Consider the following 120,387-nt stretch of genomic DNA (forward strand, 5'->3'; position numbering starts at 1 on the left):
TGTGCTCGTGCCCTTTGTCCCTCTGTGATCAACCTCTGCTTGTGTTCTCCATGGCCCATACCTGATTGAGAGGTTTACTGAAGATGGTTCTCAGAACATACTCCATTTTCAGGCTGGACCCCAAGATTATGTTACCACATGAAACAACTCTTTCTTCAGTAGTTCCAAGAATGTTCTGGTACCTGATATTAATTTTCCTGTGAGGTGTAATTGTAGCTCAGTATATTTTTTTCCCCCCCCCAAATCAGAGCAAAATTTATCCACAATGAAACTAGATGAAAAAGAGAACTGAGTTGGAATGGGGAAAGATACAATCATATTATCCTTTGGTTTGACATTAGAGATTAATTTTATAGCTCTCTTTATGAAAAAATAAAATAACCATACCTGACCAGGCTGCATGGATGCCTCTGTTTTCCAGAATTGTGTGAAACTCTTAACGGGTTCATCCATATTGGCTGAAGGTTTGAAAAGTTGATTGTCCCTACAAGATTTTTAGAAATAAGCAATGAAGAAAAAGAGGAAATCCTGTAAAAGGTTCACTTCTTGGAAACATCAGGAAATCCTCACAGCAATCAATGAAATTACAGGAAATGAAAAAATTTTTGGACCTGCTGCCAAAATTTACTGATTTTTATCTTCAAAAAAGTGGTAGAGCCTTTCCTCTTCATCTGTCCCAAGGTCAGCAAAATTCATACTTCTGAAACAAAAGGAAGTAGGCTTGAAAGGAATAAAAACATTAATTGTCCATCTGATTGCTAAAAATTACTTTATCTGTTGCCTGTTTTCCTATTTGGGCTGCACAGTTTCATGAAACAGCACCAACTTTTAGGACTCCCAGGCTCTCCCTGGGGCTGCAAGGGGGTTTCTGTTCCAGAGAGATTTATTTCTGTGGGGCTGCCGGGGGGGACCCCTTCTCTGAGCCTGCAACTCCTCCTGCCCTCCCCTTCCTCCAGCTCCCCTTGAGGTCCCACCTCAGCTCCCCCTCCTGTTCTGCTGTCACCTTTGGCCCTTGCTGGAACCTGTTTGTCCCTGAGATCCTGCAGCCCCACTGCCACCCCCAGGGTAGGGACACCCTGTGCTATCTCAAATACAGAACCTTGATGTGCAATCTAGAGAAGGATCCATGCTCACCCTATGGCCATATCACTACTCAGTGAGATCAAGAGATAAAATTTGTCTTTTCCATATTAGCTGGCAAAGTTAGGCATTTCTAGTGAATTGGGACATATTGCAGAAGCACTTGATGTTTTTATACTCCATTAACCAGAGCAGAGCTGATTAAATCTATTCCAGGGCTCAGAGCCTTGTCTCACTGAAGAATTTATTCTGGAGTTGGAAAAACTGAGTCAGTGCAAAAGAAAAATCCAAGATGATATGATGGTCCATCAGATAATGCCCAAATTCAACTTTGGTTTATGTCTTTGAGATATATAAATTTTCTTTTCAGCTTTTAGTGTATCCAGCATTAGTATGAAACTTCATTTTTTTACCCTATATCCATTTCAAATTGCAACCGAAGAAAATGCATCGGTTCAAGCCATTGGCCTAAGCTGATGGATATTTTCTGCTTCTCTTCAGTGCACTTTAAGATAGACTATTTATCTTTATCTTACATTAAACATCTGTGAAGAACTATAAAACTTTAGAGTGGCTAAAAATTCCCAGAATTCATTGGGAATATTTTCATTCAAACTGCTGAGGTTTTTGCACGATGTTTTTCACAGTTAGGGACACAGCACTTTCAAAGGCTGTGTAACCAACGTGACTGTGCTGAGGATACTGTGGGCACTGAGCTGAAACTGTTCAGTTATAACTGCAACTTATTAATCTTCTGTCTTAAGGATGAAAACAATTTTTAACCAGAAAATATTGTTTGATTCTTCCTGACCTTGCTTGCTCTTGACTAAAAGCAAAAGCTGATTTGAATCTGAAGCATTTTGTCTTCCAAACGAAGTCTTCCATTACAAACAATTACAAATACATAAGCAAGATAATGTAGGTCACTCAACTTATTTTTTTATTCTTGAAGTTTCTCTTTATTCTCTCCCAAAATCTTCAAGGAGTGGGATTGTTAGGAAAGCTCCAGAATCCAGGAGCTGTGCATTATCCTGGAGATTCAGTGATGAAGGGTAGATTACAACAATATCTCTCACTCCAACCATACCCTTTTCTTCTACTGTTGTCTGTCATGAAAATGAAAACACTGAAGGAGTACACAGAGACTTTTCCTATACTTAGTTTAATGAGAAAAATCCTAACTCTTGTTACAAGTGCTTGCTTTCTTCCTTCCTTTTCTCTTTTTCTTCAGTGATGTGTCATCTCTCAACCCAGACAGTAAATTGTTTGAAGAAATTACAATCTCTGATATAAGGGCCCTCTTCTAATTTCAGAGTTACTAAGTAAATAATTAGAAAAAAAGAATTTATATAGCAATATACTAACAGAAAATGCAGCAGAAAACAGTAGCATAAAAAAGTTATTGATAGGAGATGCAATGTTATAGCCAACTTCAGCTCTATTTTATTTTATTTTATTTACACATAGGGTCATTCAACACATGCATTCATGCTACTTATAAAGGGGATATTTCAGGATGTTTCAAATTAAGGGAGGAACATCTTCATTATTTTCAAAATCATCAGAGCTCTTCTTAACCTCAGTAATCTTCTGTGGTTGGAGCTTTATAGGTCCCTGTCCAGTTCGTTCCTTTTCTTGGATTATCTTTGTCACATCAGGGAATGAATATTTACTAGGATCCACTTCCAACTTCTCAACTTGTCCACTCCTGAGACAAGAGGGAAAAAAATGGAAAAAACATTACTTCAGTGTCAAATAGAACAGAACTGTTTGAATTTAATATGTGATTCTATGGTTCTATTTTGGGTGCCTGCCTATAAACACGTGGTATGAGGGTTGTTACTGAGTCCAATTAAACCAGGGTTAAGAGTTCTTGTAACTTGAGAATTGATTGCTAAATAAAAACCCTAAGTGCAAACACATGAAAGTAATACAAAATCTCTAAGATTTTGTACAAAAGAATCCCTAGTCTCCAACTTCAAAAGTTAATTTTAGATCGCTGTAATTCCCTTTATATCAGAACATGGTGACTGCTGGTATCACAGTACAAATTGTTGTTTTGATGTAAGATTTTTTGAAAAATCCAATTGTTGTTTTTTTTTTTTTTTCTGTTCCTTTTTACACAGTTCCTTTCTACTTACTGTCTATTAACTTCTAGGTGACAGGTCCATCTTTGGAAAACAGAAATACTGGCATTTATAGAGAAAATAGAATTTTAGGAACTTGTCTGCCTTGATCAGCTAATTTTTATATTTTGGCAACATGAATCCTCACCATGTTTTTATTATAAAAAATTAATTAAATTATAAGAAAAGTCAGAGTTTTAACACAATTTTATATTCTATTGCAATTAAGGATACTCTTTCAGATGACACTTAGAAACATGTACTGGCCACTCATTAAAGTAACCTATCCACATTACATGATGATCAAAGCTGTGAAACATACTCTCTGTCTTGCAGCATTTAATCTCATTGTTTAAATCTAAAAGAGGAGCTCAATGATTAAATGGAAAAAATCTAATCTGCTTTCATGCAATTTGTAACTGTTTACATGAAAAAATAGCAAAATGGAAATTTAATTGTACAATTATGTTTAATTTCTTCAAATTACAACATGATTTGTACATCTTCATACTCCATTTTATACTGAGTCACAGCTCCCAGCTCAGCATTAGAAAAGAGAATGCCTCACCCTTCAGAGATGGGAGAAAACTGTTTACCCAGGAGATCAGAAAAGCTCCTTAGAAATAGAAAAACAAGGTGGGGAGGGAAAGTCACTGCGTGACAGAATGCATTTTATGGATGACAACGACAACAAAGGCAATAAAAAGCTGAATATAAAGTATAGTAAAAGATTTAAATTGAAAATACACCATCTTTAGTTGTTAAAACAGGGAGTTTTGCAGGGCAGCTTCCAGATTCTGCCAATGCTTCTCCATCAAGGCTCTGGGAGATGAGAGCAGGCATCCCAGCCCTCACTAGTGCAGGGTCTCTGTCCCACGGAAGGAGAGATGCAGAGGGGCTCATGGGAGGGCTCCTCCTCTGCTCCTGTGACATGCTGAGGAAAGCAGGAGCTCCAGAAGAGGCAGTCACCAGCCTAACCACCTCTTTCACCTCTATGCCACTAGATTTTTCTTGTACTAAAAGAATAATTTGATAATTTTTTTTCTGAGCAGAAAACAGCCAGAGAAGCTAGCTGCTTTAATAACCTGCATAAATCTTTTCCAAATAGTGGCATAAGCAAAAATTACTCTGAGTAGAATTTTATGGGTAATGAAAACAAATACAAGAAAATTCTTATTTCTTTACTGTGAACATTCTTCAATTTATAAAGCTAGATTTTTTTTTCCCTAATATTGCACTATACTATTAAATGAAACAAAAAGTGTTCATTTGTGGCAACACTCTGAAAAATGTTCATCCCCCAAAAGTAAAGGGCAATTTCGTTTCTTGTGTAATTTACAAAATGTGCTGTGACCTGGAATCAGATCACAGCACATTTATCAGTAGCTACTGCTGAGATCACAAAGAGAGCAGACCCTTAAACTAATCATTTACCACTAATCTGAGGCACTTCAGAAAAAGCTAAAAAGCATAAACATGAGAATAAATTTGGCTCAGCTTGTGACTCCATCACATGCTAGAATAGAATTTCCTTCATTTGAAATATTTCAATTAGCAGTGGTATCTCGCATTTGTTCAACAGCTCTAAAATTGTACAAATTGTCATTAATGAAAACACAGTAATGCAGTTTGAATATCTTATTGCTTAGTAGCAGAATAAACTTCAACATTCCAAAACTGAATTAACAGTGAGTGTCATAAGTAACAATCCTCATTAACAAGCTATGACAAGGTTATTGCATCAGCCATTCTCAAAATTGCAACAACACATGTAATCTCAAAGTATGTCAGCAACAGGCAACAGGTAAGACTGAGAATCAAGCACAGTGAATTTTTCCAGAAAGGAGGTGGTTTTCATGTACTTACACGAACATATCAAACATTCTATACTTGTTTAGTAAAGCTCCACAGTGCTTTCCCAGCTACCACAATACAACTGGCTGAGAGCAAGACTGCTAGGCTCAAACCAGTGCAGCTACAACACACATCTACTGCTCTCATCATGCAACCTATGCAAAAGAGGCTGGGTATTGATGAGGTCAGAGATAACCACCTGAACATTTTTTGAAGAAAGAACAAGTTTTCCTATGTAATTAATAGAATAAAAATCATCTTATTGCTGAAGCTCTTCCATGAACAATGGTAAAACAGCTGTTATGGAAACAAAAATACTCTGTGAAGGACCAGCTAGAGAACCTACCTGAAAATCTCAGTGTTTGCAAACTATTTCAAGTTCAGGTCTAAAAATAGATGAAGTTCACAGTTTTTGGCACTGCTACCTGCTGCTGAGTGTTCTCTACATAAAAAAAATTATGTTCAAACACTAGGGCTCCACACAAAAACAAATTAAATCCTTTATTTCCTCCTGATATTTTTTTCCCTTTGAAAGGCTATTTCTACCTCCACACAGTTTGATTAGGCCTTTAAAGAATAAAATTAGAAGACTCCACAAAAAATAAAGTTTTGCATAACTATAGCAGCCTGCTGAACAATCTGGTGTGTGACATACGGCATATCTGATAATTTGGTATTTCTTGATAATTTACACTTTTATTTACACAGTCTTTAATCCCCATACTTGATATTTAAATGATTTGACAGTTTTATTTCCTGTGTCAACTTCTGAATTTCAATAAAATTTAGATTGCTAGAGATTTCTCGTATCTTTGATCCAGAATACATGGCTATTGATATGTGACTGAAAGTTTCCTTTCTGGTATCAGGATATAAAGATATTTAGGAGTCACAACCAACTGCTTTGAAGAGGCAAATCTTTTTTTTCAAATCTTTTACACTGTGAATGAAACAGGACAAAAAATCATTATCATCCTAGACAAAGTACTAATTAATCCTTTTCTTGAATAAGAAAATAGAGTGATTCCAGTATATGGAGTGGTATCTTGTTTGAGAGCTTAGAGAAAGACAATTATTATTAATTTATTTAGCTGTGTTAAAAACTGATGGTGAACATAGGACTTGTCATACTCTGGTCTCAATTTTTGAAATTATAAGCTTAGAAAAAATCTGCTGGGTAATCTAAGCAAATAATTATGATTTTTAAGTACCTGGAAAATTAATTCCTCTTTCATTGTTTAAGAGACCTTTTAAGTCTCCATATATGTGTGTAATCTGGAATGAAGCTGTCACTGGAGTCTTCAGAATCAGTGGGAAGACATGAATACTGGTAGAACCAAATGCATCTCTCAGGGACAAAACAACAGTGAAGAATAACTAACAAATCAGTGGTAAATGTTCTGATAAAAAAACCGCTGATGATATCTAGGCCATTCTGTTCTAAAAGACAAATATATTTCACGAATAGGATTCATCAGACTGAGAATATATATATTACTAACGTCCATGTTTCTTAAAGTTAGAAAATCATAGCCACTGTGACATTTTCAACTTCACTGTTCCATCCCTTTCCTTCTTTTGAATAATCACTTCAAGATACTAAATTTTAAACTGACCTTGTCTGCAAGCAAGAAATATGCTCCAATACCTGCAATATGCAAGTTGACTCTGAATTTCTATATGTGGCTATAATATCACCTTATTTTCTCTCCTTTCACTGTTAAATTCGTCAGCCAAACTTGGAACCCTTAAACATTTGGGAAACATATACTGAAAACACACTTTATTCTAACAACGTTTTTTCAAAGTTATGGAACGTTAAAAAGCAACTTTTAAGTCCATTTCTGCCCTCAGACTTTTGTCCTTGTCCCATCTACAAAGATAACTTCAGACTGCAGTGATCAGGAACTAACTGAAGTGTTCTCTTGAGAATGCTTTCTCCACAAGGGCACGTTTCTGAAGCCTTTTCACCTTTATTATAGTTAAGGATTATCAGATGCCAGTGTGCAAATTAGTTTTCAAATCACTTCTGAGGAACCCCACCTTTTGTTCTCCTAATTAGTCAAATGATGGAGATGTACACCTTCTACTTTGATTAGCTCCAGGCTTCTATGAGAGTGCAAATTACTCCAGTACTTCAAGATTATTTTGAGTAAAGAACATTTTTAATATGTTGCTTAGTCATATCTGACTACAGTTTCTGGTTAAGAAGCCAATTGAATTACAGTTCCTATGATTCCTCCTTTCCCATATAATATTACTTGCATTTTAAAAGTTCTCAATGTCTTCATGACAGCTTGCAAGCTTCATTGCCAGAAAATATTAATTCTGCAAACTATTCAGCTCTCAAGATTTGTGATCTAATCCCAGGTATTTATCAAAAACATTATATCTCAATAGAACTGATAACTGACTTGTCATTTGTGATCTTTGCACACATTTACTTATCTACCATTCAGGCCACTCTTGAGATGTACTTGTCTTTCTTCACATTGAAATGTTTGTCCTTGGTTTAGACACTGGGAATTTGGGTTCTGAAAGATCACATAAATCCTCTTGCAGCTCTTTCAGATCACTTTATCTGCAATACCATTCAGTTTCTGACCTCACCTTACCTCCCCTTCCCAATCCTGAGGAAATGACTCATTTTGTTCTACTGTATTTCTCTTCACAACACAGAGTTCTCTCCCTTCCAACCCATCACATCCCTCTGTGTAAGCTGTAGGAATTTAAGACTGGGAGACATTTTCAGCCATTCATTTTGTGGAAAGGCAGTATTCTGACACTTCACAAGGACTGCTTCAAGAATTCAAATTAGAACTTCTCACTCCCAAAGAAAGATTCTTACTCTTAGATCTACAACTTTTCACAAAAATTTTTTCTTTGCCTCTTCTCCACCAAAATGAACCAAGCTCAATCAACGTCATGCAGTAAAACAGAGCTTTGCAATATGTTTTATCTTCAGCAACACTTATATCTCAAGTGAGATGGCTGTAGAGAATTTTTGAAATAATCAGTCTTTTATTCTTTATTTGTTAATAAGCAAAGAAAAGCTCAACTAAAACCAAAGAGTTCTCCAAGAAAACTAAAGAAATGTTTGTTTATCATTGAAACTGCAAACCATAAAAAAAGTTCTGTTCATAAGTCTTATCGTTACATGTTTTCTAGCATGTCTTATCATGCTAGAAAAAGACTGGAATTAAAATCTAATACAGTAATTAAAAATATTCAAGTTTTCTCAGTCTCAAGTTCAATATAAATTACAAGGAATTTTATATATTTTATGTCTCTCACAATTAGTGATATTTCGTTGAAACTGGATAACCTGTTCAAAGGCATTTATGAGTTCACCAGCAGACAGAGGTGGACAATCCAGCAGCTTTTTTTTTTCCCTCTTTAAGAATCCAGATGAAAAAAACCCAAACCAAACTAAACAAAGCAAAAACAAAACAAAAAATTGCCAAAAGCCAAACATTATTCACTGCCACTAAAACTGATGCCAGTAGAAGGTAAGTCAGATTTCCAACCTAATATATTACATGGTATTCTCTAGAGCATGTGGTGGCTTGTACCCAGTGCACTCCTGCATAGCTAAGAGGGGAAAAGACACTTAAGGCAGTCAGATCTGCAATGCTGAACTACTAAGATAGGAATCATCTCTACCTTACATTCCTTATTTCAGTATAAAAGGTGTGTATAGATTAGAACTTGCTGATTAGTTTTTAATTCTGCAGAAGCTCTGGCTACATTTCTCAACCTCTCTGTATATAAAGATCTACAGTAATAAAACCCAAAAGCTAAAGAAGAAAACTCAAAAAATGAAAGAAAATGGCTGTATTCCTATGAATACTTCATTACTGGAGGAACTCAAATGTGTGTATATTTACATTTAGAGACATTTTGTGTTTAATTTTTTTCTTGCCAACACACTAAAGGAAGAATAGTGTAAAGCTGAAGGTATGAGACAAGGATTGTTGACTTTATGTAACTAACTGTTTCTCTTAAGATTTCCAGTACAACTTCAGGAAAGTCAATTTCTGTATACCTCTGAATTTCCTCTATGCAGCTGTGGAGAACTCAAGTTTGGTATCTCACAGCTGAACTGTGAGGCCAGTTCCAGTAAGGAATGGCACACTCAGCTACTGCATTTATAGTGGCTTTGTAAATATAATGGATCAGTCCATTATTTTTATAGTAGTCTGAATATTATAGATCAGTTTAATTCCTTCCACAGAAACTTGCCTCTTTGAAGGCTCCAAACACAGTTTTGTATACAGTCACAGAAGAAATCTCTCATACATGGCAGAAGTAATGACAGTATCATCATGTAATCTAGCTAACAAGAGTTAAAGAGATTTAAAGTTCTGCATTACAGTTTGGCAGATTATATGTCTGACAGCATTTAGCTAAGACATCTGTAGCTGTCAAGTATAATCACTGTAATGAATGTTCTTCTGTAATCTAAGAGACAACTATTCAGCAAATTTTTAACATCTGGCTAGTCAGCGACTTTTCAGCTAAAGAGGTCAAAACATACTATTTTTAGAAAGAACTGTAATTCAAAGACTCTTTTCCTACTTCTACTTTTGTGGTATATATTCCTGTAATATTTTAGCCCTCAAAATATGCAGGAAGCATATTATTAAAACTGCACAGAAATCAAACAAAAATTTTTGGAATTTCACTATGCCACAGAATATCTTTAGTTCATCAGCTGGCAGGAACGGGCATCATTTCACATTATTACCTCCATACTCCCCTTATTATTTAAATGTTTACTATGCAGCCAAAACTAAAGGCAGAGGGTCTAAGGAACCTAGAACCCTAGAACCATTTTCCTAATCCACAAGTTGTTTCTTTAACTTATTTTCTTGTCATGCATTTAAAGATTTAGCTGCATTTCTGTGGAAAAGCACCCTTCCTTTTGGAAAGAAGAGTCATAGAATAGACTCACAGAACGGTTTGGTTGCGAGAGGAAATTCACAGGTCATCCAGTCCAACCCCTCTGCAATGAGCAAGGCACATCCTTAATGAAATCAGGTAGCTCAGAGTCCCATTCAACTTGACCTTGAATGTTTATAGGGGTGGGGCCTCCATCTGGGCAGCTGCTGCCAGTGTTTCACCACCCTCATAACACAACAATTCTTTCTTATATATTTTCCCTCTTTTACTTTAAAACAATTATGCCTCCAAATCTGTCCCCACCTTCTTTACAAGATTCTTTTTAGTGTGAAAGGCTGCTAGAAGATCTCCCTGAAGCCTTATCTTTTCCAGACTGAAGAACACAGGGTCTCTCAGTATTTCCTCATACAAGAGGTGCTCCAGCCCTCTGATAATTTTTGTGGCCTTCCTCTGGACTGGCTCCAGCAGATCCATGTCTTTCCTGTACTAAGGAACCCAGAGGTGGATGCAGAACTCCAGGTGGGGTCTTGGTAGAGCAGAGCAGAGCAGAAAGGGAGAATCCCCTCCCTCAGCCTGCTGTCCATGCTGCTTTTGATGCCACCCACGACATGGCTGGCCTTCTGGCCTGCAAGTGCACACTGCCTGCTCATATCCAGTTTTTCATTTACCAGTATCCTCAAGGTCTTCTCAGGGCTGCTCTCAATCCCTTCTGTTCTCAGTCTTTATTTATACCAGGGGCTGTCCTGGTCCATGTATACCACCTTGCATTTCTAGTGAATTGCAAAAGCAGTTGATGTTTTTATACTCCATTAACCAGAGCAGAGCTGATTAAATATATTTGACCTTGTTCAACCCCATGACATTCATGTGAACCCACTCCTCAAGCTCATCCACATCCCTTTGGATGGCATCCCACCTTCTGGCATGTGAACTGCACCACCCAGCTTGGAGTCACCCACAAACTTGCTGAGTGTGCTTGACATGGAAATGTACTGATCCCAGTATGGGCCTCTGAGGGACACCACTTGTCAGTGATCTCCATCCAGAGATTGAGTCATTGCCTACACTCCTCTGGATACAACCATCCTCCCAATTCCTGATCCACTGAACCGTCCATCCATCAAATCCACATCTTACCAAGTTAGAGAGAAGGGTGTTGGGGGGGGAGGGGACCATGACCAAGGCCTTACAGAAGACAAGATGACAGCTATAACTGTTCTCTTGTTCACTGATACTGTCATTGGATCACAGAAGGCCACTAGGTTGGCCTTGCCCTTGGTGGAGCTATGCTGGCCGTTCTGAATCACCCCTCTGTCCTCTGTGTGCTTCAACATAGCTTCTAGGAGGATCAGTTCCATGATTCCCAGGCACAGTAGAAACCCCGAGGGTGAGGATGATATTCTGTCAGCTTAGAAGTTCCTAGCATCCTTCTTTCTACTATTTTTAAAAACAGGTGCAATATTTCCATTTTTCCAGTCACCAGGGTCTTCACCTTATTTCCATGACTTTGCAAATATAATGGAGAGTAGTATCCTCCACTTGACCTAGACCTTCTAAAGTATTTTAAAAACTCTGTAATCAGAGTGATGCACTGTTGTCATGACTGCTGCTTAAGGAAAGGGTACAGTCCTTGGGGCTCACTTGTAACCTCAACAAATTCTTGCAGGTGCCCTCTCATCTTCTCATAAGGCAGATCATCAAGAAAAGAAGTTAATGACTGATTTTTCTTAGAAATAAGAATTTAAAAGTAGAATTAATTACAACTGACTCTTGCAGAATCATTTTGCCAGTGTCCTAAATATTGAGACCAAGAACAGCCACGATCCAAAATGCCATTTTTTACTAACTGCTTAGCCTTTTTAACAAGATTCAACACAATAAAATCAAACAAAGAAACAAGTGCAACACTTCAAATATAAATGGATAAACAGCTTAAGGGACTTTGCTGTTACAATATGTTATTCTGGTATGAATACCATTGGCTGTAGCAAAAGGAAAAGGAAAGATTAAAACATATATCATGGTATTTGTACTTAGGCCAAGTGCTCATGAACCCCACGTCTGTCTACAGTAGCACTTGCTAAGGGTAACATCAGAAAATAGTGCATCATTGATATTCACTTGCTTTGGACAGTCATTAATTACAAGACTTCAAGAGCTGGAGTTGACATCACATTTAATAGGATGGATTTGTGTTACAAAACCTTGCAGAATTGTTTTTTGAACCTATTTACTGGAGCAGTAGATCAACCTGTATAACAGTAAGAAAATACATTCATGAGAGAGATTCAAAATAATTGCTTTCTACAAGGCTTCCAGAGTTGGGTTCCATAGCAAGGAGCTCTGCAGAGGCCATTCTCAGTAGGTGATTTTGTTTTAGTATATACCAGTTAACAACCTGAATGAGCTGATGGAAAAAAACTGATAGGCAAAAATAAGTGGATTTTTGGCTCTGCTATTAAAGGAGATGACTTTTTAATAAACAGCACCAGACAGGTTATTTATTCTAAAGCTTTTAGACATACTTTTACTCTACACTAATCAATATTTTCATATTTTCAACAATAACATAAAAGAAGTACATACTCTGGCATGTGAATAACACACTCATAAAAATAAAACTGACGCAGAAGATAAAAAGGAATTACCTTCTTGTGGTTTTTTGCTGTGTATTGCAGTCAGAATGTTTAATTGAAGCTGAAACTTTTTGCTTAGCCAGGATTATTTCTTTAGCCTAAAATAAAAATAGACAAAACATAATTCTCATAAAAGTTGACACTTTTGCTTGCAAGCATTTAAATAATCTTTCAAAAATAGAAAATTGTGAGTGTCTGCATAAATTTTCTCTTGTGACATTTACTCTTTCTGTTACATTTTAACACTCTTCACTCAGCATGAAACACAGACATAAGGCAAGTTAAACCAAATTACCTGAATGGAAATATAGTCAAACATTTATAAAATTATACATAAAAGAGTCTTTAAATATATACATCTACTTGTGTTTAAATATATACCATCTCGTTTAGCACCATGTTAATAATGCACACTACTGATTGCATTGTGGTTCTGATGTCCAAGTACTTTTTCTGACATTTTTATTAAAAAATCAGATGCAATCTGGACTTCTCCTCACTCAAACAACAAGTGACCACCAACTCCCTCAGCTCCTTTGGCTTAAAAAGAAACTTAGGTTCAAAGTCCAGAGGAATTCTCCTTCTCAAAGAAAACATATCCACCATGATTTTTTGGAAGATGTGTTATTGACAAAAGGGTATCTCATTGCAAAAGGATCTCTTTCCCTTCATAACAACAGCATGGGAGAGGGATCCCTTAAGCATTTGAAAGGAGGAAGAACAGGAACTACACCAAATAGTTCATGTTATTGACTGTTTCATGTTATTGACTGTAGTCCAGCTGATTGGAGGGCAGTCTGTTCCAGAAGTTCTGTGAATTTAGTCTCCACTCTGAACCCCAAATTTTATAAAGACAGTCTGTAGCTTCAGTCATCTGTTTCTGGAAATCAGTGTGAAGAGGCTGAACCCCTCTGGTTCTGTATATGCTCTGATGACAGAACGAAAGCCTTGTTTCTTTCTACCTTCCCTCTTTCCAAGTGTTTTGTTTTTTTTTTTTTTTAACAGAAATTCATTCTGCTGATCCCCTTGAGACTCATGCTTTTTACTTTGTCCTCAGAGCACACCATAAATGATGGTGGAGAAACATAAACATGCTGATTCTCCACTCCTAAGAAAATACATCCTTGACAAGAACTGTCCTTGGCACTTAGGGAAGGGTTAGGATTTGCCTACTTTGGGCTTAGTTGAAAGATAACAGTGTGAAATTTGAAGCCTGTGGTATATAAGAAAATGGACTAAATTAATACAATGAAGCTTTCTGAAAGTTATTATATGATACTAATATTTATTATACTAATACTCTGATTTCTAATATTTACATTTTTGTGTGCAGTTTTGGGCACCACAATATCAAAAGACATGAAGCTATGAGAGAGCATGCAAAGGAGGCCACGAGGATGGTGAAGGGTCTGGAGGAGAAGCCGTATGAGGAGTGGCTGAGGTCACTTGGTCTCTTCAGCCTGTAGGAGATGGAGGGGAGGCATCATTGAGGTCCTCAGCATCCTCATGAGAGGAAGAGGATGGGCAGGCAGTGGTCTCTTCTATCAGATGACCAGTGACAGGACCCAAAGGAATGCCTGGAATTGTGTCAAGGGAGGTTTAGGATGGACATTAGGAAAAGGTTCTTCACAGGTGTTTGGAGAGTGGAGCAGGCTCCCCAGGGAAGTGGTCACAGCACCACACCTGGAAGAGTTCAAGAAGCACTTTGACAATGCTCTCAGGCACATGGTGTGACTCTTGGGGTGTCCTGTGCAGGGCCAAGAGTTGGATTTGATGATCCTGATGGGTTCCATCCAACCCAGCATATCCTATGATTCTATGATTAATCAGAAAACAGAAAATGCATCCCTTTTAAGATCATTATCAAATGATTCTAGATACAGATGTTTTAAACAAAATCTGGAGTATATTTGCAGAAGCCATATTTTTATTCATATTTTCAGTCCATCTTTTTCTTCCTACAATGGCTTTCTTATTCTTCAATGGAAATTCCTATCAATAACAGATTTTCGTGGAAACACATTTATGGTGAAGAATTATTAGATTTCTTGGGTTCCAGAGCTGTGTCTCCACATGCCTTTGATAGTAATGAAATATCACCACATTTACCATACCTAGATAAGTGAGAATTATATAAAGTAATTTATCAAATAACACTGACATGCACAATACACATCACTCCTATTTTTAGATTAATTAAGGAATCTAACTCTCATTGATCTTTAAATTTCTAATCTCTTTTGAAATCCCAGGTAATAAAAAGCTGTCAGCATTCATTTGTGGCTGGTAATACAATAAAGAATTAATCAAAAGTCCAAATTTTACTCTCTGACTCACTAAACTTAGAAAGTTTTAAAACATGACAGAGAATGTCACAGAACCCTAAATAAAACCTGCTTGTTAATAACACTGGGGTTTGATGCTTTTACTGAGGCAGCAATTAAAATGCTGGTGTAATCTACTGATGAGATTTTATGAAATAATTTATTTAATATGCCAATTTTAGTCAAATTCTAGTAAAGAATCTCCCAGTTTTTCATTTGCCTGCATCATCTGCAAAGATGATGCTGCCAGGGCATAGAGATTCAAAATCTGAGAAGCTTCATGTCACAAATATTTTTCCCAGAACACAAGGCATGTACAATGTAGTCACTGTTACCTTATTCATGTAAAATGTCCATACAAAGGATTCTTGCAGTATGAATACTACACTTTAAAAGTGTCACTATATTATTTCACTGAACATTGTGTCCTTCAGTTTCTTTTGATGACCTAACAAAAAATGTTGGTAAACACTGCCTTAGAAAGGCACCCATTCTGTGGTGATTTGCTGTGTAGCAAGTAATATGGTTAAAAATATGTTTCCAGAAATGAATGTAAAAATTATTCCTTTCTTTTACTTCATGAGGAATTTACTATCTCCAACATCTGTGATGTGACAAGCTCATCAGAGAGGCAAGGAAAAAGGTTTTGGTTTTGTTTTTAAAGACTAGGGAACTATAAACAGGCTGGAAGATGAATGGTGAAAGGTTTATTAACCTGATCAGAAGCTCCTGAAAACAAGTGAAAAACACTTAGAATTCAGATAGATTTCTATTGTGTTACTGAGAAGAGATATTTTTAGGATACTATTGCATAAAGCTTATTATAGGAGACTATTTTTACATTAGTGGGCAACATTTCAGTTATGTAAGGAATGTGCTAGGCCGTTTATCTAGCTGCAAAAAAAAATATTATTTTGATAACTGTTTTTTTAGAAACAAAAGAATAAAACATGGTGTAATATAGTCATTAAACTTGTCTTGTCACTGATACAGCCTGAAAGAAATTGAATGCATTCTGGTCTTCCTATGAACTTCCTAAGAGGAATTCCCATTAAGTTGCACTGATCTTGAACTAGAATTCTCAAACATTGATAAAATCAGCCACAATATTCTGCAAGAAAAGTATCTATTGGCCTTCCTGTTCTCAATCATTATTCATTTACCTTTCTTCCTATATTGCATCCCATTAATCATAATGATAAAATTTGTATGGTTTGAGATCATTTGAAGAGGATCTATGCCCCAAAAAATTTCATATGAGTGCTCTATTTCAGTCCTAGGGGAAGAGAACAGATTCTGTGACTGTAAAAAGAACAGTAAACAATAGGTTAGTATCCTAGTATCCACATGCAATTGCAGTGAAGTAACACAGATCCATCTTTGGTCAGCAAATCCATGAAGTTCACAGGATCACAGAATGTTGGAGGCTGGCAAGGACCTGTCATCTAATCCAAGCCCCCTGCTCAAGCCACTTGAGCCAGTTACTCAGGACCATGTCCAGATGGCTTTAGAACATCTCCAGGGATGGAGGATTCAGAACCTCCCTGGGTGACCCGTGCAAACACCTGGTCACCCTTACAGTCAGAGTCTCCTGGTCTTCAGAAGCAACTCCTGCATTTCAGTCTGTGCCCACTGTCTCTGCTGCTGTCACTAGGCACCACTGAAAAGAGCCTGGCTCTGACTCTTTGCACCCTTCCTTTAGGTATTTCTGGGTATTGATAAGATCCCCTTGAGCCTTCTCTCCTCCAGGCTGGACAGTCCCAGCTCTCGCAGCCTTTCCTCACAGGAGAGGTGCTTCAGTTCCTTGATCATTTTTGTGGCCCTTTGCTGGATTCTCTCCAGAGGGTCTATGTCTCTCTTGTACTGGGGAGCCCAGCACTCCATGTGTCTCCCACCAATGCTGAACAGAGGGGCAAGATGGCCTCTCTCCACCTACTGGCAATGCTCCTAAGCTGCTCAGGACACAGCTGGTGTTCTTTGACAGAAGAGGGTATTGCTGACTCATGCTCAACTACATGGCAACCAGGACTGCCAGGTGCTTTTCTGCAAAGCTGCTTCCCAGAATCCACTGACAACAAAGACACCAGGCAGCATTCCATTCATGCATCCCTTGCTGTGTCCAAGCTACTCAAGCAGTTTTAACCAAACCAAGTCCAAGCTGAGAACATCTACCCAGTTATTCTATACTGCTTCTCTCTCCTCATGTTTTACAAATATCTGAGAATCACAAATTCTGAGATGAAGTATGCTGCAGAGCCTCAGGCTAGGCAAAATATGTAGGTGTAGCTAAAATATCAAGGTAGGTTAAATATAAAGTTAATAATGGAATAAAGGCAGTTCTCAATCACAGTATGAAGAGAGAATATTCATTTTGCTGATTTAAGTATGATTTTATGGGTAGGCAGCAGAGTTAATATATATCCAGAAACACTTAGAAATATTTACATTTTCTAAGGCATTGATCATCCACAAAGGGACTAGCAAGATGTGTGAGTAATAAAAGCAGGGTACGGGACAGAAAACTGCAAAGACAAGAAACTATTAAACAAAAATAAATCATATACATTTGAAAATTACACTATTCAAAATGACAAGCATCAAGGCTTCATTTTCAAACAAATTTAGGGAAACATAAATTTGAGTGAATTTTGAACATTCAGAAAACTTTAACCAAATTAGTACAATTTTCAGTATTCTTACAGTTTTTGGCAAAAATGCATGTTTGATGGTAGAGTGACAGTTTATGATTCAATGAGGGGCTGTCCACATAGGGACAGACAGATGGTATGGGATTGGAGTGTAGAAGGGAACAGAGAAGGTAACAGCCACAAAAGTTAGAGCCAAAAGTTAGAGCCACTAGATGCATAGTCTTAGAATTAAATCAGAGCACAAAGAGAAAAAAATGACCCCATATAGCAGGTGAAGCTATTTCAGCTAAATAGTTTCTTCCTTCAGAAGGAAATGCTGCATTTGATATACTCTGGTGGACTCACACATATCTCCCCTGCCCTTACACAACAGAGAAATTTCCTGAAGTCCAGAAGAGTAAGGCTAGAGTACCAAGAGATTGTTTTTTTACTGTAACTATCCCTGGGCAGGATTACTGTATTCCAGAAGCCAGAAGTATAAGATATCCTACAGGGGCCTTAAAAGCAACCCAACCCTCCCAAGGCAACAGCAGAAGATGCTGCAGTTAATTAACTTCTCCCTCAGCATCCAGAACCCTACCATACAATCCATTCTCATCTCTCTACTTCCCTAGAACTTCCAGCTCCCTGTCTGCTCCAAGCAGTTTCAGCTGAAACACCATGCTGCCACAACCTTCTTGCTCTATGGTCGCAGTAGTTTGTACAGGTGGTCAGGGGATCCTTTCCAGCCAGGCAGAGCATGAAGGGAAAATGAATTAAGCAACTCTTTTTCCAAACACATGAGAAATGAGAGTAGTGCATCATGCCTTTATTTGAACAAATATGTAACCTTCATACATATGTGTGCCACCCAAATTTTGATAAACTGATTTGTCCTTATTATTTCACAAGTGGAAAAAGAAAGTAGGCATGTGTTTATTTTCATTATTTTAAAAAACCTATCTTCTTGGACATTTGCATAATACTGCATGTTTTGCAAAGTCTCTTTTAGCACATAAAAAGCTCATCTTGTTTAAAGCAAAGGAAATACTAACTTCTATTAATACTGATTTTCATTATGCTCCTTTAGAGAGATTTTAAATACCAAGGCTTGGCTCTGCAATTAAATTGTCTTTATGCAATGTTCCTTTTTTTGGAAAATATGCCCTGATGGGAAAGGCTAGAGCTGCATATCTTTAGCAAGCCAGATGTTACCTGTAACTCAGAGACATTCCCAAAGTACTCACAACATTTAAGGGCTTTTGTGTGATGTCTCCTATTTTACATACCTTTGGCATGGTGACAACTAAATGGCCAGTTGTTTGTGATCTTTTAGCAGAGCTGCTGTCTGGCTTCACTTCCTCAGGGAGCACAAGCTGAAAAGGCTACAAAACAAAATGAAATTGAAGTATATCATGCTAAAATATTTTTTTTCTTTTACATGGACAAAACAAATACAAAGCCACCACTGTCACATCCTTTGATTTTAAAGACACTGCAGGTCTCAATGCTTTCACTTTATGTATGGTATTACTAAACCTAATAAATTATGCTAAATAGCTTTTGCTTACAAGTAGAGTCAGATGTATGTTCCTGAATCGCTGCCATTCCTGAAGTGGCATTTCTAAAGAAGGTTATAAATGATGCTTGACTTATATTAGCAATTAAATGAGAAAGATTATCCAGTCTATTTCAACATAAATCAATTCTCAAGTTCTGTTTATGCAGTTGGCTCAGTTAAAAATAGGGATTTTGGTTTACTGTGGAAGTACTTTGAATTTTTTTTTTCCCAAAATGATGATAAAATTAATATCACTGAGAAGAGAGAAAACTGGAATGACATTTTAAATGCCCTTCCAAAATAATATACATCCATTGGTTTCTGTCAGCTATAAATTCCAGATTGTGAAATTGCTAAATTCTAGCCTAGGGCAACTAGGAAGCTCTCTTCTAAAGTGAATTATGGTACACTGTGTGGGGAGAATAAGAAGAGAGGAGAGAAGTGAAATTTTATTTCAGACTTTGTACATCTTCTGGTTAGGACTTCCACAGTTTATGTGGTTCAAAATAATGCTAGTATTGAAAGAACATTCTCCCTGCATAGATGCAAATGATTGGTAACTTAGAGAAGTCAGATCCAGAGTCCACTGAATAACTATGGCAAACATTAACTCTTGATTTGAAATGAATGTATAAATCACAAACCTTTCCCTTCACCAGTACTCGTATGTAAGTTGGCTGCACATCAACATCGAGTAAAGAAGTGTCCAAATGTCTTCAGAATGAAATATAAATAAATGAATTAATCTACAATAGACCATATAGCTCTTTCAAAATTTCACAGTTTATAAAGCACAAACTTAAATTTCAGTTATTAAATTTTCAAAAATACTATTAGGATTTAACGTTTTGGGGGAAAACACCCCAAGATCTTGTGAATGTCACCTATAATAATGTCTAAATTCTATCAAGTCCATGACATCAGCTATTGAATAACTGCAAGAATTCAAAATCCTTGAGGAAAACAAAAAGGTCTTTCATCTGTTAGTTCAGTGCTTTACATTAATATAAAAATTAATCTACGTACTATTTAAAATTGTGAAAAGAATTTGCTACTTTTCCTTCTGAAGGTTTTACTACTAAAATTGTAACAGAAATTCCCTTTTTTTGTACAAAATTTGCTGAAAAACAATGAAAATATATACTTTCCATTCCCAGAAAACACAGTAATTTTAAATCTTTCAAACAAAATTTGTGGCCTGTAAAAACTCCACTTTTACATCTGCTCTTCACTATGTGACAACTGATGTGACTAATGGAAATGCACAAGTAGGTATTTCACATTTCCCTTCTTTTACAACATTACTTTACAGGGGAATTTTTCAAATGTTTTAGTCTGCATTTCTTACAAGTGAGCACAGACTATTAAAATATGGACTACCCAGCGTCCCAAAGTGTTCAAGAAATGACTGTATGTGGCACTTAGTGCCATGGTGTAGTTCACAAGGTCATGATGGGTCAAAGGTTGGACTTAATGTTCTTGAAGGCCTTTTCCAACCAAAATGATTCTGTGATTCTGCAGTACATCCAGCAATTTATTGCACCTGAATAGATTTTCTGAGGTTTCAGAAAAAATTCTGAACCTTCTAGGTCAGAAACATAAAGCAAACCTCTTTTGAGGGAAATTAATGACATTCAAAGGAAGCACACCTGGCATGAATAATATTTTTGTGCTGTAAAACTAGTTCAAGTTTTATGTAACAAATTTCTATTATGGATAGATAAACATGTGGGTTTCCAGCCCCTTCCTGAAGAATGGAAAAGGTCATTGTACTGCTTAGCAGTATATGTACTACTTCCTTGTCATATTTACCTGGTTCAACCAAATTTCTTCCAAGAAATGCTCTAGTACATTTCAAGAATAGACATGAGCCATGGACTCTTCTCACTAATCAAGGAAAATAAAACAAGTCTACTCTACTCCGTCTCAGGGAGAAGAATTTAACTAGAAGCACATGAATGGTACTGAAGCACTTCTAGGGCCAAAGCATGAGCAAAAAAACCCACTCTCTACAGCCCTTATCTGCAGAGGAAGAATGGAAAAGATTTTACATATCTGTAAGAGAACAGGTGTGGAAGACACCTGCCTGTGGGCTGCAGAAAACATCAGTTCCCAAAAGGACTATTAGACACAGTGTCCATTCAGGATTAACAGAACAGTCTAAAGGGCCTTTGGCTTATTCAGCTTCACTTCTCTGGCACAGGTTTTGAGATTGGTTCCATTATCCACTACATTATTTGTTTTCTTCTTGAAAAGTCCCCATTACAGAGATCAGTATAACTGAAACACTGTGTATTTCATCTTATGAGGGGCAAAAATTATTGGGAAAAAAGATCTGACCTGTAAACAGCAAGATCCAAGATGATCTGGTTGTTTTCTTCATCATCTTTCAGAGAGAAATGAAGCCTAGTAACAATGACAAGAAACACCTCCAGGATAAATACTGCTGGAGTGAATAAGCAAACATTACAGCATAGTTCAAATGTTAGCAATTTTAGATTAATACAAGCACCATTTAGACAATATGCCATGTGATCATTTGGAAACAGTTGCAATTTGCCCCATGAACAGAAAAAAATACTGGCATTTGAGCCAAGGTGATTCTGATATTTATTTTCTGATCTCCCTACTCAAACCACAAGAAAAAGAAAAAAAATCCTCTGCTGAAGGTCAGTTAAAATTAAGCTCATTCTGACAATGCAGAACGAGAGACATCTGCTGGTGAAACCTGTCTGCTCTATTACATCTTCATAGAAAAAAACAGTTCCAAAATGCATGAAAATCACTGAACTTTGTAATTCTAACCTTATTGTATGTTCAAAAAACATGCACTTTTTTTCATAGTAATTAATTTGCCCCAAGTATAAAAATCTGTCTGTGCATTTCCAAAGTAAAACGTGATTTGCATAATATCCTTGATTCTATAAGCTTTATATCTGCTTAAAATGAGCCTGTAGGTTGTATTAGCTCTGTGTTTGTGATCTGTTGGCTGTGTTCTTAAAATTGAGAATGAATCTTACCAGTTATAAATTGATGCCATCTATTACTACAACTGTAAGGAGATCTAGTGTAGACTTACAAGTTCTGCTCATATGCTCAAACATTTCCCATGCATGAAAGCAGAGAAAAAAGAGAATGAAATTACCTACAAATTAGAAGCATTTGATAAATTAGTTATTAGTATTATATGAAGGGATTTTGCTTAGTATAATTTATCTGGGCTATTTCAGTGACACTAAAATACTTAGGTAACATGGGTTCAGGTAATGGAAAGATGCTCAAATGTTAACAGATTAGATGATAAATTTTTTAGCAATAAAAATATTTGGCAGATATACTTTTCATTCTTTGCTCTCCTATACTCTGGGACAGTCAATTTGCAAGAAAGTTTACAGGTTGTAGTTTACGAGTATTTTTTATTGGAAAAGTGCAAAGAATACAAAGCAGTTTTATTTTCTGTCTTACTGCATCAATGTTCTTGAGAATCCACTAAAACATTAAGGGTGAACAAGAGGACAGAATTATAAAATTTTCCAGGAGGAATCTTGATTAGAACTGAAGTACAGAAACAGTCTGTCCTCGGCAGCAAGCAGCCATTCCTCTTGCTAACTTTCCAAAAGAACATCAGAGAAGTTTGGACATTTTTATGGACATGAGACTTCCACATTGAAGCAAAAACTTTGGAGAACGCCATCTGCTTACTTGTATCTCTTTCTTTATGTCTTTCCAATACACTGCCAGATTGCATTGAACAGCTGTGACATTCTTGTTGAAGTCATGACAAAAAATGCTCATTGGTCTGGCTTTATGTGGGCACATCCACAGACTAAATTCAGAAAACTCGGGTGACACAAACAGGGATGCTACTAACAGTGAACTCTGTTTCTTCTAAAAAAGATAGCTAGAGATTTAGTCTAAATGTCTCTGCTTTTTAGAGGCACAAGCAACTTCTATTAACACAAGATTTAAATTATTTTAGGCTTGTCTTTTTGGCTTAGAAAATGATACAATTTTTTTTTTTTAGTCAACACATTTTTACTGAAAAAAAAGTACATCAATACAATGGAAAGTATCTCCTGCTATAGACAGACTAAACACTAAACTCTTGCACTACCTTTAATTCTCTCTGTTCTACTGAAAAGTGTGCACTACATATAATTTCTTGAATTTGTAAGGATTTCTAAATTTCCAAGATTTAGAAAGCAGTCTTCCTGCTAATGATAAGCATGTTCATAGATTTGGTTTTGCAGAGGTAAGTGGCAACTTTCTCATCCCACTCTGCTGCAGGAGGCCCTATGGGGAGTTGTTTATAAGGAATAATGTTTGCACTCAGTCCCCTGCTTTCCCTTAGAAAATGAAGGTTTGGTTCAAGTAAAATCAATGGCTGATATCCCTGGAAACTCATTCCAAAACACATGAAAACCCAAGTGCCTTTGTCAATGGCAAAACACAAGACACTCCTCTGTATGCCCATCCACTGTTGCTGGAGACCTCACTCAGGGTCACAAGGCCTCTTGCCACAGGAGCTGATTATCCTTCCCAATTCTGCCAGTTTTACACCTGTCATCAGAGGACAGAATGATTTTGTCCAGAAATATTACTGGAAAGTATTTTTTCACATTTAAAGTGGCTTCTCATACACACTTATCTTCAACAGTTAAAACTTTTTACACTATTAGCAAGATGCTCCAAGAAAGAGACTTACTATAGCAGGAAAAAGACTAAAATATCTTATATCTTTTACAGAAAACCAAGTTTTTCAATCTTTAAAGACAAAGATGTTAAATTAAACAATCTTCAACACAACACAATGACAACTGATTCTTTTTTCAGCATCAGAATATAAATTTAGAATCCAGTTTTCCCACAAGGAATATAATACTGCAACAAGAATTTCTCAGCCCTCTTATTTTTGGATTGTCACATAAGTTGAAATAGTTGCCCAAATCAGCTACAGAGAGATTAGACTGCTTAACCTCTTAACCTTACATACTTAGGCACATTCACATTCAGAACTTTTCCTTCTGCAGTGACCAATGTCCAAGCAGTCTTCTCTCTCTTTTTCGATTCCCTTAATAAAACAGAAAGAAAAATTGTTTATGGCTAATCATTAAAAAATTGCATTATTATGTAAAACAGCAAAAATAAAGAAGAGGATGGCAAGAGGTAAAAATTATCTGGTATTTGATGTTAAGGCTACAACTTAGATCAGGAATAAAACAGATTGCATCATGAGTCAAATTGCACATTGAGAATGTCTAAAGACAAGCAAATAATTTATAATGTCAAGACTTACATGGACAGTGACTTCTTCTGCATGTCACCATGTCCATTATCAAACAGAAATATATCAAATTATCTGATATACCATAAGAAAACCATGGATGGCTTAAATGTATGAAATGGGACAGTTTTCTATTTCATTTTTCTGGTTAGGAATGGTCAAACTCAACATGAGGTGTTGCCACTGATAACTGGTTTGATGTATGGGCAAGCAATTCTAAAGAATTTTTATTCATGCTCAGTTGATTACTCCCACTGAACAAATGCTTGGCCTGCCTTCAAACAGCATCTGTCTCTCAATCACTGTTTTGCTCTAGCAAAAAGAATTTTAATGGTCAAAAGATTAAAAGCAGCATTAAATAGGATACAGTAGGACCAAAGGGCAGACATAGAGATTATTTGTTGATGAATATATTACATTTCTTGTTATGTTCCTTGTTCAAAAAATGCAATACACATTCCTGATGTATTGATGATGTACTGACATATTACTTTAATATTCACTATCAATTTCCAGGTATTAGCAATTAAACTATATCTGACTTTCCTTTAGTACAATAAACCAGTTATGATAAATTTATCTGCCCAAACAAAGCAGATTACAGTAAGATCATTAAGACTTGTAATACTGGTATTTTCCTGTGTAAATGTTTAGTTTATGAGCAAGGGAAGGAAGAGCAAGGAATCTTAAAAACATGAAAAGAAAAGTCTGCTCATACTGAAGTAAAAATATGGAGTTTTCTTTAAAAATACAGCACTGTAATTGTCACATTGCATTAATCCACTCTTCAGCTGGTTAAAATAGTGGGTATGACCACTTTAGTCAGCATATTCAATGGGAAAACATTTCTCAAAAAAACCCCAACAACAATGCATTGCTTCTTTTCTGTTCCTGAACGTATTTCTTACTATAAGTTCAAGATTAGGAGCATGTTAAAAGTAAATCACTAATGATAGATATAAAATATTATAGATTTAGAACACCTTGGGGAAAAAAACCTATAAAAATAGATTTGGTCTATAAATACAACGAATTTAAAGAAGAAATAAAAACACTTAAATGGAACAACTACATAAAACCAATTTCTGTTTAAGAAAGACAATTATCCAAGTGTTAAATACTATTCTATAATATAAATAAGATTTTATGTGGGATTTGTGGGCTGCCAGTCTCCACACCTGAATCCCTAGACTTGACACTTAAATGCAAGTGGATGAACCACCACTCTGTTCAAAAGATGTTCTTAGAAACACCTCACAAATTCTATTCTACCACCTGTTAGCCTTTAATAATCTGTTCCCAGATGAAACTGTCTGTTCATGTGAACCATTTTAAGGAGATGCTGCAAAACTTTCTCAACACCAAATCAAAATTCCCATGAAAGGATTTTTAAACTTTTCAAATGCCTTGGAAATTTAGGAAAATTCAGAAATTATTCTATCTTTATTATAACACTGTTTGGAGTGTCCTCGAATCTTTAAAGGGAAGCATTTGGAATACATTTGTTTTTGACTAGAGCAAAGCATTTCCAAACACAGCAAAACTCAAACTGGCTAGAAACTGAGTTTCAAAGAAGTTCTTCCAGGAAAGTGCTAGAACTTGAATTAATAATAGCAACAAGTTATGCACATTTCCAGATTTCCCTAGGACTGACTTTTTCAATACTCAGCCTTGACAAAAATTTTAAAAAGCAGGCCCTTAAAAAGAACAGCTAAAAAAATTTCCAGGACAAAGTATGTTATATAAGTAGAAGACAGAGGAGAAAAAAAAAAAAAAAAGGAGACATTGTAAACAAAAAGACACTGTTTATAATGTCTGTGGAACTGATAAGCCAGAAGCAATAAAATACTGGGGTTTTTTGCTAGTATCTGCATATATTTTGCATGTTCAGCAAAACAAGTAACAAATTTATAGTTTTAAAGGCTTTTCAAAGGCTTTTCAGACTTCTTCAGATTCACCATGCCAAACAGCACAGATAAAAGAATCTCATGGCTTGTGACAAATATCTTTGATAAAGTATAAGAAAAAAATTTCTCAGTTACATGGAAAAAGTGCCTGAAATGCCACTTAGGCAAAAAACTTGTAGCATGGTCTGCATTACCTAATGAAATCTGCAGTATGGATAAATGTTTTTAGCAGAATGGTAAATGTTGAACTACACAAAACAGTTAGCTGACAGAAAAGTGGAACTTCTAAACTCCATAAAAACAAGTTGAAAAAAAAATTATATTTAAAAACTCTGAGGAAAAATAAAATAAGGACTACCTAAATGAAGTTTAGAAAATGAAAAAAAACAAAATCAACAATCTGAATATTTCGTTTAGATTGTATAAGCCTATTTTAACAAGCAACAGGGATTTAAGCTGTCAGTTCTCAGTAATATTTCATGGCAGGAAATCATCTGCCTGTTCTCTGCACCTTTGGAAATTTCTCCTCCAATTCATCGAAGATATTAAAACAAAGAAGTACCTTACATTGTCTTTAGCTCTCCGTTTTTCTTCAATGTATCTGTGAGTTTCTAATCTAGATTCTGGAGTGTATGGTGTAGGCTCCTCCCAAAATTTTCTGTCTTCATCATCATCATTTTCAACTGTTCTGCATCGTTCCCACTCTCCATCTCCTTCTCCGTGACTGGGTTTTTCCTGTGGGGAGTCTGGGCTGTAAAAGATCACTGAAATATTATCCCAATGAAATGAAGGAAGAGTAACTTGTCAATAAAATACTGCAATAATATTTTTTCAACCCAATAATAACTGTACAATTCGTACCAAGAATGGTATCTTATATATTTGGAGAACATTCTCTGCTCTGCTTCTTTTGTCAATCAACAAAGCATATATTGACATAATGTTTTCCTTTTACCTGACTGTAAAGTGATAGTATGGCTATACCTAATCCCCTGAAAACTCTGATAAATAGTTCAACAGAATTTATTTCAGAAAAAAAATTTTCAGATTCACCCTCACAACTTTCAGGTGAGAAAAATCCTTCAGTTCACGTGGTGTTTAAGAATTCCCAATATTAGGCAGCAACAGATTAGAAAGTTATAAGGTAGCAATGAGCATCTCCTCAAATGCAGTCTTAACACCTGAATAATTTTTTCTCCATAGCTCTAAGCTTCTGTAAATCTCCATGAATAGAGAGAGAAAACTAAATCTATGATACAGGTGTGATCTATGAGGACAAGTTCTGCAGGCAGCTTCATGAACCAATTTCTATGGGATTAAAAATAAAATGGGTAGCAAGAGCACTAGGAGATGACCCCAGACAAAAATCCTGCTGCTGTCTAGGTAATGTCAGTGACATGAAGTGGAAGAAGTTGGAAAATCAACACCAAAGGCCTACAATACTCCATTTCAGTCTTCAGATGCTGAAGATAATGCTAAGGCAAAAGCAATTATAGATGAACAGCTGCTTTCTCTGGAACCCCTGCTTTACCTTAAACAATGATTTCCAGCTGTTCTCCTGAAAGAAACTATTAATTACTATTTTGGCACCCAGACAACTTATCTTGGAGTTTTGGGAGAAAAAATTCTATTGAACTGTGTCTGCTGGTCAATAATAAATTATATTTGTAACTAATTATATTGTTCATTAGAGGTAACGTGAATGAGGAGAAATAACTCTGCTTGAATCAACAATAAGATGAACAAAAATATTTAAGTGAAATTATATAAACTCTTTAATGGAAAAAGCCAAACTTGTGAATAAAGAAAGAATTATGTTTCCTCACAAATTATTTTTGTTCACTGTTACCTGTCACATCCAAGCTTAGAGTCAGTCTGTTTCTGTTTCTCATCCTTTCTTTCTTGCACCCTTCTTTGAGCCTCTTCCTTTTCTCTGGCCCTTTTGAGAAGGTAAGCTTCTTCTTGTTCTCTGATTTTCCATTTCACTTCTGGATAGTTTTGAAGTGCTTTAATCCTCTCTGAACGTTCTATTTCTTTACTATCCAAATACTTCCCAAAGAGGAAAAAATAAATATTAAATATACGAGAAATTATAAACATATTCAAATCAATAAATCTATTCAATTGTAGCTTAATTTGGATAATTAAGTTCTAAGTCTATAATTAGAAATGAATCTTTCACATATCAATAGCACTATGTGAGTTATACTTTATTACAAAGAATTAACAATAACTTGCTATTCAGATCGAAAATGGTTTTGTGTCTCTAAGATCTGCTTTTAGCATTTTCCAGGAATTTTAATTAGTCTTACTAGACTATACAGTAGAGAGAGTCCCTTCAGCCATTTCTGTTCTTTGTCTGATTTTGATTCAACCCAAAATTATTTCCTTTGATGTCTAAGTTTACTGCCAACTGAGTAAGTTGAATCTACTCTTAATAAGTTAAATAGTGCCTGTGCTTCTCTGAGGAAAATTGTGAGAACATCTTTCTGGCCTGAGACTGCTTCATTGGCAGGAAATCATTACATCAGTTCAGTCACTATAGGAAACCACAATCTCAAAGTGTCTATTTCCAGCCAATGCAATGTAGTGCAATTTTACACTAACTTGGATTTTTTTTACTGTCTCACACTGCAGGTTTAGTACATGTTGGAATGGTACCAACAACCCACTAACTTTCTGCAATCTTGCTAATAATTTAAAAATACATTTTCTATAACAACCATGAGGAAAAAACTGCCAGAACTGTACAATACATTTATTTGAAAAAAAACTGAAAAACTTTTGTTTAAGAATCTCCAATAAAGATGACAGAAAAGTTAATGAATAATTGTGATTCCATCAGAATAGAACCAGTTATTATCATATTATTTATTGTAGTAATTTCTTCTTTGGAATAGAATTTAATTTCCTGTGAGCATTAAGAAAAAGTCTATTAGCTTTCCAAATAAGGTGTTTATTTTGTTTAGGATAAGTATGTTCAGTCAACAGTACTCATGTTTTATTTGGATTTAAGTTTTAAAATCTTACTTTTAATTGCTGAAGAGTTGCCACTACAAATTGTCTATATCCTTCAAATTCAGTACATGGGTTACCCATTAGAAACAATTCCTTCAGATGAATATTGCATTTTAGGGATTCAATACTGGAGAGTTCACCAATGAAATTTGCTGTCAGGTCAAGTTTCTTTAATTCTTCACAGCCTGTTTGAAAGAAACCTTAATTCAATTTGTCCATAACATAACTGTACACAAGATATACATACACACACAGACACAATTGGATATAAAACTGTCTCCATTTGTGTTCTGTAAACTGGTTTCATTCTATCAGAACTCATCTTTTCCAAGACTCTTTCTGAGAGAGAGTGACTCACAGCTAAAGTTTATGAGCTTACAATATTTACAGGAATTAAAAAAACCCTCAATAAAATACAAAATACCATAACTTTATTTGCTTTATCAGTATCAAAACTTTGTGGACATTCATGGACAAGCTATTAAATATTTAATTTTCAGATAAGCTGGATTTCATTTTTAACAGTCTGATTGCCTCAATACCCCTTCTCAGCTAAATCTCAATCATATGGCTAAAATCCAATCCAATTGATTAAAGACAGCAGGGTCAATTATGAGTTTCAGTTCTGAGTGTGGTTTATCTCTGGTAATATTATTCAAGTACAAAGATAAGACTTCCCAAAAACTCACTGCAAGTTAGGTTTCCCACTCTGGACTCAGCTGTCATTGTAAATACTTTATCGCTGGTTAAATTGCAAATACTGGAGAAAATGTTTGTACTAAAACAATTCATTACAAACAGAAACTATAAATTAGATAACAAAATGTTCTGGAGAATCTGATTTTTAAATTTATTAGCCTTTCCTTTTAACATAATGTGTTCATGAATCATAAACTTGACTCTAAGAATAAAAAGTTTAACTGAGAACAAGCTCAGCTTTGATTCACATCACTGTAATCACTTTCCTTTCCTGGTCTATCTGCTAATTTTTATGCACAGTTGAGCTGTAAGAAAGTAAACAAAGTAGAACAATTTATTAGGGGATTTAAATAACCCAAATTTATGCAAGGGCCAATCCCAAAGGCCGAACTCCTAAGTAAATGACAAATCACAGTAATAAGTAATACAGACTGACAGATGAATTTAAAATTTTGCGGCATGAAAATAAATGCAACTTTCTCAGCAAATTCCCAAATATGTACTACACTACCTACTTCTTCACCATTTTCAAATTTGTGTTTAGTCTATTTGCTTGGTTTTTATTTAAGCCATCCCCTTGAATCAGCTTGCAGACTAAAAAACACAAAGTAAACCAACCAACCACCCAACTAAACCAACAAAAGAAAAACAAACCAAAACCAAAACCCAAACCCACATACAAATAACCAACCAACCAGTTTGTTTGGTTTTTTTTTTTTAAGCGTTCCTTTGTCAAGATGGATATATTAAAGATTCAGCAACTGGCCTGATCAGAACTGAGAAACAGAAAACAATCCAGTCATATATTATTCAAGTAATGTGGAATGTGCTTATGGGTTGCTCCAGGTCTTAGATTTTAATCTTGGAAAATGCCATACTTTGCACATGAAATGTGGAAAAGTGACAGGATAAAGGATTAAACACAGATAAAACAGATATGATGTCAAGCAATGAAAGAGAAAAAAAATCCTCTGAAAACCTCTTTTAAAAAACCTCAGACCCTCAGTACAACCTGTGCTGAGCATAAAACCTTCTTGTGTGTGACATTTGATACCTGAAGATGAAACATGACCAGGAGACATTTAGGAAACTTCAAAGAGAAAAATTCAGCAGTAGGAAGTGCTTGCTACAAAGAAGAACTTACTGAAACCCTGCACCCAAGGATCCTCTACAGATCCACAAAATACCCCCACAGGTGGGCACGCTTAATGGCTTCCACTGTCTTTTACACCAAGACACAACTTCAGTGTTCTAATATGAAAAGGCAAAATGGCTTTTTTCAAAATCTGACCTTCCAGATTTTCAATTCTTTCAATGTTGTTCAAAGCTACATTTAAATATTCCAGCTTCTTTAGTTTGCTCACATTTTCTGTAACAAAATATAGATGGATTATTTCAGTTTTCAGCACTGGAAAGTATGATGGTTTCACTTGCTTACTTTAAAGCAACAATGAAGAAAAAAAAATTAGGAAAGGACAAATCAGAATATGTACCACATTACTTAACATTAATATTTTAATGTTAATAAAAAGACAAAACAGTTTTCTGAAAACACAAAATAAAAAAGCAAAAATAATAAGGAAAGTTATAAACACATTTATTATCACAAATCCATAAAACGCATATCTAATTCAAGAGAAATGGCTGAAAAAGCATAGTGAGACATTCCATCTTGGGAAATGTGAGATATCTACAAATTCAGTGACATGAATCCTACCACAGTTCACTAAGAATTTGGAGAGGTATTTTCTACATAATTCACAAACAAATGGTGACGTCAATTTCTCAGCAAGAACTTGTGCAGCTTAGTTTGGATGTTTGTTTTTGTTGCAGTATTTCTGTAAAGAAATTAACATTTCTGTATTTCTGTATGATGTGAGAGCTGTGTTGAAGCCAGTGGCACCACTCACACACACAAGGGATGCCTGAGAAGCCCCTGCCTGCTCATGAGGCAGGGCTGATCTCAAGAGCTGCATCAAGGTTTGCTTTAAGAAGAGAAAAGAAACAGCCCAACAGGGCCAATATAAACCATTTCTCTATGATATGCAGAAGCATGCTTGGAACTGCTGTGTCCTCTGCAAGGAGATGTTGGTATCCACTGGGAAGAAAAACTTCTCAACTTCAGTACTTTGTAACATAGCCCCTGTTGACAAAGTTTTTGGCCACTACTATAGTGTGGAGAGGAGTTGGTGGTGCTTGTTTTGGTTGTTTTTTGGTTTGGGGTTGTTGGTTTTTTTTTTTTTATTTGTTATTAAGGTATTACCTCAGAAAGCTGTCATATTTTACAAGAATATATGAATCAGCAAGTTGCATACTTTTTCAACTCCTACAGTTAGATTATAGTAACATAAAAATTGCTAGTCTCAAAAATGAAATTGCTGAAAAAAATTTGTGTTCAAAAAGCAACAATCTGAATGTGATATCCTGTGCTAACCTGAAGGAGGCCTGAGTGTTGACCACAAGATGAAATCCTGTGCCTTATTAAGGACTCATTAACAGAGAGAAAACCAACTTATTTTACCCCTTCTTTTGATGGAGCAAAGAAGTACAAAGCAGCTTAAAAAAACTTGTTCTTTCTGGGAGAAGATTCCTCCACTTTAGGAAATGCTAAATCTAAATCTCTCACTTGAAAGATTAAGTGTTCTCAAGGGACTCATCAGGAAACTCTAAGGATTTGCCTACGAGTTCTGAACACAGAACTTCCTCCTAAAAACTTAGTATATTTGTCTTCCTCTTAAGGAACTTCAAAGAGATATTCTAATATAATTTCTGAACACTTCCAACTTTTTGTTGTTCATCTACACAATATGTGTAGACTCTAAGCTTTTCCAGCCCAATGCTTGATGTCACATCTTCCAATACGGAACAAAACCAGACCATATGAAATTATATCTTGTCCTGTGGTGCAGGAAGACCATTAAGGCTTTGTTGCAGAAAGTTTGGTTCATGCTCATGCACACAAGCAAATATTTTATCTCAATAAAAATTGTTTCAATATTAACAAAAAAAAAAAAAGATTTGCATGAAAATGAAATTTTAAAAAGAGCCGGAAAGAGCTAATCCTGTGATATCAGAGTCCATGGTATATGGCAAACTCTTTTGACTCTGCTACAAGATGGGATATTTAAACTATATCCTGATTTTTGAAATTTTAAGGTGGTTAAAAGGTGTTTCACACTCATATTCTAGTGACTTGTATCTCAGTAGTATATTTTTAATTTTAAATTTCCCTTGAAAATTCCTGAACTTCTTAGAAATTTAATAAAGAAACCAAGAAAGCAACTCTTGTTAGGAGCCCATTCCCTTAAGTATAACAGGATACTTTTTTTTTCTGATTTCAAAATTATGCATGTGAATACATTTTAGAAGAATCATACTGACAATAGACTTACCAATTTTTGGAATTAGGTTATTTTGAAGATAGAGAATTTTTAAATCTCGACACCATTTGTCAAGATGCTCTAGCTTTTCTATTTCCTGCTGATGTAAAGAGATTTCTTCCAGTGAAAAAATTTCACAGTTGTTATGTTCTGCACGTCTTCTAACAAGATCTTCAGTGACTGAAAGAAACATCAGATGTCATATTTCCCTTTAATCATTTTCTGCCATCTGACTTATGAGCAAATTATAAAATCATTAAAATATTTTGTTCCACCATACCAAATAGCCCAGTAGAAATGACAACAAAAATAAAATCTGCCAGAAAAGATATCAAGATATCAAGTAGCTTCAACCCACTCTGCCACAGTAAACATCTTTTGTGAAACACAGTCACGTCACCTGTAACATTTGGAAAGATCCACATGAAAACTGCTGAGTCTTCCATAAGAATGTGATACAACCCTTGCAGAAATTAATCCAGCAGCCACTATTTTCAGCATAGCTTGGGTTGCAGATTGATTCATGGAGACAAGTAGTGGAGTGTTTTATGCTGTTTTATTTCCAGATGCCAGATGTTCACATCCCAGACAGCAGTGGGGGATGGGGGGGGAAGCAAACTAGAGTGTGTCATCATATTCTTCCAGCAGCACAGGGTGCACAGAAATAAGCATGATAAATGCTGAAAGTGGGCAGATATTTTTTATTCCATAACTAACTCATGTTTATAAATGTTTATGTTAGAATGAAATGTATACCTGGTATTTCTTAGGCACTACCAGCTCATCAGAGCCAGCAAAGGAGTTACAGTGGCTGAAAAACACCAGAGACCTGGGTTCAGTTATCATACTGTAATATTTAATGCCAGGCAGTCTCTCAAACATATAATGAAGGTAAAGAAATTCTACAAGAACCAGTGCTCACTCCTGAGCTAGATAACAGAGCTTTGTTTCCAGCACACTGGACCAAAAAGTGGCAGCATTTTCCTCTCCTTGACAAGCACTGGACTATAGTGAAGTCCTGAGGAAAACCATAGGGTTTTATCAAGTTAGCATCGGTATTTTCATGATTTTTAATGCTGAAAAAAACAAAAAAGACAAAAAAGCCTTACAAAAAAGATCTGAAGAACAGTAAATTAAAAGTATATAAAGATCAGTGAAAACAAACTTCCTACCATGCATTAATTAAAAGTACTCTTTACTTCTTTGTCTCAGGGAGGTTTTGTGAAATCATCCAGCTTTATTAGAGGTTCTGGAATGGCTGCACACATTCCCATGGACCAACAAACTATGTACCAATACAGCCCAAACTCTCATGTGTCTGTACAGCTCCTCTATCTGCAGTCTTCAGGGAAGGGTGAAACTGGTTGTATTTATAATATATTATTTATAAATGTCCAGGATTAAATCTCCCTTCTGCTCAAAAGAGTTTCACCTGACAGAATTAATTTACAGAATTAAATGTGGAGATACAGATATTGGTTAAAGGGGGGAACCTATCTGTACATAAATCATATTGGAAAAGGTGGCTTTGTCTCTTTTAACCACATTGAGCAGGTTTATTGCATCTGAACAATCATCTTCCCTTCCACTTGAACTTGATTGAAGTAACAGAGAAAAGAGAAAAAAAAAAGTCAGTAATTGTGACCAAATACTTCAGTCTTCACAGTAAATATGAAAAAAACACTGACATTTTATTAAGTTACTTGGCAAATCTGCTGGAAATTGAAAGAAAAAAAAAGTCTGCTCACTACTGTGTTTGGCTGCAGATTTTTCAGTGCCACTACTACCAGGTAATTTTGAGCAGGAAAACAATACTCCCCAATCTGCATATATACACACTGGTGGTGTGAAAAATGCACTTATGATTGGCTTTTCTCAAATATTAAAATGAATATTATTAATTTTCTTAAGTAATGTGTTAAATATCGTTCTAGGTTATAACATAATGTTAAAATACAAACTATGCTATGTAAGATACTTTTTTTAAAGAGAGGACTCGCACTGAGATAGCAGCCACGGGGCACCTAAATCTTTCACAGAAAGAGAATTTATTGCTCCATTATCAGAAGAAATGAACTTCTTCCTGCCTCACTCAGCCATGAAAATGCTGTGAGGATTAAGAGGAAGAAGTTGGCACTGATCAGACAGAATCCTTTGTTTGAATGGAATTTATGCATCATGTAGGAGGTGTATGAATATGCAACAGGCTGTTGTTTTTAAGGGTTAATCCTCTGTTATGTTGCCCAGAAAAAGGTATCCTTAACTCTTTGTTTTTATTGTCTCATATTGTCCTAAATCCTGATTGTCCAAATTTTTATTACTCTAATTATATTACTATTTTTTAAACCATTTTATTACTATTAAACTTTTAAGATTTTAAAAACAAGTGATAGGCGTTTTTCACAGGTGGCAATATTATGCTCTATACCCTTCATACAAAAAGAAGTCATACAAACTATTCCTGAAAGTTAATTACAGCCCAATTTCCATTTGGTGATGAAAAACTGAAATTATTTTTGCAGCAATTCTCCAACAATGTCCACTTTCATTAACAGATGATTTGCAAAGCAGAGACAGTCTTTCACAATAGAAGCTACAGTGAAGCTTTAGAAACCAAATCTGACATCCTGTTGTAGGGAACTGCCTATCTGACATATTTTGTAAGATCTAGTTCAATTAAGATGAATGAGGGAAACAAGCTTGCAAGAGAAGACAAGTATTAAATAAAATTCAAATAACAGCATTTCTGGGACATTGAAAAACACGCTGAACTCATTAAAAAGTTCATTATCCACATCTTCTGGTGTTGTGTGCAGTAATAGGAGACTGGAGCAGCAACCTGAGAGCTCACAGCTACTCTCAGGTTCCCATGAACACAGGAGGAAATGAGGGATGGCATCAATCAAGTGGAGAGAACAGATCTTGAAGTTCTAATGCCTGGGCTTCCAAAACTTACATGCTTTACTCGAAAAACAAAGCAGAAATTAAGGATAAAATTAAGGAAATTGAAAGAATAAGCAGATGGACAGCTGCAGGTGTATCAGGAGGTGGTGGGGGAAGCTGCATTTCAGAAAAGTGAAGTAAGCCACCATTATTTTTAACTCAAATTCGTGCTGGGCTGTTCAGGAGATAAAGTCATTCTCCTTCAGGCAGTGCCTGCTCCAAGAAGGCATCTGCCAGCTCCCTGCAGGGAGAAGCAGCTCCTGTCCAAAGCACTGTTTGAGCTCAGCATGGGACTGGCAGTCCAGTGATAATATACAATCAAAACAGATTGCAAGAAAAATCACAGAGGAAGGGAACTCCTTTTTCACGAGTAAAAGGTGTGAGCACTCAGCCTTTTGGGTCATACCACTGTACCTGTAAAAGATGATCAATTCCTAAGTAAGAGTATGGAGTGTTTTACCTCCATTTGGGGTTTTTCCACATCTGACAGAGCTGGGCTCTGACATAAGCCATCCCTATCCTTGCAGGGGCTGCCCGCCAAGGAGGGGTCCCCACCTGGGCCACCCCAGTCCCCTCACAGGGCTGCTTTGGGAGGCAAGGAACCCCTGTGCTTCACGTGGTGAGATAAAATGGGAGTTATTGCCAGTGAGGAGGAAAATCTGACAATTATCCAAGGGAGGCAGGAGGGCAGGGGGCTGCCAGGGGACTGTGGGGATGGTGGGGAGGGGAGACAACTGTGGCAAGAGGGAACGTGAACCAGAGAATTGTTTAGATTGGAAAACACCTTTAAGATCACCTAGTACAACCCAGCACTGCCAAATCCACCACGAAGCCATGTCCCTAAATATCACATCTACATGAGTTTTAAATAACTCTAGGGGTAGTGACTCCACCAGACCCCCGCTCAGCCTGCTCCAGTGCTTGAAAACCCCTTCCATCAACAATTTTTTCCCAACATCTAAGCTAAACCTCCCCTGCCGCAACTTGAGGCCATCTCTTGCCCTGTCGCACAGAAGAAGAGGGCGGCCGCCCTCTGGCCACAGCCTCCTGTCAGGGAGCTGTAGGGAGCGATGAGGTCTCCCCTGAACACCCCCAGCTCCCTCAGCCGCTCCTCATCACACTTGTGCTCCAGCCTCTTCCCCAGCTTTGTCGCCCTTCTGCGGACACGAAGGAGGCGCGCAGGGCGCGGGGCCCGTCGCGGAGAGGAGGGCAGGGCCCGGGGAGGGGAGGGAAGCGGCGCTCTCCGACACTCACTGCGCACCATGGCCGCCCTCGGCCGCCGCCGCCGTTCCCGGCCGCGCCGCGCTGCCACAGCAACGGCCCCGGGCGGCGGCGCTGAGGGCGGCGCCGGGGCCTCGCTGGAGCCCCGGGCGGAGCTGCAGCGCCCAGGAGGATCCCGGCCCTGCCCTCCCTCGGCAGGCAGAGATCAGTGCCTTTTCCTCCGGCATAAATCTCACGTCTCGTCCTTTGCATGACACTTCTGTCGTCCTGCTGCGTATCCGTCAACTAGTTTGCCTCACACATTTTGGGCTGAAAGCTTGTTTTCCGTTGTTCGTGAAGGCAGCCTATTCCAGTGATTCACAGTCTTGTACAATTTTAGAATCGTAGAACAGTTTGGGTCGGAAAAGGCCTGTAAGTTCACTAAGCCCACCCGTTAATTTGACACAGCCAAGTCACCCCTAAGCCATGTCCCCCCAGTGCCAGGTCTGCACCTCTTCCAAATTTTTCCAGGGATGGTGACTCCTCACTTCCCTGCACAGCCTGTTCAGTTCTGGATCACAACCAGCATCGGATCAAAGTGGTGACATCAGGAAAGTCATTCTTACCTGTCTTCATTAACCTAAAGGTCTAATCAAACCGAAGTGTCATCTTCTACTAACAGGAAATTCACCTATAAATTTAAATAAAGATCAAATTCATTTATTTAGCCATTTACATCTGATGTAAATTCAGCTCCCCACAGCCACTCAGCAGCTTTCTATCTATATTGCTGATTAGAGGAGTATGAAGGTGCCATTGAGTTAAGGCTCCTGAGGTTTGTGGAGATGATGAGACACAAAGGAGCAGGAGTGGTTCATGCACTTTGACTCCATTGACTCCATTGTATTTGTCCTGGCCTATCTGACTGGGTAAGTAACAACTCCACTCCGAGGTTTAAACAGATGGTTAGATGTGGCCCAGGGCCCCTGCACAGAATCACAGGCATTAAAGAAGGGCTTACACATTTACCTACACATTTATATCAAATTGCAGGCCTCTTCAAATAAAAATTATTTGCTAGTAGTATTTTTTTTTTTTTACTTGGGAACAGAACTCACAATCAAAGTATTAATTTCAAACAAGGAAAAAAATCTTGTTTTCGCTGTGTACAGTATTTTAAACCCTGTGTTTATGTTGTGTAACATTGAAATGCCTATGTTACTTGATGTAGCTAAAATCAAGGGGGGAAAGTGTTCTTCCTTTTTTCAGGTATCCTGGACGATAATTCTAAAGAAAGGAATATAAAATCTGCAATTAATTAAATTACCTAATGAGTGAGTTGATTTGATGAGTGGGTTGACTTGGCAGAGTGCCTGGTGCCCACCAGCTTTTTTTTTTTCTCACTTCCCAGCCTCAACGGAAGATGGGGAGAAAATATGATAAGAAGCTCATGGATTGAGATGAGGCCAGAGACATCAAATGATTACCATCATGGGCAAAACTGAATAAATTTGGGGAAATTAATTTAACTTTTTGCCAATTAAACAGAGTAGGATAGAGAGACATAATGACAAATCTAAATCCACCCTCCTTTTATTTCTCCCTTCTCCCCAGCTCAACTTCACTCCAAACCCTTGTAGCTCTATGTCCTGAGTTAAGCCACAGTTTGTTTTAATCAGTATGTACATAGGTCCTGTGTGACAAATCTAGTTCAGCTGCAGGACTTCTTCAAGCAGGTAACTTCTCACTTGTGATGAGCACAAAAGTAGAATTATCTGTACACCACTGACTGAAGCGCACTCAGAATGTATTTGATTTTCTCTTGTGAAGAACAGTGTTTTTTTCTGACTCAGGGCTAAATTATTCAGGAAGACAGTAAGCAGCACTTTGGAGCATGTTTGCAACACACTAGTCCTCACCTGGTGGTCTGGCACACACAGGGCAAAGCTAGATGCTGAAGTATGTTATTTGCTGTGTTCTTTATTTTCACACAGTTGTTGGTTTTTTTCTTTTTTAAATTATGTACCAAGAGTTCAGCAGCACAAGCCTGAAATCCTAGCGTGAAGCAATGTACATGCCAGAGATAATGTAAAGAGCCATATTACTAACAGGACATTGGAGATGAGAAGAAAAAGTCACCTCTGCATGTCTGTCATGAAGAAATCCAGTTTACCATTTGAATATATTACAACTTTATTTGTTTCATGTGTAAAATAATGCAATGTGTATATCTATGTAATGACAAAAACAAGCTTTATAGCATTATTATTACAATGCTAGCATTTATAGCATTATTAATACAGAAGTAATTTGGAAATGTCTTGACTTTGTCCATATATACAGTCATGTAAGGTGCTCCAACCCCAGAAAATTGGTATCCATGGACAAAGCTGTTGAAATGCTGCAGCTTAGAGTCTTGGCTGGTGTAATCAGCTGATTGATACCCACTCAGAATTTAAACCTATCTATTTTTATTTATTTCCTATTGAATTACTGTTTTTTCAAATATTATTTTTTATTTTATTTTTCTGTGGTGCTAGGTAATGTAGTCACCAGTACAAAACAAGGCTTTATGTTTGCACTAAAGTACTAAAAAACCCTCCCTCGAAGAGCACACAATCTGCAGGGTAGGACATGAACTCAGAAATAAGAAATTCACTGAAATATATGCAATTTCTAATAAAAACAATCTTCATTACTGAAAAACACTCTCAAATACAAGAAGAAATAAGAACAGGAGCAACTTTACTGATATAGAAATGCCAGAGATGGGGGAAAAAAAACAGCATGAGAAACCATAAAAATGGAAACAATATAAATGAAGTAACAGTTTTGCTGGGTGTATACAGAAACATGCAGAGGTTTACAAAATAGTGCAGCCAGTTCATAAAAATGTACATCAAAAAGAAGATTTTGCAGAACTGGACTAAGTGGTCATAACCTGTATTCTGTACCATGCAGTTTATTCCATATAACTTAAATAAAAGATGGTAATCTTTGTATGGTTTGGCTTCATGAGTAATGCTTTCAGGATAACTACAAACAGACTTGCTCACAGACCAGGAACATTAAAAATTAAGGAATGGCATCAATATTATCATCTTCCACATGAACATTCCTCCTATAAAGCACTGCATGATATATACTCAGGAATGACCCTGAAATTCACCTGAACACAGCTGAACTAAGAGAGTATAAGACAAGGTGTAATGATAAAGATCATATATATTAAAAAAGCAATAAATTGTATGAAAAAATGCATGGATGGGTATAAATCTACATCTCAGCACTTTTATTTGATTCTTTTCTCTAAATAACGTGCTATATTAAAAGGGAGTAAATGTTTAATCACTGGGGACAAAAAACCCCATAAAATTCTAGTTGTTTTCCCTGTTATATGTGTCAGTTAATCACCAATCAATAAGTGGTTTTACTATGAGAGAATTCTATTCCACAGTTATCCTAGGCTTGATACTGTAGTTACCAGAAGCTGCAAATACTCATTACCTCTGAAAGTCTGGATTTACATATTTAGGTTGGAAATTTTTTTTCAGTTTTTCATCAAAAAAATCCTGCCTTCAATTTTTTTATCCAACAGGAAGAATCATATGATTGTGCCTCTTTTCAGAGAAAAAAGATCAGGCCTGTTTTTATGTCCATAGGAATATACAGAAGGGAACTGCCAAAGCCAGCCAGTCTGGTATCTGACAAGAACTTTGTTAGTTCAACATCCACGAATATCAGGGAAGGCAGATCTTAATAGATCCTGAGCATTTTATTTTTAGCCCTTGAATTCCAATTGAGAAATTGTCCCAGGAGTTCTCTCACTCCAGATCAGAACAATTCTGATTTACAGTTTGTATTTATTAATAGACGAATTATAGGAATTTATTGTAGACTTTTTTTTCAATCTCAATCAGATTTTTCTTTGATAGTTTACAGTGAACTAATGAGTTTACAGTGAACTCTTCTAGTTTTCAGCATAATTGCTTTGATGATTGCAGGGTAATTACAGTCAGACTTTTCTCTCAGAATGGGATTTAAATTTCCAGATTATTATTTCAAGAGATTATTTAAACACTAAAAATCTTTATAATCCTTTAATTTTAAAATCATTTTAGTAATGGACTTTTTACGATAGGCATAAAATGAATAACAAAATATTTACACGTTTTACAGAGTGATATTTACTCTCAGTTGTCTATGTATTTTAAAGAGGAAATATTTAACACCTACAATATTATTCAAGTGCACTAATTACAAGTAAATATGAGGATGAGTATAATAAATACGGTTTTAGTTACATAGTAGATCAGTTATCACTAGTATTCAGCCACTGTCTAAATCCATTATCTTTGATAGCATGTTGTAACAAGAAATTAATACATAAAATATGACATCATTTTTATAAAAAAAAAATATTTCATGGGAATTGCAAAACACTTTTCATTATCTAGACAAGATACTACAGACAGAGACTTTCTTTGTGTGAGTTCTTTCAGGTAGTCGCCAAGAACTAAGGCCTCACTCACATTTGACCAGAAGAAAAATAAAGCTAAAATTAATTGTGTTTTGGAGGAAGAATACTATCAAATCTGTTATATTTTTTTTTTCCCACAGGAACATGTAACCGTGGCCATAAGGAGGTATCCCAGAGTTTGGTGCTGAAGAGCTGATGAAAATAAATTGGAGGAGGAGGAAAAATAAAAACTGTTATTGAACTCATTTCAAAATGCACAGAAGTAACAACTCTGCTTTTAAGTTTTTACAAAGTACAAGATACAAGCATGTTTTGAACTGTGGAAGGTCCTGTCTTGCAGTAACCTGTGTCAGTCTGTGTTTAGTTTAGTCCTGCCACACAACAAGTGCCAAGTTCTCTACTCCATCCTGTTGCACCTGCTTTGGTTAACACTGACAGTGGCTTTCAAAACCAGAGTAAGCTTTCAAGCTCTGGTGTTTCAGCCCTTACATAAACAGTTCCACTGACTTTAAGAAGTGCCATATGTGGCATCCCCAGCTTGGCATGCTGTGAGTAGGACATTTTGTCACCATAGGCAAAGTGATCAAATGCCTGCACTCCTTTCTAACAAGCTTTGTTCTCAGGATTAACATCCCCCTTCTAAGAGCTGAAAGAAAGGTTTTCCAGGTTGTGTCTGCAGCTCTGCAGATGCCTTTAGATCTCAGAAGCTGAACTGCACTAAACCAGGAAACTGATGAAGAAGGCTGTTCTAGCCACTCTATAAGGAACACAAACTGGGCAGAGCTCCACTTGGTTCCTTCTTTTCATGTTTAACTGTACAAAGTAAAGGCATAAAGGAAATAACAGAGCCAGGACTGGGATGACCAACTCCAAGTACAAATAAATCAGCGCTCTTCTTTTAAAGGTTTGAGCTGCAGCAAGGCTTAGAAATTCTTGATAAACAGAAACTGGAGTGTGAGGATGAGGAAAGAGAATAGGGAATAGAAGAATGTCTAAGTGTTTTTCAGATATTCTGGACCAATTCATGTTGGTGCTGCTTCACTGCTTCAGTGGAATGCAACCAGCTCAGAGCAGCACAGCACCTGGTCCTGCTGTTCAGTTCACACTTGGGAAAAGGAAGGCTTGTTTTGCCTGTTACTGAAAAACATGTTTTCTCTGGGCTGAAGCACAGCAATTGTTAACAGCTTACACTATTTAGACACTGCTCCTAGACAACAGAAAGAAAATATTCAATCTAAATGCAATAAAAAAGGAGTTGTAGACATCAAAGTGGAGTAATTTGCAGTGAAAACTGGCAAGGGTCCTGTAGCTGAACCTTCTTTTAATGAAAAGTCCATGGAACCTTTCTGGTATGTTTGGACCCTGTTCCATAATAGGACTCATCCCCAAAAATATGGAATTCCTTCTAAACTTAAACATGTACTCACCAATTGTTTTTTATTTCTTATTATTGTCTGTGGGGAAAAAAAAAAAAGAAGACTATATTTTTGTATGTCTTGATTTAAACCACAGTTTCTTATAATTATTATATATTATCAGTTGGTCCTGTTTGACAGATTCAGCTAAGCTGTAGGACTACTTGTTTGAGCAGGTAACTTCTCACTTGAGATAAGCATAAAAGAGGCATTCTCTGTATACCTGCTGCTGAAGAGCTCTCAGAGTGTGTTTTTTCTCTTGTGAAGAACAGCTTTGTTATGACTCAGGGCTAAGCTATTCAGGGAGAGGGAAAGCAGCACTTTGGGGCATGTGCTTGCAACACACTGGTCCTGATCTGGTGGCTTTGGTAAAACCAAAGTTTTAGGGACTAGAGACATAGCAACAAACTGATACATCATCTGTCAAAAAGTGGGACTGTCATTGCACTGGGGCTGTCCAAGTTGTGCCTTGCTGTTTCTGACTTCCAATGTACCCAATTCAAAGGCTGAGGTCTGCCGGATTGTCTTGGTGCCCTTGGCATACTCTGATCTCCTGAACCCTGACAGCTTCAGAAACAAAAAAGCTCCTCTTGAGCTTCACTTTCAGCCCATAAAAATTCAGATGAGCCCAAACTTTTTAGTCTTAGAAGCATTTTGTATTTTAGACATTCAGAATTTTGTGGTGAAAGAAAAAGGTGAAAGAATGGTAATTCATAAATCCAGCACATCCATACTTGCTTTCAGCATGAAGGCCTATGTGTGAGCTAATGGTGCATTGGGTTAGAGAGACCAAATTATATCAATTCTGTAGTCCCTGGAAGTTGGTGATGTGGCAAGCATCACAATTAGCTGGTTTTATTTTTTCCAGTTAAAAAAAAAGGCTAGGTCTGGTGGCCTGGGGGTGGACTTCAGTGCAAGGCTTGAAAGTACACCTCTAGAATCTTAAATTACACTGCTTGGACTGTGTCTGCATCGTGTCGTGGCATATTAGGTTTACCTCCCTTTTCTGCTACAACATTTATTACACATCATGAAAAGGCAGGTTTTTGAATTAAAAGAAAGTTTCTACGAATACAAATCAGTAACTGGAAAAGCCAAATGCTCCATCAGTAACTTCAGATCCCACCTTCTATCTTCTGACATGAAAACAACAGGAGGAATCTCCTTCCTCTTCTTATCATAAATTGTCTAAATTTCTCTGTTCATCACATGGCACTGGAACCACTTACCAAAACTTAGTTGTTTTAAAAAATGTATCGAGACTGAAGAAAGATGACATAGCAGCATCCTGGGACAAAAGAACTGTGAAATTAAAATGCAAAATGCTGTAATGGATTGAAGGCTACATTTGTTCCCATTTGACCATATACTGCTCTTATATTAGGATCAGTAAGACCCATGGATATACATTCAAGGAAAGAATTGTTCCTCAGATGTGACTTAGTAAAAAAAATTATAAAGAAATTCTAATATGGAAATAAAGAAATTGGAAATAAAGAAATTCTATACTTACAAACTAAAATCATCAGCAACAAAGTGGCAGACAGTCCTCCCAGAAAATATCTGAGAATATAACAATACCCAGAAAGGTTAAAAAAAGCCAAGGGATGCATATTGGGTTAAAAGAGGTGAAGCCTGGGTGGGAGGAGGAGGAAGGGTTCTTGCAAATGAACCCTCTGAACTCTGGTAGGTGAACTGTAATTTGGAACTTTCAATTACGTAAACTATCAGAGATAATTTCCTGGAAAGAAAGACCTCAGCATTCAGACTGAGAGAAAAACTCACTTAGAAAGACATGGATCCATTCTGATTCTTCTCAGCCTGCCAAAACCCCTGTCAAAGCACACTTGGCAAAGTAGCTTTCATATCTGCATACATATTTCTTATTTTTGTGCATATCTATATAGCTCAGATATTTGCCTGCATTGACTATTATGTGAAAATACATTTTCACAGTGAGATACATATAACTTTGAAAATGTGACCCTTAATTTAAGTTTTATTCACCAGTTGAAATGAAGCAAGTACTCATGTCAGAAACAGAAAATAAAATAAATAAAAATTACCTTGTACATACTGAAATGATTAAACACATGATCAGTGCAACCATCTGAGAAATGACATTTTGCAGTGTCCTGGATTCTAAAATAGAAATCAGGAAAATAATGGGTTTTAATGAAAGTAAATATTTTACAGGAGGTGTTTGCAAAGGCTACCTTCAGCGTGTGAGACCAGTCTCTTCAGTTGCTTTTAAAGAGAACTTGCTTGGAGTGATTCAAAGCAGAAACCTAATTTTCATGCTCTGGGTGTCTCTCAGGAGTCTTTTTCCCCCACAACTACAGAAACACTGTGCCCTCCATGCTCTTAGAAAACAAGCCTTTCTGCATAATTGCCTGTTTTAGTTTTTGCTCCCATGCCCTTTCCTCCATTTTCCTCTTCACTCCTCCTTTTTTTCTGAAAAACGGGTGAGGAAAAGATGTGAGCAGGGGGGTAGTAATCAAATACCATTTTTATGATTTTGTTATTTTTAATCATTCATTTAAAATATATGTTTTGGTAAACAGATTCTATTCTGCAAGGGGCCAGATCCATATTTTTAATGTATTTTCACTTCACTCTAGAAATGAGGCATGCCAGAATAAGAACATAACATACCTGCATTGCTCCAATTCTCTTCATTTGCATTTATCATAAATGAAGAGCAGGATTTTGAAGCACAAAATGGTTCCTCAAAATGAAGAAACTCATCATCTTTGGTGAGAAATGCTCCATTGGGTGCTGGAATTTGCCTTTGTGACACATGGTTATTATATTTAGAAGAAAAGTCTGAATCACCTACAAGAAATGCATGTATAACTGAGATTGCACGGAGGAAGAGCTCTGAGACTTTGTATTAATGAATTTTGGAATTAATTACTGAATCACAGGAGAGGTTGCAAATTGTTATGGGTAGGGAATTGGTGGGTTCAAATGTATGCAGGAGGAAATATGCAAAATAAAGACAAAACTGCATAGGGCATAACAGATGAAATTATTGAAAAAGCCAGGTGAAAGCAGACAGTGCCAGGTGTTAATTACACCAGAATAAACATTCCTGGTGATGACTTTGCATTCAAAGTCAGTCAAAAAATGACTTTTTGGCACAGAGGTCTTTGCAGACTCATACTTAGTTTTAATGCCAGGAGCTTTATTTATCCCTTAGAATTCTGTACTTCATTCTATCCTTTACCTGCACACCTTGGCAGACAACACCTGCATAACTTCCAGAAAGAGATACCCAATTCACACTAAACACAGACTGCAATGTTGTATCTTGATTACCAGGTACCTGATCAGGGCTTACCAATATCACTGTGACTGGCTTCTAGTTTACTGCCTCCATCAGGCCAAGGATCCTCTACAAGGGAGAAATCCATCCTGCTGGGAGTGGTGGAGCTGAGCCATGAGCTGGAGGCACTGAGATTGAACAAGCTGTCAAGAGAGCGACGGATTTTCTTCCTTCGCCTGAATACCCTAGAAAGAAAGGATATGCTGCCAAGGAATAGAGTTAATTTTTCCTGTTGAGCTGGGACAGAGCTCTAAAGCTTGCAGGAATGACATGTTCTGGGTGCTGCTCCCAGCCCTGTTCTTGACCCTGGGCACGTCACCAGGAATGGCTACTGCACACCACAATGTGTCAGGGAATGTATTAACAGCAGGGCTGATCATGCTGTCGTGATACTGGGTACTGTGGTACCAAATGATACCACAGCTACTGCTCTCTGATAGTACTGTGAGCGCTACCTGTGATTTTCACTGCTGTATCTGATTTGGGGTAGTCTAAATCCATTGAATTCCAGGTTTTTTGAACTACATTTTACATGCCTTTCTAAATTGTTGTTCTTCTGAATAATGAAATGTTTTGCTTGAGTAAGAATTCCAGGACCAGACCTTTTTATTTTTATTTATGTGTGTATATGTGTTTTAGATAAAGATACTTATATATATATATATATATATATATATACACATTTTTTCTTAGTCCTTATCAGAGTAACACCCCATTGGCAAAATGAGCTGTAGCTCTCTCCTTTTCCTTTATTGGACACAAATTCAATTATAGCAACAACTCTGCACTTAAGAGTTTTTATGTAGTAAGATGTGACTGAAAATCAGGTCATTTCATTCACTGCACTCTCTAAAGTAATTGAGATGTTCCCAATCAGAAGTAATGCTGGTCTTATGCCGAGCAAAATATAGACAGACACAAAGACACCTCCAGATACAGCTCTAGATAAGGCCAGAGATGTGGAGGCAATCACCAGCATGGAGTAAAATCTGCACATAGTTCACTTACCGAACTAAATTCTCTTTATATGTAACACTGGTGTGGGATGGTGTCAGTGTTATGTTGCCTTCATCAGACAGAAAACTGTCTTCTGTCAAAACATAATAGCCGTTAGAAAGCAGTCGAGGGCTGTGGCGGCATGTAGGAACGGAGCCTGTCAGAGGGTTTGTGGAGCACTCATAGGCAGGATCATCATCCAAAAAGGCACAAGCATGACTGAAAAGGAGAAATGAAAGCCTCTAATTTAGAGAAGGTCTGGACAGAGCAAGCCCATGATTTAATAGTAATGATTTTACATTTCAAGCTGATGGGGACTGGTAATGACATAGATTTAAAATACGTGGATGTAATGATATTACTCTGTACTGGGGTTTTCAGCCGGCTGACGTGTGCATCACACATTCCAGAGCTTCAGATTACAGGAGGCATACATGCCAGGGGAGCATTTCCTGAAGCCAGTTTGAGCTCAGAAGTGCTTGGTGTGTTTCTGTGGCAGTGCTCTTGGCCAAGGAGCCTTGCTGGACCTACTCTGACCTGGAGCCATCAGAGGTATTCCAGTATTTGGCATCTCTGAGTACCTCTACGTGGCAGAATCTGGGTGCCCCTGAGCCAGGCAGGATTTACTTGCTTTTTTATAAACTAGCCATACTTGGTGAAGATTTAAGAATACAAGACTTTTAATTCTCACAGATCCTAGAATGCCATGCAGCTGGAACAACATGGGATAAAGCCCACACATTGCTCCATCCAGCACTGAAACACAGTTGATTTTGGGATTAAATACAGCACAGAAAAATAAACTCTCTGGTGTTTAAAGCAGAAGGGAGTAGCGACAGAGGTGAAAGGATCTAAAAGTTGTAGACATTGTACTTAGTTTGACTAAAATTTAATTTATGTTTATACCTTTCCCCTTAACACCTATGAGTTCCACATTGCCATATAGTGACATCATGGAAAGAAAGGAAGACACTGGATTGATTTAGTGTCTGGCCTGTGTTTCAGTAAGAGGTTTAACTACCCCATATGGTATGTCACAGAGAGATACCATAATTTCAGTGTAGGGAAAAGCAGATGGAAGAGAGATACTCCAAAACCTTGTAATTGCAAAGCCAGTGTTTCCAACCTCCACAGCAGTACTTCTGAACTTCCATTTAGGGCAGTAATTAAATAATTATCAGCACTACATTTCTCAGTGGCCCAAAAGGGCTTTTACAAAATGTATGCCAAAACAAAATAAAATTAAGCAAGTGTAACTTTCCTTAATACCTTGGAAAAATATGTCTTGAGAGGCTGTGTCTATGTTCTTCATTAAATGGTGTTGAACCTGCAGAGGCAAAGGTGAAATAAGAAGGAATTTTTATCATATTCACTGACAGGTAGCTTGTGCAAACCAGAAAGATAATAAAAAAAGCTAAAAATGAAAAGAAAATTAAGAGAAGAACTAGAGGAGACAAAACATATGAAGGAATTGGGGAAAGACTTAGTGTTTATAGGAAGCTCATTTCAACCAGGAAAACACAGAATCAGAGCCAACAGAAATCAGATATCTGTACTCTGCCCAGATAACAGACTTGAGAGAAATAATTATGGACACAATTACAACAACTGCAGTAATTTTAAGGTGTTTTATCAGAAATCTGCTTCATGCTAAAGCTAGAACCTGAACTGGCACTAGATACAGAGTAGAATGGAAAGGCCACCATTACCAGTACATTATATTTTTCAGATGAAAATTGTAGACATAGCCCAATGAGTGCAGGGATTACTACAGTGACAAATATTTGACAGTAATATTGTAGCAGGAGACTAAGGAAATAGGATTTGTCTGGATTACCATGGCTCAAGTGTGCAAAGTGCTGCTGCATGTTCTGCACCTGACAGAATCAATCTTACAAAATATGAGCAAGGCCTATGTGTAGGGAGAATTTATGTCTATTATTCCATAAAAAGATAAAAGATATGATCTTTCCCTATACTAGCTTGTCTCTCCTGAATCTTTAGAGCTTCAGACTTACAACACTGTTAGTAAATGCCCATCCTTCACCTCTGAGAGGAGATAGGGCTAAGAGAATTTTATATTTTTATGTTCAGTTATGAGCTGAGGCAAAGAAAAGACATGAAGGTCAGGGTTTCCACTTTGGTAATCTTGTTTAACCTCCATGGGAGCTCAGTTGTCAGTCACAGACTGGGTGTGAAGGCTGACTCAGACTTGGGACCAGGCAAGGTGACGAAAGAAGAGAAGTAAAACTTTCAGGGTATTTTTCACAAATCAGTCCCATTACCTTGGTCCTATATATACTGCTTCTCCTACCATTTCGGAAAAAAAAAATTAATCACTTTACCATGAACAAATTATGCTCTAATGGCTGCCAAAATAACTTAAAAAGGAGAAAATGGAAAGAATTTGGGGGAAGGTACAGAGAGATCAAGAAGCATCAGTCACAACGCCACAGAGCAAGTTGTACAATGGGACCAGCGGTGTATTTCATAGTTTGACATGTATTAGAGCTATTTTTAACGTACAACTACCTCCTGAAATAATTTCTCTTCTTTTAGGCAAAATCATGATTCTTAAATGTGTAAAAAAATCTTACATTCAAAACCAAGAAATGCATTCAAACTTTAGAAGAAAATACAGGAAGGACTCAACAAGCAGTCGGTAGATCTGATATAAACCAAAACCAGCAAAATCCTAAGTCTTATCAGTCAAAAAAGATCCCCTTCACAAGGTATTTATTTATATTAAAACTCTCACAAACGTATTCAAATTTATTTGCGCCTGGAGTTGATGCAATATGTTCCATACATCTTGAAAAGGACTGTTTCATACACCCTAGGATAACAGGGAATATAGATTATCTGTAAAAGAGTTTAAAAAGAAATGGAAGCATGTTTTATTTTGTCTTGTTTGAAAATCAGGATGTGTAAGATAGTATCAGCAATATCCATCACAATATTAGTTATATGTATTCTCACTTAGGCAAAAGTAACTGATTCTAGGGCAAATTTGTTTGAAGAGGATATATAGAAGTATATGTCAGGATCAGTTATGTCTATCACAACTCTTTAATAATCTGAGAGTGAAACTTTCCAGCAACTGAAACCCACAGCAGAGCTGTATTGCACACAATTCTTTCAGTTATGAAAATAAAAAATAGCAACGTCTTAAAAATAATAACTTCTAGGAGTGGCAGCTTTCCTATGGGGTGGGGCTTTCACAAACTAGAAAGTGTTGACACATGCTGATCACAGTGGCAGAACAAACCACAGTCCTTCTGTTCCTCATTTGAATTCTCTCATAACTTTGCAAGGTATTTCTCTGCAGGATGTTTATTTGCCACCCTCCAGAGAAATAAAATTTAAGATAAAATAGAGTATATTCATCTATTTCTAAAGGAAAGTCAACAATATACATATGCAGATATACTACTGGGGAGGCAAGGCATTTCCCTCTTTTCAAGAACAGTTAATAAGCAGCTGTAACTTGCTTTTAAACTATTTTAAGCAACGATAATATCAAGCTTCTGTGAACAGTCATGGAACAGGCAGTCCAACAGATTTTTTTGCTGCCCGTGATCAGGAAAATTTTTGGCTCATGCATAATGAAGAGAGTTCTTGAAAATAATTCAATCAATGATGGAGAAAACATGGAAACATTATGTTGTAGACAATGCTGCACAGTGTTCTGCTTTCATTTAATATTCAGTCCTATTTCTGTGCTATTAATAGCGTGAGAAGCTATAGTAATGACATAACAAAACAAAGCTTCTCGACCACCACTGTACAATGGAGCAGTGGTACTGTGTCTGTACTCCACGAAATAAGCCATCAACTCAACACAGCATGCCTAAACTATGGCACGAGAAAAAGCCAACAGCTCTATGAAATCTCACTTAAAAGCGAATTTGAGGTGAATGTGGCAACATTTTATGTCAAGAATCCAAATAAAAATTTAAGGCAACAACCCCCCTTGGATTTCAAAACACACAAAAGTTCATGTTGTAATATAAACAAAAAGTCATTGTGCAAACCAGTCTGTTTTAACTACCTTTCCCTCCAAAAATCAAATTAGTGTTTAAGCCAATGATGCCTTCAGCATACAATCTAAATATTTACATTAGTACCTACCAAAATATAGTGCTAACTATTCAAATAGCTGAAACCCAGGCAATCAGTTTTATTCTATTTTATCTACCAAACACAAGTGTCTACAAAGAGTTTTATTTGTTCACACATATCAGTTGTTTTTGAAGAGCAGCTTTGTCTTTTCTCCCTGCAGGTAATGGTAGCAACATTCACAAAATTGCGAAACTTCCTGAAGAGCAGCACAGAAATGAATCCAAAGCTTAGCTATTCCTCAGCTGGCAAATATATTAAGAGATAAGTAAGTCTAAAATTCTTCAAACCTGGAAAATCCATTTCACAATCAACACATGCGTGCAAAAAATTTCTCTTCATCAGCCGGAGAGCCCGTGGGGCGGCTGGTGGAGGCTGTTCCTTGAGCAGCTTCCTGGGAGAGCTCAGCCCTGACTCTTCGCAAGGGCAGGTCTAGCAAGTCCCCTGTTTCCTTTTGAAAACAGCCCGTGCAATCAGCGGCACAGAGCCCGAGTGAGGTCACGTTTCCTGTAAAGTAGCCTCACATCAGAGGCATTCGTTCTGAAGAGCAAACCGAAGATAAAGATTAGCCATGAACGCTCCTGCCGGCTGTTGCAAAAGAGAAGAAGCACTACAAATAACGTCTCGCCCCAATGATCGTACAAAGAACAAAGACAGAACATTTTCTCATCAGTGACACAGAGTTTTGTTTCAGATTTGCTTTTCCATCTTGCACAGAAAACTTTCAAGTTGTGTATAGAATCATTCAATTTGTTGAAATACTTGTGAGCCTGGCAGGCTTCGATGTAAGAAAATGATCCAGTTACCAAAAAAAAAAAAAAAAAAAAAAACCCACCAAAAAAACCCCAATACATTTTGCAAAAGAACTATTCTACAGAAGATACATTTGGTCAGAGTTCTGAGCTATGTTTCACAGCTGAAAACATTACTGCAAATATATGCCATGCAATATTAATCTAAATTCCAAAGAAAGAAGAAAGGAATAAAGCTATTTGTAAACATAGTCATTGTTGAATGCTAAATGTTTCATACTCTGTAAGGTATCCATTCATCATATCTTAAAGTATAAAAAATAAAGTCAAATCCACACAAGAGAAATGGAGCCTGAAGAAGATATCCTGGCAATCAAAGGACTTGGCTACAGAACTATTACATACTAAAGTAATATAAATCAGCTGCTTGACACTGAATTGTACAGCCTTAGGGGGTAACACTTCATCTCCAAATAGATAAAATGATACAGTAGTTTTCTTTCCTGATGTCTGTATGTATCACTGACAAAAAAATGAAACCATACATCTAGTAAAATATGATTTATTTTATGATAGTTTGTGGGTTTTTTTCCCCTTGGAGAAGGAAAAATACTTCCACTGATAAAAAGAATGTAAAAAGCTCACGTTCCAGAAAAGGAAACAAAAATAGGAATTAGGCAATTATGATGTTGCAAAAGATCTTCTGTTTACGAGTTAAACTAAAATGAACAGTTTATGATCCTTTTGTTTAAACATGAAAATAGGGACATAGTCCATCTTCACATCAGTTCTTTTAATTTAGTGGAGTTATGTCAATGAGGAAATTTAGTCCAGCACTATTTCCACGGATGCATGGGCTTCATCACAGCAGCATTTCCCTGGCCACCCTGCCTCTCTACAGGCAATGAATATAAATTCCCAATGATCTTTAAAACTAGGTCACTTACAGAAGAATTTCTGTACACATAGGAATTTACTCCTTGGGCATATTTTTGGTCTCTTTTCTTATTATTCTCAACAGGAAGAAGTTAATTCCAAGCTTGAACTGCTTTTCTGAAGGACATTGGCATTTCATGTTTGTCTATATATTGTGTCTATATCATCACATTCAGGGTTGGAGGTGTTTTCTTTTTTAATCACTGCTATTTGTATCTGAAACTCACTGTTCCACAAGCTTTTGATGCATAAATTTCATGCATTGGTGAATATTTTATAGGTGAGTGCTCGACTATAGTTAATACATGCACACACAAGGGTTTATATACAGCTTTTTTTTTCTTCACCCTGTAGCTTCTCAAATTTCCCACTCCACCAACACACCCTATCTCAACAATAACCAGGTTTCAAATTTTACAATGAGCACACAACAAGCTTACTTGCAGTAGTTTTATGCCTGTGGCACACATTACCATCCAACCCACAAAAGGAAGGAAATTAGAAGTTACAACACTAAATACCACCCATCTTTGTACACTTCTCCCAGGCTCACTCTGCTTTTGATGCAACAGATTGTGCAGAGTCTGACAGTCCAAGAGAAGTGGGGCTGGGGCAGCTCCATGCCTGGGGTCCCACCAGCATTGAGCCAGTACCCCTGGGAGGGACACGCACAGAGTGCATTTATAACCACGTTACACACACAGCTGGCAACACAGGCAACAGGCACAGAGAGAGCACTCCCACAGCACCAAGAGCCTCATCCTTCTCACCCCTCTGGCTGAACAGTGCAGGAGTCCTCTAGTGAGGATACACACATCTCTACATGCCCCTCCAGCAGCTGGGCTCAGGAACTCTGCCCAACAGCTGCCCCTAGATCCCAGTCTCACCAGGTTCATGCACCCGGACATTTGAGCTCTCAGCCCACTGCCCAGTTGGTGGCGCAGACCATCACACACACAGGTACAGCTGGCTGGGATTGCCCAGGTCCTCAGCAGCCCACAGAGAGACACCCTAGCCCACGGGTGTCCCATGCCCCAGGCAGCAGCTCCTCCCAGTCCCGAGGTGCTCTGGTGTTAACTCATCTGGGTGGGTTCCATGCCTGGCCACAAGGGCTGAGACTCCTCTGGGACAGTCCTGGGAAAGGCCCAGCAGACAAAGTGTCCATTCCTCTGAAATCTTAATTCAGGTTCCCACCTGCCTTTGTGCTCCCAGGCTCCTCTGGCCGATCAGAAAGGCTTTTGATGGGCTGATGGCTCCTGGAATGGGAACAGCTGGGTGCAGGGAATTCTTTGGGCTCCTTCCCCCACTGCTGTGCTCCCACTCCCCCTATTCTGTGCTCCTCTGTGAGTGTGCAGATGAGATTTTAGCACATATTGCACCATAACTTGGCCATCTCAATGGCCCACTGCAACTCAATGCAGAGTACTGTTATGCTAAACACTCAATTTTCAGGAAGGGTATTTTCTGGTAGAGTGAATTGAGTGGCCATGGTGGAGAGAGTGGAGTGCTTATTGATTGAATGTAATAGAGAGTAATATGATGCTTCTGTAACTCTCTTTGAACCTCCTGGAAACCTGACTACCTTTAATTGTACACCAGCTTCAGTAACCATCAAATCAGGCCATTTTTCCTACATCACAGGTCTGTGTCAATAATGTTTATATAGTACTCAAAAGTGAAAAAAAAATATTCTTCAATATCTGAAAATTAACTGAAAAAATTTTTAAAATCCAGCAGGGGAAAGGCTGGTCATGAGAATCTCTGAGGAGCCTCACTGGGTCAAAATTAAGGTCTTGCTGCAGGGCAAACTAAGACCCATTTTCATTTACCTTTGTGAATGATAACATTTTAAGCTAAGTATATTCCTTTATGCAGCAGAAACAGTTAGCAATATTTGAGGTACTCTAGTAATTAAGAAAAAAAATCTCACAAAACTAGACATTTTATTTCAATTTTAAGAAAAGGCTAATCCTGCATTTAGTTAAAATTTCAGTGCAGGTTACAGAATTGTCACATCATATATGATTTTAATAACCTTATCAGGTCAGCTGTATGAACAAAGATTAATTAGCCTGAACAAAGATTAATTTGCCTTGAAGTGGAACAAATCCATTTTTAATGGATTTTTTATCAGATGGAAATCCCATCACACTCTATCAGAGACTTTCTGTGTTTCAGGATTGATTTTTACCCCCAAATTCATTATTTTAGCTTAATTGTTCTGCAAAACAGGCAAAAAAGGGCATTTCTTGTTTGCATGGTGGAGTACAATGAATAGACCTGTAAAATTTGGACTTAGCTCTGAGCTTGCTGATACATCCATACTACTTAGAACTCAAGAGCTTACCTCCAATAATGCTACATCAGCTACCTCTATATTATACCACAGACACAGTCAAGATAGACAAAACATGTCTAAAAAGGATCTAAATCAAGTAAGCCTGTGAAGTACAATGACATTTCTCTGTACAAAGCCATGACCAGGCTGTGTGGTATCTCCTTGCTTCTTGATTATATGGTACCATGGAGAAATTTAGTTGGTATCAGAACCTGATGTAGACATGGGAAAATGTCACATCATGGTACGAGAGCAGTGTAAAAATAGACATGGGAAAAATACAAGAAATGCTTCCATTAGAATCTGTAACTTCCTCACCCTGCATCTGAAAATACTGCTTTAAAACCTGTTTTGGCAGAGAAAGAAAACAAAAGGAAGACGTTCAAATCTATCAGCCAAAGCAGAATTTAGTCAAGGTCTCTAATAGAACTTAGGTGAGTCCTTATTGGAGTTCTTCATAAATTTCCTCACAAGAAGATCTGACTGTTACTGAAGAAGGTAGGAACACACAAAAAAAGCAACAAACACACAGATCTATACTAAAAGCTGTCTGACTCAATTTTATAAAGGATGTCAAAAGTTCATGAGTCAGCACACTGCAGTGTCTGCTGTGACTACAAGCAGCCAGGGCAGAGTCAGCTGTTGGCCTGTTGTGCTCCAGCAGCATCTGATTTGCAGAGAATAGAAATATTAATGCACTGATCACTGGTCTGAGCAGAGAATGAGTGGGAACAGGTTTGAGGTGATGTATGAGTGGTGTACACCCATGGTTCCTAAGCTCACAGGCCATCACACTTCCAGCACACATCTACATTTTAGGACACACAGACTGAGAGGGAAAGGACAGGGAGGGGTAGGACAGCATGGGGACAATGCTGACTCTCAGCTCTAAATGTTAAAACCCATCCCTATGTGACCAACCCGGGAATAACCCATAAGACATGGAGAAGACTCAATTGCCCATACTCCTGTCTCCCATGTCACTGTAGTTAGTGCTGGACACTACACCTGCATAGCAACACCTGGGTGCTTAAAAGCTCAACAGGCTACATAGGTACACACAGCTTTAGGGACCTTCTCAGTGCTCTAACTAGACACATAAAATCTCCTCTTTGGTTGGGGGTTTTCTTGTGACATTTTGAGTCGCAAAATAAAAATTAATATTCCTCTGGAGGTGGCCAGGCACTGTTGCCCACCGTACCTGGAACCTGGGTGGTTTCTGTGACAGCCCTGATGTGATCTACTTGGAACAGAGGTTCCATGTAGAACAGTACATTTTACAACAGTACATTGTACTGATGTACAGTGAAGACTTTTAGCCAACATATGATTGTAAAGAATCATAACATGCTTTATATATACTGAAAATCTGTAGCTGAGAGATGCTGGTCTCACTGGTTCCTGAGACAACAGTAAGTGGCAAAATACTGATAATTCTGGTATCATGCTCATTTCTATAATAAATCCTACTGAGTGAGGCATAAATGAAGACTAGTAACAACTGAAGTGATACTCTAATAATGTTCTTAAAAATGCTTGTCTTTACACAGCAACCTTATCAGTTGTCTCTCTGTAGTCTGACATTGACTGAGCCCCTTTCTGCCTGTATACCAGTATTTAAATAAAGTCTAAATTTTTGAGGCTTATACTGAGTGTTCACAGGCCTTTCTGGTATGGTTTGCAATTTTTCCAGTCTTGCCCATGCCCAACTCACATTTCCAGCTAGATCCAAAGTGATGTCCTGGACTACTTCAATGGCTAGGGAGAGGCAATAGCACAGGCAGCCTCAGTATCCAGTGGAAAACCACGCACACGAGAGGCAGAGTGGTTTTACAGCCTGGATATTACCCAGCATTGCATAAAGATCAAGGATTTGAATGTGGTCTACAAGGCAATTAAGGACAGAGAGCAGAACTCTGATAGCCTTCCAGGAACCTGCCCATGTGACACCAGCACAGACCCAATGGCCAAGTACCAAGAAGCAAGTGACTCCTACCATGAGCATGTGCTCCTGTGAACAAATGCATTACAGGCATTTTACAGACAGGGCTGGGCACAAAGGGCTAATCTCACAATCAACAACAATCCTTCAACCCCTGAGGACACCCCAGTTTACATGGAACCACAGAGGAGACAGGAAGATATCACACTAGTTTTACAAAGTGATTGGTATTGCCTGCTGACAGAAGTGATGTGTATTTTTCATTCTCACTCCACCAGGTTGGACATGTAATTTTTGGAATTCTGTTTTCCTTCAGCACAAGTTTCAAATTCTGCCCAGCCAGAGGTCAGCTCTTAGGAATGCAGACCATGAAAATCTTCCCACTGGGATATGTTTGTTAGTCAAGTGCTCTGTTGATCCACCAGAAAGTGTATGCTGCATTTCAGTCTCATATTGAAATAATCTAAGAAATCAGTGCAGAGAGCAGGTATTATTACTACAGCTTTTGTTCAACACTGCTCTCATCAAGGCTTTAAAGGAAAATTCAGTAACATATTTACTGATGTATTCCAATCTACAGAATCTCCTCTAAAACCAAAACACTATCCAAGACATATGGCTGCAATATGAAAGGCAGAAGTAAGCGACACATTGCACAGCGCTATTTCTGAGGCAAAAGCACAATTACATCTCAAGAGGTCTAACATTCACTGCAAAACAATATTCATAGTGTGGTGAATGTTCCTTGTGCCCCCAATAAATATCAAATGATACACAGAAAGTGGTTTTGTGAGACTGTAACATGACACAGTAGAGCTGCCTGCAATCCAAAACAGGGAGCTGCTCCCTCCCAGCCATGCAGAGCATCAGGAGGTACCACTCTAGTGAGCAGCAACTTCTGCCTCAAGGCTTTCCTTTAACCCCATCAAATGCCAGTTTGCTCTTTCTCCTCTTTCTTTGTGTGGATTTGGGACCCTTTCACTAATGTCAGAACTACCTACTAAATGCAAATTTCATTACTCACCTGGATTTACCAGGTCTCACTCCTTAGCACTCTCACCTTACTGTACTTCACCTTAAAATACTGCAGTATTTTAATCCAGTAGGGAATCTTACTTCTGCTTTACAGCTTCATGCCACATCTCCAGCAATGCAGTGAAACACAGCACCTGTGGGCAAACAGGCAGTTCTCAGAGAGAAACCACTGACAGAATTAAAGGCACTCTGCAAAGAAACAGTGAGCAATTCAGTAAAAATGTCCAGTTTCTCTGTCTTTCAAAACTAGAGAAAGATGGGGTTGATGTCCCAAACCTACAGGGTTACTATTTTGTATGGTGTCCATGGCAATGGCTGTTAGTAACTTTCTTTTTTCATACAAGGCCAGATGCTTCAAAACTCATTCACTTTAGGGTATTTCCCAGCATCTGGAAAATTTAGGGCTTTAAAAGGCAAAGAGAAGTGTTCGGTGAGATTAATGGATACCTTCACAGAAGGAGGGAGGAATTTCTGGAGAGGAGGGAGTTCCTGGGATGAAAGAAGAAGGGCAGAGAAACTGAAGAGAGGGCCATAACAGCTTGATGTCAGATATGAAGCCAAAATAGACCACGGAAGTGACAAGAGAAGGACAGATGATGACAGAACAGAGCCAGGCCACATGCAAACTGCCTGTGCAGATGGATAGAGCAGGGCAGAGGTGCTGCTGCACATTTGCCAGACTGAGGCTGTGCAGACACCATTTGAATACAAGCACCAGCAGTAATTTTAAATATACCTCTCTATTATAATAAGGGTAAAAACAACAATGAATTTTTATTCTATTGACTGTCACCTCACAATTGCAATATCTGACACTTAAAGAAATTATTTTATGACCTAACCCAATCGCCCACAAGAAAAAAAAAAAAGGCAAAATAAACAAACTGATGTCTGGGTTTCTCACCATAATATCTTTCTTTTCCCAGGTGTTTGATCATTCTCCCAGACCTTTCCTGAACCCTTCCCATTTTTGGATGGGTTTTCTGAACAGTCAGTTATTTTAATAACAACGTATGGTGCCAAGTGCAGCGATAATGTCACCTCTCTACTCCTACTCTGTGTTTCCATGTGCATGTGCTTTGCAAAGACTGCATTAGTCTTTTCAGCATCAACAGCACATCATGAGCTCATGCTCAGCTGATTATGAAATCCTCTCTCCCTCTCTCTGAGTCTCAGTGAGTCACTGACTGGCAATATAAAATCTCCCATCCAGTTTGGTTTCCAATTTATGGCCTGTATATTCATGACGAAGCTGAAGACATGCTTCGTGACAAGATTGAACACCAAATTGTGTGAGGAGCAGAAATAGTGAAATCTCTTTTCCTGCATCTCTGTCTTGTCATGCTCTAGTGTCTGAAGGAAAATAGTCACTGAGTCTTTCCATCGTGGAGAGGTTGACTCAGTGACCCTCCCCTGTCCAGTTGAGCATTTTAACAGAAAAGTTGGAACAATGTGATGTGTCTCTTTCTGTATCAAGCTTGAAGTAAGATAGAAGTTTTAGGAGTAAGTGAAGAAAGGGAAAATGGGAGGCAGACAGGCTATGCAGCCATGTAGGTCTTGTTTTTCTAGAAGACAAAACTAAATATCAGATATGGTTTTGTGCTAAAAGAATATAACAATGTCTTTACCTAAATTGCTCCTTGCTGGCTTTATGGCGGAATAGTGCAGCTGAAATGGCATCCTGGGCTATGGGCAGAGCTAGGGAGGCACTGGGATAGGCAAGTCAGGGCCAGCAGGGGCTGTGGGTGCCTGTAGGCTACAGCAGGGCAGGGATGGGTATACATGGAATGGCAGCAAAGAAATGGAGACGGTGACTGGGGCTCCTTGTTCTCCCAAATGTTTTGATAATAGTGCAAGGAAATGCTGCCCTGTGCTGCTGGACCACAAGTGGACTTCTGCTGTTCTGAAGGCAGTGTGGTAGGAGTCACACATGGCACCCTGCATCAAGTGTCCCTTCCTCCAAGACTTTAATTTGGTTCCCACCTGCCATTTGTCACTGTGCTCCTCTGAGCTTGAGGAAATGGGCCTTTGATGGGCTGATTGCTCCTGGGAGCTGCCAGGGCTGGGGATTATCTGGGCTCGTCCTCCTGTGCTCTTCTGTGTTCGCAGATGTGCTTTTAGTCCATACTAATCAATACAAGGGGCTTGCTGTGCCTCTGCCACCTCCTGCCAGCTCTGCCTCCATCTCAACAGCCTCAGCAGCAAAGAAATGGGGTGCCACACACTGATCTGAGCCCAGCCCATGCCATGGCATAACTCAGACTTCAGCAGTGAAGAGCGTGATTCAGTGACTCCCATGTACCCAGCTCCATCCTCACGGCCTTTTATCTTCCCCCATTCCCTCTCCTTGGACAGAAGCACCTCCACTTTTCTAACTATCCTGCTGCTGCACATTCTTTGCCACTCAAAGAGAGCTCATTCCTTACACAACAACCTTCACTATCCTGTGGCAAACCCTCTAAACCAAAGATTACATGAAAAGTACACCATGAGTAGTAAGAGCTGGAAAATTCAATTAAATGCAATGGCAACGTTTTTACTGAAAAAAAAGGAAAAAACTCCCTTCCCTTCCCTTCCCTTCCCTTCCCTTCCCTTCCCTTCCCTTCCCTTCCCTTCCCTTCCCTTCCCTTCCCTTCCCTTCCCTTCCCTTCCCTTCCCTTCCCTTCCCTTCCCTTCCCTTCCCTTCCCTTCCCTTCCCTTCCCTTCCCTTCCCTTCCCTTCCCTTCCCTTCCCTTCCCTTCCCTTCCCTTCCCTTCCCTTCCCTTCCCTTCCCTTCCCTTCCCTTCCCTTCCCTTCCCTTCCCTTCCCTTCCCTTCCCTTCCCTTCCCTTCCCTTCCCTTCCCTTCCCTTCCCTTCCCTTCCCTTCCCTTCCCTTCCCTTCCCTTCCCTTCCCTCTTTGTGTTCTTATTTTGTTTCCTTTGTTTTTCTTCAAGCCTCCTTCTTCCTTCAGTCTCTTCTGTTTGCCACCACCTTCCAGAAAATGGTAACAAGGGAAAATCTAAGGAGGAAAAAAAATATGATAGCAAATACTCTAAAATATCCTACTGAACATTATGTCTATAAAGACTCCTCAAGTGGGAGGCAGCCTCCTGGGGACTAAATGAAGCAGATGGATTGACCTTGAACAGCAGCCAAACACCCACACAGCCACTCGCTCACTCCCCCAGCAGTGGCATAGGGAAGAGAATGGGAAGAACAAAAGTGAGAATCATAGAATCATTAAGGTTGGAAAAGAACTCTAAGACAATTGAGTCCAACCATTAACCCTGCACCATTCTGTTCACCACTAACCCATGCCTCCCACTGCCACATCCATGTTTGTTTTTGAACACTTTGAGGAATGGTGACTCCACCACTTCCTTGTGCAGCCTTTTCCAATGCCTGATCACTCTTTCTGTAAAGAATTTTTTCCTAATATCCAATCTAAACATCCTCTGGCACACCTTGAGGCCTTTTCCAAGTCCTGTCACTTGTTGCCTGGGGAAAAGACCAACCCCACTTGGCTACAGCCTCCTTTCAGGGAGTTGTAGAGAGTGATAAGGTCCTCCCTGAGCCTCCTTTTCTCCAGGCTGAACACCCCCAGCTCTCTTAGTTGCTCCTCATCAGACTTGTTCTCCAGCCCCTTCTCCAGCTCCGCTGCCACTCTCTGGACACATTCCAGCAGCTCAATGTCTTTCTTGCAGTGAGGAGCCCAAAACTGAGCATAGGATTCAAGATACAGCCTCACCAGTGCTGAGTACAGAGGGACAATCTCATTCCCTAGTCCTGCTGGCCACACTATTTCTGATACAAGCCAGGATGCCATTGTTCTCCTTGGCACACTGCTGGCTTGTTCAGTTGCTGTCAACCAGCACCCCCAGAAATGTTTGCAGATCTGGATGAGGACAGTTTAATAAATGAAGGAAAGCAAAAACCCCTTAACTAAACAACCCAACTCAAAAAAAAACCCCAAGCAATTCAAAGGCAAGGAGGACTCAGTATTTCCCACCAGCAGACCTATATCCCTCCATCTCCCAGCAAAGGTCACCCTGGAAGAAAATGTCCCAACAGTCTTCTTCTTCTGCCCCAGATTTTCTTGCTGAGGTCAATGTTTTATGGCATGGAATATCCCTTTGGCCAGTTTGGGTCAACTGTCCTAGTTCTGCCCCTCCCAGTCTCTTGCCCACCCCCTGCCTGCTTCCTGGGGAAGATGAGTGGGAAAAAAAAGTGAGCCCTGACACTGTGGAAGTGTTACTCAGCAGCAGCCACCCCACTGGTGTGTTATCAACACCACATCAATCATGACCCCCCTCCTTGTCCAGTGATCTATGCACAGATGTCATTCCCTTAGTCTGTGGAACATCCCCCAAACATCCATACAAGTGCAATCAATTACTTTGGTCCATGACTTGTGCTCCACCCAGCAGCTTTCCACATCAGATGGTTTTGCACAACACAACAGGAAACATTGGTAAACAGAGCATATTGCCTTTCACTTTCTGCTGTTTATTATACTTTTGGGCCTGAGCCACCTCCTCTGATGATGCTCTGAAAAAATCTCTGTCTCCTGGCTCAATGGTGACCTCTTTCAGCATTTAGGGGCACTGGGAGTTCCTCATCTGAGCCTGCTTTGTGATCAATGCTACCCCCTTATTCCATGTACCTTCAGTTGCATTATGTGTACAGGTGCCCCTTCCTATGAACATCTGGTACACCTCAGACCCTTTATATCCTCAGCTCCAGAATCCCAGAGGTCAACCTTGGGTCTTTCCAGGTGTTTTCTGCCAGAGGCACCAGGTAAGCACAGAGCAGGTTTCTCACAGCTGGTACTCTCTGGACAGGTCCAAGGGCTACCATACAAACTGTCCTGTCTGTCCTGCTGCTGTTTAGTGACCTTGTCTGGACACCAGGTGCCCACCAAAGCCACTCTGTCACTGGCCTCCCCAAATGGACAGGGAAGGGTCAATATAACAAAAGGCTTCTAGGGCAAGAGAAAAGGTCAGTCCTAAGGATCATTCTTGAGATCACTCACCAGTTACCATCTGAGGCAAAACATTGTCACTGATAGCCTGAGCATTAGCCAGGGATGGATCTGTCTTAGACCCAGTTGGCTTTAGCTCTGGTGGACATGGGGGAAGCTTCTGGCAACTTCATGCAGAAGTGCCCCACTACCACAGTCTTGCCACACAAACTAAATACGCTCAAAAAAGTTCTTAAAGGTCACTTAATGGAAAGGACTCACAAGCTGACCGTGATCCAGAATGTGCAGTTTCCAGAAATACACTATGCCTTTTTATTAATTGGTGGAAACTTGACATTTATTTTACTGATCACATCCATGGGGATGTGATGATGCTGATCTTGCCATTACAAGCTTGGGAACATCTGTCCTGGAGAAGAATAGAAGGAAAGACTCCACAAGATTGTTCCCTGAGCACTGGGATGGCAGTAATGCAGGGACCAAATGTCAGACTTGGCTCATGGACATTGTCTTTATCATAGGTCTTTCAGGCAGAGCAGAACACAGTGATAAGCAGCACAGCAGTCACCACAACACTGGGTGTCACAGGGACAGCAGTGGGCTGTTCACCAGCTGCCAAGCACCCACCCAGCTCTCAGCAGCATGGGGCGAGGCTGGGATGAATAACAGCAAGAAAATCTGTGGGTCAGATGAAGCTGGTTTTATGGGTAAAAAACAGAGGCAAAGACAGGCCACTGTGAAGCTGCTGCTTGGCTGGGGCTGTCCTATGGCCACCAGCCGCAGGCTGTGGCACCTCCAGGACCATCTCAGTGACTGCCCCGAGTCTTTTTCTCCCTGTCACAGAATTACAGAACCCAGAGTGACAGAACTGGTCAGACCGGAAGGGACAGCAGTGGGTCATTCGGTCCAACCCTCTTGCTTAAGCAGGTTCATTCTAGAACACATTCCACAGGATTGTGTCCACTTGAATTAGTGGAGAGACTCCACACCTCTTTAGGCAATGTTTCACTGTAGGGTCACTGCACACTCAAGTTCTTCCTATTCAGCTGAAACTCCCTGTGCATTCTGCCCGCTTCCTCTTGTACTCGGCACCACCGAGCAGAGCCTGATCCATCCTCTTGACCCCTCAGACACTCCTGGACGAGGTCCCCTCTCAGCCGCCTCTTCTAGGGCTGAGCAACCTCAACTCCCTCAGCCTTTGCCAAGACGAGAAATGCTCCAGTGCCTTGATTAAACACCTTCCTTTCCCTCCGCTGGACAGCATCCTCCGCTCCCCGCTGTTTCTGTGGCGGGGGCTGGCGGTGTGAGGCAGTGTCAGCGTGAGGCTGTGGCAGTGTCCCAGCGCCACCGTCCCAGGCCGGGGCCGCCGCTCTTTGTCTCGCTCGCCCCCCCCCCGCCCCTGCGCAGTCACGTGCCGGGGGCGGGCCGCGTCGCGCGGCGGTGACGCGAGCGGGGCGCGGGCAGGATGGGGCGGTGAGGGGCGGCCGTGCCGGACAGCCCGCGGCAGCCGCGCCGGGCCCCGAGCGAGCCGAGCGGGCGGTAAGGGTCGGCACCGCGGGGGTAGCGAGGAGGGAATGCGGAGGGAGCGCGGGCGGCGGGGCTCCGGCGCTCCCCGCACGCCGACCGGGCCTGGCGGGGCGGCGCCCGCGGCTCTGCTCCCGCCGGGCCCCGCCCGCAGCCGGGGGTCCGGCGGGGCCTCCCCGGTTGTGCCGAGCGCTGCGGCCCCGGCGGGCCGCGGCCCTCCCGCTCCCGGCCCGGCTGCGCTGCGCCCTTCGCCTCTCCGTGCTGGCGGCGCTTGCAGGGGAGCCCCGATGGAGAACGGGGGGGCCGGGTGTCGCTCCCCCCGCAGTGCGGGGCTGGGAGGCTCCGACCCCGCATCCCGGCACTCCCGCTCGGCAAGTGGGCTTGGGGTGGTGCAGGGAGCACCGCAGAAAGATAGCGACAGTAGTTGCACAGAGAGGTTTTAGGGTTTTTTTCTTTTTGATAGTGACTGAGCTGCAAAATAAAATTAGAAGCCAGTTGTGACTGAAACTCAGTGCTATGAATGCCACTATGAGTGCATAGAAATACTCAAGATGGGCTTTTGTTTGTTTTTTTGTTTGTGCTAATTTAATCTTACTTGTCCTTTAGGCAATGTTTATCTGTTCTTGGTAAGGTAAGTTTTTCTTGGTTGCCTTTTCTTCTCCCGAGGAGAGCACACATGTTAGCTTTAGGTAAATTAAAGTTTTGCTTAAAAATGATGTGAAGGAATTACAGTCTAGTACAGTTCCAGAGATGAGCACTATGGTTCTTATTATTTTTTGACTTAAGGTTGATGACAGATATTTTTGAAGGGAAAGAAATCTGAATAAAAGTGTGTATGAAGGTTTTTTATGCCTTTTTTGGGGGGGCCTGACTGTATTTCTGTAAGCTAAGCAGTTAATACAAAGTCAGGATCAAAATTTTGCATCTTTTCACCCTCTGGAATATATTTGCTGTTAATGACGCATTTTAAACGATATGATGTGTTTTAATGCAACTTTTTTCCTTCCTTCCAAGGTGGTGAAAAAGACAATATCAAGATGAGCAAAAAGCCTCCAAATCGTCCTGGAATCACATTTGAGATTGGTGCTCGTTTGGAGGCACTGGACTATTTGCAAAAATGGTATGGAAGACATTGGGTAGTGTTTGCTGAGAGCATAATTATTTTGTGTAGTTTGTGTGCTTTGATAATTGATTATAAAAAACAGTGCATCTATTAATTGACAATTTCCACACGTGAATTTTATGAATTTCCACCTAAGTCTGTTAAAAGTTTTAGCTTTTAGGAAAATATTCTCACTTCAGAAATTGAGCTGAACTTTCCTATGGGTTTGTGTTTAATTGCTCTTGGTGGCTTGTGCAGCTGTAGGAAGCAAAGAGCCTTTCTGGAGTATTGTGGAATTCAATGTCATGGCTGAGGTGATCAGTGTGTAAGTGAAGCAAACTTCATGGTCAAAGACTTCTTTTGTCTTCATTTGAAGGCATGCAAGGGGAGTTGTTTTGTGTTCCGTTGTCACACTTGACAGGTTCACAAAACTGATTCTAAAAAAAACCTCAAACCCACATCCTGAATTGGAGTTCATGGGATAGGCAGATACAGTTGTGTTTTTATTAAACAGCTGGAGGAATTAAATGCTTAAAACTGTGACTCTGCAACCACCCAGGTGTATTGTGAACTCAGAGACTGTAAAATGGAAATTGTGGGCACAAGGACTGTGCTGCACAGTATGTGTATTGTGAATGGAGCTGTTCTGATGAAAAAATTGTTAGTAAAAATTTTATTAAAGCAAGTAAGCTAATGTGTTGATGTGTGCTGGCCATGCTAGTTGAGTTTAAAAAATCCCTGGTTTTGTTAAAGTAGGTGACAGAAGTAGTTGATGCTTCCACTTAGAAGTTTTTTCTTAGCTGCTCTCTGATTTATTAGGGCTGGGAAATGAAGAGGTGTGGAGCTGCTTTTCTGTTGCATTCCTGGAGAGTGCAGCATGTTCCTGCAAATATCTGATCCTGTTAACTCCAAGTGATGTGAGAGAGAAGTCTGTGTATTATTGACATGTCTGCTCCAGTGTTTATGTGCTCTGTATAAAAAGTTAGGTCAAACTTTTTATTTGTGGAGCTTTGATTTTAATTATAGGAAGAGTGTTTGTCTTAATAAATGGACTCTAAAAGACTTGGTTTATAGAACTATTCTTGTTCTTACCTGTTGCTGTAGGCTGGGTTTTCAGTACACTGGTTCTGTAACTGAATGGCAGGATAAGGAGAGCATCCAAAATAGAGCAATAAAACTTTTTATAGCGTCTTCTGTAACTAGAGATAATTGCTTATGTAATCAGGTAACAAAAATTAATATGTAAAAATAGCTTAATAGTATGAAAAAAAAATCACTGAATATCCAGTGTATAGTTTGTGTCAGACCTGCCCAGCTTTTTCCGGGGAAGGGTTGCATGTCAGTGCTGGAGTTCATGTCAAGGTTTGGATTGTCAGGCATGGCCATGTCACAAGCTCTGCAGCTGAGTTGCTGGGCATTTTCAGGAAGAGTAGAATTTATCCTGAACTTTCTAGGATTTGGTTTATTATCTGTACACAAGGTAGACCCAGGTCACGTTTAAATACATGTAAACTTTTGTGATGCTGTATACAGAAGAAAGTTAATAGAAAAATTTAGCACTTACAGCAACAAGGAAAACAGGACTGTATTTCAAGTGAACTAGTAATATAAAATGAACTAATAATACAAACCCAAATACCTTGTGACAGAAAATCTACTGCTGTGCTATTATTAGGGTGTCAAGGGTTGTAATGATAGTCTATGGGATATTTTTTTTTAGTTAGCTTTCTGTTGCATAAGGGGGTGGTGGATGTTTTTAAAATTCTTTCTATATATAATCTGTATGCATTCTGCTCATTTGCATGCAGAAATACATACTTCAAAGAAAATAAACTTGCTGAACTTACATGAAATCTCTTTATTATTTTTTAACAAAAGCCAAATTGAAGAGCATTGCTATTGCTTAGCTCAGTCTTTGTGCAAGTGATAAATTGAGAACACTTGCTGAGAAATAGCCTTTAAAAGGATTTTAATTTTTTTCTCCATTTTTCTGAAAGCTTGCTGTCATCTAATGGTCATGACTAGTTAAAATGCTAATCAAGAAAGGCTTCTAGAGGATGTAAGAAAAAATACAGTAAAGTATGTTTTTGTTTTCTGAGGTACTTTTGCAGGTCTTCAGTTTTCACCTGTGTAGTAGTTGATGAAATGGAACTCCTGGCATCTGGTGTTTCATTTATATTCTGTTAAATTTTGAGACATTATCAGTGTACCTTGACTACTTATTGCTTTAAAGCCCTGTAGTTTTAAATGAAGTTTTTGCAGAAGGTGTTTGGATCACTGGTGTTGTTTGTCATGTACTGTGACAAAGTAGAAGAAAGCCTGGTCAAACTGGTCAGCAAAGACAGGACAGGCTGTCAATGAGCGTGTTTAGTTTTGTTTTATTGCTCCTTTATCAGGTACAGCAGTTATGCTGTTGCAGGGGATCATCTTGCATAAAGAACTTGTACCACTTGTTCCATTTAAATTCACTGAAGCAAGCTATGAACTGGAGCTCTAATCAAAACTGATCATCTGTCAGCAGATAATAAATGAGATGGGAATGAAAATTACAAAATAGAAAATTGTTAACTATGTGAAATGATCAGGCTGGAGGAGTGTATGACCTATAAAGAGGGAGTGAAGAAATTACTTCTTTAGCTTGGAAAAGGCTTCGGAAATCCCACTGTCAGCCTTCCAATACCTACAGGGCTGTCATGAACCAGCCTTAGCCAAACCCTACAGGTAGTTAGAGAACAGAACAACCAAGACAACAGGCACAAACTGAAATGAGATATTCAGACTAGGTTCAAGGACAATCTTCTTCCTGTTGGGACAGTCAGGCAGTGGATCGGGTTGCCTGAAGAGTTTGTGGAGTCTCCATCATGGAAGTTTCCAAGACTGGGATGGATAAAACACTGGAAAACCTGGCCTATTGCCATAGCTGACCCTGCTTTGAGTGGGAGGTTGGACTAGAGGCTTTCTGAGGTTGCTTTCAGTTTGAATTCTCCTGTCATCTCATACAAAAACTGATACATGTGCATGCACCCTCTTCTGCCTCTCTTTGCTGACAGAGCAAATGAAAAAGCAGTAGAGCTGCACTTGCCTGCAAGTGCATGTCTGTGTGTAAGACAGTTCTTGAGCTGTCAACTCCCACAAGTAGGACACTGTCCCTGCAAAGCTGATGTATTTAAAGATGCATCTCTTCCTTTTTTAATATTTTTGTGTGGGTTTTTTTGGCTGTAGCTCTCTACTGGTTGTCCTGTAAGTAGCAGATACTGATTTGAAAAAATGCTGTTGTTTTTCTGAGACCACAGTCATTATTAATTTGCTCGATCTAAACTCGTAAGTTAGATAATGAAGTACAGATAGATGGCCCTTCTTTCTGGAATAGAAACAGCCCTTTAAAATAGGTTAGTTGTTGGAGCAACACTACTACCCCTTGATATATTTAATTATCTGGATAGATTTCCACCCCATACCACCCAACCCCCCCTCACCCCCCAGTATGGAGAAAGTTTTTTCCCTGAAAGACTTTGAGAAATCTTACTTGGTACAGGCCTTGCTTTGGATTTCAGTTGACTGGGTTACCTGGCAGGTGTTTGAAAGGGAAATGAAGTCTGCTTTATATTTAATACAGTATATCTATAATGAATGTGGGAACATAAAATGGATGTTTGCAGGTTTCGCAGACCCTAGAACAATATTTGTAAGAAGTCAGTATGGAGGGTATTTGGGTTTATATCCTCTATGAGGTAGAAGGAAGCACTTTTTAAACCAGTGTTGCAAAGCCAGGAAGTATGAGTGTGTTTGTAGACTTTGTAGGTACAAACTTGGGCAAATTTAGTAATGTTTTTGTATTATTTTTTACAGTTTGAAATGCCTATTATCCCATTTCACAAGGCAATTCACCACTTTTTGGTCACTTTTGAACGGTTAAAAGGATGTAAAAAAAAAAAGTGCTGTCTGTGTGGTTGTGAATGTGTGTTGAGTGCATTGGAAAAAATATTCAGTGGTTTGTTTTTTACACTGTAAAGAAGTGAAGTGGGAAGTTTTCAATTATTTTTTATTGTATAAATGTTAGAACACTGTTATTGCCTGACCAGGGCTTCATAGTATTAGTTTTTAAGCCATATCAAATTCTGAGGCTTTCCAAAAATATTGCATAATTCTAATGGGTTGGAACTGCCAAGATTGGAACCTGAGAATGGAGGGTTGCACTGTGTAAACTGGGCAGGTAAATTCAGCTAACAGCAGTTCTCTTGTTCCCTCTTAGAGAAGCAAGAGCAAACCCCCCTGAAATTTGGATGAAACTTCATTTGTGATTGCTATATGCTCTTTCCAACTGCTTTTTGAAAAAGCACACCCAGAATTTGCAGAATATTGTTTCTTCCCATAAAAGAAACTCCTTGGTTATTGAATTTCAGTGTGCTGGTCTGAGTCTTTTTTTTTTCCTTTTTCTTTTTCTTTTTTGAAAAGTGAAGACTTTTCCCTCAAATTTTAGAGTCTGTTTTTCTGGTTTGTGCTGATGAAGTGTTGTCAGATCCAGTTGTATATCAGTTTCATTGTGATGACTTAATGTGGCTTACTTGCTGGGAGAATTAACCAGACTGGAAAGTTGTTTTGGCCTTAGATATTATTATTCTTTAGTACTGTAAAGAATTACATTTGTCTCCCTTTGCAGTATTTCTTCAAATACCTACTTGTAGCTTTGTGATGGAAGGAACTTTGACATAAATGTTCTGAAGTGTAAGAGCTGTAATCTTCATATTAATCTTTTTAATTTGTGAAATGGATTCTTTTCAGTTAAAGTACAAAATCACCAGAAAGATCTTTTTGTGCAGGGGATAATTTACAGGAGTAAGTTCTGCAATACATATGTTCTGGTCTTTTCCACTGTGGGATCAGTATTGTGAAATATTACTGTTTGTACATATTTGTGGCACAATGTGTGGCTAAGTTTAGTGGATATTGAGGATAATAGTTTGTTGCTAAATACAGAGTTGTGTTTGGGTTACCTAATAACCAATTGCATATGGCTTGGGCAGTTCATCTCTAAGGACGTATCATGGATTTTTCGAAAGATGTTAATAGCAGAAATTGTATTTAGTGAAGAGAAATTAACCTATAAATACCTTGAGCTTCATGTCTCATCTAAAGTGATCTCTAATGAGAATCAAAATTTTGCACATCTTCTTTTATTAACTGATGCTAACTTTTTCTCTTTTGATTTTGTATATAAATGTCTTAATTCTTGGCTTACTGAGTTTTCTCTATAATTATCTCAATTTTAAAATACTTGTCTCTAAACTCTGCTCTGCATTTTGCTTTCCCCTCTTTTGTGGTTTGCTCTTTCCATGTCAGTGCTGCATTTTCCCAATTTGTCCCTTCTGTTGTCTTCTCACTGAGTGCTTGGCATGGTGTCTTGACTGCTGCTGACCAGAGAGAGCTCCTGGCCATAGCAAGGGAACTGCTGTAGGGATGCACCATCGTGGGAGCAGAGTGTTTGCATTGGAGATGTGTAGGAAAAGGAGAATTCTCTTTCAGCTGACTGGCCCTGAATTTTATGAAACTACCATAGTTTTGCATCACTGGTGGCTGGCATGCAATAAACCTAAAATTTCAGACTGTAATGGGAAAGGGCATCGCCGTTCTTGGCTTCCATTTCTGATTGCTGCAAAATGAACTTTCTCATCAGTTGCTTTTCTGGTGGTTTTCCTCCTTTCCCTCTATTAAATATCTGCTGTGTCCTCCTTCTACTTGGAAGTCCTTTAGGTAACATTGTTTCTCACACAATTGCTGTTGTAACAGTAACTTTTTCCTCCGCTTTGCTTCTCTTCCGGCTTATTCTGGTGTTTTAGTGTCAAGTTCTAAGTCTGAAACTGGAACTCTCCAGAAGATGAAAAAAACCTAGAAAGTTTATAATAAATATTTTTATAATAAAATTTCTAAGTTTAACAGCATATGGACTTAAAAAGAAAGTGTAATCAGAGGCAGGGCTTAGAAAAACCATCTCATGGCTGACTTATTTTCTTAAGGCCTTGTTCAAAGTTCAACCAGAATGTTGCTGCTGGGATACAGGTTTGACCCAAGAGTTTTACATTTTGTTTTAATGCAGTAGATCATCAGTTTCACCTTTCTTGTTAGATTGTTGTTGTCAGTCTACTGTAGAGGGGGAAGAGAGGCTGATCTTGTGTCTTTGAAAGACTTGAGAAAGTGACTTGAAAAAGATTTTATTAGGGGAGTGGCAAATGAAAGGCTTCAGTTTTAGACTAAGACTTTGTGGTTTTTTTTGGAAGTTCAGCTAGAAAAAGATGGGGTCTTAAAGAACGGATATAAAAGTATTTAGTGTTTCTGAAATATTGGATGAGAGAAATGCAACAAGAGCTTGGAGTGTCTCTGAATTCTGATGTGAGGGTGAAATGTGGCTGCAGTAATAACGTAGAAAATCAGAGAGATTTTCTTAATCAGTAGCTCCTGAGATACTGGAATCTTGGGAAACTGTATACATCACTGCAGTTGAAGAAGTAGGACAGGAGAAAAGAAGGAGCAAATTGAGATTGACATCTTTTGTTTTAATGTGCAGTCCAGTTAGTAAGAAATAAGGAAGGCCTGACCTTCCTGATAAGTTATATTTTAGTCAGAACATAGTGTTAGAGACACCTTTAAGAGCACAGTCAGTATTTTGGAGAGATTATATTCAAAATTGGTGAAGTTGTCAGGTTCCCAATATATGTCAGTTGCCTTTCTAGCTAAAGAATTTGCTGTAGGATTGGAAATTGGTTGCTCAAGCTCTGCTCTTTTACTATTGGTTCACAGTCGTACTTGATTTGAAAAAGTGCTTGTTGTTGTTTTTCAGCTGAAGAAAGTTAAAGGCGGCTATCCTTTTCCTGTGGTCTTTCTTTTTCATACACATTGTTAACTTTAGAGCAGCCCTAATATAAATGCTGTTAAAAAAATCTGTGATGTAATTAACTTTCTTTATTTTTTAGGAAATTCTGTGCACTTTTGAATCTGTTTCAATACTTCTCTGAAGGGCAGAATGAGCTGAATCCTGCCTGATTCCAATTTTCAATGTTGTTTATAGATTCTTGAACTAAATGTTATCCAATCATTTCAGTTACTTAGCCTTTTTCAGACTTAAGAGAGTTTTCAGTACAAAATGTTAATGCAACTTTCTGGAAGGTCATGTAGGCACTATTGTATCTAAACCAAGACAGAAACCTTTGAGACTTAGCAGTTTGTGTTTAACGCTCAGGTATCCATCTCGAATTGAGAAGATAGATTATGAAGAGGGGAAGATGTTGGTGCATTTTGAACGCTGGAGCCATCGCTACGATGAGTGGATTTACTGGGACAGCAACAGGTTGAGACCTTTGGAGCGACCAGCTTTGAGGAAAGAGGGCCTGAAGGATGATGAAGAATTTGTTGTAAGTGGAACATTTATTTTTGTCTTAGACTTTTGTAAAGTGCTCTACTTGTTTTCCTACATTAAATCTCTCTAACACATAATACTTAATTTTTAGGAAAAATAATCTAAATTATTTAAATATTATTTGCTAAATTTGTTTAAAATAGGATTTTAAACCTGGAGAAGAAGTCCTAGCTCGTTGGACAGACTGTCGATATTACCCTGCAAAGATTGAAGCAATTAATAAAGAGGGTATGTATTGCAATGCTCCATTGGTAAGGTCTGCTTGAAAATGCTGTGCTGTAGATTTAGTCTGCTTAAAATAGTGATATGGCTATAAAGTTTTCCTCTCTGCCCCTATATTAAGTGAAAATGTTTTTATTTATCAAATTTAGTAAAATATTTGTCTTTTATCTGTATCAAGTTTGAAAACTGAAATTTCTTCTAGAAGACAAAATGCTTTTTTTAATGTTTTTTAAAGTTTCAGTGATCAGAAGCTCCTGTGCACAGTCTTAGGACAATTTTGTACTATTGTTAATTTGAATTAACGTTCAATTGAAATTTTCATAATTATTTTAGTTCTCTTTATTGAAGAAAAACAATGGAAATAGGAAAATAAAGGAACACAGATTAAATACTTCACAATGGTGGTATTTCTAATGAACAAAAGAAATTGACATTTTTACTGTAGTTTGGAGCAAATAAGGACTTGGATGTAAGGTGAACTGTTTCCCTAGTGTGCCATCCTAAATATTACATTGTTATTCAATGAATTATGAATAGAAGTGACTCAATAGCTTAAACATACTTGAAATTGCCCAGATGTAACAGTATCAAAGCAGGGTTTCATTGAGGCTGTCATTTATGGGTTTTTTGTACCTCTCTTGTTCCTGTCTAGTGGTAACACCTGATTACTCTTGTCGTACAAAGTAACATGCAAAACATAAAGCTTTCATAGTAACCAAGTGTGGTTTTTTTTCTTAACTACTCATGGTGATTCCATCAATCATTTCTAGGAACATTCACAGTGCAATTCTATGATGGTGTCATTCGATGTCTTAAAAGGATGCATATCAAATCTATGCCAGAGGATGCAAAAGGGCAGGTAAGAATATTTAGAGCAATTGCTTTGTTAGGTTTTGTGTAGTTGTTTGGGTTTTTATTGTTTTGTTTGTTTGTTTTTTATATCATAAGACAGTAGAAGTGTCAGTAGCACAACTAGATTTGGATTAGCCTTTCTCTAGGCACTGCACTGCCTTGCTTCACCGGTTTATGGATGATGCCTCAGAGTGTGCTGCTCAAGTGGCCTTGCCTCACTGAAATGTCTGGCTGCTGGACACTCCATTGCCAACTAATCTCTTCACAAAGCCTTGTCTTACAGAGTTTACAAAACCAGGGGCATCCAGTGACTTTTCCCTCTGGTGTCTTTTCAGGAAAAAGGCCTTAGCTTGTCAGCAGTCTGTGCTGCTGATTTATTTTTAATTTTATTCCCCCACCCCCTGCCCATGCCTTTTGTTTGCTGCTATGAGAGCTTTTTGTCCACATGTTCTTACAAACATGATTTTGGGTTTTTTTCCCCCTGTATCAGAACTTTGGGGCACTCAGACAGAAAATTACTTCTTGTCTCTTGTAACATCCAGTTGCTGTTAAGGAAGAGATGCTGAATAGAAGCTGAGGGAGACTATGAAGTAGAGGACATGATTTAGTCACTAGGCCCATCTTTACTTGTGAAAAGGAAACATCATTGAAAACTCTTACATGCTTTCAGTGCAAATGCCATTGCATTTATTTTGCATGGTAACTGAGGGTAATATTTAATGAGAAATAACTCCACTGAAACTGTTTGAGACAAAATCTGTGAAAACTGGTCTTTGATCTTAGTTTTCTTCAGAGTACTTCTAACTTTGCAGACTTCAAATATTTCATAATTACCATTGTAGCCATCCATGTTGTGACCAGGGCAGATGGATAATTGAATTGGCTTGAAAGCATCTCCACATCCTGGCCTCCAGGGTAAAGGTAGCTGTATGGTAGAGTTGATCCACTATGCAAGGGACACTGGAACTTAGTACAGACACCACTGCATTATTTAAAAGATGTTCCCTGGAGGAGATTAAACTGAAATCTATAGTCACACTAACCCTGGCTTCTTACTGCAGTCTTAGAGTAACTCTGTTGAACTAGTGTGTAGTATTTCAAGGTATACTGTCAGTATGACAGTAAGTTAGGAAGCTTGAGTGTTACTTTTTACTTACAAAAAGCAAAACTTGGGTAATTGGGTGATTGTGACCAAAAAGAAATAAGCCTTTTGTGACAGTGGAAAGAGCTCCCTGATTCTGTCCTGTGCTTTTCCTAGGGAGCAATGTTGTGTCTAATCTTGAGTTACTACTCTTTAGGCCACAGGCAATCTCAGCTTTAAAAAAAAATAGTAAATCCATTACTTCACAACCATTATGTTGTCCAGACTTTGTTTGGTGGCAGTCCAGCTCATCTGTTATTTCTAATTTTTCTCAGTAGTTGAGAGTTATGGTGCCACTTATGCATCTCGGGGGTTGAATGTAGGCTGCTTCAATGAAATCTTGAGAAGGAATTGGGGGCACAAATTTACACTTTCTGAGATGGATTTAGAATTTTAAGTTGTCTGGATACAAGAACACCTCCAACTCTGCTTTCTGTAATGCTGACTGATACTAGTTGTAGCATTTAATCCTGCAAAATAAGAAATAAGCATCAAAGTCTATAGCTTTCAAAGGCAAAGATATAGTTTTTCTTGCAACTTCTTTTGCATATAATGCAATGGAAAAATGTTTGTTTTTCTAAGTGTTTTTGTTACTTCAGAATAAAAACATGAACTAAGATTTGATTGAAAATCAGTTATCTGAGACTGAGCTTTGCTTAAGCCTCAAACTCCCATGGATCTTTTTGTTCTTTTCTAATATGTATTTTGTAAGAATATTTACTAAAATTATGTATAGGTTACAAAAATTCCAAGACTGTAAACTGATTTGAAAAATTAAGTAGAGTTGTCAGATGCAACACTTCATGCTTCATTTAAACTTACAGCTTGTATTTTCTGTGTATCCAAACTAAAAAATACATTTCCAGAGATGAGTGTAATCTTAAGATACTTCAAGTTCTAGTACATCAATAAATTTAACAAATTTTAAGATCTTTTTGGAAGGTGTGTGCTAAGCATGCAGAATTCAAATTACTTGGAGGGAGATAGAGATTAGTTAATACTTTGATTTGAGCTTAGTGTGACTTGAAGGAAAAGACTGGAGGTGCTGTAGCACTCAAACTATTTGAGTTGCAGCAGATGTGTGTTTTAATAAAATTCAGTAATGAGGATGGAAAGGCAAAATTTTTAAAGAGTGAAAAATATTTGTCTCAGTGCAATGAGTCTTGAGGCTCAGCTGTGGTTCAGATAAGCACAAATTAATCAAAATCACACAGATCTGTGACTAACATAGTACAGAGAGGGGAAAAAGGGATATTGAGACTGCCCTTGTGAGAGCACATATGAAGTATTTGGATAACTTACTTTTTCTGTTTCATGTTTTTTGTTTTATCTTCGATGTAATCAGGCGCGCGAGAGGGAGCAGATAGCGCCGGAGCTGAGATTAGTGACGGAAATCGAACCAAAAGAAGTGAGTTTTGAGGAGGGATTTGAAGGAGAGGGAGGGGACTTGGCACACAGGAAGAGGAAGCTGAGGAAAAAGCATGGATTTGCGAATGGGCCAGAGGAAAAAAGAAGATGTGACAGGAGACAATGTGAGCCGAGATGTAGGTGGGGCAGACTGTGTAGAATTGAAAGGTGAGGGTAAGGAATCCAGGCTTGATGTGGAATCAGCCAGTCAATAGATTCATGTTTTATGTATGTGTATGTATGAACGTGTGGGAGTTGGAAGTTATGGTGTGACAGAAGAGGAAAAAGCAGCAGAATCTTTAGTACTGTGGAGAAGCAAAAAGGTGGCAGTTGTAGGCAGGTGAAGGAAGAGCGATGTATGTGTGAATTCTGCTACTGACGCAAGGGTTGGATTTTGGAAATTCTGGTTTTGCCTTCCCACTGTTGCAGGATTATGGTTACACAAGGAATATTTTAAAATATAAGTTTTTTAGCCAATTGATGTGTAAGGCTGTTAAGTAATTTCTGCTGATGTATTTTTTGATCATGCAATTTTCTTGTGTTTTGATTTAGTGAATCTAATTAGCATAATGACAGTTTTCCTCAGTAGTCATAAAGTAATGCTTTGTTTTCTAACTGTTGTGGGCCATTACTATTCTGCTGTCAATTTTCTCAGCTTACTGGAAAGCTGAATTTTAGTAAGAAAGAAAAAAAAGGAAATACACGTTTTGGATGTATTTTATTTTATATTTTTTTAAAGTTACATATGTAAATGAGAAGCTCACTGAGGTGAGACACTGAAAGAAGTGGGAAATCAGGCTGGACGATGCAGAGTAGCTGGTTTAGAGTTACACAACTACTTCCAATAGAGAGACAATGTCAGGAAATGAAAGAAAAGTAGGGAAAACTTCTCTTAGAAGGATTTTGCTTTTACTCTATTAATTTCAAATGTGTTCATATTTGGGCCCTTGGCTTTGTATGATCTGGGAAATTGTCCGACTATTAAAATTTGTTGCTAGTTTCTGTGATATCTATGATATTTAGTGTCCTGCTATTATGGTTCATAGAATAGATTACATACTATTAGCCTCAGGCAGACTTCAGAATTTATTGTTTTAGGATCCCACTATTATTCTTCAATTGTTTTGTTAATTTCTTGGTAAAAATTCTGAAAAAAACACAAATGTATCCTTTTGAAGGAGGAATTCCTGTGCTCTACAAAAGAAATATAGTCACCTTAGCATCTTAGATGCTAAATAATTCTCACATGTCAAGAGCTGTGCTGCTGAGCAATCACTCAGCAGTAATTCAAGGTTAAAAAGCAGGCATTAACTGTCACTTTAGTGCCTGTATGTTTACTCCAGAGCCAAAACAAAAATGGACCCACAGAATCACAAAATTGTTTTAAGTTGGAAGGAATCTCTTGTCATAATCTTGTCCATCCCAGCTGCCTCAGGTTCTGTTCACTGAGTTTTAATTTATATGTTAATCTTGGAAAAAAGTATAACTGTCACCATAATGAATGTGTCTCTTCTCTGGTGTCTGAGTGTTCAACCTGTGTTTGTTTCATTGTTATGTGTCCTGCTACTGTAAGCTCCATGTTGTAAGAACAGTATCCAAACAGTGAAATGAAATACAAAGAAAACCACAAAACTCCTTTCCATGTAGCACCAGCTGCACTTGGACCAGGATACTTGGCTCAGCATCAACTTTTGAAGCTTGCTATCTTCTGAAAGCTTTTGATTCCAGGGTGCTTAGCTTGACTGAAAATTAGGATGCTCTTTAGAAGCTGTTTTGACACAGGCTGCACTACTTCCCCTTTCCACTTTTATCATGAGATCTAATCTCCAGCCATGTTACTGATCCTCTTCATCCCTTAGCCAGGGTACAGTGTAAGACTTCTACTCTCAGGTCTCCTAATTCCTCACCACCACAAATAGCTCAATCCTTTTTTTTTTGTCCTGGTGGATAGGCAGGGCTCTGGATGGAGTGGAGCTCGTAGGTGTGCGCATTTTGGCTGGCCAAAAGAGAGGTTTTTGTGCTTTTGACTGACTATGCAGCTGGCACTTAGACACGCTCCTTTGTGCTGGCATGTCACCAAGTGGCCTCAGTAGTTGCCTGTTGTGTGAGCATTACCAAAGTGCTTCCAAACTTTGCTGCTGGCTAGTGTGTGTCTGCATCTTGCACTGACAGTGTGGACATGGAACACTTTATCTTAGAGGAATCAAAACTGTTTCTAAGTATGTAAGTTGGTGCAAAGAAGCAGCATAACCCATGTAAAGCAGTAATTTAAAAGTATTGAACTATGGAAAAGGAAAAGCATAATGTAAGGAGAATTAAGTCTGTATTTGTGTTATGATTTCCTCATATGTCAAAGAAGGCAAAGAAACCCTAAACAGAACAGAAACTTGCAAGGCTTATAATATGTAATGAGTGGGGAAAAGGTTGCATTGAAACAAGATCTGTAAAATCAAGCTACTTTAGGTATCTTGTATGATGACACAACAACAAGGAGATATTCCAGAATAAAATACTCTGTATGCAGTTGGGAAAAAAAAAGTACTATTTGTAAAGCACTCATGGGTAACTAGACAAAAAGTGTTTTTCATATTTTTTTGTTTATGGTAGTACTTGTAATTCAGAGCACTCAGATGCTTCGTTCTGACTGGTTGATAATTTCTACTGCCTTCTGTATTGCACATAACTTCTTCATGGAAGAATTTTGTACCTCAGTGTTATAGAAAATTCAAAAAAATACTTCAGTCAAAAGGATCAAGTTACGGTTTTGGCAGTCAGATTGAACCCTGACATTCAGGAGACTTAAGGCTGGAGTCTCACTGCTCTAAACTAGTGGAAAAGGCTTGGTTCAGCCTAGCAAGTTTTCTCCATTGCCATGTAGGGTGGCTTGACTTGGTCTAAATGCCAAAAAGTAGATTAGAGTGGGATGTATTGTTCACCCCTTGAATGTTTCTGTTTGGTACAAATAAGTAATTATGCAAAATGACAGTTAATTACCTAAAATATAGATGGTGAAATTCAGTCATATTGAAGAGTACTTTATTGAAGTTAATGAGGGAAACCTGTAATATGTAATACAAAAAGAGCTGCTCTAGAAGCAAAGGTGTAATGAGACAGGAGTTATCCCTGGCTTATCAATGTAGTTCAGGAGGAATTCCATGCAGCTGGACACTGCTTTGAGGCAGTTGTAGCTTTGCATAATAGGTCAACAACTATGGAATTGTGTGTTTCAGAGCCAGAAGGGTAAGGAAAATGTCAGTCTTCTGGGACTGGGAGCTCCTGGGTTTCTAAAGCAATGGCACAAAAAGTAATTTAACAGGGAATGTGTACAGCCAGATTTCTATATACAGTGGTTTTTTTGGAAGATTTTTTTTCTTTTTAGCCACATGGCATACTGATAATGCTTCAAGTTTATTTGGAAATTTGGAAAGGTCAATTTTACCACTCTTTAAGTAGTAACCATAAAAATAAATTGAATTTCATTTGAACATTTCTAGATAAAGTTCACTGGGTTTACGAGTATTTTCTGTTTGAGTCTTAGGCACTTTATAATACTTACTCACCATTTTTTCCTTTTTGGAGGATTGGATAGCTTTGGTCAAAGCTGCTGCTGCTGCAGCAGCAGCCAAGAACAAAGCAGGAAGTAAACCTAGAACCAGTGCAAACAGCAATAAAGATAAAGAGGACAGAAAATGGCTAAAAGTCCCTTCAAAAAAGGAAGAAACGTCAACCTCTACAATCATGCAGGAAGTCCAAAAAAAGGAAGAGGAGCCTACATCTAGTGACACATTTGGTAAAAGCACCTTCTATAAGCACAAAATGGGTTTTTCTGTAGTATTGAACTCCTGTTGCTAATTTTGCAGTTAAGTAATAACCAATATTTTTAGGGGAAAATGTCACATTTGCTGTTATGATAACCTTCTGATACATAATAGTAATCGGTTCAGAAACTCTTTTTATCAGTTAAATCTAGTTCAGTTAGCATTTACTGCTTGTGCTAAACTTCTGACTAACTTCATCAAGAGCAGAACATAGCTTTTTATTAATGATTTCATTGTACAATTGGGGTGATATTCCTGGATATTCTCTTCCCTGTGAGTTAATCCCTGATCTTGTTTTAAGAAAAAAAAAAACAACTCCAATATGCATGAGATATCCATATTCAGGGGTGTTTGAAACTGTATCTGAGTTGATAAGATTTGTTCATTTTAAGTCTAATGCTTATTTCTCATAACATTCAGTAAAAATTACAAATTTTTAGATAATCTCATGTCTTGTTTCAGTGTGTAATTCTAGATCTTCAGAATGTATAATTTTCCTTTTCTATAAACATTTAAAGTTTCTTTCTATTAGCAGTTCTGAAATATTTAAGTATTTTGGGTGTTATGCATTTATGAAATGTGAGTTAATGAGGTTTTTCTTGTGTTTAGAAGTAGGATTTCCTGTAGTGGATGTTCCAAAGATGGCCTTTGTGCAGGCAGAGAGCACGTTATCACACAAGAGGAAAAGTAATCTAGGCAACTCATTTCAGGCAAAGAGAGCTCGCCTAAACAAGATCACTGGTAAAAGACTTTTTTTGTTGTTGGCTTTGTTCCTTTTTCATGTGGTGAAATATTCATGCTTGTAAAGAAGGTGCTGAAGTGGATTGCATAAAGCACATTCATGAGGCAGATGGTCACTGCAGTCACTACTTGTTTAGAATTTTAAAGGAAGTCATAAATGGTAAAATCTACCTGGTTCATAAATTGGTTGCAGACTGTACTTGGTCTTTTTAGTTTTTTAGTATAGTAACCATCCTGAATTGCTGCATTTCTTGAGCATATTTTACCTCCATCTGTACAGTTTTCTTCATTATTGGTTGATTTTGAGTTTATACAACTTGTTAAGAATGTCATGAATTGCATACTACTGTAAATTAAAGCTAGGTTTAGCTGTGGAGAAACAGAAAATATTTCTTCCTGAAGTGAAATTGTTGCTAAAAAGAGTTTCTCATTTAGAAATAAACATCCCTACAAATTGAAGTTATGAAGATCTGATATTTTTGTTTTCTAAGCATTCATTCCCTTTCTTTATTGCTCAAAGATATTAATGGAAAACAGAGATATTACTATAGAATACATTCTATACAACAGGTAATTAAATAATTGGTCTTATCTTTAAAAGCTGAGAAATGCATTTATTCCAGAATTTAATAGAAATTTACTTACCTGTGAAAAAAATATTTCAATTTATAGTCCTCCAAATAAGAAAGCTGTGTTGCTGGCTTTGATCCTGTCAGTATTTAGGACAAAGTCTTGTGTTTGCACATGTACTGGGAAAGTATCAGATCAATTTCAAAAGCTGGGTTGAAAAAAGTTGTGAAGTCCCTCCTTTAACAGAGGAGCTCTTGGACACACTTTGAGATAGAAGTTAATTCCACTCATTATTCTAGTCAATAGTATTTCATGTGAAGGCTAGTAAACTTTTCTGTGCTACAAATGAAAGGGGCTTTTTTTGTTGGTTTTTTATTTTGGAACTAGATAAAAATTCTTACTTGTTCTGTAAAACAAAAATAACCTAATTTACTAAACTACCCAGTGAGAGTTTTTTTTCATACTTGTTTTGGCTTATCCAGCCTTTCATTGGTCTGCAGTGGAGGATGTTTAGTCAGTTTTCTTATGAGAGTGGTTCTGTTTCAGTCTCTCAATCAGTAAAAATAAAATGCTACAAATCATGGAATCGTTTGGTTTGAAAGGGACCTTAAAGTTCTCCTATTTCAAACCTTGCTGCCATGAGCAGGGACACCTTCCACTAGACCTGGTTGCTCAAAGCCTCATCCAACGTGGCCTTACACACTTCCAGGGATGGAGCATCCACAGCTTCTCTGGGCAACCTGTGCCTCACCATCCTCTTAGGAAAGAATTTTCTCCTTCTATCTAATCTAAACTTACTCTCTTTAGGTTTGAGTCTATTCCCTTTTGTCCTATCACAACATGCCCCTCTGAAATGTCCTTCTCCAGCTCTCTTTAGACCCTCTTTAGTCACTGGTCTGTAAGGTCTCCCTGGAGCCTTCTCTTCTCCAAGCTGTACAATCCCAGTTCCCTCAGCCTTTGCTCACAGGAGAGGTGATCTAGCCCTCTGACCATTTCTGGTTCCCCACCCTGGACTCACTCCAGCAAGTCCATGTCCTTCCTGTGCTGGGACACAGGAGGTGGACACAGCAGTGCAGGTGGGGTCTGAGCAGAGCAGAGGGGCAGAATCACCTCCCTCATCCTGCTGCCCACAGTGCTTTTGATTCTGCCCAAGAGAGTGTTGGCAGCTCATGTCCAGCTTTTCATCCAAGAAAGGATGAAAAGGATCTGTTCTTTTTGTACAAAGGAAGCAATCTTTAGAAAAACCCATCTTCTGCCTCCATCCTCTGTCATTCCTGGAAGGCTCCTTCTTTGGTTTCAAGTTTTGTTAATGAATGTCAGATTTATCAGCCCCATTTCTCTTCTCCTTTCCCATGCTACGTACATTTTCAGTTAAGTTCCAATTTAATTGCTGCCATGAGCAGTAGTAGTAGAAGATGTAGAGACTAGAGATGTATATTGACAGAGCTCTGTAATTTCTTTCCAATTGCAATTAGTAGCAATAGTTACCAAAGCCAGCTGAAAAACCTTTACCTTGAGAAATTATATTTGCATGTGCTTGTGGATAGATTCTTATTACCTCAGGAGCATTATGAGAATCATACTAGTGACACAGGTTTGTAGAGACTGAACTGAATAATCAAACCATCATTTTGCAGCCATTGACTGTTATAATTTTAAAAACAGTGTGTCTGTCTCCACAAGACATACTTGGCTAGCAGAGGATGTGTTACCTTTCAGTGAAAATGTATTAATCCTTTAACTGCAAGAAATTTGTCTTGCCTTGTAGATACTTCGTGTATCTGTTCTCAAATTAACACATTTCTGCAGTTCATAGCATAGTAAGTCTTTTATACCAGTACATTTTGAAAATGTGACTGCTAATGATTAAATTTTTTCTTGTCACATTTTTATTTCCTATGTGTTAAATGCTTGTATATACAATATACATTATATTGTATATCAGTGTACACTTGCATTGTGACATTTTTGTCTCCAGCACAAGCTTTTAGATTTGAAGGAAGGTTGGGAATAATGCTGGTGTACCTATTGGAGTGACTACAAAATAATAAAAGAATTGTAGCTGTTAGGATAGCATTTACCAGGTGTTTATGGCTGTATTGGGGAAATAGTGCTAAACACTGTTGCTGGAAGCTGTATGAAGGGTACTGTTCCCTGGATTTCAGCATTTGATGGAGAAGGGTCTTGTCTGCCACAAGGCCCGCAGCTACATCGGGTGTTCTTTGCTCATCATTCAACAAAGTAAAGTTGCTTCTTTCGCCCTTTCTTTTGCTGCTAGCACTGGTAGCAATTACATTTCCCAAAAGTGAAGAAGATCCCCTTCTAAGCACATATTAATGTCATCTTCCAATCAGTTTTTGCCTCTTTTGGAATGTTTGCTTCCACGTCTTCTCCTGCTGTGTTGGTACCTAAAACCAGATAATAGCTGCAGTGAGCTTGCAGAACAAAACATTTCTGGTTCACTGTGCCACTCCCTGCTTTTGCTTTGTTAGGTGCTCTTACAGACAGGTTGGTGAACCTGTTGTCCTGGTTTGCAGTAGCTTGTGAGGATCCTTTGTCCTACAGGCATGGTGCCTGGTTAGAAAAATACTTCATGGTGTAGAGAAAAAGGAAATCATAAGGATTATATAGTGACAGATCTGACTCCAGATTGATTTACTAGCTTGAATTTCTGAGCAGGGATCATCTAGCTAAAACTAAAAATCAGAGAATCCGAGAATGGTCTGGGCTGGAAGAGAACTTAAAGGTCATCTAATTGCAGCATTATTTGCTAGAGCAGTTTACTCTAAGCCCCATCCAGACTGGCCTTGAACTTCCCTAGGGATGGGGCACTTTTCTCTGGGCAGCCTGTGGCTTACAGAACCACAAATGCTTCCTCATAAACTGAAGCTTGTTTCTCTTTTGTATTTAAAACTGAACTTCACTTGACTTTGAAAATGATTTTACACTTTTTGATATAAACACATGATTGCAAAGGCAAAGAACACTGCTATTTTTGCAACTTGATTTAAATAGGATAATTTGAGTTTAAAATGTTTATTTAAGTCCATAAAACCTAAATCTTTTATGTAGTCTAATGCAGAATTAAAATCTTACCTGATAATCTCATTTTTATCTAATAGGACTAAATAAGTTTCTGCTTTTCAGTTAACCTAAACTATAGCATAACTTAATCTAACATAAATAGTAAATGAGATAAACCACTTGGTGTTTATTGTTGAATGCTGAATTTTTTTTTTGTTTTAATGTCTAGAGCAGTTCCTGAGAGCCCAGGCCCTCTCTCCAACTACTTTGTAATTCCTTGGACATTGTGAACCTTAAATTAATTTTGGCCTTATCTAATTTTTATGGAATGCAATAGCAATTCCCTCTGAATTTGTCAAGTTAATGTTGAGGACTTGAACTCCTCACTCCTAATTTTGACATTCCCAGAGATTATAATAGAAATTTTTATTCAGATTTGTTTTTTAGGTTTTATCATTTCTGTATTTTCTTAAAGGTGTAGAACTTGTTCTGTCTCTGCATTGTTAGGCAATTAAAGTTACTCTGTGAGGTACAACTGAAGCTATTGCCTTATTTCACTAAGAGAAAGCTTTCATGTATTTATATTCCCCTTGTCTTTACAGATTCTTTGTAGTAATGATATTTTACATAAGTTGGTGAATGAAGTTACATATTCTAATATATTATTTGCTCCCAATATGGTCATCTTATTGAGGTAATTTGGGAGCTCCACTGCTGAGAATATTTGTTTGGAAATTAAATCCCTGGTTGTATTATGTCTAAGAAAGGTTTGCATGTGTTATAATTAAGAAGTGGTAATACAAATTCTGGTGTGAATTTCTCAAAGACTGGAAAGGGGAGAGAGAAGTTTTGTAAATAATTCTGTTTTCAAAATTAACTTATAGATCATACGTTTGGTTTTAAAGCTCAAGTGTTTAAGCTTTGGAAGAATGTCAAGGCTTCATTTTAGAATTGATAATTTGATTTTCTTCTTGTCAGTAAATATGACAGAGAAATGCTTCCTATGTAAGCATGCCTTAGTTGGGATGTCCTTTAACTTTTTGTTTCTTCTAATTCAAAGTGTTCAGCTTTGTATGGAGCCATTTCAGAAAGACTCATGTTGTAGATTTGTGCAGTTCATATTTCTTGTCTGAATATTTTACTTATTTCTCTACGAACTCTTGTTGAAAGGTACTTCTAACTAAAAATATCTGCAACTTTTCTCCTAAGGTTTATTGGCATCCAAAGCTGTTGTTGCAGATGGTGCTGAAAAAAAGGAAGGCAACAAAGAAACAGCTCCAGTCCTGGAGCAGGTATGAAATGGTAGAGTTTGATTCTTTTGCAAAGTTCCCACTGGAGTGTGCCATGGAGATGTAGTACCTACAACATAAAAATTTTCCCCTTCAGATATAACAGGGAACTGAAAATTTATCTTATGTTTACATTTCTGGCAGAGCCAGAAGTATGGAATTTAATTGTCTCTAAACACAGTGTTAACTCGAATTTCAATAATGAGCTTTTGTGTTAGAAAACTAACAGAAAACAAAATAAAGTCTCCATGCAACAAATATAAGGAGACCAGTGTCCCAAGGTCCAGTTTTATAGCTGGAATGATGACTGGCTTAGAAACAGGCCCTTACACAAATTTGATTTGTGTTTGAAACAGGGTTTTTGACATCACTTAGAACTTCTTTTAAAAGAAGTTTCTTTTATATTGTAAGAATTTGGTGTTGTAGGCTTGTATGTGTTTTATGAACTGCTCAATGAGCCATACATTTTGCAAGAGTGTGTATTTTAATAAATACAAAAAAGAAACTTTTAAATAATGTTAAGGGTCTGATTTTTAAACCTGCATATTGGCAGGATCTGGAGGCTGCCATTTTGTCTTTGGCTTATTGCACTGTGTTCAGGCATTGCTTGACTCTGAGTTGTGCATTATCTTGCATTTTAAAAGGGCTGAATGCCTGAGCATGGTAAAGCAAGCTAAGGATGAACAGTAGTCTTGATTCAGGACATCTTTGTTTTCCAATTATTTAAATCAGAGCCTTAATGTATCTTTAATACAGCTTTTTTGTATGCGTTTTCATTCTTTAACAGCAGCATTTGAACGAAGTAGCCTTGCTGCCTGCAATTCTTTAACAAGCACTTCTGTTCTTTAGCCCCAGCACACTCTATGAACAGTCCCTACCCCAAACCTGATTTGCTATTTTGGTTGTACTGGTTCTTTAGAGCTGATATATTAATTGCATTGCTCTGGTTTTTCCATTGATGCTGCATTGGATGAGAGTCAATGGAACCTGATTTTCTGTTTTTGATGCTGTCACTGTCAGGGCTGGAGGAGCCACTGCGGTGCTGATGCATTGACCGATATTTTGCATAAAGGTTTACAGTGTACTGACATGACATTCCATTTCTCAAATTTTTGCATATTAAAGATGCTATGATTTTCTTGCTACTGTGTGTGATATTTTCAATGTGCAAAAAACTGTGAAATGGCTTACAGCATGTTGTTTTTGGGAGAATCATTACAATGTAAATCTTGCCATGCAGAATCCCATTGCGGTGAATGGGACTTTGTGGTTTACATAGACTGTGTATGCAACAGTATAAACTGCAGTGCATATTTACTATAACCTTTTTGTTATTTCTCAGACTTAGTAACTCGGCTGTTCCTGTTTTATTGATCAGATATAAAAAACAAGATGTCTCTGTCATTGTTTACATGCTAATGGTCTGAAAAAACCTCATTTTTTGGGAATAACAGTTAAGCTCTTTAAAAGAGGCATCTAAAATCCCAAATTGTCCTATTCTTTTGTGTATAAGTAAAACCAGAAGCCTCACAAACATTTAAACGATTGACTGTGGGGAGGAAATTTTTTGAGCTTAAAGCTTTTTTCACTGAGTTCCTGTGCAAACTGAAATTAAAATGGCCGAGTTATAACCCTCTCCAAAAGGTTTTCTGATAGTGAAGCTGACATTCCTTAGAGGCTTTGTCTGCTACTGCTATAAAATTGAATGGATAAAATATCTTGTAGGCTTTTTTAATAATGTAATGCAGAATATGGTAGAAATATTCAGGCCAATAGCCGAAAACTGACTCTGTTGATGCAAGTTTTTGTTAATATTTATACATTTTTAGTTTACAGTTGTCTTAAACCCAAAACCTCAGACGATTAGTTGCAGATACAGTAGTTTATTTAATTGTATTAGGGTATGTCATGTTATATTTCCTTTTGACCAAGACCTGAGTAGATAACATTAATTCATTAAGGTTTTTAATGTTAATTTGTCCTGTTAAGAGGTTAAGCACCTTATCAAAATCTTAATTTAATTTTTTTAATCTTGTTTAAATAACTTTGTAATCTGAAAGTAATGGATGCTGTAGTATGTCTTTCACATCTGTGAAGATGAACAATAAAATTGTTTATTTACAAGTTACGACTCTAATTAATTTCTGGTAATACCTCTCATAACCAGCATAGGTATACTCTACAGTTCATGGAATATTTTACTTAAATGAATAAACTGCACTTAGTATGTGTGTAATGGAGTTATGCAAGGTAGAACTGATGTCTGCTGAACGGGATGTTTTGCACTGCATCTTTACAGGATACTCCCAGCAAGCCATTCATGTAGCATTCAGGGGCACCCTTTTACAGTCGTAGAATGTGCACTTGTGGGGTTTTGTTTTGCCTTTTTTTTTTTTTTTTTTTTTTGGTTTTCCTCCACTGGAACATGGAAAGTTCTAGTGGAAAATAAACTGCAAGTCATAACAAAACTCAATAATACCCTCAAAACACCAGATGTTTCTAGTTTGGATAACGTGGTGCACGTGTTCTAGAAGTACCTCTCTGCTTTGTTAGTTATGGTTTTTTAGACAGTACTATGCTGTATGATGTAACTGGGATGAGAAGGGAGACAGGCCTAAGAAATTATATTCAGATATTGCCTTATTAGGCAAGTTGTAACACATGCACAGTTTTGGTAATGTAGGAAGAACTTCCAGTGAAAAATTTAAAGTGCTAATGTCTGTCAATGCATGCTAATGGTCTAAAAATAGTACTGTTTGTGTTAAGAAGGATGAAAATTGAGGAATTTGGAAAGATGTGTTATATGTTGACTTCTTTTGCTTCAAAAACGGTTTTAACTCTTCATCTGCCAGTTTTCCCCTGACAGTTAGCAATCTGTCTAACCCTGTGGTGCTAGAAGCTGTGATTTCTTCATGTTTGTGCAAACATATAGTATGGTGAAATCCAGACTCCCAGCACTGAAAGGGGTTTTGCGAGAGTGTGCTCAGTATTGGAAATTTCTCATTGTTTCAATCATTCCTTAAAGGAGCATTATCAACTTTTTCAGTTTCTCAAAAATCAAAAATACAAATTCCTTGTTACATATAGTTTTCCTGAGGAACTGCTGCTTTTTTTTTTTTTTTTTTTTTTTTTAGCCTCTGGTTGGGGAAAAGCCTGTGTAGGGAAAATCTTGGCATTGTTTGCTCATAGCAGTGCCAGAGTTCAAGGAGTGTCTGGACAACACTCCCAGTCATGATTCAGCAGCAGGCAGCCCTGTGAGGAGCAGAGAGGAGGACTTGAGGATCCTTCTGGGTCCCTTCCAGCATGAGATGCTCTGTGATGGTGCATCAGTGTGTGTGTTCTGGCTGGGAACAGATGCTCTCCAGGTTCTGCTTGGAGACTGCACTGACAGTGAAGATGAAAGAGAAAACTAAAAATACTTTATTGCATTTTTAAATTGGGAATAGAGGAAAAATGTTTTATTTTCAGTTTTTTGCAGGTATTTTAAATGGTAAGAATAGAGTATTCTGAATACTGAAAAAAAATTGGTAGTGCTCCTTTTAAACAAGCAAAATTTAATGTGATGCATTTTAAATAATTTTCATTTGTACTTAAAATAATGTTGCTTTATTATGTGTTTGAGTACTAATATTGTTTTTAAAAAGATCAAAATAGAATACAAGAACTACAACGAAGAAACTGAAATAAAAGTATCAATTTTTTATTATTTATTCAGGAGATTTCACCTAAACCACAAAGTCAGAAAAAAAATGAAGCTGATATTAGCAGTTCTGCCAACATTCAGAAACCTGCACTGTTATCCTCAACTTTGTCTTCAGGAAAGGCTCGCAGCAAGAAATGCAAACAAGAATCTGGAGATTCTTCCGGGTGTATAAAGCCCCCTAAATCACCACTTTCCCCAGAATTAATACAAGTCGAGGATTTGACGCTGGTCTCTCAGCTTCCTTCTGCTGTGATAAATAAAACTAGTGAGCACAGACATTTTAAAAAAAATTCCGTAACTACTTCTAAGAGATATACAGAAATTTTCTTTGGTTGTAAATGCATATTGCTTTTAAAAATGAATCTGCTTTAAATAAATTGTCCAAGCGGGAGAATTAGGGGTAGCTCACTATTTTAAAAGTCAAGTCACATAATAAGGCATTTGAAATACTCTATCAAAAATAATACATTTAAATAATATATTGATATTTATAGAGTCATGGTTTTTAAGGGTTGGCTTTCCCTCCAGCTTAAATCTCCATACTAGCATTAACAGTGATACAGGAAAAATCAAACCTCCCTTCTGAAAAGGGCCTGATTCATTAAAAAGAAAAGACATACACTTTGGTGTGGACCTTTCCTTCTCTGAGAAACTTCACCTTCAGCAGGCTGATGTTCTGTACCTGTTGGCTGTGGCATTCGTCACCTTATGTGATATTTCCTCCAAACACGATGTGAAAGAGAAGATGGGTTCAAGATCTGTGGTGGAGAAAGGTTAAAAGTTGTGTTTCCTTGTCCCAGAAAAATTCCATGGGTGTTCAGCTTCTTAACGTGTAACTGATTTGCCAAACACGAAAAGACTGTTTATCAGAAGAATAGGGAAAGCTTTGCTGCATGCTTGAATATGCTATTTTTTGTGAATATTAAGGTATTTCTTTGATTTTTTTTGAGATTACATTAGGTTTTTAGTGTTGCTTAGTGCCAGATTCTTTGCCTAAACAATATTAAATGCTGAGGCCAAAGGTTAATATGAATGCAGGTTTCAATAAGTCAAAAGCTACATTTTTTTTTTCACTTTAGTATAGAGATTGAGGATGGAAGACTCAACCTGCATCATGTGTTCCCCTCAACCTTGATTTTGTATTTTCACTTATGAGATAAGTTTCTTTTTAATCTTTGCTCATAGATAACTTAAAATGAGTGGGAGAGGGAGGAGTGCAAATTCAGCCTTCTTTATTCAGGACACATTGGTAAAAATTGTATTTTGTCCCCGCAAAATGTTAGCAGTCATCCATATTGTAATACGCCTTCCATCCCCACCCCTAGAGCAATGGTAAGTAGCTTTCCTGAAGCATGCTTTTATTTTGGATTAAGTTGGACTTCTCTGTAGCAGTATTTTTAAAAAACATCTAGTTTAAAACTTGGTTACTTAGTAGCTTAGATCTTGTTAGTATTGTCTTTAATCTTTGGCTTCCAACTTTTTTTTACCTCCAGTGGAAAGTTAGTTTTGCTCTGTCTTTATTTTAAAATCTGTATATCTGACTTTAAAAACTGCTTGCAAAAAGGAGAGAACAGTGATTTACAGTGTAATAGTAACTTGAATGTTTTTCTAAGGCAAAATTTTGTTGAACTGGGTAATAGTGAAGAGAGGTAGGGGATAGTGGGTTTTTTGTTTTTAATGAATCAGGCCTATATTAACCTATATCAGTCCTCCTCCCCCATTTGTTTGTGTTTTTTTAAGTATTGAGTTCTGGAGCCTTCTTACTGTGCATTGGCAGTATGTGTTAGAATTTTTCAGTTGGGGTATTGATATCAGGTTATCAGAAGGCAGGAGGTGGGATATAACATTAAACAGTGTTTTTGATTATTTTTTTAAGTTGTATGTTAACACTATCCATGACTTTTTAGATCTTTAACTGTAATAATTTGTTCTGTTTATTGTTAAATCCTTTTACCCCCCTTCCATTATAAGTAACCTGCTGCCTGGGTTTTATGGGGAGGGTTGCTTACTGTAAATACACAAAACAACAACCTTTACCAGTGGGGAAGTAGGTACCATAGTAATTTATAATAAGCAAACCCAGAATCATGTCTTGAGCATAAATCTTAATTTACTCCTGGTAGTCACAGTTCTGTAATTACTTTTACCAATTTGGCTGTGATTACCAGCTTTGCAAAAAGAGCTATTAAAAGCACTCCCCATCTTTAGATCTCAAATGCTGCGGTAAGATGATGGTCTATCTCTGTGCTTCATGAACATTGAAAGATCTCTTTTTAGGTCCATCACAGCCAGTGAATTCCCCTAGATCCTACAAACATAGCCAACGGAGAAGAAGATCACAGCGTTTAGCCACTTGCTCCTTGCCTGATGATTCTGTAGAAAAAGTTTCTTCTCCCTCTTCAATTACTGATGGAAAAGTGTTCTCCATCAGTGGTCAAAACCAACAGTCATCAAAATTGGAGGGTAATGTATCTTAATCTAATAAAGAACTGCCCAAGAGAAATTGAATCATAAAAGTTAGACCTTTCATGGTTTTCAGATAATGGGATATTCTGAACTGCTGTAGCTAAAGCTGTTTGCTGTTCCTATGTTATGTAAGACTGCAATCCAGACTGTTGATTGTTGGACCCATGTGTCTTTTTTAATATGGCATTTTTTCTTTTATGTAGTACCTGATGTTGCTCATGTGTCACTTGAGAAGCGTGGACCATGTCTCCCTCTTGATTTAAGCCGTAGTTCGGAAGTTACAGCACCATTATCTGCAGAATCCACTTTCTGTAATGAATATTCCAGTAAAGACAAGGAAGATATTCAGATGATTACATATCTTCCTTCCAAAGCAGTAACTGATGGAAGAGTAGCTACAACAGCATCAGGTAAAGAGATTCAGTATACAACCAGAGAGATTTATAGTTGTAGGGTTCAAATGTGTGTGTATTCAATCCCACAGAAAGAGGGGATGCTTTTTTTTCTGCACACTCAAAAACCTGCCTCTCTTCTGGACTCCACTCATCTGCATATTCTTTGTCTTCACTGGCTTAGAGCTGCTTTGGCCCTTCTAACATGATTTAAGGAGAATGTGAGAGTGTGGAATGTAGTAAGCAGTATTTCAAAAATATTTTTGCTATTGCTAAAAGTTGTAAAAATAATTAACGAAGTGAAGTCTTTACTAACATACTAATTTGTGGCTTCAGCTTTAAAAGAATGGTGTTCTCAAAGACAGCATTCATCTGCTTCCTGTCTCTTTGCAGTGGAATTTCTGTCCTTCGCTTGCTACAAAATGTTACTTAAAAATATTTCTGAAAAATCCTCAAAAACTTTTACATAGGCTTGGTCACCCTCAGCACAGAGCCCAGTGCTGCAGCTCTGGGCTGCCTCTCCCTTTGTAAGAGTTTACTGACTACTGTGCTTTACATGAAGCACTTGGATAGAGGTAACTGAGAGATTTGGGGAAGGATTTACACAGTGGTTTGCAGGCCCTAAGAGTGGGATGTTTTCATTCTGTGTATGCTAGGTGTCCATATAATTTTTTTATAAGACTCATATGTGGGTATCATACCATTTTTAACTGGCTTCCAAGAAAGAATTATTTTGAAGCCTTTTTTTTATTTTGTTTTGTTTCATGAGAAAATTATTCAGAAAAGAAGAGGGGGAAAAATCAAATTATTGTATTATGCTCGGAAAGCTTTTGATAAATGTGATTGATAGTAAGGGAGGACAGCATGAACTTAAAAGATAGAGTTTTGACAATTAAACTGTATCTTGGTCTATTAATCTATGAATTTCTTAAACTAATTTGTCAAAATAAGGGTTATGGGTATCTCTAGTGAGCCACCACTTAAGCTTTTTAAAGTATTTAAATACTACTTAATTGCTTGAGTGAAACCATGTCACAGTCTTCATTTGCCCTTGATACATGGCATAGCAGCAGAATTAGAGATTCCTGGGAAAATTACTTCTATAAAAGTCTTTTTTATGTCATGTCTTTTGCCACTAAGAGAAGCTTTTGGGAGTTTTGTATTTGCCCACTCATTGAACAAGATCATAAAAGAAATCAACAGCTTTCAAGAGCCATCTGTTTCCTGTTTGGTAAAACTCATTTCAGTTACTAGAAATTTTACTTCTGGCTTTTTTGATATATTTTCTAGCTCATTTTAAGTATAGTTGGTAATGCTGGAAGTTGCCTGCTCCTGTCACAGGCCTGGCTGGGGGCAGAGTGATCTGGTTCTAAACCCAGCACTCAGGAGTGCACATTGGACCTGTTTGTTGAGCTGAGTCTCAGTCTTGGCCACAGGTGAAGCAATGAAAGAATAAGTTTCATTTAGACCCACCTTTATTTAGCGACTCAGAATTATGTGACATGTCCACACAGTTTGTGTCAGAGAAAAATGCCATGATAACATGATCTGTTGTTATTATTGAGTCCATAGTGGGAAGCCAGAAGTGCTTGCAACCTCTACCAGACAATAGAGTTTATACTATATATAAAGCTTAATGAGTCTTTTTTCATCTATATAATTTTAAGAGTTATAAGCTCTAAAGGAACTGATTTTCCAGCTACATTTCTTGTCTTACGAGTTTTTGCCTTCCAGGCTTATGTGTTTTGTTTCTAATTTTCATGTATTACAGTTTTCCATCATGCAATAAATGGAACTGTGTCTTGAGCTTTCATACTGACTTTTTGTCCAAATGTTAGCAGTCTGAAGTAGGTTGCAGCATGTAGCCCAACAGCTTCTTGAGTATCAGCTTTGTGACCCGAAAGACTAAACTAAGCAGTTTGGTATCTTTAATTCACAAAGGTCATTGCAGGTTTTGGAGCTATCTGCCTCTGTCAGTGGTATCACTAGGACTCTATAAGTAAAATTCATTTGTGTTTGGAGTTCATCCCAGTCTTCCAACTCTGGTGGAACATGTTTATCCTCATAATCTTAGAAGAAAAAGAAAAATGTAAATTTAAAGTTCAGGTTTGAGACCTCTGGAATTAGTCCCCACTATTGAATACATTTGTTGTGTTCTCTGCCTTAAAAGGCATCATGTTGCCTTTGAAACAGCACACGTTGTCAAGTCACATTCCTGAAGCACACATAATTACACCAAATTCTTGCATGCTTCAGGAAAATAAATAGGATTCACTCTATTTATCAGTACTTTCTTCATTATCTGTTTAGACAATAGCAAGCAAATATATACAGGAGAGGTGCCCAAAGCTTTCCTTTCTCATTCCTGTCAATTCGTGAAATAATTGAGAAAAGTTAATTTGCATTATGGAGAAACATCTACCTAAGTGCAGTTTAATACACTGCATTGTTTAAATGTATGCATTGTGACCCTACCCATTACAAATTGAGAACTCTGGTATAAAATCCAAACTATTCCATAATTATGTTTTCTTGATCTGAAAGAACTATTATAAATCTGTATTTGTTTATGGTATTTCTGCTGCTAAGACTTTATTAACACAGTCTGGATATATTTGGAGTTCTACATTTTGACATCACTACAGATTCTCTTAAGTGCACTCTAGTTAGACCTGCTGTCTTTGTAATCATTGAAGTAGATAACTGTGAATAGTTTCAGAGATACCTCACAATGATATTTAGCCTGGAACAGCCTGGTCTGATCTCTCACCCTTCTGTAACAGAGCTAAGCTGGTTTAAGCCCAGAGATGCAGTTTGTGATGCTGTACATTGTGACTTCTGATGGAGGCTGTCAGTTGAGTCAATTGAAAAAATGATTTGGTGTTGTTAAAATTATGCATTTTAGTGACTTTATTCAGAAGGTACTGACATGGTGTTTTCAGAGGAGAGACTAGGTGCACTGAAGTGCAGAATGCACAGTATTAGCACATACATTTCAAAATCATTGCTCAAAATGAACACCTTAACATTTTGTAGAGGCAGAACAAAACCTCTGTGTTAATTCCTTCAATCCAAAGGCTCTGTGGAAGTACTTTGCACTTTGGTAGAAACCTGAACTACTACTACTGTTATTTAACAGAGGTACTTTACTGCTTTACTAAACTTTTGTGAGGACCTACTTGTGATCACCTGATAGTACACACACATAACTAAGAATCTTTGCTTTCATTTGCTAAATTGCTTAAAAATGCAGATAACTGGCATTTGATCACTTTAGCATTTCAAAGATTTTAAATCCACAGTCAATCAGAATACTTGTAAAGCACAGTAGTTTTGCCATTCTGAATATATGAAGTTCAGGTCTTTCTGTAGTTGTGCTTCTCTTTAAATTTGTGATCTTTTCTCTTGGCTTCTGTAACCCTACTCCATGTTACTTTAACTGGTAAATATTGAGCAAACATAATTTCAGCAAGCAGTCTGGGCTTTGAAGTTTAAGTAAAAGGGAAATACTGTTACACTTTCTAATCTAACAATATAATATTTGTAATGCTGATATAACAATATTATCACTAGCTGTTATTTTCTATTCTAACACCAATAGATGATTTTGCTGGTAGGGTAACATTAGGTTAACTATACGGGAGAAATTTGAATTTAAGACTAAAAGGAAAAAAAAAAAACATTGCATACTTATATATAATTTCCTTGGTAGCAGTTTACTGCAGCAGGAACAAGAAAGAGTTGGTGTACAAAATTTTCGGAAAATGAGATTGGTCGCTTTTTAAAAACTTTTGCCAGTGTTTCTGGTCTACCTTGCTTTTAAGAGGGATGAACTATTGTTCATCTTGTTACTTTCTCATGTTACTTTATGGCTGTTTGTTATACTTCAACCATCTATTAACAGTCCAATTTACTCCCTAATTTGAATGACTACTATTCTAATCTCTGCCCTGAAGTTCCCAGTTTGGGCTGGTCATGAGACAAGCAAGAACTGTTTTATCAGCTTATTCCTAATGACATTATTTTGGGCAGGCTCCAGTGTTAATCTGTGATACGCAATTAAAGGTCTGTTTAAATTTAAAATTGATCTATGCACTGGGAATTCAAAGCACTAAATTAAACATGACCAGCATGATTGATATTTCTCTTGCAATATGATTTTTATGATGAAGTTGTTAATGCAGATAATAATATTTATGATATTATTTTAAACATGGGAAGCCATGAAATAGAATACCAGTCAACAAAATAAGTTGCTTCAGATTGCTACAATTCATTTGAACTTGATGAATTGCAATAGGCAGTACCACTGCAAGCCCCGTTGTGCTGTTATACTTGTGGCACAACATCCTGTCCTGTGCCCGTACTTGCATGAGGGGGCTTGGGTCACTTCTCTGTTCTGTAACAGGAGAAGTAGAACAGGAAGCATGTTATAAACTGGACTGGGAATGCTGTGGTTTGCATTTCTTTTTAATCTGAAATTAGTCTTCTAGTGATAAAATTGATTCTGGAATGGTGACAAAATCAGTAGTTTACCAAGTCTAATCTCTGGTCGTCTTTCTCTGTGCCGAGTGTTAACTGCAGACCTCCCACGTTCTCTGTGTGGGAGGTGGCTGGCTAGACTCCTTAACAGGAATAAATTGCAATTAAAAGTAGCAGTTCAAAAAGAAAAAAGTAATATTTCCATAAAGAAACTAATATTTCCTGGTTGTATTTGTTACTTACCCTTCTGACTGACCACCTTGTCCAATTTTGTGGTTATGTGTAAGTCATAGTGATTCCACAGTTGAAAAGCAGACTTTGCAAGCTTTGACACTCTATGTAGGATTTGAGAATTTAAGATTCTTTATCTAAAATGTTTTTCAATGAAGAAAAGTAAAAGCCAAGAATAACATTGCAATGTATACAGGCATAATAGTAGTTTCTATTTTCAAGTTACTATAAAAGGGCAGTATGGGGAGTTCTGACAGCAAGATGGGTATTGGCTTGACTTGAGAGATTTCTGCCCAATATAAGTGTTCCCTCAAGCAGTTAGTAATCGCTTTGTCAAATGTGCCTGTGATGAAAATTATTGAGATACCGAAATTTGTTGTGTTGTGACTGTTGGTATTGAATCATATTTGGCTGTCAGGTCAGGATTTCTTCTCAATAATAAAGTTTAACATCTCATCTAACATTGAGACTAAATTTCTCTTGAGATTGTTTGGATGGAGTGTTCTCACATCTTTTCATCAAAATGGCAGTGACCTAAATGAATTATGTGCATTTGGGTGATCCTTTTGAGCTCTTTTTAGAAATGAGACAAGACGTTGATAGCATGATGATGTGGGAAAGTGTCACTTTTTTCTTTTACTAATGTGCTAAAATATACTTATTGCTCTACAGATGGCAGAGCAGTTCAGTCCTGTAACTGAGACAAATGGTAATTAGGAAACCTAAGAAAGGAATAATTTGGATAGTATTTTGTGTCAATGATAAGTATTCCAGCAGGCTAAATGCACTTGAAATACAGACCTAGGCATGAGCCTGAATCAGTCTTAAAAGGATTATGGTCTTAGGTGAGCTGGTTGATTTGAGGCAGTTGAAAGACTCAGCCCCAAGTGTGGCTGTGCAGCTCATGCTGTGTGGTGGGAGCCAGTACACTGAGCTGAGCAGCTGCTGCTGCCTGGGTTGCACAGCACAGAGTTGTCCTGCAGCTGGGGACACCTGGCATTTAAAAGTGCTGTGTGCTGTGAGAGGTGATGCACCACTTTCTATTGTTCTCGCTGGCCCTTCAGCTTTCCAACTTGTGGCATGGTGGTTGTGCTCCCAGGAAGGCTCAGCAGTGGGAGCAGGTGTTGTGTGAGCTGTGTTCTATCCCAGTAGAATTGGGTTAGTCTGTCCCTGTTGGGAGGGCTTGATGTATTCTTGGCTTTTCCCCAGAATCTTTCTGTGACTGATGAATTTATTAAATTATCTTAATGCAATTTATTTAATGCATTCCAGATCAGCTCCATATTTTGTCTTGTTGGATATCTTGGCCAATAGCAGATATTCAGGACTTTTTTTTTTTACATGCTTACGCTTTTGTGGGGCTCTTCTGTTGAGAGACACCAAAGCTAACTGGTTCCTCCAAGATTTTACAGCTGGCACGGAAAAACCTGAGCCCTTTGTGACTTCACAGAGCTGCATTTTTGTACAATATGTCCATGGCATGGTCCTAAAAGGGACCAAGGGTCTGATGAAAATTAGGCTTTCCTAATTACATTTTGATGAATCTTGAAGCTCTGACAATATTGATGGGCACAGTAATAGAGAGTTTAGAGTTACTTCACTAATGTTCTTTATAAATTAATTTTATTCTACTTAGATTATTTAAAAATGATTATATTAGGAGTGAAAATTATAATTTCAGTTTTGCTTTGTTTACAGTTTGTTGCTTTCTAAATTGCATCAGATAAAGAGCTAAAATAACTAAATATTTCACTGAATAAACTTTTCTAAATAGTACAAGATAAGAATTGTCAGTATATGATGCTGAATTCTGACAAGTCAGTGTACTTTTACATGTTATTTAAATGTGGATTAATGAAAGAAAGTGATTTATTTATATATTATTAAATGAGCAGAAATGTTTTATACATAGGACTACAAATATTGTACCAGAGATTAATTTCTGTTAACATTACGGAGCATTAACTTCAATGATACTGACATTGTCAGCACCTTTACCTGTTACTCTTGTCATGGGTTCCTATTACAGTGAGAAAAAAAAAAAGGAAACAAAAAGTCTTAAAAGTGTCAGCAAAAGTACATTTTAACCAGTACAGGTAGTTTAAAAGTGAATGCAAATTCCAAAATATAGGAAGAAAACTTCTGTGGCATGTATTGTCTTGTATGTATGACTCAGATCTAGGCATTCATGTGCAGTAATGACCTGTTAAATGTGATGATGGTATGACCAGTATTGACATTTCAGTGATCTGACCCAGCCCTGGCTGGCTGCAATCCTTCTGGAATGCCGAGTAAATCCATCTTCTTGTTTTCAGCACCCTCGTCCCATGTACATGCCTTGCATCTGGAAATGCCTTTAACCAATAGTCTCAAGTTACCCAAAGGGAATAGTAAAAAAAAGAGGTCTTCCACATCAGTGAGCTCTGAAGGGACAGAGATACAGTGCTCTGTGCCCATAAAGGAGAAATGTTTTGAGAGTCTGAAGGAGAAAATATTAAAGAACGTGATTGAGAAGGACAAGCATTCAGAAGTTGGTAAACTACAATACTTTTTGTTTCCAGTGCTTTAGACAATAAAAATAATTGTAAAATGACATTAAAAATAATTGTTTTGTTTGTATATTTCTTAATATTGTGTGCTGTTAGGATTTTTTACAGTCTAATGACTTTTACAAGAAATTAGGTCATCAGCCTGACATTGGCCTTATGTGATACATTCTTCAATTTGCAGGTGCAGCTAGAATGGAAAGAAAAGGAAAACTGGAAGAGAAAAGTTCTTCAGCATATGGTATGTAGAGAGCAATATTATTTTTATGAAAAAAAGAAAAATTCTCTAACACTTCCTGTCTCTGAAGAGCAAATGTAAAAGCATAAAATATTTCCTGGGCCCAGCTGCAGTTTTTGTTTGTTAAGGTCCTAAAAAGAGTTTTTATGCATATGACAGGTTTGTAACTGAAGAATAATTTATAAGATAAAATGAAAGTGCCCATAGCAAGGCGTTTGAAGGATCCTAAAGTATCTATGAAAGGCCCTCTGCCTCTGGTTTTTCATTTGATTGGGGTTTTTCTTAGTAGAATGAGTAATACTGGCTACTTCATTGTACTGTCAGATTTGAGATGAGAAGAGCAAACAAGGGCTACTAGCAAAACATTTGGCAATTCATGAAATAAAACAGATTAAGAGGACTCTGGTTTTATCCTGTATTCAAAATAAAATAAGTTATTAGGGACTGGCAAGAATTGAGAAGTGATTCTACTGTGTTTTTCCAGAAGGTAAAAGCTTTGTCTCTGTGTTCCCCAAGAAGATAAGACTGCTCCAGTTTGTGTGCAGGAAACAATCCTGGCTTTCAGGTTTATTTTTTGTAGCAAGTTAATTTCCTTGTTATTTTTCTCCCTGCTGATAACTTAAGAAGTTATTGTGGAGCAAAAATATGGGATGTATTTTTTCTAGGGAGAATTAACAGGATGAAAAAAATCTTTCAAAGTCAAAGTCCTTGTCCTTGTATATACCAGCAGTGGTTAAAAGTGAACTGCAGCATAAAAAATGTGTCAAATTCGAGTCAGAATCAGTTTTCTATGAGGATGCCACTGTATAGTGCAGAGTGCTGACAGCAGCACTCTGATACTGAAATTTCCTTCAAATGTCTTTCTGTGGGCCTAATATGTGTTTCTAGGACAATGGAACCCGTATAATTGGGAATTTTGCCCTTGTGAGAGCTTTTTCTCTTGCCCAAATGTTTTTGTTATAAACTGTAAGTAAAATAGAAGTTATAAGCTATTTAGGTGATGCTACATATTTTGTGTACTTTGCTGTATTTTTTCTGCCTTGGTATCTTACTTGGAAATACTTAAATGATAAAATATTATTTGTCAAATTAGATTTCTCTGAACTATTAAACCAGCAATTAATAAGAGGTGTGTCCAAGATATCAAGTAAATTACCTGAATCATTTTGATCTGACTAGACAACTAGAGCACTTGATTTTGAATGCCTTGTTTAGGCTAAGCTGCTTTAAATTATTTAATTTTTATTTCAGGTAAAAAAAAAGAAAAAGAAAAGGAGAAAAAGGAAAAGAAGGAAAAAGATCATAAACCAAAACAGAAGAAGAAGAAGAAAAAAAAGAAGAAATCAAAACAGCATGGTAAGTTAAATTTATATTTTTTAACATATGTAAAACCACCCAGTGTATTTCTATCATTAGATAGTAAAACTTGTTTGAACAATATGAATGTAAAATTTTAGAAGTGTCCAAGAGTAATTTTTAGCCTTAAATATGAAAAGGACACTTGGGACTTCTTTTTTTTCTTGTATTTATAGCCTGTCTCTCTGTATGTGATAGACACACATATTTCACAGCTTTTTTTTCTTCTTCAAAAAGATATGCTTATTGTTTTCATCTCTTTAAATTCTTCATTTGAAGCTCTGTATACATGTCATACCTATTTTGCTTGGACAGTAAAATCATTCTAGTGTCTAGTTTGTTGCTACATTTCAGTGGTTTGCTGTATGCAATGCACTCCCTCTTTAACAGTTAACCTTTCACAGTTGAGGTTGGCGTCTCTGTTATAACAGCCTTGTCTGTTGCCTTGACAAATGGAGATTATATTTTGTGGATTATGTGCTTCCCTGTCCAAAATTTGTGCAATAACATGAAAATGCTTCCACATCATGCAGTGCTTTAGTGTGAATTGCAGTATTGTAGGTTTTGTGTACTTCATCATCCTTATACTGGAGTAATATAATTTTAAGCTATAAACTTCAAATGCTTATTCCTCTTAAAAGTCATTGGGAGCTTCTTACTTGCACTGGGAAGGCATCTAAGTATTTGCAAGAAGATACTGATAAATGCTAGGTATATGTCCATTACTGTTCTTTGGTTTCATCTTCTTGTCATAAGGTGGTCTGTTGTAGGCTGGGGTTTTCTATTTATTTTTTTCATCTTTTTATTCCTTTGGTCTTTTTGCAAGCTTGTCTTGATACTTAGAAGCTTGGCAGAGGTACCATGATTAGGTTCCAATTTCTAGGAGCCTTATCCAGTGTTTGTAAATATGAGAAGAAAATATGCCCAATGTCTCAACAAATAGAAATCTTAAATCCAGATGCAAAAAGCAATTTGGGTAAAACTTGAATGTTTTATTCTTTGCAATTTCATCTTGTGAAAATCTGGGTTTAACAATCCAAACATATTCAATTTGGACTTTTTTTAACTGGGGAAAAAATTGGAAATATTCTGGTAGACTCTGACTCCAGTGTCTGATCCTGAAAAAGCCCATCTGTCAAAAGAAACAGGACTCTCTCCAGTGACACTAGGTCACTCTACTCCAGATGTGGGAAAAAGTGTAAAGGTGTGAGGCATTCTCCTTTTATTTCAAATGAAGAAGATGGATCCAGGTACATTGTGTACCCCAGGTACAAGGCTTTAACACAGAACAAAAACCCCAGCAAAGACTGGTTTTGTGCTCCAGGTATGTGCATGACTGATTGTATAAAGCCCATGTGTAGCAGAAAGTAGCAATGCCTGTTATTCCTGCTGCTCTGTTGCAGTGAGGCTGAAAGCCATGCAGCAAGCAGTAATGAACTCAGCTACTCCTTGAGTTGACTACAGTGCATACACTTGGGAGATGCTGCAGATGCTCTGCTTTGGGCAGAGACAGTAAAGAGGAAGGTGGCTTCATGGAAGGTGATCTAGGAGAGAAGGATATTATAGAACCCATAGCAGGAAAACTGTAGTGATAGGTGGGAGCAGGAATGCTTCCTGCAGAAGGATGGAAGTGCAGTAGTCTGATCGCTTGCTTATATTTGAGGTACTAATTTTTCAGAGTAGTAAATGGGTAGCTACTCCTAATTACTGATTGAAGCCATGGGTATTCTTGGTTGGGTCCAGAGGAAGGCCACAATGATGATCAGAGGGGTGGAAAACTTCCCCTGAGAGAAGAGGCTGAGAGCCTGTTTAGGCTCTTTTATACAAAAGAGAATGCTGGGGAAAGACCTTATAGCAGACTTGTAGTATTTATAGGAGACCTACAGAAAGGATTGGGAGGGACTCCTGAACAGGAAATGTGGTGGTAGGGCAAGGGGTAGCGGTTTTAAACTGAAAGAGGGTAGATCCAGATTAGTTGAGATTAGATATTCAGAAGAAATTCTTTTCTGTGGGGGTGGTGAGCCACTGGAATGGGTTGCCCCGAGGACTTGTGGATGTCCCATCCTGGGAAGTGTTGAAAGCCAGGTTGAATGGGCCTCTGAAAAACCTGGTCTGCTGGAAGGTGGGGGGAACAGGATGATCTTTAGGGTCCCTTCCAACCCTAACTGTTCAATGATTTGCAATTACATTACTTTCCTAGGACAGTCTCTCCAGTCATTATGATTAGGGACAGTCAAATGTGTTTGTAATGTGTATCTTGATAGTGTTGCAAATAGTTTGTTAGAGGAAAAGATACAATGCTGGTTATCAAGACAAATGTCAGTACCACTGTGTGACCAGAAGGCAGAAACACGTGATGTTGTTTGTGCTTGTGTGTGTGCTGGACAGCCTCACCCTGCTCCTCTCTCTGGCTGAGCAGGAAGATAATACAGAGGTGTGTAAGTACAGGTGGGCTCAGACACTGTCTGCCCAGTAGCTCCTCTGGATCCCAGTCTTTCCAATTTCTGTGCCTGCAGATAAGAGCTCATGGAGCAGCAGCCCCACTGCAGTACAGACAGTCTCACTTCCATGTGCATTCTCACGTGCTCCCTGTGTTGGCCAGGACTCCCTGGGTCCCCAGAGCCCCTCACCCCAGCTCTCCTGCTTAGAGAGCCACTTCTACCCAGAGCTGGCCCTTGCAGACCCACTGACCCCTTCCTCCCAGGCCATTTCACCTGCTCATCACCTGGTTCAGCTTTATCCATGCAAGCAATCAGACACTTGGACTGGCTGCAGGTGCTGTAGCATGAGCTCATGGGCCTCTGTGACAGAGATCCCTGGCATGGGGCTGGCACTGTTGTCACTGGAGTCTCTCTGAGTGCTGGCACCACAGACACATGGACCCTTCAACCTGCAGGGCTACTCCATTTGCTGGCACACAGAGCATGTACTTGAACCCTGAATGGAGAGCTCCTTCCCTAGGTAAGAGATGGAAATGAGGTTTAATAAAAATTACAAAATAGTTGAGGTTGGAAGAGACCTCTGGAGGTGCAGTGGTCCAGCCCTCTTGTCCTGGTTCCCCAGGATTTTATCCAGACAGCTTATCAATGTCTCCGAGGAGGAAGACTTAAAACCTCTGCCAGCACAGGCTGGATGCAGGGCATGGCCAGGCAAGTGTACTGACCACAAATCTGTATGCATATGTGGCTTTTTTTGTCCTGTTATTCCTGTGTTCTGCCCATAATTGTTCTTCCCCAAATCACTTCAGTCCATCAATTTTCCCCACCTTTATTTTCTTCCCTAAACATTTCATAAAGTCATTTTTAAACCCAAAATTATTTTCCCCCACATCCCATGGTGTCCTCCATTGGCAACCCCCAGGCTGCAAGTGCCCTTAGTCCAGGAGATGATCCAGAGAGCTGCCCTGGGTTACATCCTGATGGGTTGCATGCAATGGAGGTGATGGCACTGCTGGGAAAGTCTGAGAGGGGCCTGGCCAGAGGGTGTTTGTTGTTTGCCTGCTCATTCTCCTCCTTTGGGCCTGTATATGTATACTTTTCTGGGATGTTCCCTAGCCCATCCCAGGACCTGTTGGCCCATTGATTTCTCCGGACATGGACCTGGGAACTTGCAAAGACAATTTCCTTTGGGCTCCCTGTGCTCCTCTGCAGGGGGGCAGACAAGCTTTTATCACTTAAACTGGCAGGGTCATCTTCTGGTTGCTTCTAGGTAGCAATGCTGGTAGTGCTGCAAGCAGACTTAAGTTGAAAGAGAGAGTCACCAGCAGCATCTCTAAGGATAGCAGATGGTGCAGGATGAATTGTGGAAAAAAGAAGACTGCATAATATTCTAGGAAAAATTACCCCTCTGAACATTCAGAGATGGCAGAGTTGCAATTGGTGATGCTTATCTATCAAACTTGATTATGTTTCTTACTGGAAATTTTCTAATAAAATGTTACAAAGAGCTTTTGCCATTTCTAACTTATAGTTTATCATCCTGATACCTCAGCATCGATAGTCTTTGCTTGTCAGCATAATGCTGCAGTAAAATCTATACACTTGGGGGTTTTTTTGCATTTGTTATAAATTTTACTTTTGTAAGAGCAACTTCTTTTCTTTCAACATTTCAGATTACTCGGATTATGAAGACAGCTCTGTTGAATTCCTGGACAGGTGCTCCTCTCCCTTAACGCGCTCCTCGGGCAGCTCTCTGACCTTGCGCAGTATGTTCTCAGAGAAGAACACCTCATACCAGTATCCAAGAGCCATCCTGTCTGTTGACCTTAGTGGAGAAAGTAGGTTGAATGAACAGCAAATTCCAGTTTGTAGGTTTAATTTGTTATGAAAGGGAATTTTAAAGGAAATAATTTGGTTTATGTTTGGGATTGTAGCTATAAATATGGTGACTGATTTATCCTTCATCTATTTAAATCAAAATGCTTACACTCCTCAGGCTGTTCTGCATTGTACTTGCTTTGGTTGAGTGTTGCTACTCTGCATGTGAGAAGAGCACGTTAAAGGCACTTTGCAGAATTCATCTTGAAATCTCATGTATCAGCAGTGTGTTTGAGAGTGATTTTTGTTGCTAGTGCAGATTAAGATTTTTATCTGTTGAAGCTCCCTGTATTTCTTTCAATTATTATGTCTCTCCACACACAGTTTCACATGTATTTATTTCTATTAGACCTTTCAGATGTGGAGTTCTTGGATGATTCTTCCACAGAGAGTTTGTTACTTAGTGGTGATGAATACAATCAGGATTTTGATTCAACTAACTTTGAAGAGTCTCAGGATGAAGATGATGCTCTCAATGAAATTGTTAGATGCATTTGTGAACTTGATGAAGAAAATGGCTTTATGATTCAGGTAAAGAAGTTTGGTGTGTGGAGTTACATTTTCCATGTGAATGTTTTGCTTGTGAAGGTGCCCTTTTGATGTGTCACAGACTGGAATTATGTAGAGAGCTGTACATAAGTGAACAAGAACAAAATATTTCTTTGTTCTGCACTTGGTTTGGCTCTGTTCAGTGAATGCAGAGCTGTTTCTCTAGGATGGGGTTTCTCTAGCAATTTGATACATAGGACAAATTGCTGGTAACCTTTTTCTTTATATCCAGCTGATAAATTTGGAATAAAGTATCCTTGGCCACACACAAACCATTTGGCTCCTGTCCCCCAGACCATCCTGACTTTATGAGCCCTCCTGGCTTGGCCCTTGTGCTTTGCAGTACCACTTGTAGAAACCTCTCTGCTCACTGTAAATGTCCCTCCTCTGTGTGCAGCGTGTCTCCTGTGCAGACTCTAAATACTGTCAGTACTGTGGGGTGTGTTTCATCTTTAGAACAGCACTTCTCACACTGGGTATCACTACCAGGTTTTAGAAACTGCTGAGAGTTTACATCTTAATTTGGTATAGATAAAAGGGAAGAAGAGTATACCATGTCTGCACAGCATTCAGGTGTTGATGGATTGCAACTCCTGATAGATTGCAACTGCTGCTTATTACTTTGTACTCCAGTTAGGAGAGTGTTTCCCATCTATGAGTAATTTCAAGTATTTTTTCTCAAGCAATTTATAATACAGTGGTTAAATGAGATGCAAAAAGCAGTAAGGAAGAACTCAGTTGTCAACAACTTTTTAAAAGGTCATGAACCTCCTGTGTTTTTTACCCCCATTCAAAATCAGGTTTGTATTCAACTTCTACTGTGGTACAGTTCCAGCTGATAGTATAGAGCTCTTTAGTTGAGATTTAGAGGAAACAAGTAGGGCTGTCATGTGTTAGTGGACTCACTGTTCTGGAACCGACAGAGCCTTGGAAATGAAGGGCACACAGCCTGTCTTGGGGAGCAGACTAACAGGCTGTGCTGTGTTGGAGGAACTGAGCAGTTCAGCCGTGGTAACAATGTGGAAAAATGGACTGGTGTAACAATCTTTTGAGACAGGAGGGGACACGGTAGCTGTAGTGACAGGAGAAAAGGTGACTTCAGTGTCTTGAACAGGTTGATGCTCAAAGGCATGTCAAAGCAAAGAAGAGAGATTTTCAGCAGTGAGCCAGCAGATATTTAAAACACTGGCAAGCACAGAGTTGAGAAAGGGAAGTATCTTTAAAAGAGGCAGTTTCTGCCTGTTTTTGAAGTCCAGTGGCAGCCTGATTTTTCCTCTTCATGCTTGTCTCACTGAGAGCAACCAGTTTGCTGTTTCTAGGCTCTCATGTCTTACCACTTCTGTTTTGCTCTCCTATTCTCTTGTTTCTCCTCTTTCATTTTCTCTTAATTTTCTTTTTCTTTTAGATTTTCCATTGGTGCGATATTAAAAGCACATCTTTCTAGCGCACTGGAGAGATGCTTTGTAAATATAAATAATTAAACTGAAGAGTTTTCTACTTTTCACTGTTATGCTGTAATGTATTACATTATCTTTCTACTTTACTATAATATTATACTCCTGTCTTATGTTTCACTACTAAATATGTAGGTGCTAAAATACTGAATGTTGCAATAAAGTACTATTTAATATTACATCTTCAGTTTCTTTTTTTTTTTCTCCAGTCTGGAGTTTGTGGTTGAGGTAACTTTCAGATCTAGAGCTCTTTTTTAGCTTGATGTCTTTGTCTACCCAAACACAAATTGCCCAACTGAAATAATCTTGCTCAAGCCACCTATTTAAATTAAAGTGCTGTTCTCTGCATTTTGATTATTCAAGAAGTAGCTTCTGGGGTTTTGCATCTACTTGTCTCAGTTTTAGTTTTTGCTTTTGTTGTGTTTTTTTTCTGATGTCAGTGTGAAGAATGCTTGTGTTGGCAGCACAGTGTATGCATGGGACTGTTGGAGGACAGCATTCCAGAGCAGTACATCTGTTACATCTGCAGAGATCCGCCAGGTATGGATAAACTACCTTTATTTGCAGCCCTGCTTGGGATTTTTGAGCAAAGATGTTACGAATTTGCTTAAATTGTTCCAGCTTTGTCTGTTTTGTGTTATGTGTGATGCTTCTTTGGGGCAAGTGATTCTAAGTTTGGCTCTGAGCAGAAACATTTATGTTAGTAACATCATGGTCAGCTATGCTAAATCTTATCCATGAACTCAGTTATCATTGTTTTACTTGTTGAAACTTAATTCCCCCCAAACCTTAGCACTTTATGTCAGTGTAGTCTGGAAAGCCTTTCTAAAGAAATCATTTTTGTTCAGGGATCTGTTTTGCCAATACTTGGAATCACATTTGTTCATTTAAATATTTTCTTAGAGGAGAAGGACTCAGTACCACAGTGCATTCAAACATGCTGTGAATGGCATTTCATAGTAATTGCAATTTTATAATGTTTACATTAGCTCAGAACTGTGTCAAAGTGGGGAACTGAATATTTAAAATACAGAAAATCTATTCTATCTTATAGTAAACAATAGTGCACAAACAGCTTATGTTCAATTTCAGATAGGTCACATTAAAAGAACTTTGAAAACTTCACTTTTAAACTGAATACATTTGATTAGGAAGATGTTGTTTTAAAAATTATTTGTGATAAACCCGTTTTTCTTAACAGTTATATGGAGAAAAACTAAAGAATTTGGAAATAAGTTTTTTGTATTTTCTTCTGACAATTGATACAAATGCACATACCTGTCCTCTGGTAAAATATCCAGCACTCCAGCTGTTTCAAAAGGGCAATGAGACTACAACCTCAAATTAACTGTCATTCTAAATTTAAGAAGTGAAATATGAAAATTGTTTGCAGAGATTTTATTAGCTATTTTTGAGATGAAATATTAGGAAAGTAGAGCTGGCTCCATATGTCCCAGTGTGAATAAAAACTGGTGGTAGAGAGTCTTGTCTGATAGTTCTGTGTGGTGTCTCTTTGAGCAGCCCAGCTTTTTCTTACTAAACCCAGCTAATTTGTCTTGTGCTCTTTCCCTGCACTGTATTAGGTACTTCGTTTTCCCCTGCTATGCAGAGTCTGTGTCCCTAATTTTTATCTTCTCTCCCTTCCTAACCATTACTTCTTTTCTTTCTATGTCAGGAGAAAAAAGTCATTCTCAATGTCAGTATTTTAAAGTGTATTGGGATAATGGGCAAAAAGGAGATAGACAGGGTATTCTCCTGAAAGGTATGAAGGGCTTCCATCAACCCGTTCTTTGTTCTGTCTATGATGATAGTATGATTTGAAATCAAGTGTAAGATACTGTCAGTCCGTCTGGGTGCCTTGTTGTAAACAATAACATTGCAATAATTAGCATTATGCATTTCTGGTTTTGGGTGGGCATTTTGGTTTTGTTTTGTTATGTTGGTTTTTTTTTTTTGTTTGGTTTTTTTTTTTTTTTTTTTTTGGGTTTTTAGTAGTTATTTAGCTACTGTAGAAGCCTTAGCTAAATATTCATTCCTGCTGATTGGGTTAAGACATAGCAGGGGAGACCTGAGGCGCACATACATCAATACCCTCTCTACAAGTCTGGTGAATGGCACCTCAAAGGGGAGTGTAAGAGCTCTGCTGGCAGATAACTTTGAAATATCTGCTTTTCCTGAAGCCTTTTCTTGTCTTCTAATAAATAGATATTGACTTCAGTATTGAAGCAAAACATTTGTCTTTTAGAAACAAACTGGATGTTTTGGATATGTCCATATAAAATCCACTCTAATATTTCTCTTGGTAACTTAGGCTTTCTTTTTTTTTTTTTTTAAAGTTGAACTACTTAGATAAATAAAATGTCAATGTAATTTTCTTGGTGATTTTTATTTTGATAACAGCATAGATCTTAATATCATATAGTTTGATTGCAAAGGTGATTAGGTTTTAATTTCAAATGCCATTTAGAGGAGTCTTGAGGTTTCAGGCTGATTTTCTTTCTCATAAGTTTTGACTCTCTTCTTAATCCACAAAAACTAAATTCGTATATATTAATAGCAAAATCCTGAGTCATCCTTACATGGATGTTAGGAGATATTTAGGCAAGTACAGCACATAAATATAGCACTCTAGTTGTAAATGTAATTCTGCTGTGGCTTTAGATGTCCCTCAATTTCTTTATTGCTTACCCCAGGACAGAGGTGGAGTGCCAAATATCTCTATGACAAAGACTGGCTAAACAATGGACACATGTGTGGATTATCATTTTTGAAAGAGAACTACTCTCATCTTAATGCCAAAAAGATCGTGTCAACACATCACCTACTGGCAGATGTATATGGGGTAACTGAAATTCTGCATGGACTGCAGCTGAAGATTGGGATACTGAAGTAGGTATCACTCCAGGCTCTATTTTCCAGCTCTATATATTCAGGTAGCAAAGACTACCATTATTGCATTTGCATTTTTCTCTCACATTAAAGTTCTTTTTTGTATAATACTTTAAATAATTCAAGTGCAAGATATGCAGTACCCTCAGCTTCAGCAGGAGCTAGGTGTTCAGCACCCAGGCAGCTCTGGTCTGTTGGGATTATTGGTGATTGTTTTGGTAAATTTTGTGCTAAAGGGACATTTTAGATTTATCTTAAATGAATGAATAACCTAGGAATACTTTTTTTTTTTTATTATAATGGTGCTTTTCAGTAGTTAATATCTAGGAGAATTGGATGCTTAAATAGTTCAGTGCTCTAAGTGCACTAAGTTCTCTATAACTTGCTTTTTTTCCTCCCCTTCATTGCAGAAATAAGCATCACCCAGACCTTCATCTCTGGGCTTATTCAGGGATGAGAAAAGAACAAGAACAAAGAACTGCTGGGGTAGAGAAAAAGTTAGTGACTTTGCAGGATGCTGTTAATCCAGCTGAAAGGACGTGTCATAGTCAAAACCATAAAGAGCCACCCAGTATACCCCAGAAGATGGAAGAAACATACATCACAAGTGAGCACAGTTACCAAAAACCACAGAGTTTTAGTCATGACTACAAAGCAGTCACTGACCCTATGAGCTCAGATGATGAAGACACAAGTAGCTTTGAGGAAGATCAGGAATATCACACAGAGAATAAAAACTGTTTACAATATTCTTTTAAAGATGGTGGCATGAATGAGCAGGTAAGTATCATTCTTCATCTGGGAAATTTTATTTGGAAAAGTATGTTCAGTCTGATAAAACTGAAGTACATACAGGTATTATAAAAACTTTACTGCTGGAAGTCAACATATTTATCAAATAAGTCAGCAGAAATCACTAGAAGAAAACTTGGATCACTGAAATTGTTCCAGGTGAAGTATGTTCATTTCAGCTGCTGTATGAAATAGAAGGTATGGTTTAAGGTATTGCCTGTGCTAAAAAATCATTCTCAATCTAATGTTTTGAGAGAAAGGAAACCCCATTATTAAAATGCAGGGTCTTGGAACAGAATTTGCATGGTTTTTACAAGGTGAGGAGAATGGGACAGGTTTCCCTTTTCTCTCAGTTTGGTTATCCACATGTGTTAGGCGGTTTTGGTTGTTGTTTTTTAAACCAAGGCTTTTTAAACAGTGTTTATTTTTGTACTGTATTCTTCTTTTAATAGCAGTGCTACATAGAATGTCCTTCACATGTGATGATTTACTGACCAACTAATCTCACCTCATGTGAAACTGCTTTTCACTCTTCTATATTGCATACTTCTTCTAATGAAACATTTTTAGTCAGGATTGTCTTTTGCTGTTTAAACATCTCTTTCTCATTTTTACATTAATGGTTGAATCCATTATTTGGTGGAAAAGGTCTGAAACTTGTTAATCTGGTTTAGTGAACAGTTCTCAGAGCAAAAACCAAAGAGAACCAAGCCTTTCTGTTTTCTACAATACCAGCTGCATGAGGATAAATCATCCAACTCATCCCCCTTTAGAAGTACAGTTTCTGATGTGGAAGAAATGAGTATGACGCATCTTTTTTCTTTTTAATTTTAGTTCTAAATGTGGCATGTAAGCTGTATAGTTGGAATGGGGAATTTTAGGCTCATTCTAATTAAAAATACCTGTTTCTGTGCTAAATTTGCTACATTGCACAACTATATTCAGATTTCTAGTAAGGAGACATACAGCAGTGTCAAATACTCTTGCCTTCCAACAGTAGTTTAAATTGCCATTGTAAAGAGTATAAGTAATATAAAGATATTTAGAATTAAAGGAAAATATGTATGAGCAGTTAAACAAAATTATTTCCTTCAGAGATTCAAACATATATCTAAAAAGCTGGGTGCTCTCTGTTTGGCACTGGCCCCAACAGATCTCTTCTTGGTTCTTCCCTTTGGAGACACCTTGATCACCTTTCCAGTAGTCAGCCTTGATACTAAAATAAGGCTTTCTGCCTAAACATAATAGGCATGGAAAAGGTCTCCTTGGTTTCTCCATAAACCTGTTTGCACTTACCTTAAAACTGACATTAAAGGACCATTTTAGAATCATCTGACTTCTCTCTAAGGTGCCTTTTCTCCTTTCCTTGTCAAAGTTTGGTTGGGGCTTTGAATTTTCCTTTCTAGCATTCTTCAGAGCCTTTTAATATTCTGGTTTTCCATACTATTTTGTTTTACCCTAATTTGCAGTTCTGCTACATAGTTCCATTTTTCTTACAAACAGTGTAAAACAGGATAAACTGTTTTTAAGTCCCTTTTTGGGTTATTCATTTTCTTTAAAATTGTATTTAGTTTCCTTGGTTTTGCTTCTGAAAGCACAAGACTTCCCCACCTGAACCTCCTGTTATTTCTTGTCCATGAGCTGTATCCTTAACTCTTCTCCTGACATCCCTGCCTGATTACCTACATCAATCTCATAGCTTAGAGAAAATCCTGTTGGATTTTGTGGTTTTTTTTCAAGGATCCATTTGAATAAATATAGAGGTCATTAGAAGGAAAAAAACAAACCAACATTTATGATGTTATTTAGATGTTCAGTTCTTTAGCTTTGAAATTTTCTCTATCTTGCTGAAGCAGGTTGAAAGATGATTTTGCTTTTACAATTATGGGCTTGGATCCTTTTACAGCAAGGGAAAAATGCCATTCCTGTAGTTTTGGAGAGAGTCTGAAAATTGTACGGAATAGATAATTTCTTACTTATATTGGAAATATTTTTCATAATATTATGAAAAGTTTGATTACTGCAAACACTGTGGAAGCAAACCTGATGCCTTCAGAGAAGGGATTTTAAATATCATAAAGGCATCAAAACTCTCATACCTTTCAAATAAAATCTATATCTGAAACATAATTTTAACTCCTTTATTGAACATTATGAATATTAACAATGCTTGTCCCATCTGAGTTGCTAATAAAGCTTCCTGCAGGTCAGTCAGAGTTTTATTTGTTTGGTTGGTGTTTTTTAATTGATTTTAAGTCTTAAAATGAAAGTTGGGGTTTTTTTGCTGAAGTTGTAACTGAAAACCCTTCAGTTCCTGTTTTCTTCTTTACCTCTCTTCTCATTCTTCCCGTACTTGACTGGAGAAAAAATATTTTAATAACAGACCTAATACCATTTTTTTTTTCTTATGTGGAAAATTAGCTGAGCTCTTCAGAGAAGTGTATTAATACAATTAAAGGCATTCTTTGCTCTGGCATTTGATATGAACTGACACTGGGTGAGCACATCTATCTGGCATTCTAGTCCTTAAAATCTTCAATAGTGAAAGAACTTCATTGGGTATGAATTCATGGTGGATATAAAATGGAAGCTGTTAATCCTCCTAATTACCTGAGATGCTGAGCATTTTTAACTCATAAAATCTGATCTGCTTCCACTCACTAGCTGGAACATCAAATACAGAAAGCTTAGGAGCTTGTGTATTATCTCTGGCATGCTGTGAAGGTACTAATTATATTGCAGAAGTCAATCTTCCTCAGATACTATGTTTGCATAACTCCACATGTTAGTATAACTGTCCCCAAACATGTTCAGTTCTACCCCAGACTTGTGCCTGGAAGGTAGGTGGGGTAATAGCAGGTAGGAAGAGAAGTTTTTTGTCTTAATCAGCAAACAGAACAGATTGCTCAGGGACGATGTGAAGTCTCTCCCCTCACTGGAGATACTCCAGAACCATCTGGACACAATCCTGTGCCATGTGCTCTGGGATGACCCTCTGGGACCAGGTGATCCACTGTGGTCCCTTCCAAGCTGACCCATTCTGGGATTCTGTGAAATAGGATGTCCAGCTTATTTGTACAAAATAGTGACTGTTGACATCTGAGATACTTCTGTGTTGTAGAGAATTTTCCATGGAAACAAACCTTAGGATTTTGCTCATTTTTGGTGGCAGTAGACCCATGCAGTTCAGCACTTTATGATTTAAGTTGCTATTTATGTAAAAAGGGCACAGAAGTACAATCTGTTTTACTGCATTGAAGAAAGCATTTGAACTGATAAACTTCAGTGTTAGGGAAATGAGGCAAAAGGTATAGATGCTTACTTATGTGGAATCTGCATTTTGTTTAGTTTAGTCCATTGATGTGTCATAGTATGTGGCTTTTGAGTAAGCTTTTTGTTGTGTATACAGAAGTACAATTCTAAGCCAGCAGAGTTTATCATGTGACTCAAATGTTGAAATCAACACCAGGAATTAAAACAAAGAAAAAAAAATCTTAAATGGCAATTTTTTTCTTTCTGTTGCCCCTATGAAGAATTCTGCTGAAGGAAACACTGTGTTTGTTTGTAATGAAAGAAAAGGCTCAGAAGAACAAGTGGACACACATCTTCAATGGCAGCTAAATCTCCTCACCCATATAGAGAATGTACAGAATGAAGTCACCAGCAGAATGGACCTGATTGAAAAAGAAGTTGATGGTAACTGCATTGCCAGATTACTTGTTGATGTACCTGTAGCAGCATCTCTCTTAACTGATGTGTTCAAAGTGATCTGAGGCACTGAGGATGGATTTTTAAGTATTCTGTTCAAATTTGGGTCCCAGAATTACAAGCAGAGCTTGTACCCTTGATCACCTCAACCCCCTTCCTCAAGTTTTCAATGCCCAATAAAGTAGATTAAGCACTCAGGCTGAGACTGCAGAAAGCTTAGATAACTTGTCTAGTCTTTGTCCAGATATGAATCTGAAAGTTGATGGCTTTTTCTACACCTGGAGTGTTTCTGCCTGATTATTCTAGTAATTGACAATATTTAGGGGGAAAAAAAGGTGTTTATTGTGCCTTCAACTTTGTTTTTTTTCTTATTAGTAAGCAAGTGGTTTCGTGAAGACAATTCAGTCTTCATGGGAAAACTTGAATGAAATTATATTGTATGAGAATATTGTAGCACACAAGTGTCTGTGACTTGCCAGTCATAGAAACTAGTAATTAAGGGAGCTTGTAGTCTAATTCTAGGACCCCTTAATTAATCTTTTAACAAATCAAGTTCTCTTATTTCTATTTGCAGTTTTACTTTCAGTATCCCGGCATTTCCTAGATCAGTGTTTCTAAACTAATAGGGTTGACTATTTCCCTTCTCTGTTTCTACAAGCAGAGAAATTCCTTGAAAACATTTGTTAAAGATTGGAAAACCATTCTGTGATGTGGATCTTGTCCATAGGAGCCTGTTAAAGTGGCAGAAGCAAACCTTGTGTTTAAGGGTTGCATTTTCTGTTTCAGAAATGTCAGAGTAGACCACAAACTGAAGTTGCTTTTATGTGTGGACAGGTTTAATTGTGAGCCAAGGGTAAAATTTACTCCCAGATACAATTTTACAGCAACAATCAAATCAGAAGTTTGGATTTTTCAAGAGAAATACGGGATTAGTTGGTGTTTCCCTAACTAAATTTCTTCTGTTGAATAAAAATCACAGCCTCAGTGTATTTTCCCTTTTTTTGAAAGACAAAGTAAGAAAGAAAAGTTTAATTTTTATGGAAACTGTTTCTCAAAGAGTTACTCTAATCAACTTCTTCCTTTCCCTTCTGTAGTTTTAGAAAGCTGGCTTGATTTCACTGGAGAACTGGAACCACCAGATCCTCTGGCAAGATTGCCTCAGCTCAAGCGACGTATCAAACAGCTCTTAATCGACATGGGAAAAGTACAGCAGATAGCAACACTTTGCTCTGTATGACAAAAGGAAGAATATAGAAGTAAAAATAGGTTCTTTACAATGCATTTTCTTATTAGCCACAAGACTGACAGGAAGACAGCAAAAAGCGGAGCATTTATCCGGTTCTTTGCTGATTACATTAATAGGCTGAAGCTTTAGAAAGAAGAGAGGAAGTTTAGAGTCAGGAATCTGTTGTATTGAAAATATGAATATTCAATGTCTGGGCTTCAAAATTATATATAATATACTTAGAAATGTTTATTTCTCAGGATTTTAACATGTTGAACAAGTAAATCCCCAGATACAAGAAAATCCAACAAACAAAAACTCTTCGACGAGCAGTGCTACTATTTTGAAACCCTTGGCAAACATTTCTAAATTAGCAGAATTCAGCTGACTAAAAATGCAATCCTCTTATCTTGCTAGTGAAAGATAGATACAGAGAGTGCTGTATCTTCTCTACAAGGAAGGTTTTTAGATTATTTCTTTCTCTTACGAGTGTTCAGGAAACCAAACATACTAGCTTTGATTTTTGAAAAAAATTACTTGTCATGGTCTCCCTTTTAAAGTATTTTTTTAAATAGAAATCCCTAGAACAGCACCCCTAGGCCCCTTTAAAACAGAAGTGGAAAATAGTGGTCAGATGTGCCAAATAATATTAAAATCACTGGGATGAGAGTTTAATTATGACTTAGGCGAAGGTTTTTTCCAAAGTCCTACTCGGTGCCAGCAGTCCATCCAAAATTGCATCTACTTTATATTTTTTTATGTTCTATAGCAGTGTTCAGGAATCAAGGTACAATTTTTGTCCTGGGTAGCTCTATTCTGATGTTGGTCCTCTGAAAACTTCACCATCTTCAGTGGGGATGAGGAATGACAAGAGCAGCAAAACTGTCTGTGGCTGTGGCAATTCTAAACCATTAGAGGCAAAAATCACAAGATACCTTATCCAAGTTGTTTTTATAAAATTTTTCAGCTTCAGTGAATGAAATGTCATGAAACCAAAGGCAACCTACCTGCTCTGTTAGCTCTTGCTGGATTTTGAGCCCAGGACTTCTCCTGTGCTGATAAGTTGCCGCTGTACCCAGTGCTACATCCGTGTCTGTGTGTGTATGTATATGTGCATAGCTATGTGTACATATATACATGCCATACACATTTCTATCTACACATGTCTAGTTTTCTTACCATAGACTACAAGAACTGGTGGTTCATATTACCTTTTAACAAGCAGTTTCTAAAATTGAAAATAATGTATGTACAGGTTTTGAAATTTGTAAAATATGACTGTTAAAAGGAGGCTATTTAACTGAGGACATTAAGATACTTGAACATTTTATGCCTCATGTCTGTTTATCAGTTCTAGTTATCTGTATAAATGCATTTTAGAACCGATAGACAGTAAACTTGAATTTACCTTTTGATAAGAGTACAAGCCACTGTACATTCAAAAATTATTTAAATTTGCAAACACACTGTTCTATATGTAAGGTACTGTATGTAAAACTGTTTATTAAAACTATTCTGCATACTCTATATTTTCCACTTTTCTTCCTGATCTACATACAAATGTAAAAAAGAAGTGATTGTTATTATGTACAGACCATCAAAAAATCTTGGAATGCCTTTTAAGGATGCATACAACTGAAAAACGTGCCAAAGATGGATTATCTGGGAAAGACTTTGCAGCTAGTGCATTGAATTTTCATGATAAAACCATTATTGAGAAAGAAAGCAGCATGGCTGGTTCATTGCTAAAGTAAACCTACCCTGACCTTTCCTCTCTGTCATACCTGAAGTGAGTTATCACTCCTGATGGCCAAAGCAAAATGTAAACCCCTGTTACAGAGTGGTTGCTACTTAAAAAGTCTTCCCACATCAAGCTTGTAGGAGACATCACAGAGATGCACGAAAACGTGGAATTATGGAATGGTTGGCAACTCCATAATGCAGAAAGAACATTAGAGCTGTGGAGTTGTTGACATTTTATAGCAACTGTTAATAAGTACTCTGTGTTATATAGATGATGCTTAAATAACTGCTTCAAACATGAATAGTTGGGTGACCTACTTGCTTTTGGATATGTGAGACATTTTTATAGACTATTCACTTGCTGCATATCCTTGAATGTGGTACTGTGTGTACTGTATAAGAGAAGTGTAAATCCAGATGAATTACTTTGAAACAAAGTGGAGTGTATTTACAGAATTTATACAGCATACACTGTAGCAATATTATGCAATGTGTGTGCATGTGTGTGATGTAATATAATTGTAAATGTTACTAAAGGTGGAGGTGGACTTGGAAAGTTCAGGGGGGAGGACAGAGGTTTTATTCTTACTACAGAGATGGAGGAATGGTATCCTGAAAAGGAAATCCTAAGGTCGAAGTTGAAGTTGCCCTTGCAGCTTTAATATGTCTTCTGTTTGTATGTGTAATGCCCTCTTTATTTACACAAATATGTAATTTTACCCCTCAAGATCCTGCCTTGTTCAGGATGGACTGTGCTTACAAAAACAATCTGTTCAGTATTTTTTTTTAATGTTCATTGTGTAGTCATGTATTATAAAAAGTCTCCTGCAATCATTCATATCTTCTAAGAAATACAATCTCAGTGTCCGTATGGACCGTGCTATGTATGATACATCGTGTCCTGCTCCAGTGTTTCACAAACTTGTCTGAGTTTGCTTTCTTAAGTTGTGGTGCTGGTCTGTAACATGTGGACATTAGTTTCTGACCCCAATTTCTCAAGTATTCAAAGGTTTGGGATGCTTTTGAGCTTTTTCTTTTAAACACAAGTCAAGTGCCATAAAAATGCTCTGTTTTGCACAGAATGTAGCCTACAGTTGGTTGCTTTGCTCGTGTACCAGTCAATCCCAGTGTGATCTGGCTCTTACCAGTATTTCTTCCTAGTTGGCCTTATCAAGAGAATCTTATTCCTGTAGGTATATTTTTCCATCTGTCTTCCTACTTCCTCTCTAAATAAGCCAGGGATGTACATTCAGTCTATTTGCAACATCGTTTATTGGGGTGTGAATTGTGACTGCATTGTTTTGATGAAGGGGACAGACCCTCTCTGAGGGAAAAGTAGTAGATGGCAATGTAA

The 120,387-nt window shown here is 37.9% G+C and overlaps 2 protein-coding genes across 5 annotated transcripts; one reads left to right on the forward strand and one right to left on the reverse strand.

The window, feature by feature from the left end:
* Window positions 1-2,500: 2,500 nt before the first annotated feature.
* LOC132338100 (dynein axonemal assembly factor 11-like) lies at window positions 2,501-52,579 on the reverse strand. Its single transcript, XM_059867296.1, has 15 exons — window positions 52,170-52,579; window positions 49,030-49,087; window positions 47,773-47,979; window positions 46,780-46,949; window positions 33,411-33,578; window positions 31,310-31,387; window positions 29,332-29,504; window positions 28,151-28,350; window positions 26,864-27,052; window positions 24,104-24,181; window positions 21,451-21,516; window positions 19,755-19,824; window positions 18,839-18,934; window positions 12,611-12,696; window positions 2,501-2,788 (listed from the first exon to the last, which is right to left on the reverse strand). Exons 1-15 carry the CDS (start codon window positions 52,219-52,221, stop codon window positions 2,602-2,604), a joined length of 1,878 nt encoding a protein of 625 aa, XP_059723279.1. The 5' UTR covers window positions 52,222-52,579; the 3' UTR covers window positions 2,501-2,601.
* A 12,704-nt stretch (window positions 52,580-65,283) lies between these two features.
* On the forward strand, window positions 65,284-119,925 carry PHF20L1 (PHD finger protein 20 like 1). Of its 4 annotated transcripts, XM_059867306.1 has the most exons (22): window positions 65,284-65,381; window positions 66,381-66,486; window positions 73,703-73,874; window positions 74,023-74,107; window positions 74,872-74,960; window positions 77,440-77,502; window positions 81,081-81,291; window positions 81,929-82,060; window positions 86,864-86,946; window positions 90,659-90,911; window positions 92,924-93,109; window positions 93,316-93,522; window positions 100,533-100,751; window positions 100,948-101,004; window positions 102,253-102,357; window positions 106,469-106,633; window positions 107,023-107,204; window positions 109,117-109,216; window positions 111,370-111,565; window positions 111,976-112,345; window positions 115,891-116,053; window positions 117,160-119,925. In XM_059867306.1, the coding sequence occupies exons 2-22, from the start codon at window positions 66,404-66,406 to the stop codon at window positions 117,300-117,302; spliced, it is 3,264 nt and encodes a 1,087-aa protein (XP_059723289.1). In that variant the 5' UTR covers window positions 65,284-65,381; window positions 66,381-66,403; the 3' UTR covers window positions 117,303-119,925. The 4 variants fall into 4 exon arrangements, with proteins under 4 accessions (XP_059723289.1, XP_059723308.1, XP_059723298.1 ...); XM_059867325.1 differs by lacking the exon at window positions 100,533-100,751; XM_059867315.1 differs by lacking the exon at window positions 77,440-77,502.
* The last annotated feature ends 462 nt before the right edge of the window (window positions 119,926-120,387 follow it).

Source organism: Haemorhous mexicanus, chromosome 1 (assembly GCF_027477595.1).
Source record: "Haemorhous mexicanus isolate bHaeMex1 chromosome 1, bHaeMex1.pri, whole genome shotgun sequence".
Classification (NCBI taxonomy): Eukaryota; Metazoa; Chordata; class Aves; order Passeriformes; family Fringillidae; genus Haemorhous; species Haemorhous mexicanus.

Coding starts and splice junctions, on each gene's coding strand:
- LOC132338100 (XM_059867296.1), bottom strand. CDS start 52,221: ATGAAGAGAAATTTTTTGCACGCATGTGTTGATTGTGAAATGGATTTT. Junction 27,053..28,150: donor TCTAAGCTTGGATGTGACAG/GTAACAGTGAAC, acceptor GATCTTTTACAG/CCCAGACTCCCCACAGGAAA. Junction 2,789..12,610: donor CAGCAAAAAACCACAAGAAG/GTAATTCCTTTT, acceptor CTCTTGTCTCAG/GAGTGGACAAGTTGAGAAGT.
- PHF20L1 (XM_059867306.1), top strand. CDS start 66,404: ATGAGCAAAAAGCCTCCAAATCGTCCTGGAATCACATTTGAGATTGGT. Junction 106,634..107,022: donor TGTTGACCTTAGTGGAGAAA/GTAGGTTGAATG, acceptor TATTTCTATTAG/ACCTTTCAGATGTGGAGTTC. Junction 116,054..117,159: donor GATTGAAAAAGAAGTTGATG/GTAACTGCATTG, acceptor TCCCTTCTGTAG/TTTTAGAAAGCTGGCTTGAT.